Source organism: Dryobates pubescens, chromosome Z (genome assembly GCF_014839835.1).
Source record: "Dryobates pubescens isolate bDryPub1 chromosome Z, bDryPub1.pri, whole genome shotgun sequence".
NCBI lineage: Eukaryota > Metazoa > Chordata > Aves > Piciformes > Picidae > Dryobates > Dryobates pubescens.
Genome location: NC_071657.1, coordinates 138,747,975 through 138,889,438, shown reverse-complemented (window position 1 = coordinate 138,889,438; position 141,464 = coordinate 138,747,975). Strand labels below are relative to the sequence as shown.

At 51.8% G+C, this 141,464-nt stretch overlaps 2 protein-coding genes across 2 annotated transcripts; both read right to left on the bottom strand.

The window, feature by feature from the left end:
• Positions 1–26,459: 26,459 nt before the first annotated feature.
• TPH2 (tryptophan hydroxylase 2) lies at positions 26,460–92,096 on the bottom strand. The gene is made up of 11 exons (XM_054178268.1): positions 91,968–92,096; positions 89,317–89,469; positions 86,681–86,864; positions 86,061–86,161; positions 83,713–83,780; positions 75,102–75,298; positions 72,602–72,737; positions 62,289–62,415; positions 34,831–34,926; positions 27,195–27,328; positions 26,460–26,653 (listed from the first exon to the last, which is right to left on the bottom strand). The coding sequence occupies exons 1-11, from the start codon at positions 92,070–92,072 to the stop codon at positions 26,479–26,481; spliced, it is 1,476 nt and encodes a 491-aa protein (XP_054034243.1). The 5' UTR covers positions 92,073–92,096; the 3' UTR covers positions 26,460–26,478.
• Positions 92,097–101,532: 9,436 nt separating this feature from the next.
• On the bottom strand, positions 101,533–128,221 carry TBC1D15 (TBC1 domain family member 15). The gene is made up of 14 exons (XM_054178595.1): positions 128,083–128,221; positions 125,059–125,269; positions 120,266–120,368; positions 119,067–119,264; positions 116,462–116,590; positions 115,134–115,237; positions 114,703–114,797; positions 113,498–113,614; positions 108,673–108,773; positions 107,873–107,972; positions 107,419–107,516; positions 103,428–103,544; positions 102,426–102,512; positions 101,533–101,765 (listed from the first exon to the last, which is right to left on the bottom strand). The coding sequence occupies exons 1-14, from the start codon at positions 128,126–128,128 to the stop codon at positions 101,559–101,561; spliced, it is 1,713 nt and encodes a 570-aa protein (XP_054034570.1). The 5' UTR covers positions 128,129–128,221; the 3' UTR covers positions 101,533–101,558.
• Between the last annotated feature and the right edge of the window lie 13,243 nt (positions 128,222–141,464).

Sequence of the window (141,464 nt, the reverse complement as noted above, 5' to 3'; positions counted from 1 at the left end):
TTCTTTATGAAAGTCTTCTACTACCACTTTGTATGAAATCCATGGGAGCTGCCTCAGTGTTGGCCAGACTGTTAAGAGCTGACTGCTCTTCCTCCATGACTGCAGAGTGGACCTGGTTCTGAGAGCTTTCCTGCTTCCATGCAGGCTGGATGCTGAATGAAACTGGGGAGCCGACCTGAAGTGTCAGCAAAGAGGCAATGGGAGCACTTAGATTGTGGGAAATCCTGAGAGGGGCTTCAGGATTGGCTGAACATAGAATCACAGAATTGTCAGGCTTGGAAGGGACCTCAAGGCTCAGCCAGTTCCAACCCCCCTGCCATGGCCAGGGACACCTCACACCACAGCAGGTTGCTCACAGCCACCTCCAGCCTGGCTGCAAACACCTCCAGGCAGGAGGCTTTCACCACCTCCCTGGGCAGCCTGTGCCAGGCTCTCACCACCCTCATGGGGAACAACTTCTTCCTCACATCCAATCTGAATCGAATCACTTCCAGTTTTGCTCCATTCCCACCAGTCCTATCACTCCCTGACACCCTCCCAAGTCCCTCCCCAGCTTTCTTGGAGCCCCCTTTAGATACTGCAAGCCCACAATGAGGTCTCCTGGGAGCCTTCTCCTCTCCAGCCTGCACAACCCCAACTCCCTCAGCCTGTCCTCAGAACAGAGCAGCTCCAGCCCTCTGCTCATCCTCGTGGCCCTTCTCTGGACACCTTCCAGCACCTCCAGATCCTTCCTGGCACAGAGGCTCCAGAACTGGCCCCAGAGCTCCAGCTGTGGTCTCAGCAGTGTGGAGCAGAGGGGGAGAATCCCCTCCCTCACCTGCTGGCTCTGCTATGTCTCCCTCTGCAACCCAACCTGTGCCAGTCAGCACATCTCAAGCCTTTGCCTAATCCAAGACAGCCCTCTGAGATCAGTCACACTGACTGCTGGAACTCCTGCCCCAGGCTGGAGATGCTGGAATCTGTGTGGCCTCTGTGCTGGAGCCAGGCTGCTGGTGGAGCCTCCCAGAGTCCCAGTGGGTGGCAGGCGCCAGCAGCCGCTTGAGGAAGTTGGCAAGGCTGGCTGCCTGTGCTGGAGGTGGCAGCAAAAGCGACAGGAACATCAGTCTCACTCAGCTGAAATGCCCTGTCCTGGGAGCCTGTCATTTGGCAACGAATTTCCAGATCAGAAAAAATGCTTCAGCACCAAGTAACATTGAGATCAAAGCTGGAGAGGGAGGGGGGAGAAGGTTAGTTCCCATTAGGGCAGCTTCTCTCTCAGGCCAGCTCTTCTCCAGGCTGACACCTAACTCCCTAGTACCTGTGCTTTGACAGTGTGCCCTTAGCCAGGCCCACAGCTGGCCACACTGCCTTTCAGTTCCACCCACACCTGGCTACACTGCCTTTCAGTTCCACCTCACTGCTCTCCTCCAAGCACCCTAGAGTTTTCCAACATGCCATCAAATCAGCCCTGGCTCTTCCAAATCAGTTTGGACACAGTGCACTCCCATTGAACAAGGTCACAGAACCACAGAAGCATTCAGGTTGGAAAAGAGCCTCAGGATCACCAAGTCCAACCCAGAGCCCTGCTCTGCAAGGCTCACCCCTGAACCACAGCCCCAAGCACCACAGCCAAACCCCCTGCAAACACAGCCAGGGTTAAAGGTGCCCAGTGATGCATTTCAATCCTCACTGCTCACTGAACACTGCACTGTGTAAAACTGTCTGGGAGGAGTGGCAGAGCTCTACCTGGGGACTGTATCCTGCAGAGGAAGTAAATGGAAGGTGGTTAAGCACTTTTGCACTGCATAATCAGTTTGTACTCTTAGCATCCCGAGACAGTGGCATGTGTGCAAAGGGTGCTCCAGGTGGGATCATTGCTCCTTACCAGCTGGGATCATTACTCCTCACCAGCAGCTGCTGCTGCAGCATCTTTCTGACATCAGTTTCCAGCAAGAGGCCCAGAGGAAAGAACAGCAGTGGACTGCAAAAGTGCTGTGAGCACAAAGCTCCTCCCTTCTCCCCACAGTCTGACCTCCCCCGGCAGGAGCTCCCTCCCCAGGCCCTGAAGGTGCAGCTGATAAACCTCAAGCCTCTGTCCTGCCAGTGAAAGTGCTCTCCTGGGAATGGGCACCAGGGGCTTGGGCTTCCTGTAACTCTAAGGAACATCCCCAAATTTTACAGGAAAATATCACTGGGAGAAACACAGCAAAAGAAGGATGGGCAGGAGGGTGAGGTGCTGCTGGGATCCCCAGAGCTCCGCTCTTCCCCACACATCCTGCCCTGCAGACTCACAGGGCTCCCTCTTACTCCCCTTCTGCTCCCTCCCTGGTTCAGTACCAGCTTTCAGCCTCCTCCTTCTGGGCCTCTTTCCTGTGCCCTCCCTGGGAAGATCTCTTTTGCTATGGGACTCCCTTGTGCTGGGCTCCTCTGAGAGCAGGAGGAGGCTCTCACCATGAGCAATGGGTGGAAAGGAGCAGTGGTGGAAGTTGAGGCAGAGGAAATTTCACATAAATATGAGGGAAAAAAATTTCCCTGTGAGGGTGGCAGAGCCCTGGAGCAGGCTGCCCAGGGGGGCTGTGGAGTCTCCCTCTCTGGAGCTATTCCAGCCCTGCCTGGATGTGTTGCTGTGTGATCTGCTCCAGGTGCTCCTGCTCTGGCAGGGGTTGGACTGGATGAGCTTTGGAGGTCCCTTCCAGCCCCTAGCACTCTGTGATCGTGTGATGTGCATCCTGAGCCTGCAGGAAAAACCCCCAGATGCTGTAGCACAGCCTGAGACTTCCAAGCAGAAGCCCTTTCTGCCTCAGAGCTGAAGGAAAGCTTTGGAGGCTTTTTATGGTGGCTTCTCTGACTGGAAAGCTCAGGATGGGTAGGAGCTTGGTGCAAGTCTTTGACCAACATGCAGCAAGCAAAACCTCTGAAAAAAACCCCAACCCAACCAAGCAAATCCAGGTCCATGTTGTCATCTACTTACATGTGAACACTACTCCCACTTCCTGGCATTTGAAGCACATCAGTCTTTGTAACAGAGACTTCCCATCTTCCACATCACTACCTTTAATTCTTCAGGGCCCTAAGTGCTAGTGAGGACAGGGTTTCAAGCTGTTATGAAACAGGAAAACAGATGCCTGTTACATAAACTTCTATGAATGCAGTGGAACTAAAAGCTGTGCCATGATGTTCATACTACTGAAAATACACATCTATATGTGTGCATATACATGGGATGGGGGTGGGGAGGGGGGCTACAGAGATACAGCAAGTGTGTGTGTGTGAAAAGCCAGCCCACTGCTATCAGCTGCAAAACTCTGCATCCCAAATGGTACAGAACCGCATCTCAGATGCACTGCCAGCAGATCCAGAGAGGTGATTCTGCCACTTTGCCCTGCTGAGAACTCACCTGGAGTGCAGAGTGCAGGTCTGGAGCCCTCACTGTAGGAAAGACATGGAGCTGATGGAGCAGGTCCAGAGGGGGGCCACGAAAATGAGCAGCTCTGCTACAAGGACAGGCTGAGGGAGCTGGGGGTGTTCAGCCTGGAGAACAGGAGGTTCCAAGCAGACCTAACAGCAGCCTGCCAGTACCTGAAGGGGCTACAGGAAGGCTGGAGAGAGACTGTTTGCAAAGGCCTGCAGGGACAGCACCAGGGGCAATGGCTTCAAACTAGAGCAGAGCAGATTGAGATTGGATGTGAGGAACAAGCTCTTCACTCTGAAGGTGCTGGAACACTGGAACAGGTTGCCCAGGGAGGTGGTTGAGGCTCCATCCCTGCAGATATTCAAGGTAAGGCTAAACAAGGCCCTGGGCAGCCTGATCTAGTTGGGGATGTCCCTGCTGACTGCAGGGAGGTTGGACTGGATGAGCTTGGGAGGTCCCTTCCAGCCTGGACCCTTCTGTGATTGTATATGAGGAAAAGATGTGCAGGTGCTCTAGCTGACATACTGAAGACACACATCCCATCACACAATCACAGAGACACTCAGGGTGGAGAAGAGCCTCAGGATCACCAAGGCCAACCCAGAGCCCTGCTCTGCATGGCTCACCCCTAAACCACAGCCCCAAGCACCACAGCCAAACCCCCTGCAAACACAGCCAGGCTTGGGGACTCCACCACCTCCCTGCCCAGCACATTCCAAGCCCTCACCACTCTTGCCTGAAAAAAAGCTTTCCTGATGTCCAGTCTGAACCTCCCCAGGGGCAGCTTGAGGCCATTCCCTCTTCTTCTGTCACTACTGACCTGGGAGCAGAGCCCAGCACCAACCTCTCCACAGCCTCCTTGCAGGGAGCTGTAGAGAGCCAGGAGGTCTCCCCTCAGCCTCCTGTTTCCATCCTGACAACTCAGTCCTTACCTTGCAACCTGTTTGCTCCCTAAACAAATAAACACAAAAAATAATGAAAAAGCTTTTTTCCCCCCCAGACTTGCCCTGGAGCAATCCCCAAAGTGCACTCTTGGCTTAGCCCTGACGAAATCTTGACATAAAGCAAGCAAAACCCTCAGATGAACTCCCCAGGCCCCAGCAGATTTCGTTTCCTTTGCCTCAGTCCTTCGTGGAGCTGCGGCTCCAGGGGAAAGCAGCAGGTCCTGATCCCGGGCTCTAGCAGATGGCCCCAGCAGTATGACAGTAATAGCATCTGACATGTGTTGTTCCAATGATCTCCCTGACTCAGAGGAGTGTGCAAGCCTTGCATGCTGTGTGTGTGCTGCCTCAGATTGTTATTTTTGGCATGCCTCTGCTGGCATATGCTGCCCTGAACCCTTCACAGCGGCTTCCCTTCCCATCACAGAGTGAAGAGGGGAAGAGAGGAGGGCCAGAAGCCTACCCACCGGTTATCTCCCTCCCAAGGTAACATCTCCTTTGCACCTGGGTCGGCTCCACAGAGAGCAGGCCCCCGGAGTGCGCCTTGAGGGATCAGCTTGGGCTGCGGGAAGAGGAGCCCCGGGGATGGCAGAGGGGCAGCCTGGTGGAGATGGTTATGGGCTGGCCCTCGGAGCTGCTCACAGTGACGGGGACCAGAGGTCTCTGCAGCGTGCATTGAAGAGCGCCAGGCTGCAGTCTGAGTGGCACCTGGGGACTGGGGAGCGGAGAGCAGGGGGATGGGAAGGGACCGAGTGCCCCGTCGGGGTGCAGCTCCCCTGCTAGCTGCAGGGGTAACGACCACGACCCCTTTGAGATCGAAAGGAGTCAGAAGGGACCCATCGAAGTGGAGCTGCCCTGCTAATTGCAGGGGTGATGAACTCGGCCCCTTTGAGACAGAAAGGAGTCGGAAGGGACCGAGTGCCCCACGGAGGTGGAGCTGCCCTGCTAATTGCAGGGGTGATGAACTCGTCCCCTCTGAGGCCGGGAGGGCTGTTTCCAGGCACGTGTGGTTGGTCTCAGTGCCAGCTTTAACCAAGCAGGGCTTCAGGCAGCGCAATGCTTTACGCTGCAGGCAGCGAGCCCCGGCTAAAGCAGCAGCAGCGTCGACGACTTTCGCCGTGTGCGAGTCCCTGCAATGTCTCAGCAACGCAAACTGCTCCTGACTGCTTTTCTCACAAACGAGCTGCTGCCAAGTAAGAGGACAGAGGGTGACAGGGAAACCCATCTCAGCTGCTTTCCTCCTCAGTTTGCAGTTAACACCCTCTGCCATTTTCCCCCCTAAAAGCTTATCTGGCTCCCCATAATATTATTTATTGCTGTTGCTGTGTGGGTTGTTTATTCAGTCAGGGACAGACAGGCTCTGACAGCCCTCCCTCCCCTATTCCTCCGGGCCCTTACCTCTCCTTGACTTCAGCTGGTGGTGCCTTTTCCTCTGGCTTGGCTCAGCCTTGCTCAGCTCCTGCAGTCCCATCTCCCCCTCCGCTGTCCCTTGCCTTTTTAACCACCTCTCCTCCGAAGAGGCAGGGGCTCCTTTTAGTCCATTTCAAGTGGCTCTTCAATGGAGAGGTGTGAAAAAAGCTACCACAGAGGGAGAGAGAGAGAGGTGGTAAAAATCATGGGGCTTGGTTGTTAGGCTGAAAAGAAGAAAGCCAAACATTTTTCAGCATAGCCCTGAATCCCCTTCCGTGTGAAGAGGAACAGGCACCCTGCACCAGAACAAGAGGACACAGTCTCAAGCTGTGCCAGGGGAAGTTTAGGCTGGAGGTGAGGAGAAAGTTCTTCCCAGCAAGAGAGATTGGCCACTGGGATGTGCTGCCCAGGGAGGTGGTGGAGTCCCCATCCCTAGAGGTGTTCCAAAAAGGCTTGGATGTGGCCCTTGGAGCCAGGGTTTAGTTGTCAGGAGGTGTTGGGTGTTAGGTCATAGGTTGGACTTGATGATCTCTGAGGTCTTTTCCAACCTGGTTGCTTCTATGCTGCAAAGGTACCAAAGCTCAAGCATTGACACCAGAAGCATCAGAGCTAATTCAGCAGTTGTAAGCCCCAATGCTGGCCATTGCTCTCTGATTCTGGCTACAAACCATGGGAGCAGCTCAGAAAGGGAAAACAAAAAGGAAACCAAAAATGGAGAGGCCTCTCCAAGTGGAGAAGTGCAATTACCTGCAGTGTAATGGAAATCCACTGGGAAAAGCAGTGAAGAGAAGTGCTTCCACAAAGGCACCTGAGCAGGGAAGGAAGCACTGTGCTGGAGACCAGGCCAACCCCAGACCGATGCCCTCTGGATACAGGCAGACAGAAAAGGACTCAGGCCTCCGTGGAGCTGCTGGGATGGCAGTGCCAACATCCCCAGTGACCAGCACTTGGGCTAATGACACAAACTCACTTGCACCAGTTGAGGCATAGGAAGTTCCATGGCAAGAGGAGGAAGCTGGAACTGGATGATCCTTGAGTTCCCTTCCAGCCCTGACAATTCAATCATTCCATGAGATTAGCCCTCCTGGTTCCAGTCCACCTGTTCATGACTTTGAGGAAGCTTGCTCAGACAATTGCTTGAGAAAGATGACAATCAGACTTAGGCAGGCACCTAGTCCTGGCAGTGGCACTCCTGGCTGTTTCCAGAGGATTAGGCACCAGGAAATGCCAGAGCCAAGCCTTGTGGCACTGAAGGAATTCAAATACCCCTAGAGGTGAGCAGGAAAGGAGCTGGCTTTGGCCTGGCTTTTCGAGTCAGGTGTCTGCACTTTGCCTAAGCTCCACTTCCATTCCCTTTAATTTGGCACTGATGCCTGCATGAAGCTTGCTGAAGACACAGGTACTCTCCTGCCAGCTGGTTAATTAACACCTCCATGGGCAGGAAATTGGCAGCCTGGTGTCACATTTGGTGTCAGTGCTGGTGACATCAAGGCTGAGAGTCGGTGCCTATGCATTCCACAATGAGGCTGATAATGTAGCCAGTTCCTGGTGAAAGGTAGAGAGCAGGCAGGATTAGGCTGGTGGAAGCTGGCAATGTTCCTGTGAGAAGCAGCCAAGGCACACTAGGAACAACCTGCTGACCAAAGGAGCAACGCTTCGGTTTGCAGCCCACAGCCCGGGTTAGCCGCCCAGCCAGCACCTGGCAATCATGGGGCTGCATTAGCTGGCATGGGGTCTCTCAGCTCCAGCTGGTCAGGAGCTGTCCATTACATTTATTATCTCCTGATTATTCTATTTACAACTCACTTTCCCCAGGGAGCCCTCTAAGCACCCCCCCCGGATGAGCTGCTGCAGAGTCCCCGCGCGCAGCAGTCGTGCCGTGGAAGCTCCTGCTGTAAGCACACGCCTTGGGCACTCCAGAGTCTGCACTGGCAAGCTGTTAGTTTTCACCTACAATTACCCAAATGGCTTGGGATCTGCTTGTCTGCCAGACACTCTTCTCCCCAGGTGATCAGGCTGTCACAGGGGCGCGCAGCAGATGCGCTCAAGCTGTCACCTGGCCAATTTAAGAGGGAACAGGACCTGCTTGCAAGGATTTTTGCTGAAGAGGGCTTCAAGCTTCCAGAGGTTTTTTTCCCTTAGCCTGAACAGAAAGGTAAAACTCCTGCATTCTCTTGACTTTTACAGGGGCTCATAAACCCTAATGAAGCTTTGGCAGGGATGATAGACAGCAGTGGTAAGGCTAGGGAGGTGCAAGCAGGATTTGTGAGCTGGGCAGATTGTTGCTCCTCTACATCTCACTGCTTAAAGCTTGGCCTGTAAAGAAAAAGGACACCACTGGATTAGGCACCCAAGGCAGCAAAAAGGACAGAGAGTCTCCTTTGGGATAACCTGATCTAGTGTGAGGAGTCTCTGCCCATGGCAGGGGGGTTAGAACTGGATGAGCCTTGAGGTCCCTTCCAAGCCTGACAGCTCTGTGATTCCATGATCCTTGAGGCCCTTTCCAAGCCTGACAACTCTGTGATTCCATGATCCTTGAGGTCCCTTCCAAGCCTGACAGCTCTGTGATTCCATGAGCCTTGAGGTCCCTTCCAAGCCTGACAACTCTGTGATTCCATGATCCTTGAGGCGCTTTCCAAGCCTGACAGCTCTGTGATTCCATGATCCTTGAGGTCCCTTCCAAGCCTGACAACTCTGTGATTCCATGAGCCTTGAGGCCCTTTCCAAGCCTGACAGCTCTGTGATTCCATGATCCTTGAGGTCCCTTCCAAGCCTGACAGCTCTGTGATTCCATGAGCCTTGAGGTCCCTTCCAAGCCTGACAACTCTGTGATTCCATGATCCTTGAGGCCCTTTCCAAGCCTGACAGCTCTGTGATTCCATGATCCTTGAGGTCCCTTCCAAGCCTGACAGCTCTGTGATTCCATGATCCTTGAGGTCCCCTCCCAGCCTGACAGCTCTGTGATTCCATGAGCCTTGAGGTCCCTTCCAAGCCTGACAGCTCTGTGATTCCATGAGCCTTGAGGTCCCTTCCAAGCCTGACAACTCTGTGATTCCATGATCCTTGAGGCCCCTTCCAAGCCTGACAGCTCTGTGATTCCATGATCCTTGAGGTCCCTTCCAAGCCTGACAACTCTGTGATTCCATGAGCCTTGAGGTCTCTTCCAAGCCTGACAGCTCTGTGATTCCATGATCCTTGAGGTCCCTTCCAAGCCTGACAACTCTGTGATTCCATGATCCTTGAGGTCCCTTCCAAGCCTGACAGCTCTGTGATTCTTTGAGTAGAGTTTAACAGTTTGCACAGGTGCCACCCTTGTCCCCTCTCAGAGGACCAAGGGCCCCAAGAACACTGTACAAGCACACCTGCTCCCTTTCAGCCCTCCCTCTGCCTTTAAAGAAGCACAGGCAGAGAAGTCCTGGGTCAGAGGGAGGCTAGCACAGCCCAAAGCAGAGCAGCAGAGAGCAAGCTGGCAGAGGACAAACCCTGCTGCAAGATGTAAGGGTCTCAGTACACCAATGGAATTGCATTAACCTGTCTGTTGTTAGCATTCAGCATCCAATCCCTTGCATTATTTATCTCACACTCAAAAGTCTCTGGAATGTTCCTAATTACAACTAGTGTCTTAGCTGGGGACTAGCTTAAAGCACCACAGGAGGAGAGGAGGGCAAGGCAGGTCACTGACAGACAAATCAGATTAATGGTAAAATTTGCACTGCAGAGAGTTTTGCATTTCAGAGTGGGGCATGAGAGCCCTCCACGCTTCCATCAACAAAAGGACTCATGGACCACTATTTCCCAACAACCCACCCACAGTGCTGGGTTCAAACACCCAAATACTCAGCCTGTGGGAACAAAAAAATGCAGCTTGAGCTTCATTTGGTTCTTCCCCCCCTTTGTAAAGCACCACACAGTTTAGCTTGATGCTCATCTCTCTGCAGCTCTACTGATTTACATTCCCCTGCCAGCACACCTGCTGTAAAATGTGCTCACACCATTTCCTTGTAGAGCCCAAGAGCTAAGCAGGGGAAGTTAATGTGGGTAGCTTAATGCCTTGAGAGGGAGCATTACAATCTGCTCTCCTGGCATAAAATTAACCCCAGCTTGTTTGACTATAAAGTCTATATAGCAAGGAGTGAGTCCATTGATCTGTATCAGATGGGTGAAATGTGCCCACACCAGAACAAGAGGACACAGGCTCAAGCTGTGCAGGGGGAAGTTTAGGCTTGATCTTAGAGAGAAGCCCTTCCCAGACAGAGAGATTGCCCTTTGGGATGTGCTGCCCAGGGAGGTGCTGGGGTCAGCATCCCTGAGGTGTTTAGGAAGAGCCTGGATGAGGCACTCGGTGCCATGGTCTGGCTGATTGGCTAGGGCTGGGTGATTGATTGGACTTGGTGCTCTTGGAGGTCTCTTCCAGCCTGGCTGATTCTGTGATTCTGGGCAGAGCTTGAGGGTTAGCATGGATTTACCTAAAGCTGTGTGAGCAGCACAGAGCCATGGGGAAGAGTGAGATGATGGAGTGTGAGGTGTCCCTGCCCATGGCAGGGGTTTGGAACCAGATAATGCTGGAGGTGCCTTCCAACCCTGACAGTTCTGTGATTCTATGTACAAGCAGCATGGGAGGGGCTCTGGAGATTGTCTAGGCCAAGCCCAGCCCAAAGCTGAATCAGCCAGGGCAAGCTGCTCAAGGCAGCAGGAGTTGAGCAGTGAAAATGTTTTGCTTCTGCTCATGCTCCCTTTCTTTTACTGCTGCACTTGCACTGTCTCCCACTTTGCTCCACTGTGTGAGCAGCACAGAACCACAGAACTGTCAGGGCTGGAAGGGACCTCAAGGCTCAGCCAGTCCCAACCCCCCTGCCATGGGCAGGGACACCTCACACTACAGCAGGTTGCTCACAGCCACATCCAGCCTGGCTGCAAACACCTCCAGGGATGAGGCTTCCACCACCTCCCTGGGCAACCTGTGCCAGGCTCTCACCACCCTCATGGGGAACAACTTCTTCCTAGCTTCCTCCACCCAGCCCTCAGGGCCCTCCTGTGACCCTCCCTGCTGCCCAGGCTGGGCTTTCCACCTCCTTGCCCCGCTCCCTCCTGCCACCAGAGCAGGGCTGTCACCTGCAAATGGTCACCGAGTGCCAGGAGACACCCAGTGCTGGAGCATGAGCTTGTCCACATGAACAGCAGGGGGGAAGGAGGTCGTCCTGGTGCCACTCCACACTATGGCACCTCCTGTGGGTGTAAACCCAGCCTCTCCCCCTGCTGCCTGACCAGGACAGACAGGGAGCAGGAGCTCAGAGGCCACCCACCCTTTGTGCAGGTCTGGCTGCATCTGTTAGTCTCACCACATCAAACCGCAGCCTGGGGCTGTGCCTCCTCACATTGCTGCACAAGCATCAGCCCTGGGATGTCACTCACACAGAAGTTTTCCTGGGGCTAGCCTCAAGCCAGTCACTGACCCCCAGGGACTCACAGGAAACAACTGGTTGGAAGAGACCTCCAAGATCATCCAGTCCAACCTCCCACCCAGCACTGAAGGGTCCTTGAACGACGTCTGGGACAAAGCCTGCAGCCCTGCAGCCTGCCTAGAGCTAGCAGATAATCACAGAACCACAGAACTGCAGGGGCTGGAAGGGACCTCCAAAGCTCACCCAGTCCAGCCCCCTGCCAGGCTCCACAGCCCCCCTGGGCAGCCTGCTCCAGGGCTCTGGCACCCTCACAGGGAAAACATTTCCCTCCTGTTTCCATGGCACTTCCTCTGCCTCAGCTTCCACCACTGCCCCTTGTGCTGGCATTGGGCATCCCCCAGCAGAGCCTGGCTCCAGCCTCTGGGCACTCCCCCTGCACATCTTCAGCAGCAGCAATGAGGTCACCTCTCAGGCTCCTCTTCCCTAAGCTGAAGAGCCCCAGAATCAGGAGGACTAAATCTTTCACTGAATAATGGAGCTGGTGTGGGCAGGAATGCCTTTCCCCCCCAGGAGAGTCCCCTGTGCCCAGCCTGAGGAGGGGAATCTCTGCTCTCCTCAGTGGCTCCTGCAGGTCACTTACCCTGCTTTAACACAGCAGCTGTGATTTGTTCCCAGCTATCTAAACAATGCCTGCCTCCTTATCTAGTGAAGGTGCAGCCCAGCCTCACCTCACCACACCTTCTGGGCTGTAATTACCACGGCATTAAGGGTTGTCCATCCTCTGTGAAGTGAAGCAAACCAGATAATCAATACCTGGGCAAAGGAGCTGCATTTTTCTCTGGGCTAGGACAAGTGATGACATCAGATGTGATCATCTGGTGAGGTGCAGTCACCAGCACCTGCCCTGGCAGAGAAGTGAAGCTTTAAATACCTCTCAGAAGCCTCTGCTCTCAGAGAGGCAGTATTTCTTTAAGTCTGGTTAAGCACTTGTCAGGAAGCATTAGCTCTGGCTGATCAGGTAGCCTCCTTCTGAGGAATGACAAGTTGGAGCCTAGTGGACTGGCTGCTGAGATCCCCTCGCTGGCACTGCTAGCCATCTGCCTGTGCCAGCACAGAGCAGAAGGCAGCACATGCCCAGGGAGGTCACAGGGCAGTGAAGGCAAAACCATCAGGAGGCAGAGTGGATGCAGACCAAAGCAAACAGCAATTCATTACTAGTCTTGAACGCTGTGAGACATCTGGTAGTCAACATGGGTTAGTCACACCGTGTTTGCTCTGCTTGCTGCATGCAACTGCACTAAACCCTGGGCAGCAATTATGACACAGGAGACAGTGGGGGGGGAGCTCAGATCAGGACCTGGCCTCTTGGTCACTGACAGCTTGAAATAGCCCACACTGAAAACTGCTGCCTGGCTGAGGAGCACACACAGAATTCACCTGGGCAAATGGCACCTGGGGGTTGCTCAGCATGGAGAAGAGAAGGCTCTGAGGAGACCTCATTGTGGCCTTCCAGTGTCTGAAGGGGGCTCCAAGAAAGCTGGGGAGGGACTTTTGAGGGTGTCAGGGAGGGATAGGACTGGGGGGGATGAAGCAAAACTAGAAATGGGGAGATTGAGATTGGCTGTGAGGAAGAAGTTGTTCCCCATGAGGGTGGTGAGAGCCTGGCACAGGCTGCCCAGGGAGGTGGTGGAAGCCTCCTGCCTGGAGGTGTTTGCAGCCAGGCTGGAGGTGGCTGTGAGCAACCTGCTGTGGTGTGAGGTGTCCCTGCCTGTGGCAGGGGGGTTGGAGCTGGCTGAGCCTTGAGGTCCCTTCCAGCCCTGCAGTTCAGTAGTTTGCACACAGAGGGAAGCAGGCCAACACAATCCCAGTTTGCCTTTGTGCTGGTTTGAGCTGGGACAGAGTTCATTTTGTGGCCTCATTTTGGATTTGTGCTGAAAATGCTGTGGACAGCACAGGGCTGCTTTTGCCATTGCTGAGTGGTGCTTGCAACACAGCATCCCAGAATGCTAAGGATTGGAAGGGACCTCTGGAGATCTCCCAGTCCAACTCCCCCTGCCAGAGCAGGAGCACAGAATCCAGCACAGGTCACACAGAACACATCCAGACAGGGCTGGAAAGGCTCCAGAGCAGGAGACTCCACAACCTCTCTGGGCAGCCTGCTCCAGGGCTCTGGGACCCTCACAGTGCAGAAGTTCCTCCTTGTGTTGAGCTGGAACCTCCTGTGCTGCAGCTTACATCCACTGCTTGTCCTCTCCCTCCTGACACCCAGCCCTCATGATGTCCAACAGTAAGGGAGGTGTGCAGGCTGCAAGCATCTAGGCAAATGTCTGAAAGCAGATGCACAGTCTGGCTCCTCACCTCAAGGCACTGGCCAGCAGCTGCAAGAAACGAAGCTCCTTGCTGCAGCAGCAAGGATGCAGCCACCTTCTGAAAGGGACCCACCAGTCATCTATCACCATGCTGCTCTGCCCCAGGCAGCTGAAAATGAGGTTGTGAGAGGGAATCACAGCAAACAAGTGCTGTCTGTTTCTGGGGTGGCAGTGCCAGGGAGGCTGGGAGCTGAGCAGTCACTCTCCTGAGCTCAGTGGTGCTGGAAAGGAGGAGTTCAGGATGTGGCACTTGGTGCCATGGTCTAGTCATGAGGTCTGTGGTGACAGGTTGGACTCGATGATCCTCGAGGTCCCTTAGTGGTACTGTGAGTTTCTGTTTGCACCACTCACTCACCAACAGAGGGGAAATACTTTTCTCTTTCCCTTCTCCTATGCCCAGTAGAAAGCAGAAAGTCAGGGCCTTAAAGGAATGCAGGGCAATTTGCTGTACTTCCTTAAGCCACAGCAACACCTTTGAGCAAACCCTGCCCCAGTTTACTTAGAGGCAGCCCTGGGCCCACTGCCATAGTTACCTGCCAAGGACCAGCAGAGCACAACAGCTCTCTGGGGACATGCCTCCTGCTCCTCCAGATACCTGATTTATCCCAGAGCTAAACAGACTGGCAGAGTTCAGCTAAACTCAGACCACTGACCAAGTTTGTCTGGAGCTTGCTGAGGGCAGTAGGACCCAGGGCGAGAGCCACCCAGCTGAGAGGAGATCCCTAGGAAAGCAGCACCAGCAGCACCTCCCCACGGCTGACTGCACAGAGAGGAACACTCACAGGCTCCATTCCATCTCATTTCACTCTGAAGGAAGTATCTCATGCCCCTGTTGCCCGTCTTCAGCCCTGCAGTCCAGAGGCAATGCTGCATTCTGCTGTCTCACAGGGAGAGGATTCATCGTGCCACTGAAAATCCCAGCACGAAGGCAGTGCTGCTGGCTCAGCCACCAAACCCAGGCCCTGTGGACTGCTTCCAGAAGGAGCAGCAGTGGAATCACCCAGAGACTCAGCAGAGCCCTTGAACCAGGCACCTCTATCCCAGTGGCATTGAGGGAGGCAGCCCTGGACCTGAGGAGCCTCCTCCTGTGCACAGAGGGAGCCACAAATCCTGAGATACTGATCCCTTAGGATTTACAAGAAAGTTATGCTGTAAAAGGGCAACTCCTGCCCCAAAGTGTCAGTTCAGCAGAGCTTTGAGAAGCCACTGAGAGACACCAGGTTGGGTGGAAGGCCATGGCTGTAAGGATGGCTGTGCCAGCTACTCATGAAGGTAACAGCCTGCACAGCTAAGGAGTTAGTTTTCAGCCTGAGAGCTTAGGAGTTACTAAAAACCAGAATTTTTTTCCCCTTAATAAGCTAAGATTAGGAAAATCAACTCTCCTGCTACTGGCAGTCTTAAATCTCTCTCCCCTGGTTTTGTTCAACCTTCTGTCCCTTTTCCATTACAGAACCACAGGAACATTCAGGCTGGAAAAGGCCCCCAGAGGCTGAGGGAGCTGGGGTGGCTTAGCCTGGAGAGGAGGAGGCTCAGGGGAGACCTTCTTGCTGTCTACAGCTACCTGAAGGGAGGTTGGAGCCAGCTGGGGGTTGGTCTCTTCTCCCAGGCAACACCCACCAGAATAAGAGGACACAGTCTCAAGCTGTGCCAGGGGAAGTTTAGGCTGGAGGTGAGGAGAAAGTTCTTCCCAGCAAGAGAGATTGGCCATTGGGATGTGCTGCCCAGGGAGGTGGTGGAGTCCCCATCACTGGAGGTGTTCAAGACAGGCTTGGATGTGGCCCTTAGAGCCATGGTTTAGTTGTCAGGAGGTGTTGGGTGTTAGGTCATAGGTTGGACTTCATAATCTCTGAGGTCTTTTCCAAGCTGGTTGATTCTGTGATTCTTGTTTTGGTGATTTAAGAGCATGAATCAGCAGAAATCAAGCAGAGTCACAGAATCACAGAAGCATTCAGCTTGGGAAAGAGCCTCAGGGTCACCAAGTCCAACCCAGAGCCCTGCTCTGCAAGGCTCACCCCTAAACCACAGCCCCAAGCACCACAGCCAAACCCCCTGCAAACACAGCCAGGCTTGGGGACTCCACCACCTCCCTGGGCAGCACATTCCAAGCCCTCACCACTCTTGCCCCCAAAGAAGCTTTCCTAATATCCAGTCTAGCCATTGGGATGTGCTGCCCAGGGAGGTGGTGGAGTCACCATCCCTAGAGAGGGGATTGGATGTGGCACTTGGTGGTTTAGTGGTCATGAGGTCATGGGTGACAACTTGGACTTGATGATCTTTGTGGTCTCTTCCAACCTTATTGATTCTATGAAGCTGTTGTATCTGTAGAGGAAGGAGCTGATAGCCTCTGCTCTACAGGGTTACCCCTGGGGTCTCCAGGAGCAGTGTGCAGAATGGGTGCTGGGAAATTCCTGCTCCTCAGCTGCTTGGAAGCCACTGATGGGCTCCCTTCCCAACAGTGCCAGTCCCCTCCACTGCCCACCCCAGCTCCTCAGAAGTCAGCTTTGCTGCCCACCCTACCCCCTCACAGAAGGTCCCAAATCTCAGTCCCCACATGGACTGCTGCTGCCGCTGCCACCGACCTGAGCAGCTCTCAGATTAAAGCATTCTCAGCATCAGCTTTGTGCTCATTGTTCATGGTGAGCATAAGGGTTGGGGTTAGGCTCTGCCACGATGTGACAGTGTCCTCACAGCCAGCAGAAGGGGCTGCAACAAGGAACTGCTGCTGCTACTTGCATTTGTTTGTATTTTAGTTTGAAATAAGGCTCCCAAATCCTTAGCTGTGCAGGCTGTTGCCCTTAGGAATAGCTTCCACAGCCATCTTTACAGCCACTGCCTCCTTCCACCCAAACTGATGACTCTCCCTGGATTTTCAAAGCTCTGCTGAGCTGACACTTTGGGACAGGAATTGCCCTTTCCAAACAGATTTGTCCCTAACCTCCTTCCAAACAGCCCTGATAAGCACTGACACATCACTCAGAGGCAATGGTGAGCAGGGGGTAGCTACTCTCTTCTGCAAGGCGGTTCCCAGAGTTTTCCCCCATCCTAACACTCTGATCCCCTGAGCAAGAAATGTGCTCACAAACATTTCCACACTGAAAACTCCCTCTGGCCCAAGTGATTTCTTCTCTCAATAAAACTGAGGTTAAGAGCTGAAAAATGTCAGCCTGTCTTGTGAGGCAGCTTAGCACATTAACCAAATGCCTCTGGGACAAGCATCCTGCTTTCACCCCAGCTTTATGTGGCCAATTCAGCTGTAGCTGTCCCTGGCTGCTTTACTATCTACAACTGGACAAGGGGAGTAGAGTATGACTCATGGAACCATAGAATTGTCAGGGACCTCAAGGCTCATCCAGTTCCAACCCCCCTGCCATGGGCAGGGACACCTCACACCACAGCAGGTTGCTCACAGCCACATCCAGCCTGGCCTTATAAATCTCCAGGGATGAGGCTTCCACCACAAAACACAGATTTAACCAGGTTGGAAAAGACCTTTGAGATAGATCATCCAGTCCAACCTATCACCCAACACCACCTCATCAACTAAACCATGGCACTGAGTGCCTCATCCAGGCTCTCTGCCCCCCTCCCTGGGCAACCTGTGCCAGTCTCTCACTACCCTCCTGGGGAACAACTTCTTCCTAACATCCAGTCTGAATCTCCCCACTCCTAGTTTTGCTCCATCCCCCCCACTCCTATCCCTCCCTGACACCCTAAAGAGTCCCTCCCCAGCTTTCTTGTAGCCCCCTGCAGATCCTGGAAGGCAACAACTAGGTCTCCTTGGAGCCTTCTCTTCTCCAGAGTGAACCACCCCAACTCTGAGGCACCTTGTGAGCTCCTTTCACAAAGCTGGGTGGGGGAAACATCAAACAGAAACTGAAAAGTGAGTTCCATTTGGTATTTTTCTTTTGGACCTCATTTAACTGCAGCTTTGGAGGAAAGCTAACACTTGCTTCATTTCCCTTCCCTCCAGCCCTGAACAGCCAGGATCTACACCCTTTGGGTGTGTGGTTTTCCAGTGCTTTTGCCATTCAGCAGCCTGTTTATGCAGTGTAAAGAGGCAGAGAGATAATTGCAGTATTTCACCAGCAAACAGGGAGCTGACTCTGAACTGAGCTCAGGCCTGGAACCCCTGTCAGAGTGTTGGTGAATCGCTGTAGGAAACAAATGGCTCACTCCCTGCTCAGTCCATTAGCTGCAGGCAGGGAGAGAATTGCTCTCACAAGGCATAATGCTGCAATTGCCTCCATTCACTTAGCCCTTCCCCTCCTGCAAAGCACAGGCATTACAGCTGGGGTTTAATTCGCTCCCTCTAACCACGTTTGCATTCCCAAGCTACTGCAGCAGCTTTCACAGAGCATCCCTGAACACAGCCCTCTTCCTCTCCTTGGGAAATGAGGTGATGGCAGGGAAGGGGAGAGAATTAATTGTGCAGAAGCCCCTGTGCCTACCCAGCTGCAAACAGCCCACCCTTGATTCTCCTGAGCTTTTTGAGAGGTGCCATATCACAACTGAACCCTCATGAGCCCCACGTTGCTTGCATGCCATGAGGGAGCTGGGGGTGTGCAGCCTGGAGAAGAGAAGGCTCTGGGGAGACCTAAGAGCAGCCTGGGAGTACCTGAAGGGGCTACAAGAAGGGTGGAGAGAGACTGTTTGCAAAGGCCTGCAGGGACAGGACCAGGGGCAATGGCTTCAAACTAGAGCAGAGCAGATTGAGATTGGATGTGAGGAACAAGTTCTGCACCATGAGGGTGGTGGAACACTGGCACAGGTTGCCCAGGGAGGTGGTTGAGGCTCCTTCCCTGGAGATATTCAAGGTGAGGCTGGACAGGGCTCTGGGCAGCCTGATCTAGCTGGGGATGTCCCTGCTGACTGCAGAGGGGTTGGACTGGCTGAGCTTTGGAGGTCCCTTCTGGCCTGGACCATTCTGTGATTCTCTGATGACAAAGAGTGGACATCTCAGGCCACAGAAGCAGGCAGGAGTGGGAGCTCCTCTCTGAGATTCAGATGGCTTCCTACCTTCTGCCCCTGTTGATGAGCATGGGCCAAGAGCTTCCCCTTGGACATCTGACCTGTGTTGTCCAACACTGGGATCAGATCAGATCTTGTTGCCTCTGCACCTTCTGCACACTGCACTTTTATTCTGGAGGCAACCTTGCAGAAGAGACTTTTATCACATGCCTGCAAATGAAGCAAGCAGCAGGCTCTGCCAGCCTGCCAGACAGCTGCAGCTCCTGCTCTAGCAGGCACACATCTAGCTCACAAAGCAGTGGCTGGGCTGAGACCTGAAGCTAAAATGCAGCCTTTCAGTTCAGCAACTATGAAATCTTGTTTGAGCTACTTCTAATTGAACTCACTGGCACTAAACTGCCTCTTGGAACATGCTGTTGCAGCAGCTGGGATTCTCAACCCACAGCTCCCATTTGATGTGAGACACTTGCTTTGTCGTAGCCTTACCTTCCAGGGGTCTGTCAGGGATGATCACTAAAAGGGAACTCAACCAAACTGATCCTCCAGACAAACTCTGCTAGAGTGGCAAATCCACTGTCTGCATCACCTCAAACTCATTCACCATTAACTGCCCTTATTTACATCTCTGAGGTTCACTGCCAGGAAGGGGGGTGAGGGAGGGTAGTGGTTTAGGTGTCCCCAAGCCCTGGGAAATGACAGCATAGGAAGGTTCATGTGAAGATGAGGAAAGTGTTTTTCCCTGTGAGGGTGCCAGAGCCCTGGAGCAGGCTGCCCAGGGGCTTGTGGAGTCTCCCTCTCTGGAGATATTCAAAACTCACCTGGATGTGTTCCTGTGTGAGCTGCCCTAGGTGCTCCTGCTCTGGCAGGGGTTGGACTGGATGAGCTTTGGAGATCCCTTCCAGCCCCTAACACTCTGTGATGCTGTGATCACATCTTCAGCATTAGTCTGATCTCCTGTAAAGGAGCAAGCCTGGGAAGGGAATTTGGTGGCAACACGGAAAGCTGGAAGCAGGAAGTGCCAAGAGCATCAACCATTCTATCATCACCTTATCTCTGTATACTCCTTACACCTCTGCTATGAGGACAGGCTGAGAGTTGGGGTTGTTCAGTCTGGAGAAGAGAAGGCTCCCAGGAGACCTTCTTGTGGCCTTCCAGTGTCTGCAGGGGGCTCCAAGAAAGCTGGGGAGGGACTTTTGAGGGTGTCAGGGAGGGATAGGACTGGGGGGGATGGAGCAAAACTAGAAATGGGGAGATTGAGATTGGATGTGAGGAAGAAGTTGTTCCCCATGAGGGTGGTGAGAGCCTGGCACAGGTTGCCCAGGGAGGTGGTGGAAGCCTCATGCCTGGAGGTGTTTGCAGCCAGGCTGGATGTGGCTGTGAGCAACCTCCTGCAGTGTGAGGTGTCCCTGCAACCTGCTGCAGTGTGAGGTGTCCCTGCCCATGGCAGGGGGTTGGAGCTGGCTGAGCCTTGAGGCCCCTTCCAGCCCTAACAATTCTGTGATTAAATGAAACAGTGGCACATTTCACAAGGCATCTTGCCAAAGAACTCTAAAATAAAGCTGATTCCACAGGAAAGAGAAGCTCTTCTCCTTGTCTCCAGCCACTGCCTGTGTGGCCTGTAAGGAAGCAGTGCCTGGCTCTGGAGTGCTTCACTGGAGCAGAGCCCTCCTCACCCCCAAGCTCCAGCAGCAGCCAGCGAGGCAGGAGTGTTTGGGTTGTGTTTCAGGTCATGCACCAGTTAAAGCAAGGACTGAAATCCACCTTCTGCTGCTCTGCAAACTCTTTTCCTCCAAAGCTGGAGTGGAGCCAACCAGCAGCTCCTCTTCCATTATTTTTCCTGGTCCTCTGAAACCTCTGAGTACATTATAGAAACAGCCACCTGAATCTCCATCCCCCTCCTGCACTCTCAGTGAGGTGACTCAGGAACCACTTTCACCCTTCCTCCACTCCAGGCCACAGCCCAAGAAGATGCCAGCAGTTATCTTCACACTCACCTTCACTTCTCAGCTGTTGGCAAAGGATTCAGAAACCAATTCTTACTCTAAGGTGTTGGGGGGGGTCCCTTCTCAACTAGGTGGAGTCTCTTTTGAGCACTGCTCACTGGGTGTTTGCTGACCTTTGCTGCAGGACCAGATACAAAAGGAAACAACTCAGGCTTCCTGGAGTATTTCAGCTGAGGAGGACATAATTTAGCCTCTAAGCTCAGTTAAGCTGCAGCAAATTGCCAATAAGGAAGCCAAGGACATCTCTACAGCCTTAACTATGAGCTGTGTGTCTCAGCTGAAGCCCAGGCGAGGAGTCTGGCTCTGCTGACCTCTTTCACCTCAGAGATGGAGTGATTGAAGCCACAGGGTACACCCCTCAGGTACCAAAACCAGAATCACCACTCCCTTGGCACATGGTCTGGGAGTATGAGAAGGGGAGGTTTAGGCTGGAGGTGAGGAGAAAGTTCTTCCCAGACAGAGAGATTGGCCATGGGAATGTGCTGCCCAGGGAGGTGGTGGAGTCACCATCCCTGGAGGTGTTCAAAAAAGGCTTGGAGGTGGCCCTTGGAGCCATGGTTTAGTTGTCAGGAGGTGTTAGGCATCAGGTAATAGGTTGGACTTGATGATCTCTGAGGTGTCTTCCAAGCTGGCTGCTTCTGTGCTGCAGTCTCAGTGTTGTTTTTCATTTCAGACTTGGCATGGCAGTAAACACTGCAATCCTTTACATTCATTAAGCTTGGGCCCATTTCCTCTGTGCAGGCAAAGCAAGTGCAGATATCTCATAAAGCATCAGCTCAGGATTACACAGGAAATAAATGAGCCTAAGCATGAAGCCCAATTTCCAGAGTCCAGCTCACTACAGCTAAACAAGCACCTTGGATAAATATGGCCTGTTGGAGAGGAGGCCTTGGGGTAATTTGATAACTGTCAATGATTCCCTCATTACACCTAGAGCAGCCTGGCAGCCAAGGAGGCTGCTGCAGGCCTGATCTTAATTTGCTGATAAAAAAAAGGCAAGAGGATTTCAGCTAAGCTGGAACTATTTCACAGAATCACAGAAGCAGCCAGCTTGGAAAAGACCTCAGAGATCAGCAACTCCAACCTATGACCTGATGCTTAACACCTCCTGACAACTAAACCATGGCTCCAAGGGCCACAGCCAATCCCCTCTTGAACACCTCCAGGGATGGGGACTCCACCACCTCCCTGGGCAGCACATCCCAAGGGCCAATCTCTCCTCCTCACCTCCAGCCTAAACCTCCCCTGGCACAGCTTGAGACTGTGTCCTCTTGTTCTGGTGCTGCTTGCCTGGCAGAAGAGACCAACCCCCACCTGGCTACAACCTCCCTGCAGGGAGCTGGAGAGAGCAAGAAGGTCTCCCCTGAGCCTCCTCTTCTGCAGGCTAAGCAACCCCAGCTCCCTCAGCCTCTCCTCCCAGGGCTGTGCTCCAGACCCCTCCCCAGCTTCGTTGCCCTTCTCTGGACACCTTCAAGTCTCTCAATGTCCTTCTTAAACTGAGGAGCCCAGAACTAGACTCAGTACTCACAGTGTGGCCTAACCAGTGCTGAGCAGAGGGCAGCCCAAAAGTGCAAGATCCATGGAAGTGTTAGAGTGCACTTTGTGAAGCCTCCTGTCCCAGTCCTGGCTCCTGAGGGGCTGAAGCTCCAAGGCAGTTGGCCCTGCAGCCTCTGAGAAGCAGCTTTGCCACGGCAGAGCAGTGAGCAATTGTCTCTCTAAATCACTCTTATTCCTCAGCCCATTATATTTAATTTATTTTTAATCATGTTGTATAATAGGAATAAAATCATTGGATTAAGCATCCATCTAGCAGCAGGGGCCCATTATCCTTTGACAATGTTCTGTTCCACTGACATTATGTCTTCATTGTAGGCAGTTCCCCTGCCATCCTTAGTCCTAAAATGACTATTGGATTTCAAGGGTTTCTCCCTAATCCATAATGAGATTTACTTGCCAGCAGCACAAACCCAAACATGCTTCCCTTGGTTTACTGCTGTGGAATTACTCATTTAATCTCTGCAGAAGAGGCAAGAATAAATCCAGACCTTGTCAGCACTCAGAGTGTTCAGAGTGGCTGAAGTGAAAGCCTCAGTGACTTTGTCAGCCTTGGATTGCTGTTGCCCATCATGGGCTTTGTTTTGCTCAAGCAAGCCACCATGCTTTGGCAGCTCTAGAGAGGAGGAAGAGCTGCTGGGCCTTGCTCAAGGATTGTTTTCAGGCCACTAAACCAAATCCCAGTACAGTCCATTTGCACAGACCCACAGAATTATTGAGGCTGGGACAGAGCTCTGAGCTCACCAAGCCCAGCCTGTGACCTAACACCACCACACCGACCAGACCCTGGCACTGAGTGCCACATCCAATCTGGCCTTAAACACCTCCAGGGACAGCAACTCCACCACCTCCCTGGGCAGCCCATCCCAGTCTCTCATTCCCCTTCCCATCAGGAATTGCTTCCTGACATCCAACCTAACCCTCCCCTGGCACAGCTTCAGGCCATGCCCTCTTGAGCTGTCACAAGTTGCCTGGGAGCAGAGCCTGACCCCCACCTGACTGCAGCTTCCCTTCAGGGACTTGTAGAGAGTGATAAGGTCCCCCCTGAGCCTCCTCTTCTCCAGGCTGAACACCCCCAGCTCCCTCAGCCTCTCCTCATCACTTTCCCTCCAGTCCCTTCCCCAGGCTGGTTGCTCTGCTCTGGACCTGCTGCAGCACCTCAAGATCTCTCTTGCAGGGAGGGCCCAGAGCTGCACACAGTGCTCCAGCTGAGGCCTCCCCGGTGCCCAGCACAGGGCAGAATTCCATCCCTGCTCCTGCTGGCCACACTCTTCCTGATCCAAGCCAAGAGGCCATTGGCCATCCCTGCCCCCTGGGCACACTGCTGGCTCCTGTTCAGCTGTTGTGCCCCAGCACTGCCAGGTCCCTCTCTGCCAGGCTGCTCTCCAGCCACTCATCCCCCAGTCTGTAGCCTGCAAGGGGTCACTGTGCCCAGGGTGTAGGAGCCTGCCTTGGCCTTGTTGAGTCTCATCCCATTGGCCTCAGCCCGTGGCCAGAAACAGCCATAAGAGATTCATCAGATTCCATGGGAAGAAAGAGAGAGAAACTTGCATGACAAAGCTGCCACTGCTTCTCCTTTGACAACTGCTAGCCAGCAATCAGCACCAACATCAGGGAGTTATAAAACTCCTCTGGCATGCTGAGCCCCTTGGGATAATGCAGCAGCTCTCCATTTGTATCAACAGCAGTCACAGCTCAGCCTCCAACTGGGTAACTCCATCCCCTGTGAACAGCAGCAGGAGAGTGCAACAGGGACCACCCAGAGCAGAGAGGCTTTTCTGTTGTCCCATAGCTCTCTTTGAGGAGGTGGCAGACTTCCCTGAGAACTGCCCTTCCAGATGGCCTCTTACTTGGGGATGCACAGCTGCCATCAGCTCTGCTTTTCTCACCCTGAAATTGCCAGCAACACTTAGGAGTATCTACACAAGGCTTCCAGTTGGAAGAGCACCTAGATGATCCTTCAGATCCCTTCCAACCCTGGCAATTCTATCACTTCATGATTCAGGAGATACCTATTTTCCACACACATAAACAGGTGATGACACTTTCACCCCCATGGCCATGACCTGCCTGAGGCATCTGCTTGCCATACAATGCAGTCAGCTCTCCACGACCTCTAACAAGGGAGAGCCAGGAGGATGCTCAGGGCACTTGAGCATCTCCCCTGGGAAGAGAGACTGAGAGCCCTGGGGCTGTTGAGTCTGGAGAAGAGAAGGATGAGAGGGATCTGATCAATGTCTATCAATAGCTGAGGGCTGGGGGTCAAGGGGAGGGGGCCAAGCTCCTGTGGGTGGTGCACAGCAATAAGCCAAGGAGCAATGGAGACAAACTTGACCAGAGAAGGTTTCAGCTCAGCATGAGGAGAAACTTCTTTGGTGTGAGGGTGTTGGAGCCCTGGAGCAGGCTGCCCAGAGAGGTTGTGGAGTCTCCTTCTCTGGAGCCTTTCCAACCCCACCTGGATGCCTTCCTGTGTGGACTGCCCTGGGTGATGCTGCTCTGGCAGGGGGTTGGACTGGGTGAGCTCTGGGGGTCCCTTCCCACCTCTACTACACTAATGCAATAGACTGGGGTGTTTTAGCTAATAGGAAAAGAGAATAACCCAGATAAAAGGAAGATGTGTGTAATTACTGCTTCCAGATAAGAGCTGGCTCAACTCTTCCTGCACTGTGCTGCTCAGACTGAGCTTGCTCCTTCTGTCAGAGTTTGCTTAGAGATGATTAGCTCAGGCATCACCTGCATCCACCTGGTACAAGCTAGGCAGCTTGTGTACCTCATTGGGAACCTCACAAGTTATCTACTAACTGCTCATCATCTTGGCTATAATTAAACAAATTCCATATTGCCCCTTTCATCCATGCTGATGCTGAACCAGTCATGGGTGAGGTGTAACAAAGAAAGAGAAATCCTGCATGAAATGTAAGAGAAGCATGTCCAAGGGACTAGAAAATGCAGAATCACAGAAACACTCAGGCTGGAAAAGAGCCTCAGGGTCACCAAGGCCAACCCAGAGCCCTGCTCTGCAAGGCTCACCCCTAAACCACAGCCCCAAGCACCACAGCCAAACCCCCTGCAAACACAGCCAGGCTTGGGGACTCCACCACCTCCCTGCCCAGCACATTCCAAGCCCTCACCACTCTTGCCTGAAAAAAACCTTTCCTCATGTCCAGTCTGAACCTCCCCAGGGGCAGCTTGAGGCCATTCCCTCTTCTTCTGTCACTAATGACCTGGGAGCAGAGCCCAGCACCAACCTCTCCACAACCTCCTTGCAGGGAGCTGTAGAGAGCCAGGAGGTCTCCCCTCAGCCTCCTCTCTTTCCCACTAACCATCCCCAGCTCCTTCAGTTGCTCCTCATCAGATTTCTTCTCCAGGCCCTTCCCAGCTTCCTTGCCCTCCTCTGCCCTGGCTCCAGCACCTCCACATCTCTCTTGTCCTGAGGTGCCCCAAACTGGACCCAGCACTGGAGGTGTGGCCTGCCCAGAGCTGAGTGCCAGGGGACAATCCCCTCCCTGCTGCTGCTGGACACAGCATTGCTGACCCCAGCCAGGAGGCCTTTGGCTTTCTTGGCCCCCTGGGCACACTGCTGGCTGCTATTCAGCTGCCCAGAAGGCACATGATGCTGTGTAGAAGGGCTTTGTACTCACATCTACCAGCCTGGAACACTCACCAGCACTGCCTCCCTTATTGCCAGACAGCCCCTGCAGGGGCCCTGTGCTCAGGACTGTCACAGGTAAGAGGTGCATGAATTAGAACTACCTCTCTACATGAGTTGCAGAGGGTTGTGGGGTTTATTGTATTCCAATTACTCAGCCATGTTGAGTCTTTGTCAGCTGTGAGTCCTCAATCTCTTATCTCCACAGCCCTTTCAGCAGTGATTCACAGCCCTCCTGAGCCCGGCACTGGGGCAGAACTTGTGCTGCCCAGCCACCAGAGACACTCAGCTCTGTTACAGAGAGATGGGCACAGCATTGCCTTCACCACCATGGAAAGGAGTGCAGATTCTCTGACAAAGAAACTGAAAATGCTGCAAAGGTTATTTTTTGTCCCCTCCTCTGGATCCTTATGGGAGAGAAGGGATCACAGAGAAACAAACTCAGAGCCGATGAGACCAGCAACACCACTTCTTAAGACTCCAAAGTGAATCATCTGATGGAAACAAAACCCTTGGCAGGCAAGTTTTTAATGGTGTGCTTGCACAGGAGTGTGTGCTGAGGGGCTGAGGAGTGTGTTCTGCCACGTTGCACCTTGAGCTTACCGACTAGCACTGCCTTGGTTTGCCTGCACACATCACAATCAGACAAGAGCTACACAACGATGCAAGCCACGGCCCAAGCTGGACAGGGGAGAACTGGTGGGTGTGAGAAGTTAGCCACATCAGGTGATGTTGCTAGGCTGGCTACAGGAAAAGAAAGCAGCAGAGAGCAGAGGCCAGTGGCAGGCCCCTCAGATCCCCAGGTATCTGTTCATTTTGCTCAAGGCGTCGCAGACGGTGTTCAGGTCGCTGCGCAGGTCCTGGACCACGTTTTCTATGCTCCTGGTGTCCTTCAGGATCTCGATGCTCTGCGTGTAGGGGTTGAAATACACAGAGAAGGGACGATTGATTGACTTGGCAAAGTCCCTGAAAGGAAAGGACAAAAGAACATGGACAGCTCTTCTTTGCCAATTCACAGGATCCCAGGGTGTCAGGGCTCGGAAGGGACCCAAAGAGATCTCATGGTCCAACCCCCCCTGCCAGAGCAGGACCATACAAGCTAGCTCAGGTAACACAGCAACACATCCAGATGGGGCTGGAAAGGCTCCAGAGAAGGAGACTCCACAACCTCTCTGGGCAGCCTGCTCCAGGGCTCTGTGAGGCTAGCAGTAAAGAAGTTCCCCTTTGTGTTGAGGTGGAACCTCCTGTGCTGCAGCTCACATCCATTGCCCCTTGTCCTATCCCAGGGAGCAAGTGAGCAGAGACTGTCCCCTCCCTCCTGACCCCCAGCCCTCAGACACTTATAAGCATCTATTAAATCCCCTCTCAGTCTTTTCTTTCCCAGACTAAAGAGCCCCAGGTCCCTCAGCCTCTCCTCCCCAGGCAGTGCTGCAGTCCCCTAAGCATCCTTGTGCTAAAGAAGAGAGACTGAGCTTTATTTTCCTTTGACTCAAGGGAAACAGTTTACCTCATTTTTTCTTTGGCTTCTTCAAAACTTTCTGAGACAAAGTAAGCTTCCTGGAAGGTAGTGATAAGGCATTCCTGCAAACAGGTTGTCTTTGGGTCAAATGTTTTCACGTTGGCCTTGTCAGAGAGAGCATGCTGCAAAAACACACCACAGGGTCTGTTAAAAGCTGTTTTGATACTGCTGTGCAGCTACACAGCTCCTCTTATATCTCTGTGCTGTGTGCTTCCCATTGCTTGGTAGCCTCTCTGGCTCTGCAGAGAGTAGATTTTCAGTTTGAGCAGAATAAATCATTTGTTACATTAAAAAGCTCTCTTTATGAGAGCATTTTCCTCCCAACATACTTATCAATATAACTACAGATATGTACTACCCAGAAGATGTACAACCCCTGCCCTGCTCAGACCACTCCTGCAATCCTGGGTCCAGTTCTGGGCTCCCCAGCTCCAGAGAGACAGAGACCTGCTGGGGAGAGGCCAAGGGAGAGCCAGGAGGATGCTGAGGGGACTTGAGCATCTCCCCTGGGAAGAGAGACTGAGAGCCCTGGGGCTGTTGAGTCTGGAGAAGAGAAGGCTGAGAGGGATCTGATCAATGCCTATCAATAGCTGAGGGCTGGGGGTCAAGGGGAGGGGGCCAAGCTCTTGTGGGTGGTGCACAGCAATAAGCCAAGGAGCAATGGAGACAAACTTGACCAGAGAAGGTTTCAGCTCAGCATGAGGAGAAACTTCTTTGGTGTGAGGGTGTTGGAGCCCTGGAGCAGGCTGCCCAGAGAGGTTGTGGAGTCTCCTTCTCTGGAGCCTTTCCAACCCCAGCTGGATGCATTCCTGTGTGGACTGCCCTGGGTGCTGCTGCTCTGGCAGGGGTTGGCCTGGATGAGCTCTGGAGGTCCCTTCCAACCTCTGACATTCTGTGATTCTGGCAGAACTGATCACTGTCTTGGTGGGTGACTGAGCCTGACCAAACCTCTCACACAATCTGGCTTTCCATTTGCAGGCCAAGATCATGCCCTGCTTTCCTGAGAGGGAGCTTGAGACGGGAACTACTATCAGCAAACCCACTCAGTGATGCTCATCTCTGGTGTGCTGATGGAATGCATTGCCTTTCTGTCACCCACACCTCAGCAGGAGCACTCCCTACAGGAACTCCAGAGCTAAGCAGGCATCAAGCAGGCACTGGACAGCTGAGGCTACCCAGAGGGGAAATTTCCAATAGCCTTTCTCCTGGCATGACTGGCACAAGCCACTAGAAGGGACCTGGAGGTCTCAAATCTAAGGTGAGGCATCTAGCTATTTTCCAGCAGGATCCTTCTCTAGCTCCCCCTTCCACATGAATACTTGCCCTAGCTTTTGGCTCTAGCCTTCCCAGGACACACAATGTGTTCATTCTCAGTGCCCTCTACAACAGTACAAGGTAAGGAAAGAGAGGATATTTAGGTCAGTGTTCAACCTTCTTTAGTCCATCTTCCTAACATCTATCCCTAGTGCAGACCTGCATGAAAAGCATAAAGAAATGGCACAGAGGGAGCAGATCCCTGAGGTCCCAAGGTGCTTCTTATTTCTTCACTTACTTTCTACCTGGACATCCTTTACAGCAGAGTAAGGCATTAGCCTTAAGGTATTCATCACACCTTAGAGCCAAGCTCTTGCTTATTCTAATTCCCAAATGCCTGGGAAGGGTTCTGAAAATACCACACTAGCTCTCAACCTGCAGTCTCCAAATAGAAGGACATAAAACTGGAAGGAGAACCTCTTCCTCCCACCTCCTCTCTCCCCAAAAATAAGTCCATGAAAAATGAATGCATGGGATCTCCAATAGCAGGGAATCAGCTTTCTTTGGTGCATGCCTCTTTTCCTCCCCATGAGGTGGTCTGTTTCTAGCCAGCCATCAGTTAAGTAAGTTTGAAAACAAAGCCCAGAAATAGTCTGTCTGAGAAGAGAGCAACTGCAGAGTCCAACCACAGCTACCTCTAGAACCCAGGCTGTCTGATGCATCCCTGTAGAGGGATGGAAGAGACCCTGCAACACAGGACTTAAAGATCCCAGGATGTTAGGGGTTGGAAGGGACCTCTGGAGAGCTTCCAGTCCAACCCCCTGCCAGAGCAGGAGCATAGAATCCAGCACAGGTCACACAGGAACACATCCAGACAGGGCTGGAAAGGCTCCAGAGGAGCTCCACAACCTCTCTGGGCAGCCTGCTCCAGGCTCTGCCACCCTCACAGTGCAGAAGTTCCTCCTCATGTTCAGGTGGAACCTTCTGTGCTGCAGTTGACATCCATTGTCCTTTGTCCTGTGGAATCATAGAGTGGTCCAGGCTGAAAGGGACCTCTAAAGCTCATCCAGTCTGACCTGCCTGCAGTCAGCAGGGACATCCCCAACTAGATCAGGCTGCCCAGGGCCTCTTTGAGTCTCACCTTGAATACCTCCAGGGATGGAGCCTCAACCACCTCCCTGGGCAACCTGTGCCAGTGTTCCACCACCCTCAGAGTAATGAACTTGTTCCTCACATCCAATCTCAATCTGCTCTGCTCTAGTTTGAAGCCACTGCCCCTGCTCCTGTCCCTGCAGGCCTTTGCAAACAGTCTCTCTCCATCCTTCTTGTAGCCCCCTTCAGGTACTGGCAGGCTGCTCTTAGGTCTCCCTGGAGCCTCCTCCTCTCCAGGCCCCAGCTCCCTCAGCCTGTCTTCATGGCAGAGGTGCTCCAGCCAGCTGAAGATGATGTGAGGCTCCTTTAATGAAAGTTCAAGAGAGCATCATAGGAATTAAATGGATTAAAGCCTTTCAGAAAGAGTTTTAATAATTGAAATGTACATTATTTCTGCCTTATCTCAAAGCCCCAAATATATCCTGTGTAATAGAGTTAGCTAGAGTTAACCTGCCTGTATTAGGCAGAACAATTTATAACTACTTACTGTATTATTCCTTTCCCCCCAGGCTTCATTTTTAATCTTCTATTTCTCCTTATTTTGTTGTGCTTTTGAATTGGTGTTTTCTTTTCCCCTTGATGCTTCCATCTCCCTCTCTGGAGCTATTCCAGCCCTGCCTGGCTGTGTTCCTGTGTGACCTGCTCTAGGTGCTCCTGCTCTGGCAGGGGGTTGGACTGGATGAGCTTTGGAGGTCCCTCCCAGCCCCTAGCACTCTGTGCTTCTGTGACAGCATGCACATCAGCACCTGGATTTTTCAGTATCCAAAATCTTAACTCTAAATGCTGAGTGGGGGATAAAAAAACCCAAACTTGAAGGAAATTCTGGGGAGGAACATTTTAGGGTGTCAGGGAGTGATGGGACTGGGGGGAATGGAGCAAAACTGGAAGTGGGGAGATTGAGATTGGATGTCATAGAATCACAGAACTGTCAGGGTTGGAAGGGACCTCAAGGCTCAGCCAGTCCCAACCCCCTGCCATGGGCAGGGACACCTCACACTACAGCAGGTTGCTCACAGCCACATCCAGCCTGGCTGCAAACACCTCCAGGCAGGAGGCTTCCACCACCTCCCTGGGCAACCTGTGCCAGGCTCTCACCACCCTCATGGGGAATGACTTCTTCCTCACATCCAATCTCAATCTACCCACTTCTAGTTCTGCTCCATTCCCCCCAGTCCTATCCCTCCCTGACACCCTCAAAAGTCCCTCCCCAGCCTTCTTGGAGCCCCCTTCAGATCCTGGAAGGCCACAATGAAGTCTCCTCAGAGCCTTCTCTTCTCCAGGAGTGTCTAACTTAACTCCCAGTGCTTGGTAGATGGCAGATCTGGTAAAATTTAATAGCTTATGATACACAAGAAGTCAAACCAGATGCTCTAGCAGTCCCTTTTGGTGTCACATCTGTGAAATAAACAGGTGGTGTAATAGAGAAATGGATTCTGTTATTGATTTGCAGCAAGATTATGATATACAGAATCACAGACTCAACCAGGTTGGCAAAGACCTCAGAGATCATCAAGTCCAACCTATGACCTAATCCCTAACACCTCCTGACAACCAAACCATGGCTCCAAGAGCCACATCCAAGCCTTTCTTGATCACCTCCAGGGATGGGGACTCCACCACCTCCCTGGGCAGCACATTCCAATGGCCAAGCTCTCTTGCTGGGAAGAACTTTCTCCTCACCTCCAGCCTAAACCTCCCCTGGCACAGCTTGAGACTGTGTCCTCTTGTTCTGAGGCTGCTTGCCTGGGAGAAGAGACCAACCCCCACCTGGCTACAACCTCCCTTCAGGGAGTTGTAGAAAGCAAGAAGGTCTCCCCTGAGCCTCCTCTTCTGCAGGCTAAGCAACCCCAGCTCCCTCAGCCTCTCCTCACAGGGCTGTGCTCCAGACCCCTCCCCAGCCTCCTTGCCCTTCTCTGGACACCTTCCAGCAGCTCAACATCTTTCCTAACCTGATGAGCCCAGAACTGGACACAGGACTCATGGTGTGGCCTAAGCAGTGCTGAGCACAGGGCAGAATGACTTCCTTGCTCATGTTCAGCCTACCATCAACCAGTACCCCCAGGTCCCTCTCTGCCTGGCTGCTCTCAGCCACTCTGACCCCAGCCTGCAGCACTGCCTGGGGTTGCTGTGGCCAAAGAGCAGCACCTGGCACTTGGACTTGTTCAGTGCCATCCTGTTGGACTCTGCCCATCTATCCAGCCTGGCAAGGTCCCTCTGCAGAGCTCTCCTACCCTCTCACAGATCAACTCCTGCCCCCAGCTTGCTGTCATCTGCACATTTACTGATGCTGGACTCAATCCCCTCCTCCAGATCATCAGTGAAGATATTGAACAGGCTGGGGCCCAGCACTGCTCCCTGGGGCACACCACTGGTGCCTGGCTGCCAGCTGGCTGTGGCACCATTCACCACCACTCTCTGGGCACAGCCCTCCAGCCAGTTCCTAACCCAGCTGAGAGTGCTGCTGTCCCAGCCAGGGGCTGGCAGCCTGTGTGTGGGCACACCTTTGAGTGCAGAGTACACCCATGTGCACATTGCTGAGTTGTTTTTCACTGCTGCTTTTCCAAAGGATTGTTCTTTGCATTTACACCCTGAGATTGTTACAGGGTGAAGAACCTCTCTGGCACCCCAAATGTGTGCTGACAAAAGATGCACCCTTGACAGGAATGATGTGTTTATGGCATTGGTGGCAGAGGATTGATTCTCTTCCTGACCAGCCATTGCCTTGCTTTTATGTCCTCAGATTTTGCAGATGATGTGACAGGCATTTCCAGGGTCACTGGCTGAGGACAACAGCCTCAGTTTAAAACAAAAGGCCTGGTTCTCCACAGAGCCCTGCACAGAGTGTGGGTCTCAGCACTGCTGGCCAGGGGAAAAGAGGAGAGACATGTTCCTCTCCTTGCCTTTAACCAGCTTTGCATCATGGGTGCATCCCTTCGGGGCCCATGGAGCTGTGGGTGCCCAGCTTGCCTAGGTGTCCTCTGACCCAGTCCTCCTTGACTGAGGGAGCCTATTCCTCCCTCCAGACCTCCTCTCTTACCTCCAGGGACTGAGGGCTGCCCTTAGCAGTAAAGACTGAGGCAAAGAAGGCATTCAGTGTCTCAGCCACCTCTGTCACCAGGTCACCCACCCCCCCAGCAGAAGGTGCCTGGCATTCCTTTTCCTGCTCATGGACTGAAGAAGCCTTCCTGGTCATTTTTTTAACACCCTTTGCCAGACTGGATACCAAGAGGGCCTCAGCTTTACTCTGCTTTCCTTGTAGCATCACTGCATGCTCTGGCAACAGTCCCTGTACACCTCAAGTGGCCAGTTCCTTTTCCCACAGGGCCACAAAGGTGAGCATGGGGCTGGAACACCTCTGCCAGGAGGACAGGCTGAGGGAGCTGGGGGTGTTCAGCCTGGAGAAGAGGAGGCTCTGGGGAGACCTAATAGCAACCTGCCAGGACCTGAAGGGGCTACAAGAAGGATGGAGAGAGACTGTTTGCAAAGGCCTGCAGGGACAGGAGCAGGGACAGTGGCTTCAAACTAGAGCAGAGCAGATTTGGCTATCAGGAAGAAGTTCTTTACCATGAGGGTGGTGGAACACTGGAACAGGCTGCCCAGGGAGGTGGCTGGGGTCCCATCCCTGGAGATATCCAAGGCCAGGCTCAACAAGTCTCTCAGCAACCTGATCTAGTAGAGGAAGTCCCTGCTTGCTGCAGGGAATTTGGACAAGATGGCTTTGGAGGTCCCTTCCAGCCCAAACCATGCTATGATTCTATGCCTTGAGCTTTCCCAGAAGCTCCTTGGTCATCCATGCAGGCCTCTTGACTCCCTTGCTTGGTTTCTCACTCATAGGTGTGCCCTGGTCTCAAGCTTGGGGGGTGACTAATGAGCTTCACCACCAGCACTCTCAGGTACAGGTGAAACAAGCAGCAAAAAGGGACAGAGATCCTCCTACTAAACTGCCAGCTCTGCTGCAAGCCAGCCCAGAAGGGTGGGAGCATGCTGGTAAAGACAATGTGGGTCCCAGAACACAGTACTCTTCCCTCTCCTTCCACTTCCCTCCCATCTTGCCTTATGTCCCAACATGAGACCCTGGGGACAGAACACCTTTTGCCTGCTGCCTACGTTTTCCAGGCATAAAGAGAAGCAGTAAGTGATCCACTGCACCCACTGACAGCATGCAAGGCTGAACACCTTCCCCTTTGTCAGAACAGGGCTCCAGCTCCTGTCACACATGCCTGTGCCTCAAGTTCAGCACGAGCTTGGTGCATTCCTTACTTTCCACTATGATTAATCCAACAACAAATCGATTCAAATGCATTGGGCAGCTTACCACAGAATTCTCACCAACTGCAAAGCAGTTTTTTGTCTATGAAAAACACAACACTTTGCTTCTAAACAAAGATTTCAGAGCCCAAAGCATCCTTATGTGTTACAGTCTATGAGCCTCCTTCCACAAGAAAGGCTTCCACCACCTCCCTGGGCAACCTGTGCCAGGCTCTCATCATCCTTATGCTGACATCCAATCTGAATCTATTCACTTCTAGTTTTGCTCCAGCCCCCCCAGTCCTATCCCTCCCTGACACCCTCCCAAGTCCCTCCCCAGCTTTCTTGGAGCCCCCTGCAGATCCTGGAAGGCCACAATGAGATCTCCTTGGAGCCTTCTCTTCTCCAGACTGCACAACCCCAACTCCCTCAGGCTGTGCTCACAGCAGAGCAGCTCCAGCCCTCTGCTCCTCCTCATGGCCCTTCTCTGGGCACCTTCCAGCACCTCCAGTTCCTTCCTGGCACAGAGGCTCCAGAACTGGACCCAGAGCTCCAGCTGTGGTCTCAGCAGAGTGGAGCAGAGGGGCAGAATCCCCTCCCTGCCCTGCTGGCCACACTTCTCTTGCTGCAGCCCAGGCTCTGCTTGGCTCTCTGGGCTGCAAGTGCTCCCTGCTGGCTCCTGTTGAGCTTCTCCTCCCCCAGCACCCCCAAATCTTTTTCTTCAGGGCTGCTCTCCAGCCAGTCCCTGCCCAGCCTGTATCAGTGCCTGGGATTGCCCTGCCCCAGCTGCAGGACCTTGCCCTTGGTCTTGTTGAACCTCATGAGGCTGTCATGGGCTCAGCTCTGCAGCCTGCCCAGGTCGCTCTGGATGGTTCCCTTCCCTCCAGCATGTCACCCACACCACACAGCTTGGTTAAGATGATTTGTGTTCAGGTGAAAAGAGAGTTGATTCTGCTTGAAAGGCACCTACCTTTAGTTCCCCAATGGATGAGAGGAGTCCTGCCCCATAAGCACGGAGCTGTCCCTCTTGCTTGCAAAGGCCAAACTCAATGGTGAAGAAATAGCACTGTAAAACACACAGACACAGAGCAGTGTGGCTGCAAACAGGCCCCTCAGCAGTGACAGCTGGCATCAGATCCCCCTGACTGCCCCACTTGCAACTCTTCAGCATATAGACAGGTAGGACAGGTTGCCATTATTGCTAAGCACTTCAAATGCCATGCTCTGCAGCGAGGCAGCTTGGCACACAAGTGTGAGGCTCTGCTCTTTTTGCCCAGGCACCCAGGCACCTCTCAGGACTGGCCAGTTACCTGCATGCACTTCCTCCTCTGATGCTATCAAGGGGCCAAGAGTCATCTGCACAGATGTCTTTCATCTGTCTGATGCTCAGCACTGGGGAGGCCACACCTCAAGGACTGTGTTCAGTTGTGGGACCCTCACTACAGGAAGGACATTGAGGGTCTGGAGCCTGGCCAGAGAAGGGCAAGGAGGCTGGAGAAGGGCCTAGAGCACCTGGGCTATGAGGAGGGGCTGGGGGAGCTGGGGGTGTTCAGGCTGGAGAAGAGGAGGCTGAGGGAGACCTCATTGCTCTCTGCAGCTCCCTGAAGGGAGGTTGGAGTGAGGAGGGGGCAGCCTCTGCTCCTTGGTGGCAAGGGACAGGAGCAGAGGAAATGGTTCCAAGCTGCAGCAGGGGAGGTTCAGGCTGGATGCTAGGAAATATTTCTTCCCAGAGAGAGCTCTCCAACATTGGAATGGTCTGCCCAGGGCAGTGCTGGAGTCACCATCCCTGGGGGGGTTCAAGTAGCATTTGGACCTGGTGCTAGGGACATGGTTTAGTGTTGACCCTGCAGTGCTGGGTCAAGGGTTGGACTGGATGAGCTTGGAGGTCTCTTCCAGCTGGATGGATTCTGTGATATAAGCAAGGTGACTTAACATGGAATCATACAAGGTGGTTGTTCTGCCTGTCTAGGAACCTCTAAAGGTCTCTGAGATCTAGTTCAGAGCACACAGCTGTAAGCTCCAGCTGCTGCCACTTTGAAGCCCAGCACCTATTTAAGTGCTGTCTGGACTTAGAGCTTATTCATATGCATGTGTTGAACTGAGGCCTTAGTCTTCACTAGGTCTTCCTCTGGCATGAATGAAGAACCAATATGCCACTGGGCTCCTTAAGCTACAGAGAGAAGATGACAGTGGAATGGATTCACTTGACCAATCCCTCCAGTTCCTTAGGCAACTGCTCTGCCCTGTCAAAGCAGCCTGCTAAATCAGCACAGCAGTACTGAGAGCAGCACCACAGCTGGCCTTGCTGTATCCACCCAAGGAAGAGCAATGTTGGCAATCATACAATGGCCTAGGCTGGAAGAGACCTTAGAGATCATCCAATGCAACCTCCCTGCCGTGGGCAGGAAGCCTCTCACCTAAGCCCAGGTTACTCAAGGCCCTGTCCAACCTGGCCTGGAACATCTCAAGTGTCAAGGGGAGGGGGCCAAGCTCTTGTGGGTGGTGCACAGCAATAAGCCAAGGAGCAATGGAGACAAACTTGACCAGAGAAGGTTTCAGCTCAGCATGAGGAGAAACTTCTTTGGTGTGAGGGTGTTGGAGCCCTGGAGCAGGCTGCCCAGAGAGGTTGTGGAGTCTCCTTCTGTGGAGCCTTTCCAACCCCAGCTGGATGCATTCCTGTGTGGACTGCCCTGGGTGAGGCTGCTCTGGCAGGGCTTGGACTGGATGAGCTCTGGAGGTCCCTTCTGACCTCCAATGTTCTGTGACACTGTGGTCTCCAGGGAGGGGGCATCCACAACCTCTCTGGACAATCCAGTCCAGAGTCTTGCCACCCTTCACCCAGTGAAGAAACTCTTCCTAAGACCCAACCTAAACCCATTCTCCTTCAATGCAAATCCATTTCCCCTTGTCCTACCAGTGGACACTCTTGTGAAAGGTCTCTCTCCTGCCTTCCTGTCAGGTCCCTTCAAGTACTGGAAGGCAGCTATGAGGTCCCCTCAGAGCCTCCTCTCCTCCATGCTGCACAATCCCAGTTCCCTTAGCCTATCCTCACAGCAGAGGTGTTCCAGCCCCTGGATCATCTCTGTGGCCCTCTGTTCCAACAGATCTATGTCCCTCTTACTGTGGGGACACCAGAACTGGAGGCAGTATTCTTCTGAGGCTGTCAGGGAGGGATAGGACTGGGGGGGATGGAGCAAAACTAGAAATGGGGAGATTGAGATTGGATGTGAGGAAGAAGTTGTTCCCCATGAGGGTGGTGAGAGCCTGGCACAGGCTGCCCAGGGAGGTGGTGGAAGCCTCCTGCCTGGAGGTGTTTGCAGCCAGGCTGGAGGTGGCTGTGAGCAACCTGCTGTAGTGTGAGGTGTCCCTGGCCATGGCAGGGGGGTTGGGACTGGCTGAGCCCTGAGGTCCCTTCCAACCCTGACAGTTCTGTGATTCTATTTGAGGTGGGGTCTCAGCAGAGCAGAGCAAAGGGGGAGAACCACCTCTCTTGATCTGCTGGCCACACTGCTCCTGATGCATCCCAGGATGTAGTTGGCAGGAAGTGCAGAGAGCCAGCCCACTGTCCATTGGATGAAAGAGAAGACAGCCAGCCCTGCTCCTGGGGTACTGAGCTTTAGTCTGGTTTTGTTGTTGCACATCAAGATTGCTTTTTGATGTGAGATCAAACAGGCCAGACTAAGCTGGTAACTATTTCTACACAGGAAGGCTTTGAGGAGTTGATTTCCAGCTCACCCAACCCCACGTTGGTGCACATTGCTGTGCATGGGTGTGCACTTGGTACCTTCAGGCTTTGTCCAAAGGGCCCCAGTCCCACTGAGCCTACAACATGAACATGTCTTTGCAGGAAATATGCATTTAAGCTGAGAAGCAGCCTGGTATTTGGTCCTAAATCCAATGCTCTTCTGAATAACTTGAGAATGGATCTCAGTGTGGTAGCCTTTTTTAGGTCTATTTCCTCTTCAAGCCCTCCCCCTCTTCCAGGCTGAATATCATGCTAAATGCAAAAGAGCAGGAATTAACAGCTCTTTTCTGTGCCACAAATGTTTGGAAATGGAGAAATGATTCATCTCCATGCCTCTCAGAAGTTCCTGTAGGGCCAGTGATTCATGCAGCACTGCACAATGGAGGAAGAGGCAATAAAAAAGAATAAAAACATGAGCCCCAGTGCCTGCTCCAAACCTGTTAAGTCAGCTGGGAGGAAGAAAAGGTTGCAGAGACTTCAAAAGTCTTGAGTCAGATTCCATCACAGCAGTCAGAGGCACTGAGATCCACGAGAGGAGGTGAAGGCACAACAAAAAGAGTCACAGTACCATCTCTGGCTTTGCAATTGAATCAGCTCAGCCAAGCTGGCACAAAGGTTCTCATGAGATGCAGGGGCTGATGTCACCACTTGAGAGGGAGGCCAAGACAACTGGCTTCCAAAACAAAGACATCTCAGGGTCACACAGCCAGGCAGAGAAAATGACCAAAGCATCACTAGAGGAGTGAAGAGTGAAGCTGAGAGTCCTAGTGCCAAGGAGAGCACCAAGTGTAGCTTCCCTGCCTAACCAGCTTGCCAGACCCTCCTGCAGGAGGCTGCAGTCCTGGTGCTGTCCATGCTGCCCCTGCCAGCACTGAGCCACTCACTTCACCCTCACTAAGAGCTTTTCAATTTCTCCCTCCCCCTCAACTCCCTTCAAAGAGCCTATCAAGCAGGGGTTCCTACACCCTGAACGTGAACACCCTGACAGCTACACAGCAGGTCTGGTCTCCTGGTACAACACAGCCACCAGAGGCATTATAGCAGATAGAAAGGGGAGGTCCAGTGTGTGTTTGTTACAGACCTGTCAAAGCAGTCATGACTTTGTCCTTTCATGTGGGACACCCTTACCAGCAGACTTTCTTCAGGCTGAGGAGGACCAAAGCAATGTCATGCTGCCAGGAGAATGCCCACTAAAGCAATCTATAGGGGCAGCAGAGGGAGGGAAGAGGAATGCTCTCCACTCCTCTTGAGGAGGTGCATGCCTGGGGAAGGAAGGGGCAGCTGGTGGAGAGCTAACAGTCACAGAGTCACAGGAACATTCAGGTTGGAAGAGAGCCTCAGGGTCACCAAGGCCAAGCCAGAGCCCTGCTCTGCAAGGCTCACCCCTAAACCACAGCCCCAAGCACCACAGCCAAACCCCCTGCAAACACAGCCAGGCTTGGGGACTCCACCACCTCCCTGCCCAGCACATTCCAAGCCCTCACCACTCTTGCCTGAAAAAAAGCTTTCCTCATGTCCAGTCTGAACCTCCCCAGGGGCAGCTTGAGGCCATTCCCTCTTGTTCTGTCACTAATGACCTGGGAGCAGAGCCCAGCACCAACCTCTCCACAACCTCCTTGCAGGGAGCTGTAGAGAGCCAGGAGGTCTCCCCTCAGCCTCCTCTCTTTCCCACTAACCATCCCCAGCTCCTTCAGTTGCTCCTCATCAGATTTCTTCTCCAGGCCCTTCCCAGCTTCCTTGCCCTGCTCTGCCCTGGCTCCAGCACCTCCACATCTCTCAAAGGCACAGGGGAGAGCCATGCAGGCTGCCCAGGGGTAGGGTGTTCATGAGGCAGAGGGAGACCTTGATTTCACTTCCTCTGTGATGGAAAAGCAGCACACGAAGAGGAAGCTTTTTTTACCTCCCTTCAAACCTGTTATAATTGTTACTGCTCTGAAAGGGAGGTATGAGTCAACACTTGCTGGTGGGAGCCTGCCTTCAGCACGGGTAAGACTTGCACTCCCAGTATAGCTCACCCAAATAAAGTGCATACAAAGTGACCAGAAGAGAAAAGTACTTCTGCCTACTACTAACTCGTGGCATTAGGCTGCAGCATCCAGCCAAGCACTTCAAAGGAAAAGCTGATTTGGGGATCAATTTGCCACATGCAGCAAGGACCACTCCTGTATTTAAGCTATGGAAAGGAGATAGCTCACCCAATGCTGCCATCTTCAGATCCTTAGCCAGCAGCACACCGTTCCTGCCACCCTCCCACTCACCGACACAGAGGAGGCTTGGTGCATCAGGAGACTCTGCAGGCTTGGGCAAGGTGTGCTCCCAGCTCTACTGACATTGAGGTATACTGATAAGGAAGCTAAATATTAACTATGGAGAGACACTTTCATACAGTCACAGAATTGTCAGGGCTGGAAGGGACCTCAAGGCTCAGCCAGCTCCAACCCCCCTGCCATGGACAGGGATACCTCACACTGCAGCAGGTTGCTCACAGCCACATCCAGACATGGGGAAGAATATAGAATTAACAGGTTGGAAAAGACCTTTGAGAGCATCCAGTCCAAGCTATCACCCTTCTTGTGGCCTTCCAGTATCTGAAGGGGGCTCCAAGAAAGCTGGGGAGGGACTTTGGAGGGTGTCAGGGAGTGATAGGACTGGGGGGGATGGAGCAAAACTAGAAGTGGGTAGACTCAGATTGGATGTTAGGAAGAATGAGGGTGGTGAAAGCCTGGCACAGGCTGCCCAGGGAGGTGGTGGAAGCCTCATCCCTGGAGGTGTTTGCAGCCAGGCTGGATGTGGCTGTGAGCAACCTGCTGTAGTGTGAGGTGTCCCTGGCCATGGCAGGGGGCTTGGAACTGGCTGAGCCTTGAGGTCCCTTCCAGCCCTGACAGTTCTGTGATTCTATGACTTTCAAAAATTCCATAGTCAGAAATTAATCCTAAGAATCAATGCAGCAAAGTTGTTTTCCTTCCCCGCCTGCGAGCTGCCCAGGTGGCACTGTGGGTGCTGATGCAGAGCTTCCAGTGACTCCTGTGGGTGCTTGCTTTCTTCATGCGGGGTTGGAGCACCTAAGTTTGTGAACAGCTGCTCATTTTTCAATCCCAAAGACATCAATGGGCTCAAAAAAGGAGTTTGCATTCCACATTTGACTGAAACGACTGGCAATTCACAGTCTGTTGGGTGCTACCAGGACTGCTCCAAGAAGCAGAGAGATGCAGCCCGGGTAACCCAGGCAACTCTGCAGCCCTGGGCTGCAGCCCAGCTGTAAGTCACAAGGGCTACCTGACAGCTATTCACGGGGCAACACCAGGCGGGAGAAATGCAGGGAGATCTTCCTTTTTTAACCACAAATGAACCTCCTGAGGAGCTTGTGAATAGATCAGAAAGAGGCAAAGAAGTAAGATTCAATAGCTAAGTCTTTCATTACAGATGATTCTTCTACCGGCACCAAAGGCAGTGACCCCAGGCACAGCTCAATAAGAAAACAGACTTCGGTTCTTCACTTACCTTCTCAAAGTAGTTTGTTTAGGCTGCCACTTTGAGATGCATTTAGGCTCACTGAAATGAGGTTTCTTTGGGGGATTTTGAGTTGTGTATATATTTAGTGGTATTCTCCTTCACCCCCCCTCCTCTGACTGCTTTGCATTCAGAGCTTTCACCGAGGGTGAATGCTTGGAACAATCTCTTTACAAACAGAAGTTTGAATGGATGTGGTGCTGCTCATTAGAGGGAGTGCTTCAGGAGAGCTCTTTGCATTGCTGTTGCTGGCCACAGCACACAGTATCCCTGCACACAAATGCCTTTGAGGCCTGACAGGCTCAGAGCAAGCAGGTGCTATGGATAGTGAGCACAGGGGGGGCTCACCCCCTCGTGAACACCATGAACTCCCTCTCTTTTCTTCAGCAGTTTCTAAAGAAAGGCTCATAATGGTAACCACAAGGAAAACATCATCCTGGGTTTGTAAGGCAGCAGAAAGCCATGTCTCCAGCACCACTCTGCTGCCAGCAGGGAGGCAGCTCTGCACCTCCAGCGGCGGGGAGGCCAGCCAAGGCAAGACCCTGGGCATGGCAGCTCCCTGCCTTGCTGCACTGCTGGGAGCATCCTCTCTGGAACATGTCAATCCCCTGGTGAGGTGCTGATTACACTGAGAACTGAGGAGTGGCTCAGCAAAGACAAGAGCATCCTGAACGACCTGCCTGATGTGTCAGCTCTGCCCACCGGGACAGCAGCTGCCCAGGGGAGTGGTGGAGAGTGCAGGGTAAAGAGGGTGGAGGCCACTCGGTGCCAACCCCTGCAGACACATGGAAGTGCCCTCTGGAAATCCACTTAGGCATTGCTGATGTGAGCCAGGAGGAGCTATGATGAACGAACCAGGAACATAAAAGCCCTGAGCTACACAAGCTTACTGGGGGGGACAGAATCCTAGAATGGGCTGGGCTGGAAGGGACCTCCAAAGCTCATCCAGTCTGACCTGCCTGCAGTCAGCAGGGACATCCCCAACTGCATCAGCCTGCCCAGGGCCTCTTTGAGTCTTACCTTGAATATCTCCAGGGAAGGGACCTCAACCACCTCCCTGGGCAACCTGTGCCAGTGTTCCACCACCCTCAGAGTAATGAACTTGTTCCTCACATCCAATCCCAATCTGCTCTGCTCTAGTTTGAAGCCATTGCCCCTGCTCCTGTCCCTGCAGGCCTTTGCAAACAGTCTCTCTCCATCCTTCTTGTAGGCCCCTTCAGGTCCTGGCAGGCTGCTCTTAGGTCTCCCTGGAGCCTTCTCTTCTCCAGGCTGAACACCCCCAGCTCCCTCAGCCTGCCCTCATAGCAGAGCTGCTCCAACCCCCTGAGCATTTTCATGGCCCCCTCTGGACCCTCTCCATCAGGTCCATGTCCTGAGGGCACTGAGGGCTCCAGACCTGTACACAGGACTCCAGGTGAGGTGTCACCAGAGCAGAGTAAAATGGTAGAATCACCAGGGACATCTCAGGCTGGAGGCAGCAGTCCAGGATGTCTTTTCTCCCCACCACCCCCAGCAAAGAAAAACCATGGGGTGGTTACTATCTCTCCTGATCCCTCTTTTTCTACTCTCTTTCTCCCTCTCCCTCCCTTTTCTTTCTTTCTCTGTTTTGCTTGCTCCACTCTTTCTCTCTCTAATGAATAGTCTCATCTTGATACATGACCCCAGTTTGTATCTTAATTTCCCTCATGGAACGCTCAAGAACCACAACTCCTTCCCAGCCTTTGGATCGAGACAACTACATCCTCTTGAATAAGATCTGGAGGACATCTCTGTGACACCTTTGTGTCCAGCCAGAGAATGTGACTCCCTGTTGCTCATCCTCAGTGGGAAGCAGGCCCTAGTGCTCCTTCAAAGAGCAAGCAGAGAGAATGGAGCATGACCCCACCTGGAGTACTGCATCCAGTTCTGGAGCCCCTATTACAAGAGGGTTCAGGCTGGAGGGGAGGAGGAAGTTCTTCCCCATGAGAGTGGTGAAGCCCTGGAATGGGTTGTCCAGGGAGGTGGCTGAGGCCCCATCCCTGGAGGTGTTTAAGCCCAGGCTGGACGAGGCTCTGGCCAGCCTGATCTAGTGTGGGGTGTCCCTGCCCATGGCAGGGGGGTTGGAACTGGATGATCCTTGTGGTCCCTTCCAACCCTAACTATGATTCTATGAATCACTTCTGGAATCTTTCTGCTGCTTCCAAAAGAAGTCCCCACAGTGTTGGAGACACTGGGTACCATGCTCCATGTCTGCCTTACTCCTAGGTTTGCTCTGCACAAAGATGATGTCTGTCCACCCATCCATCCATCCATCCATCCATCCACCCATCCATCCCTCCCTCCCTCCCTCCCTCCCTCCCTCCCTCTCATTTTATCTTATTGAAACCCTTGGAGACCTTTAGAGCAGCACCACCAGGAACCTCAACACTTCAGGGGCATTTCTGTGCTGTTGTTTCCTGGCAAGACAGCCATTCCCCACCAGCATGGTCACAGATGTGAGAACAATCCAAGCCACACTCACCTCGACTTGCTCAACACTGTCAGAGAAAGAATCTCCTCATTTTTCTCACCATAATTAACTAACAAGTAACTAATAACTCACTTAAGATGCAGCTAGGGAGAGGAGACGTCGAAGCCACGCACCGCTGCTAAGATCATTTGTGAGACACCAGACACTGATGCCCCAATGCTTTGCCCTTCTGATTTCCCCTTCCTTACCATTTGACTCTGGTCTGGAACAGCTTCTAGAAGTGGGGGTTTTAAGGTTTCTTAATTTCCCATGGTGTTATGAAGCACAAGTGATGTGCAATAATGAGCCATTCCTTCTCCACTTCATGTTACAAGGTGCAGCATGACTTCAGGCTCAGGGCCCCCTGGGGTAGCTGAAGGGAGCCTTTGCTAATTTCCTTTGCAAGCTACTGCTTCACATTTCAGCCATCAGTGAGGTCACACAGCTAACACAAGAGGCACAGTCAGGACTCCAAGGACACAGCTGGGACTCCAAGGGAATGGAGACCTCTGAAAGTCAAACTAAAAAGACAAACAAACCTCAGCACTGTCCAGTCACTCTTCAGTCTTTGCTGCCTCATAGAGTCATGGAATTGTCAGGGCTGGAAGGGACCTCAAGGATCAGCCAGCTCCAGCCCCCTGCCATGGGCAGGGACACCTCACACTGCAGCAGGTTGCTGACAGCCACATCCAGCCTGGCTGCAAACACCTCCAGGCAGGAGGCTTCCACCACCTCCCTGGGCAACCTGTGCCAGGCTCTCACCACCCTCATGGGGAACAACTTCTTCCTAACATCCAGTCTGGATCTCCCCACTTCTAGTTTTGCTCCATCCCCCCAATCCTATCCCTCCCTGACACCCTCAAAAGTCCCTCCCCAGCTTTCTTGGAGCCCCCTTCAGATCCTGGAAGGCCACAATTAGGTCTCCTCAGAGCCTTCTCTTCTCCAGACTGAAACACACCACCCACCAGGAACCTTCACACCTCACAGGCTGCAAGCAGGGACTGTCTTTAGGGCTCTGCCATTCTGCTTTCCACATCTTCATCCTGCTGGTTTTTCAAACTAGGACCTAACAAAGCTAACAAAAGCCAGCCCAGATTTGATATGCTACATAGGCAAGGGCTGTGACCCCAGGAGCGCTCCCTCCGAGCTGTGGTTTGCACTACAGCTTGGAGACTATGGCCCTTCTAGCCAAGAGCCAGGGATCTGACCACTGACAGGTTGGCAGGACCCAAGGAAGAGCAGAATTTGGAACAAATGCACATATGAGAGGCCATTTAGCTGACCTTCACCTGAGAGCATTCCCCATTTAAGGGGAGTTACCTCCACTAGGAGGCTTGCTCCAGTTGTGCATTGCTTTGAAGAAACCCAGAGGACAGACAGGAACAGCCTCAGACACTTCCTCCTCTGGCAGCCAGAGCCAGCAGCTCCACAAGAGCCTAGCCCAGCCCTCAGGACCTGCTCTGCACAGTTACCTGTAGACCTCAGCAGTGGTCCAAGACAGTTACCCCTTCTCTAGAAGGGCCAAATTCCACTCCTCAGCAAGCATGCTAAAAGCAAGGCTCAGGAAGGCACAAAGTTGGCACACTCCTCCAAACACCAAGAACACCTCTGCAGGCTGCAAAGGCAGAGTCTGTCCTTGCAAACAGGCTGCACTGCTCTAAGGAAGCTGCCTAAGGGGAATCCTGGCCCTGGATTCTCTTCCTCTTATCCTGGGAGAAGCTTTTGACAGGAGGTGAATCCACAGATTACCAAGAGGCAGAGGTGCAGCAGCACATCAGGGTACAGGAGATCTCCATTCTGCAAGCAGAGTGTTTACTGAATCAATGCCCCATGCCAGTCCACTGCCAGAAATAATTACTGCAGCCTGCAAGGCCTCTGTGATAACTATCCTTGGCCAGCCCAGCAACAGAGCCCTAAAGCCCTTTCTGACAGGCACTGCCCTGCAGAAGGCACCAGGCACATCGGTGCTTCTCACCTTCTCATGTCGTTCCCTGCAGCAGGCTGTGTGCCCCACCAGCTGCCAAGCCAGTTACTGCAATGGCCCTGCAGGGAGTGATGCAGAGGGGCCACTGAGCTTCCCATGACAGTTTAGCCAGGGAGGGGCATGAGGATCTTGCATGATCAGCAGCAGAATCACAGAAACAGCCTGGAAAAGAGCCTCAGGATCTCCAAGGCCAACCCAGAGCCCTGCTCTGCAAGGCTCAGCCCTAAACCATAGCCCCAAGCACCACAGCCAAACCCCCTGCAAACACAGCCAGGCTTGGGGACTCCACCACCTCCCTGCCCAGCACATTCCAAGCCCTCACCACTCTTGCCTGAAAAAAAGCTTTCCTCATGTCCAGTCTGAACCTCCCCAGGGGCAGCTTGAGGCCATTCCCTCTTCTTCTGTCACTACTGACCTGGGAGCAGAGCCCAGCACCAACCTCTCCACCACCTCCTTGCAGGGAGCTGTAGAGAGCCAGGAGGTCTCCCCTCAGCCTCCTCTCTTTCCCACTAACCATCCCCAGCTCCTTCCGTTGCTCTCCATCAGATTTCTTCTCCAGGCCCTTCCCAGCTTCCTTGCCCTCCTCTGCCCTGGCTCCAGCAGTCCTAATGTATCTGCTAACAGGGGGAAGTTGTGTCTTCAGGAGAGCAGCTTCCTGGGCTGGGAGGATCTCAGAACCAGCCAATGAGGTTTTAAAATTCTTATCCCAAGGGGGAAAAATGAATAATAACAACAGTGCCTCACCTCTTCACTGACATAGCTGTTTCAAATTGATCCTTGAGGAGCAAGAAAAGGTAGGGCTTCATTTCAGGAAAGCCCAAACCAGCATCCACACTCATTTTCTAAGCATTAAATAGAATCATAGGACCATAGAATCAACCAGGTTGGAAAAGACTTCAGAGAGCATCAAGTCCAATCTATTACCTAATGCATAACACCTCCTGACAACTAAACCATGGCTCCAAGGGCTACATCCAATCCCCTCTTGAACACCTCCAGGGATGATGACTCCACCACCTCCCTGGGCAGCACATCCCAATGGCCAATCTCTCTTGCTGGGAAGAGCTTTCTCCTCACCTCCAGCCTAAAGCTCCCCTGGCACAGCTTGAGACTGTGTCCTCTTGTTCTGGTGCTGCTTGCCTGGGAGAAGAGACCAACCCCCAGCTGGCTACAACCTCCCTTCAGGGAGTTGTAGAGAGCAAGAAGGTCTCCCCTGAGCCTCCTCTTCTGCAGGCTAAGCAACCCCAGCTCCCTCAGCCTCTCCTCACAGGGCTGTGCTCCAGACCCCTCCCCAGCTTTGTTGCCCTTCTCTGGACACCTTCAAGAGTCTCAATGTCCTTCTTAAACTGAGGAGCCCAGACCTGGACTCAGTACCCATGGTGTGGCCTAAGCAGTGCTGAGCACAGGGGCAGACTTCTGGCATCTGTTTACTGATCATTCATTTAATGGCTCAGACTTGTTTTCCAACATCACAGTTTCCAGCAGCAACACTGCATTTAAATTCAATGTTCTTTTAATCACACAAATGCAAAGGGACTCCCAAAAGCTTTTGTGGCTCTTAATGCATCTGCTTAACCTGCCTTGCCAAAAAAAGAGAGAAAAGAGAGTAGGCATCAGCACAAAAAGTTCTATTCATGTCAAGCTGACAGACAGATCAAAGAAAAGTAGCTCAGGGAATTTCAAATATCTATTAATTTTGCTCCTAAAAATACAACCAAATTGAAGATGTTTTTCACAGCCCCAAACAAAATCTGTTTCAAGGGTAGTTGAGCCTCTCCTCCTGGCTCCCCAGTGCTAAGCAGTGGGGGCATGCAAAATCAAGCTATCACAACCACAGGGCAGGCAACTGAGGCACCACTGAGGTGCCTGCCAGGAGCCTGCATGCACAAAGCAAACCCCATGAGCCTGTGCTCAGCAAGGTGGGAAAGGGCACACTGAGCAAGTACCTGTGAGCAGAGGGAGCACACATCCTCACTGTCCCACATGCAAGCGTCCAGGAAGGGCCACGGGGAGGAGCAGAGGGCTGGAGCTGCTCTGCTGTGAGGAGAGGCTGAGGGAGCTGGGGGCTGGAGAAGAGAAGGCTCTGAGGAGACCTAATTGTGGGTTGTGTGGCAGATCCCAGCCAGATACCTGGGCAGCATCATTCAGTGAGCTTCTAGCAAGAGAACCTCACCTGCAGCCTCTGAAAGCTCTTTTGCAGAGCACTCCTCAGCTGCTCTGGCTCCATGGGAAGCATGGATGAAGCCAAGGCCCCCACCTGTGCATCCACACCACTGACATTCCTCAGTCCTAAGTGAGACCAATACCACAGCTGAAAGGAGTGGCTACATGCTGAGCTCCTTCACTTGCCCACACACCTGTGTGCTGCTTTTGGCAGAGCTTCACCTCCTGTGCAAAAGACTCAAATCATGACCCCTTAGGTGACAGACTCAAGTATGTCAACCAGCACCACAGAAAAAGCAAGGAGCCTGTACAGGCAGCAGGTCTGGGCCAGGCATGGATACCTTCACAAGGGATTTTCACAGGGGCATGCTATGACCAAAGGAAAATAAGTGTAGCAGTGTCAGTATGAAGGAGATCTTCACAGAGCCTAGGATTAGCTCTTTCCTTTAACATCCCTGTGAAAGCACAGGGGCAGTCAGGGACAGCAGCAGCAATGTATTCCTGTGCTGCCTTCAGCTCTGGGCTCCCCAGCTCAGGAGGGACAGGGATCTGATGGAGAGAGGCCAAGGGAGGCTACAAGGATGCTGAAGGGACTGCAGCACTGCCTGGGGAGGAGAGGCTGAGAGCCCTGGGGCTGTTCAGTCTGCAGAGGAGGAGGCTGAGAGGGATCTGATCAATGTCTATCAATAGCTGAGGGCTGGGGGCCAGGAAGGAAGGGACAGGGACAGCCTCTGCTCACTGTGCCCTGGGATAGAACAAGAGGCAATGGATATAAGCTCCAGCACAGGGAGCTGCACCTCAACATGAGGAGGAACTTCTTGACTGTGAGGGTGCCAGAGCCCTGGGGCAGGCTGCCCAGAGAGGTTGTGGAGTCTCCTGCTCTGGAGCCTTTCCAGCCCTGTCTGGATGTGTTCCTGTGTGACCTGTGCTGGATGCCATGCTCCTGCTCTGGCAGGTTGGACCTGGTGTTCACTTTGGGTCCCTTCCAACCCCTGACATCCTGGGATCCTGTGATCCCAACCATTTCCCTTGCTGCTTTGCACACACACACATTACCTTGTTTACACTTTTATCACTGTAACATCTGTGCTTGCTTTGTAGTTGCTACCCATAATGATTGTGCAATGAGCAGCTGCTCTCTAGAAGCTTATCACAGAATGGGCTGGGTTGGAAGGGACCTCCAAAGGCCATCCAGTCCAATCCCCTTGCAGTCAGCAGGGACATCCCCAGCTAGATCAGGTTGCCCAGGGCCTCACTGAGTCTTACCTTGAATGTCTCCAGGGCTGGGGCCCCAACCACCTCCCTGGGCAACCTGCTCCAGTGTTCCACCACCCTCATGGAGCAGAACTTGTTCCTGACATCCAATCTCAACCTGCTCTGCTCTTCTGTTGGGTTCTTCCTTTTGGTTCAGCTACCCCTGTTCTCTTTACACTTCACAGTATCACCAAGGTTGGAAGAGACCTCAAGGATCATCGAGTCCAACCTGTCACCACAGACCTCACAACTAGACCATGGCACCAAGTGCCACATCCAGTCCCCTCTTGAACCCTTGCAGGGACAGCGACTCCACCACCTCCCTGGGCACTTGGTGCTTTTCTGCTGACACCTTTCCTACTCTGGGTCAAAAGAGAAAACAAACGTGGGGGAGAGGGGGGAAACAAACCTCCACAAAAAGCATCATCAACTCCTTTGCCTCCATTCCTGAGCCTCTCCCCAGCAGATCCAACACTGACCTGGCAGAGGCCTGCCCTCCTCAGTCCCACAGATGCCTCCCAAGCTCTTTCTCTGGTCGTGAGCCTCAACGTCCCTCCTGCTGCAGCAGAGCACATGCTCAGAGTGTGAGTACTGAGCCACCAGCAAAGATGACTGCTGCAGAATCTGCAACTTCTTAATGAAAATGAAGCTGCTACTGAAAATAAACAAGCATCATTAGAAAGGCAGTGCTGTGTGAAATCTGCACCCTGCTCCTGTTAACCTACATGTCAAAATGCATTACTTGGGTGCCTATAAATTTGCATTTGCAGCTCAATAAGCTCACAGATTATCATCTAACCACTTTGGGAGACATCATGCTACAAGAAATAAAAACAAGCCCAGAGTCTGCCTGCAATTTGTTATTTTATTAGAGGCTTTTTTCTTTCAGTGTTTCCCACTGCTTGAGGCTTGATCTTCATAAATTGCATCCTGCCTAAAAGGAGCTAAATTATTTCTATGGCAGAAGTTCTGATTTCTTCCCTGCTCCCAATTAAATCAGCTCAGCTCTCTCCTGCATCTATCTTCCTCACCACAGGGCTGGGCCCAAGCACAAGCCTGCTGGAGAGTAACTCCAGCTCCAGTTATTCATCAGTGCCAAATGCTGTCTGTTAGGGCAGCCTGAGGTCCTCTCAAGGAGCAGGGCAGTGACCACTGCAGATTGAAGGGGGAACTTCCATAGAATCAGATGATCACAGGATCAACCAGCTTGGAAAAGTCCTCAGAGAGCATCAAGTCCAACCTATTGCCTACTACCCAACACCTCCTGACAACTAAACCATGGCTCCAAGTGCCTCATCCAAGCCTTCTTTGAACACCTCCAGGGATGGGGACTCCACCACCTCAGTATCACAGTATCACAGTATCACAGTAACTAAGGTTGGAAGAGACCCCAAGGATCATCAAGTCCAACCTGTTCCAACAGACCTCACAACTAGATCATGGCACCAAGTGCCACGTCCAATCTCCCCTTGAACACCTCCAGGGACGGTGACTCCACCACCTCCCTGGGCAGCACATCCCAATGACGAACGACTCGCTCAGTGAAGAACTTTCTCCTCACCTCGAGTCTAAACCTCCCCTGGCACAGCTTGAGACTGTGTCCCCTTGTTCTGGTGCTGGTTGCCTGGGAGAAGAGACCAACCTCCCTGGGCAGCACATTCCAGTGGCCAGTTCCTCTTGCTGGGAAGAACTTTCTCCTCACCTCCAGCCTAAACCTCCCCTGGCACAGCTTGAGACTGTGTCCTCTTGTTCTGGTGCTGCGTGCCTGGGAGAAGAGACCAACCCCCACCTGGCTACAACCTCCCTTCAGGGAGTTGCAGAGAGCAAGAAGGTCTCCCCTGAGCCTCCTCTTCCCCAGGCTAAGCAACCCCAGCTCCCTCAGCCTCTCCTCACAGGGCTGTGCTCCAGACCCACTACAGTGACCTAACCAACCAGGCACCTTCCTAACATCAGCTGAAGCCTCTTTCACATTCTTAACTTCGACTGACACAGTACAGAGCAGGAATGATCAGTTTCCAGATGTAACACATCCTGTGCTGACCAGCTCAGCCCAGAAACCACCTAAGGCAGGAGGTCTGCATTTGAAAACGTTTTGTAGAGCAGCTTTTCACCCCAGCCCTCTGCCAAGGCAAAACCACCACAAACCCAGCCCCAGCACTCCAGCTCCATTCACTGCAGTGGCTGACAAACATTTCTCCACCACCTAAATTACTCCTCCCATCCTCTCACGAAATGAGCAGCACAGAATAACCCTTCCTGCCTTCTGCTGGTCACAGAAACACAGAAATGTTCAGGTTGGAAGAGAGCCTCAGGATCACCAAGGCCAACCCAAGGCTCACCCCTAAACCACAGCCCCAAGCACCACAGCCAAACCCCCTGCAAACACAGCCAGGCTTGGGGACTCCACCACCTCCCTGCCCAGCACATTCCAAGCCCTCACCACTCTTGCCTGAAAAAAACCTTTCCTCATGTCCAGTCTGAACCTCCCCAGGGGCAGCTTGAGGCCATTCCCTCTTCTTCTGTCACTACTGACCTGGGAGCAGAGCCCAGCACCAACCTCTCCACAGCCTCCTTGCAGGGAGCTGTAGAGAGCCAGGAGGTCTCCCCTCAGCCTCCTCTCTTTCCCACTAACCATCCCCAGCTCCTTCAGTTGCTCCTCATCAGATTTCTTCTCCAGGCCCTTCCCAGCTTCCTTGCCCTCCTCTGCCCTGGCTCCAGCACCTCCACATCTCTCTTGTCCTGAGGTGCCCAACACTGGGCACAGCACTGGAGGTGTGGCCTGCCCAGAGCTGAGTACAAGATAAGAAACTGTGCAAGGCACTTGGAGCCTTCAATAAGATGCTGGTTGCTAAAGAAGGATTCTCTAAATCCTATTTCCCTCCTGCATGCAGCCCATTTCTCCCTTCCCCAAGCAGCAAACTATGTCATCTCTACAATATTAGATCCACTCTTCCTGGCATATAAAAAGCTCCCACAGCTAAGCACATCCCAAGCTAGCTTAACTCCACAGTGCTGCTCTCAAGCAAAACTTGCATGAGGGTTTGACCTGCTTGCTTGCTTGCTTTTCCACTTCTAGCTGGAAAGGTGCAAAGGATTCAGGGAGGGAATGATATACTCAGAGTTACAGAGCATCCTCCACATGATGTAGAACTAAACAAAGTATTGCTGCTTGACCCAGAAAATGAAAGAACTCTGTAAAGTCATGATGGCATAAAGTGGAGAGGGGTGGTATGAGCCTTCTCTCTGCAAGTACCAAGGAGCTGGTGGGAAGCAGCAACAGAAGGGCATAGGTAGCCAGACAGTGAAGAGTGGAATCATGGAATCAGCCAGGTTGGAAGAGACCTCAGAGGTTATCCAGTCCAACCTAGCACCCAGCCATAGCCAATCAACCAGACTGTGCCACTAAGTGCCTCATCCAAGCCTTTCTTGAACACCTCCAGGGATGGGGACTCCACCACCTCCCTGGGCAGCACATTCCAATGGCCAATCTCTCTTGCTGGGAAGAACTTTCTCCTCACCTCCAGCTTAAACTTCCCCTGGCACAGCTTGAGACTGTGTCCTCTTGTTCTGGTGCTGCTTGCCTGGCAGAAGAGACCAACCCCCACCTGGCTACAACCTCCCTTCAGGGAGTTGCAGAGAGCAAGAAGGTCTCCCCTGAGCCTCCTCTTCTGCAGGCTAAGCAACCCCAGCTCCCTCAGCCTCTCCTCACAGGGCTGTGCTCCAGACCCCTCCCCAGCTTTGTTGCCCTTCTCTGGACAGGTTCAGGTCTCTCAATGTCCTTCTTAAACTGAGGAGCCCAGAACTGGACAAAGGACTCAAGGTGTGGCCTAACCAGTGCTGAGTACAGGGGAAGAATGACCTCCCTTGTCCTGCTGGCCACACTGTCCCTGATGCAGGCCAGGATGCCATTGGCTCTCCTGGCCACCTGTACACACTGCTGGCTCATGTTCAGCCAACAGTGATGGAGCTCTTTGGCACAGTCACTGCAGCTACTGAAAAGTGCATGTCCTCAAAGATCAGCAGCTGTCTCTGCACAAGCATAAAGTAATCACATTTGGCTGAAGGGGGTTGGAAGTTCCTGAGAGGTCAGACACGTGGAAAACACTTGAGAGGAATCAGAAATGCTCACCCTGCTCTTTGCTACATCCCTCTTAAGCAGCTGTTTGCAGCTGCACCTGGGCACCAAGCACCAGCCCTGTGGCCTTACCAGCACAGCAGCTCTTGCAGACCCAAACCTGGACTCAGACTGCCTCCAAGCCTAGAGCAAAGGCATCAACAAACTGTCACCATTCCTGCAGAAAGCTCCTGGTTCAGAAACTCAGCTCCTCACATTTGCCCTGCAGTAACTTCTCTGGACTGATAGCTGATTGTTATGTACTACAGAGCCATCCAGGTCTGAGCTAAAAGCCCCCAGTCAGAGAGGGCTGCTGAGATTTTGGCTCTTGTGCCATCAGTCTCTGCTGTGATGGCCATGGAAACACACTGCAGGGAAACACTGCAGCCTTCTATAGTATCAAATATTGATCCCTGGAATCTACAACTTGTTTTGCCCCTCTTTCAGCCCTCTTCTGTGATGTATCTATTTGCTTACATCTGCTGTGGAAAGGACTTGACAGCAGTGCTGCAGATGCTCTAGCAAAAACTATCACCAAAGGAAACCCTTGGACAAAAGAAGAGAGACCATTGCCTGTTGTCAATTCCTTTAGAACACTTCTTGAAGCTCATCAGTTAGGGCCTGCTTTTAGGGAAGGAGTCAGTGAGCCCAGCAACACCTTACCAATCCATCACTAAGTCAGCCTTCTCTCCTCATTCATAAAGACCTCTGTGGTTTTGGGGTCACAGGATGTTAGGGGTTGGAAAGGACCTCTGGAGAGCTTCCAGTCCAACCCCCTCCCAGAGCAGGACCATAGAGTCCAGCACAGGTCACACAGGAACACATCCAGACAGGGCTGGAAAGGCTCCAGAGCAGGAGACTCCACAACCTCTGTGGGCAGCCTGCTCCAGGGCTCTGGGACCCTCACAGTCAAGAAGTTCCTCCTCATGTTGAGGTGGAACCTCCTGTGCTGCAGTTTCCATCCATTGCCCCTTGTCCTATCCCAGGGCACAGTGAGCAGAGCCTGTCCCTGTCCCTTCCTTCCTGACCCCCAGCCCTCAGCTATTGATAAACATTGATCAGATCCCTCTCAGTCTTCTCTTCACACTAAACAGCCCCAGGGCTCTCAGCCTCTCCTCCCCAGGCAGTGCTCCAGGCCCTTACTAAGACATTCCCAGGGTTCCATCAGCTTTCTCCTTTGCTTCTTGTACCAGTTTCAGGTTCTGCACTTGGGCAATGCTCAAACACATCCCCTCAGGTGGTTGTTTGCCTGGTCCCTGTCAGGAATGCAGCCCAGCCCATCCACTAGTGAGCAGTACCAGCCACAGTGTTTTCAGTTCCATGACATGTGGCAGGACAACACCTGGCTACAGTGACCCATCACACCTGATTTCAGCGCTGCAGTTCTGGCATTTCCCCTGGGGATTGGTTCCTCTTCCCCAAGTGGCACACACCCAGATCAGAGCCATTTCACATCTCTCCCATAAACAAGTCTGCCAGAATTGACTCAAGCAGTGATTAAATCATATTCACTCCCAGCTCTGCATGCTGCAGCTCCTTCATTCAGTGACTGCAGCTGGAAGCAGCTTCTTTGCAAGACCCTTCACATCACAGAGGCACAGAGAAAGACATTTTGGCCATTGGGATGTGCTGCCCAGGGAGGTGGTGGAGTTCCCATCCCTGGAGGTGTTCATGAAGAGCCTGGATGGGGCACTCAGTGCCATGGTTTAGTTGATGAGATGGGGTTGGGTGATAGGTTGGACTCAGTGATCCCAAAGGTCTTTTCCAACCTGGTTAATTCTATTCTATTCTAACATTCAGGCTGGAAAAGAGCCTCAGGGTCACCAAGGCCAACCCAGAACTACAAGGCTCACCCCTAAACCACAGCCCCAAGCACCACAGACAAGCTACTTTCAAACACAGCCAGGCTTGGGGTCTCCACCACCTCCCTGGGCAGCACATTCCAAGCCCTCACCACTCTTGCCCTGTAAAAAGCTACCAGCTAGGCCCAAATGACTGAATTCTTGTGTGGAGCAGGCTGCCCAGGGGGGTTGTGGAGCCTCTGAAGATATTCAAGACCAACCTGGCTGTGTTGCTGTGTGATCTGCCCTAGGTGCTCCTGCTCTGGCAGGGGGTTGGACTGGATGAGCTTCCCAGGTCCCTTCCAGCCCCTAGCACTCTGTGACAGACTTGGTGATAAACTGCAGACAAAGGCTCTCTGCTGACCTCTTTTCTGAGCCCCCACCAGACAAGGAGCCCCACTTCATTTCACAGGCACAAGCACATCCTGCATGCACTGCATCACCAAGAGAGCAATCTGAGCTGTGCTGAGGCAAGCCAACAGGCTCTGGGAGTCGTTTCTGCCATCCACAAGAGTGACAGACCCCTGCTTATCAATTGGCAGCTTCACAACTGCAGAGACTCTCTGGCTCCCAAGTCCCCAAATTACAAGGGGATGCTGAAATGTCAGCCAAGGGGTGTCTTTTGGGCACAATTTTCCTGACAAAAATCTTACCTCCTGTGCTGTGAAAGGTGCTGCAAATGATATATAAATTAGTTGAAACACCTCATGCCAAGCCCTCCCTCCAGGAGGCAAGCAGCAAAGACAGCCTTGGTTTCTCTCTGTACTGTGTGGAAGTAGAAAGACCAAGCATGCTTGGGGGAAAACCCACCAGAATCACCTCAAGTGTTCTGAGCAGGTCACAGGGAGCAGCACAAGCCATCAGTGCTGATGAGGACAACAATAATTAGCACCTAGCCATGCACTGCCAATATTGGATTTCCTCAACTAGCAACTGCATTGCACCACCCTCTGAGCAGAGAAGTGACTCTGAGGACATTTGGGGTTGTTTCAATAACAGATCTCTCAGTCTGGCTTTGCTTTTGTTCTGTGTCTGTCACAGTATCACAGAATGTTAGAGGTTAAAAGATCTCCAGAGCTCACCCAGTCCAACCCCTGCCAGGGCAGCAGCACCCAGGGCAGTCCACACAGGAATGCATCCAGCTGGGGCTGGAAAGGCTCCAGAGAAGGAGACTCCACAACCTCTCTGGGCAGCCTGCTCCAGGGCTCCAACACCCTCACACCAAAGAAGTTTCTCCTCATGCTGAGCTGAAACCTTCTCTGGTCAAGTTTGTCTCCATTGCTCCTTGGCTTATTGCTGTGCACCACCCACAAGAGCTTGGCCCCCTCCCCTTGACCCCCAGCCCTCAGCTCTTGAGAGACATTGATCAGATCCCCTCTCAGCCTTCTCTTCTCCAGACTCAACAGCCCCAGGGCTCTCAGTCTCTCTTCACAGGGGAGAGGCTCAAGTCCCCTGAGCATCCTCCTGGCTCTCCCTTGGCCTCTCTCCAGCAGGTCTCTGTCTCTCTGGAACTGGAGAGCCCAGAACTGGACTTTGAATAGAATAGAATAGAATTAACCAGGTTGGAAGGGACCTTTGAGATCATCATGGCCAACCTATCATCCAACACCATCTCATCAACTAAACCATGGCAGCAAGCACCCCACCAAGTCTCCTGGACACAGGATTGCAGGAGTGGTCTGAGCAGGGCAGAGTAGAGGGGGAGCAGAACCTCCCCAGCCCTGCTGGCCACACTTCTCTTGCTGCACCCCAGGCTCCCCTTGGCTCCCTTGGCCCCAAGGGCACATTGCTGTCCCATGCAGAGCTTGCTGCCCACCAGCACTCCAAGGCCTTTCTCCATGGAGCTGCTCTCCAGCAGGGCAGTCCCTAACCTGCCCTGGTGCCTGCTGTTATTCCTCCCCAGATACAGGACCCTGCACTTGTCCTTATTGACCTTCCTGAGGTTTGCCTGCAGCCAGCTCTCAGCCTGTCCAGCTCTGGCTGGATCAGCACAGCCTGAGGGGTATCGGCCACCCCCCAGGTTGGTATCATCAGGAACTTGCTGAGGGTGCTCTCAATGCCCTCAGCCAGGTGGTTGATAAAGATGTTGAACAAAACTGGACCCAGCACTGATCCCTGGGGAGCAGCACTGGCCACAGGCCTCCAGGCTGCCTGTGTGCCACTGATGACAACCCTCTGAGCTCTGTTGTCAAGCCTCTGTCTTGCCTCTTCCTGACTCTCCTGTACCATTGTAAGTGAAATGGAAAAACAAAACCCAACCAAAGCCCCAAACACTGCCAAGGCATTCTTCTGGCTCCCTCAGGATTCCAGCCTGCTGGTAAGAATGACTAAGTTTTCAAAGGAGCAGAAACCATTCCCCTCTCCTGATCCCCACCTGACTGCCAGAGTGGGAGAGGAGGCTGGCAGGAGCTCAGATCCTTCTTTTCACCCCTCTCGCCCTGCAGCTGCGCTCCCTCCAGCAGGCCAGCCCCAGGGGCCCTGCCCTGCTCGCCTCCCCGACCCCTGCTCTCGGCGGGGCTGCCCCGGTGTGACTAAGGGCAGTTCAGCGAACACCTCAGGGCTGCCCAGGGGCCGGGCCGGGGCTCGCTGCGCGTCAGCTGCGCCGGCTCTGCAGGGACCGGAGCATCGCTTCCCTGCGCGGCTCGGGGCTGCCGGCACGCAGCCTGCGGATCCGCCGGGGCCGGCCCCCGGCGGCTTTCGAGAGCAGAAGATTAGGAAACCGCTGGCAGCGAATCTCCCCTTCGTGCTGTGAATTCCTAGGAGGTGTTTGCCATTGTCCTGCCTGCCAGGGCTCAGCTGTTACCGTGGCTGTCTTTTGCGCCGGGTCGGGCCGGCGGCAGGCTGGGGCTGGGCTCGCAGCTCATCAGCATGCGATGCGCTCTCCCTCTCAGTTGTTTCTCTGTTCGCTTTGAAGCTGCCTCGCTGGAAGCCGCCCCGCTCTGCTCAGGCTCTTGGCTGGCATTTCCCAGCTCGCTGTGCCTCTGCTTTTCATCTAGGATGGAAATGGGCCCCGGTGCTGCAAGAGTCGCTTAATGGCACCTCGGGTGACATTTGGTGCCCAGCTGAATTAATTCCTTGGCCTCCTTACCCTCCTTTCTGAGAGATGATCTTCCCACTTGCTCTCCAGCCGACTGTTTACCTGGCAATTTCTAGGGCAAGTAAGGTCTCTAATTGCCAAGCACCTTCCCCGGGGGATCCAGCCCCTCACGGTGCCTCAACAAAACAAAGTACCACCACCTGGATCGCCCTCAGCTCCCTCTCTGAATGCCTCTTCCACCTGAAAGAGCTATTTCCAGCACGGGAGGAGAAATCAGCTTTGACTCAGATCCCAAACTCTCGGTGTGGTAAGGCAAAGTGATTCAGCTGTCTCCCTTTATTTTTGGCTGTGTGATTCAGGAGCAGCTCATTGTGCAGATGACAGAGTCAGTCATAACTGGGAACTTCTGGGAGGAGGAGGGGAGGAGGGAAAGCATTTATGTAACACCCAGAGGTCACTTGATATTAATGCCTGGCCCCAGAGACACCAGTCCCAACAGGGTCCTCTGCAGCAGGGCCATGCCATGCAAGGTTATTCTGGAGTGAAAGTCCAGGCCACACCACCTTCCTCAAAGCGCCTACAGGGACAGGCAGTGTCTTTGGAGCCTGCAAGACCTGGCCTCTGCTTTCCCCTAAGTCCAGCCCTGGCAGATGTGCCAAGGCACTCACTGCCTGCAGGACCCCTCCATGCAAGCAGCATTGTTTCCTCGGCAGACATCCATCAGAAAACACCAAGGGACAGACCCTGGAGCATGCAAGAGGAAGTGGCCCTGAGGAGAACACCCAGCCTGCTGCTTTGGTTGAATACATTGAGTGGCCTCTTCTGGAGGACTACAGGATTGAAATTGCTGACTGGAGGCAGGGGGGAGGGAGGTTCTTGGGGGGGTTCTTGGGGCGGGCTGCCTGGGGAAGTGGTTGGGTTCCCATCCCTGGAGATGCTTGGAGGAGGCAGAGATGTGGTGCTGGGGGCCTGGTTTGGCCCCAGCCTTGGCAGAGCTGGAGAACAGTTGGAGTGGATGCTCTGGGGAGGCTTTTCCACCCAAAACAATTCTAGGATTCTACAACATTGCCTGTGAAGAGGCTGTGTGAGACCTCAGATCCAGCCCCTCCTGTCACTGAGAAGTTCCTTACAGCAGCCTGCTGGAGAGGACAGACATGAGCCACCAGTGACACCTGAGAAAGAAACCATGCAGAGGTGGAGGAAAGAGCAGATCCATCACTGCAGCAGCAAGAGGAAGGTCAGGGTAGGATCAGCTCTGGAATAAAATCACCTGGACTTCAATTTGAATGGTGAGAGAGCTGAAGAGCAGAACAAAGAGAGGAGGAGACTGAGAGGTGACCCCATTAATGGTTATAAAGATGTGCAGGGTTGAGTGCCCAGAGGCTGGAGCCAGGCTCTGCTGGGGGATGCCCAATGCCAGCACAAGGGGCAGTGGTGGAAGCTGAGGCAGAGGAAGTGCCATGGGAACAGGAGGGAAATGTTTTGCCTGTGAGGGTGGCAGAGCCCTGGAGCAGGCTGCCCAGGGGGGCTGTGGAGTCTCCCTCTCTGGAGCTATTCCAGCCCTGCCTGGATGTGTTCCTGTATGACCTGCTCCAGGTGCTGCTGCTCTGGCAGGGGTTGGACTGGAGGAGCTTTGGGGGTCCCTCCCAGCCCCTAGCACTCTGTGGTTCTATGAAATCACATGGGTACAGCCACCTTTGTCAGCAGATGGGACTCCAAGCCACTGCTGAACCAGTGCATCAAAACTGTCAGTTTGGATCCACCTTCAACTCTCTGTCCCAGTTATTTCCAGCCCTTTCAATCCCCACTGCACTTCTTGCCTAGAAAAGCAGCAGCATGCTGGATAAACTTGGAAGCAATCAATTCTTCTGCTGGCTCTCACAGGGTTTGCCATGAGGTGCAGTGTGTAAAGATGGGAGTTGTTTTCTCATACAGTATCAGTTGCTGAGTTATTCCCAGCATCAGTTTTAACAGGGGAATCATACACTGAGCTAAATCAACCAAACACAGAATCACAGAATCAGCCAGGCTGGAAGAGACCTCCAAGGTCATCCAAGTCCAACCTAGCACCCAGCCCTATCCAACCAACCAGGCCATGGCACTCAGTGCCTCATCCAGGCTTCTCTTGAAGATCTCCAGGGATGGGGACTCCACCACCTCCCTGGGCAGCACATTCCAATGGCCAATCTCTCTTGCTGGGAAGAACTTTCTCCTCACCTCCAGCCTAAACCTCCCCTGGCACAGCTTGAGACTGTGTCCTCTTGTTCTGGTGCCGCTTGCCTGGGAGAAGAGACCAACCCCCACCTGGCTACTACCTCCCTTCAGGGAGCTGTAGAGAGCAAGAAGGTCTCCCCTGAGCCTCCTCTCCTCCAGGCTAAAGACCCCCAGCTCCCTCACCTCTGCTATCCACACAGTGAGCTGTAGAGATGAGGTCCCTAACTCACATCCTGATGCAAAGGGCTGCTGCATAAAAGTGATTTGGAAATAGCAATGCAGGAAGGCTGCCAGGGCAGATGGAGCTGAGAGCCCTGGCAACGTGACAAGGGCCTTCTGGTGCAACCTGAGGGTCCCTCAGGCAAGGGCCAAGAAGGCTCCAGTAGGGTGGGCAGTAGCATCTGACATCTTTAGCACACAAACCCTTGCAGATGTCGTGAACACACTGGTCTGGCATGTGCCTGAGTTTAGGTGAGACAGAGCCCACCTCACACCTACTGCCTGAGGCACCTGACCTGGCTCTAGACCTGCAGCTGCACAACTTTGGTTTAGCCATCACACATCTCCAACAGGAGCTGCAGCAGGGATGCTACAAAACCCCCACCTCAAAATCCCTCACACTGCAGTGCAGGGAGCAGCTGCAGAACAGAGCAGTGAGGACAGAAACAGCCATGCAGAGAGCCAAAGTGGCCACCTGTGGAGCAGTGAGCAGTGCAGAGCTGAGGACACACACACAAGAGGGGGGTTGGGGGGGTTTAAACAAAATTACATTGCTTGCTTGTTTTCACAACTTCAAGGACACAAAATCCATCCCTGGGAGGCTCCCAGAGCCCTGGAGCAGGCTGCCCACAGAGGTTGTGGAGTCTCCTGCTCTGGAGCCTTTCCAGCCCTGTCTGGATGTGTTCCTGTGTGACCTGTGCTGGATTCTCTGCTCCTGCTCTGGCAGGGGGCTTGGACTGGAAGCTCTCCAGAGGTCCCTTCCAACCCCTAACCTCCTGGGATCATCCTGTCATGATCTGTTGTTAATTATTCTACTCCAAGCACAACACAGAGGGCCTTGGCTGTAGGTCACTACATATCATTTGCACCTATTATGTGGGGTTGGACTCAAAGATCTTCCAAGCCCTAGCACCCTGTGCCCCTGTGCCAGGACTGCTCTGTACGGCTGGTCAATACTTAATGAAAACAGATTGAGGTGTTTTAAGGTTGCTTTGAATGCCTTTTGCCTAGGAAAGATGATAAGGTATCAGAAGTGGTGCTCCCAAACCACAGAGCATCTGACTTTCACATCTGGTACCAAAGAGGGGAGAAGTTTCCAGAGCAGAGGATGGCTCCTGTGAAAGCACATCTGTGATCCCAGCTAGCCCTCACAACTGGTGGTGACTGCATCTAGGGCAAAACCTGACTACCTGAAGACCAGGGTGTTCAGCTCTGCTCCTTGTGCTAGTTTGAGGCTGTGCCTAGGAAACTGTCCACAGATCTTGAACAGGAAGTGAGAGAGTGTAGATAAATTACCCTTGGAGGTGAAAGGGAAGATAATGATAGGGTCTAACCAAAGCCCTTGGCCTGAAATCTAGCACAAAGTTAGTTGTCTGCACTAACTCTTTGTTGGCTTCTCTGCTCTAGCTGGGGCTAAGTACTAACAGCTACTCTCTGCTCCTCTCTCTTGTCCAGGGGGGAAGGCAGCAGGGAGGGGGAAGCTGTTGGTACCCCCTGGTTTTGTCCAGGAGGGGCTCTGCACACATGTGTAGATATTGCATGGTTTGTACACATCCATTGCATTCCACAGGTCTAGGTTGTAGTCTTGCATGTAAATGCAGCTTCATCTGCTTCCAGCTGGGCTGGGCTGGCTAATGTTGTGTTGTGGGGGGGAAGGAGGGTGTTGTAATTTCAACTCCCCCCACTCTTATTAACAACAACTGGAAAATACCCAGACCTCTGTGGCTGTCACACTGCAGTCATTTGCCAGCTGAAAACACAGTCAGCTCCAAGGAGACAAAGCACATCAACTCCATCAAGCAAAGAGGAGGACAGATGAGAGAGCATGCCACACACACACACAGAGGGGGGTGACTCACAGTGGCTAATTTCTGAACATCTTCATCAGATGCTCCCAGGGAAGCAAGTCCTATCTCCTGGGAGAACTGTGCAAACTTGGGATCAGCAAGCAGGGGCACGTGTCCCAGCAGCTCATGGCATGTATCCCTGAGGGAAGGAAAGGAAAAGGAAGAAAAGGAACACGAGTGATGAGAGGAACCAAGGCCATCATCACCCCACAGTTCACTGAGCTCATTTCACATGGGCCTCACCTCTGCTCTTAAAAGCATCACCAGGAAACATGGTTTCTACTGTGCAGTTGGCCTTCCCTGTGCATGGTTCTGCAGGAACTGACAGGTTGGCTTCTGTTCAATGGCTTAACCCCTCCTGCTCTGTCATTCCCACATCCTGCACTGGCAGCCCAGAGAGCCAAGCAGAGCCTGGGCTGCAGCAAGAGAAGCAGAGCCAGCAGGGCCAGGGAGGGGATTCTGCCCCTCTGCTCCACTCTGCTGAGACCACAGCTGGAGCTCTGGGGCCAGTTCTGGAGCCTCTGTGCCAGGAAGGATCTGGAGGTGCTGGAAGGTGTCCAGAGAAGGGCCAGGAGGATGAGCAGAGGGCTGGAGCTGCTCTGCTGTGAGGACAGACTGAGGGAGTTGGGGTTGTGCAGGCTGGAGAGGAGAAGGCTCTGAGGAAACCTCATTGTGGCCTTCCAGTCTCTGAAGAGGGCTCCAAGAAAGCTGGGGAGGGACTTGGGAGGGTGTCAGGGAGTGATAGGACTGGGGGGGATGGAGCAAAACTAGAAATGGGGAGATTGAGATTGGATGTGAGGAAGAAGTTGTTCCCCATGAGGGTGGTGAGAGCCTGGCACAGGTTGCCCAGGGAGGTGGTGGAAGCCTCATCCCTGGAGGTATTTAAGGCCAGGCTGGATGTGGCTGTGAGCAACCTGCTGCAGTGTGAGGTGTCCCTGCCCATGGCAGGGGGTTGGAGCTGGCTGAGCCTTGAGGTCCCTTCCAGCCCTGCCAGTTCTGTCCCACCCTGTGTGCCAAGTTTCTCCTTTAGTGCTGAGCCCCTAGCACAATTGCTGGGCACTCTCTGCCTCTGCCCACTTCTCCCCAAGCAGATTGCAGCAGAAGCAGAGGAAGTCAAACCTGTTTCCAAGAAGAGCTGCTGTCCACCCCTGTAAGTGCATGATTAGTCCTGACAGAGTGCAGAGCTAAGTGTTCAGAGAGCTGCTAAGCAGCCCGGGAGAAGTGCACCTGCAGCAGCCACAAAAGCTCTCAAACAATTCTGGAAGTTTTGCTGCATTTGCTCAGGGAAAATAATGGACTTGGTAGTAAAGTTCCCTTTAAAAATCACATCTGACATTTCCTGTGCTTTTGTCTCTTTAAAGACATTTCTCTCTCGCTTTTTTCTCCCCCCTTTTTCACCCCCTTCTTCCCCCTCCCCCCCCCTTTTTCTTTTCCCAAGCTGTAAACAAAGGTTTTAAAGGCAAGGAGAAAACATTCCAGTTTTCTGCCTTCTACCCAAAATCATCCAATTTTGCCTTGTACACTATTTTTGTTTGAGAAGGCACTGAAGCTGGCACTTCAGGTAAATCATGAGGAGAAAAACAACACTCTGTGTAATTTCAAGTCTTCTCACCCAGCACTCTGCCCCCAGAAGCCTGCCCCAGCTGTGTGTAGGCAGAGCAGAGCAGCCTGCAGGTTCTGAAGGCAGGCACATGAGGGTCAGCATTTGGGGCATTCCTCATTTGCCTCACCAAGAGCTCAACAAATGCAGCTCCAGGACTGGAGGGTTACATCCCAGCCTCTTTTCTCAGCCCCAGCAGCCTCAGTGACAGATGCTCAGCAGCATCAACACTTCTTGGTGAGACAAAGAATCACAGAACTGGCAGGGCTGGAAGGGAGCTCAAGGCTCAGCCAGTCCCAACCCCCCTGCCATGGCCAGGGACACCTCACACTACAGCAGGTTGCTCACAGCCACATCCAGCCTGGCTGCAAACACCTCCAGGCAGGAGGCTTCCACCACCTCCCTGGGCAACCTGTGCCAGGCTCTCACCACCCTCATGGGCAACAACTTCTTCCTCACATCCAATCTCAATCTCCCCATTTCTAGTTTTGCTCCATCCCCCCAGTCCTATCCCTCCCTGAAACCCTCGAAAGTCCCTCCCCAGCTTTCTTGGAGCCCCCTGCAGATCCTGGAAGGCCACAATGAGGTCTCCTCAGAGCCTTCTCTTCTCCAGCCTGCACAACCCCAACTCCCTCAGTCTGTCCTCACAGCAGAGCAGCTCCAGCCCTCTGCTCATCCTCTTGGCCCTTCTCTGGACACCTTCCAGCACCTCCAGATCCTTCCTGGCACAGAGGCTCCAGAGCTGGCCCCAGAGCTCCAGCTGTGGTCTCAGCAGAGTGGAGCAGAGGGGCAGAATCCCCTCCCTGCCCTGCTGGCCACACTTCTCTTGCTGCAGCCCAGGCTCTGCTTGGCTCTCTGGGCTGCAAGTGCTCCCTGCTGGCTCCTGTTGAGCTTCTCAAACCCCAGCACCCTCAAGGTCTTTTCTGAAATGGTGCAGGACAAGTTGGAGCCAATTTCATATCAAAGAAATTCATTCAGCAGTACAAAGTCATTAACAAATCTCATTTCCTTCCTTCCTAGCCATGGGTGTTTCCCACTGATGCAGGGGAGGTAAAGCAATCCTCTTAGAGCCTGGCAGTGTACTGAATGCCTTCTCTGCTTCAGGCTTTACAGCTAAGGCTGGCCCTCAGTCCCTGAGAAGAGAGGAAGTCTGGAGGAAGGAAGTCTCTCCCTCAGTCAAGGACTGGCTCAGAGATCACTTAGCCAAGCTGGACACCCACAGATCCATGGGCCCTGCTGGCTGCACCCACGAGTGCTGAAGGAACTGGCTAAGGTTGTTGCTGAGCCACTCTCCATCCTTTCTGAAAGGTCATGGAGAGTGGGGGAGGTGCCTGAGGAAAGCCAAAGTCCATCCAGTCCTCAAAGAGGGCAAGAACCCAGGAAGCTACAGGCCAGTCAGGCTCACCCCATCCCTGCCAAGGCAATGGAACAGCTCAACCCAGAGGTCATCTCTAAGCACATGGAGGAAAAGACTACCAGGAGCAGTCAGCACAGATTCACCAAGTGGAAATCATGCTTGAGCAACCTGGGTGCCTTCTGCCATGGTGTGCCAGCAGGGCAGAGGGAGCAGTGGGTGCTGTGCACCTCGACTTCAGCTAGGCTTGTGGCTCTGGCTCCACTAACATCCTCACAGCTGAGCTCAGCAAGGGTGGCTCAGGGGAGTGGACAGTGAGGTGGGTTGAGAAGTGCCTGAATGGCAGAGCACAGAGGGTTGGGAGCAGCTGTGCAGGGTCCAGTTGGAGGCCTGTGGCTAGTGGTGATCCCCAGGGATCACTGCTGGGTTCAGTCTCCTCCAACAGATCCATCCAGGACCTGGATGAAGGAACAGAGGGTGCCCTGAGCAGGTTTGCTGAGGTGGGGACACACCAGAGGCTGTGCTGCCCTCCAGTGAGAGCTGGGCAGAGCTGAACCTCAGCAAGGTCAACAAGGGCACCTGAGGAGGAGTAACCTCAGGAACCAGCCCAGGTTAGGGCTTTGCCTGCTGGGAAGCAGCTCTGTGGAGAAGGACCTGGGAGCACTGGTGGAGAAGTTCACCACAGCCAGCACTGTGCCCTCAGGGCCAAGAAGGTCAATGGCACTCTGGGGTGCCAGCAGGTCTGCCCTGGTCACACCACACCTGGAGCACTGTGGCCAGCTGTGGGCTCCCCAGTTCAAGAGGGACAGGGAACTACAGGAGAGAGTGGAACAGAGGGTCACAAGGATGCTGAGGGGACTGGATGATCTCTCTTAGAAGGAGAGGCTGAGAGACCTGGGGCTCTTTAGGCTGGAAAAGAGAAGACTGAGAGGAGGTCTTATAAATGCATAGAAATACCTAAATGGTGAAGGTCATGAGGATGGGGCTGGGCTCTTCTCAGTGGTTCCCTGCAATAGCACAAAGGGTAACAGGTCCCAGCTGAAACACAGGAGGTTTCACTTGACCTTAAGGAGAACATTCTTTACTTTGAAGGTGGCAGAGCACTAGAGCAAGATGCCCAGAGAGGCTGTGAAACCTCCTTCTCTGGAGACTTGGAGAGCTTTCAAAACCTGCCAGGCCATGTTGCTGTGCAGCCTGATCCAGGCATTCCTAGTCCAAATCACAAAACAAAGCAACAAGGTCCAGCAGGATTGGCTTCCAGCTCCTGGCTTCAGGTAAGCATGCTTGTCTCCAGGCAGGCTGCTGCAGCAGCATTGCTGATGGTGCCTCTGTGGGTGCCTGGGGCTCTGCTCTCTTGTGCTGAAGCCACAAGTCCCAGAAACAAACAAGTAAAGCCACACTGTTTTCTGTCTGGAGAAGAGAAGACTCCAAGGAGATCTCATTGTGGCCTTCCAGGATCTGCAGGGGGCTCCAAGAAAGCTGGGGAGGGACTTTTGAGGGTGTCAGGGAGGGATAGGACTGGGGGGGATGGAGCAAAACTAGAAATGGGGAGATTGAGATTGGATGTGAGGAAGAAGTTGTTCCCCATGAGGGTGGTGAGAGCCTGGCACAGGTTGCCCAGGGAGGTGGTGGAAGCCTCATCCCTGGAGGTGTTTGCAGCCAGGCTGGAGGTGGCTGTGAGCAACCTGCTGTGGTGTGAGGTGTCCCTGCCCATGGCAGGGGGTTGGGACTGGCTGAGCCTTGAGGTCCCTTCCAGCCCTGCCAGTTCTGTGATCCTATGATTATTTCCAGCTCTGCTCTGCCACCCAGGCTGTGCCACTGCCACCCTTGCAGACAAAATGAGGGCAGACAGAGCCTAGCTCCATTAACTTGCCCTTCCTAGCAAGGAGAGGAAGATGTGGAGGCAGAAGTTATTCCTCTTCCTGCCTTTTACATGAGGGGAAGCTGGAAGCAGGAAGCAGAAAGCACATGAACAACAGAAAAAAATCCCCCCAAAACAGGCAAACTCACAATAAAATAAACCAAACCCCCTGCAGGCAGAACCATGGAGCAGCATTTGGGATTGTCAGTGGAGCCTCTGGCTCTGCCTGCCAGGCTGGCCCTTGCTAGATAGTCTAAACAATAGAATTCTTCACTTAACTACCGAGGCTGGGCTCCTTTGTGTTGTTTTATTCAGCAAATAATTAAGTTCCTTTAATTTATTCACACACATTGCTGGGAGAAAATAAGATTTCTGCAAGGCACTTTTCACAGCAAAAGATTTTTCCTGGAGTAAATTAGTTAGCAGAACAGAGGAAATCTATACAGCCCTGAGAAGGCAGCAGCAGCAGGATGGAAGGCAGGAAGAGATGCTTTAAAATGCATCTAGTGGTGATACAGATCAACCCAAATGAACTCTCTAATTTGTACCTGGCTCTCCAGCCTGGCTGTTAAGCCTGATGGAAAGCCCACTGCAGTCAAAGGGACTCTTTTCACCAGGTTTATATCATTCAAATGCAATATTCACCAACCCAGGGACCTGCAGCAAACCTCATTATGGCCTCATATATCAAGCAGCAGATCTCAGGGCATTGCAGCTACTGCAGAAGATGAAGAGCTGTCCCCACTCCACTCCACTTAGTTTTGCCATTGATTTCTTTATTTAAAAAGAAAAGGTGCCAGGATTTCACAGAAATCACAGAAACAGAAATGTTCAGGAGGGGAAAGAGCCTCAGGGTCACCAAGGCCAGCCCAGAGCCCTGCTCTGCAAGGCTCACCCCCAAACCACAGCCCCAAGCACCACAGCCAAACCCCCTGCAAACACAGCCAGGCTTGGGGACTCCACCACCTCCCTGCCCAGCACATTCCAAGCCCTCACCACTCTTGCCTGAAAAAAAGCTTTCCTGATGTCCAGTCTGAACCTCCCCAGGGGCAGCTTGAGGCCATTCCCTCTTCTTCTGTCACTACTGACCTGGGAGCAGAGCCCAGCACCAACCTCTCCACAACCTCCTTGCAGGGAGCTGTAGAGAGCCAGGAGGTCTCCCCTCAGCCTCCTCTCTTTCCCACTAACCATCCCCAGCTCCTTCAGTTGCTCCTCATCAGGTTTCTTCTCCAGGCCCTTCCCAGCTTCCTTGCCCTCCTCTGCCCTGGCTCCAGCACCTCCACATCTCTCTTGTCCTGAGGTGCCCAACACTGGGCACAGCACTGGAGGTGTGGCCTGCCCAGAGCTGAGTGCCAGGGGACAATCCCCTCCCTGCTGCTGCTGGACACAGCATTGCTGACCCCAGCCAGGAGGCCTTTGGCTTTCTTGGCCCCCCAGGCACAAAGTTTTTTCTTTCATAGAAGGCACTCCTTGTCAGGAAGCAATCACAGAATCACAGCACATTACAGGCTGGAAGGGACCTCCAGAGCTCATCCAGTCCAACCCCCTGCCAGAGCAGCATCACCCAGGGCAGTCCACACAGGAATGCATCCAGCTGGGGTTGGAAAGGCTCCAGAGAAGGAGACTCCACAACCTCTCTGGGCAGCCTGCTCCAGGGCTCCAACACCCTCACACCAAAGAAGTTTCTCCTCATGCTGAGCTGAAACCTTCTCTGGTCAAGTTTGTCTCCATTGCTCCTTGGCTTATTGCTGTGCACCACCCACAGGAGCTTGGCCCCCTCCCCTTGACCCCCAGCCCTCAGATCTTTACACAACTGTGTGCTGGAGGATGGCCACTCCCTTGGTCCTGTTGGAGTTATCACAGAACCACCAAGGTTGGAAGAGACCTCAAAGATCATCGAGTCCAAGCTGTCACCACAGACCCCATGACTAGAGCATGGCACCAAGTGCCACATCCAGTCCCCACCTCTGTACCTAAAGCCTCTACCAGCAGATGAGGCTGCCCTTCTAGTCAGCATGGAGTTAGCAGAGGCCATCATTCTTTTGCTGAACACTGGCAGGCAGAATCAGTTTGGTTGGGAAAGACCTTTAAGATCACTGAGTCCAACCTCCAAGCCTTGTGCTAATCCCTGCCCCTCAACACCACATCTCTGTGTCTTGTCAACATCTCCAGGGATGGAGCTTCCACCACCTCCCTGGAGGGCCCTGTCCCACTGTTTAGTAACTCCTTCACTGAGGAAGTTTTTCTGATGCCCAAGCTCAAGCTCCCTTGCTGCACCTTGAGGACATTTCCTTTCATCCTATCACTTGTTGCTGGGGAGAAGAGACCACCACCCACCTTACTACAGCCTTCCTCAGGTAGCTGTAGACACTGACAGGGTCTCCCCTGAGCCTCCTTTTCTTCAGACTAAACAACCTCAGTCCCCCCAGCCACTGCTACCTGAGACAGTGGCTTCCATCAGGAGGGGAAATAATTGGTGCAAAACCTGTTACTTCCTAAGCATATTTACAGATCCTTTCAGACAGACCAGGATAGGTCCAGCATCATATAGCTAAGCTTTGTTGAGATGATTTAACACTACAAGAGGGACATTTTGGCTCTGGAACAGGTCCAGAGAAGGGCAGCAGCCTGGAGCCCCTGGGCTATGAGGAGGGACTGGGGGAGCTGGGGGTGTCCAGGCTGGAGAAGAGGAGGCTGAGGGAGACCTCATTGCTCTCTGCAGCTCCCTGGAGGGAGGTTGCAGTGAGGAGGGGGCAGCCTCTGCTCCTTGGTGGCAAGGGACAGGAGCAGAGGAAATGGTTCCCAGCTGCACCAGGGGAGGTTCAGGCTGGATGCTGGGAAATATTTCTTCCCAGAGAGGGTTCTCAGACATTGGAATGGTCTGCCCAGGGCAGTGCTGGAGTCCCCATCCCTGGAGGTGTATAAGCAGCTGTGGACCCGGTACTTAGGGACAAGGTTTAGTGTTGACCCTGCAGTGCTGGGTCTAAGGGACTGGATGAGCTTGGAGGTCTCTTCCAATGGGATGCTTCCTGTGACTCTGTGATTGCAGTAATTTGTCCACACGACCAAGAGATTCTGATTACAGAAGCCATAGAAACAAGTGAATTCCTTCAGGGGTTATCCCCTCTCCCCCAAAAGAAAACAACACACACACCAGGCTAGCCTCCTGGCAGCTCAGCAAAGCCTTTTCCCAGCTCACATGCTGAGGAAAAGAGCTGAGCAGATGAGTGTATAACAGCACCATCTGCTGCCTTCTGCCAGAGGGATGGCACAGCATTTTAGACACAGCTTCATACCTGCTGCCATTCATCCTTCTGCATCAAAAACCACTGCTCCATGGCAGCCTCAGAGCCACAGAATTGCCAGGGCTGGAAGGGACCTCAAGGCTCAGCCAGTCCCAACCCCCCTGCCATGGGCAGGGACACCTCACACCACAGCAGGTTGCTCACAGCCACCTCCAGCCTGGCTGCAAACACCTCCAGGCAGGAGGCTTCCACCACCTCCCTGGGCAACCTGTGCCAGGCTCTCACCACCCTCCTGGGAAACAACTTCTTCCTAATGTCTAATCTAAATCTCCCCTCCTCTAGCTTGGATCCATCCCCCCCAGTCCTATCCCTCCCTGACACCCTCAAAAGCCTCTCCCCAGCTTTCTTGTGGCCCCCTTCAGATACTGGAAGGCCACAATGAGGTGTCCTTGGAGCCTCCTCTTCTCCAGATTGAACAGCCCAAGTCTCCCAGCCTGTCCTCACAGGAGAGGAGCTCCAGCCTCGTGGCCCTTCCCATTCATGAAATCAGAGCCCGGCATGGGTGCAAACAGTCACAGGGCTGGAGCTGAATAGATATCTATGAACCCTTTGTGGACATTTTTGGCAGCAATAAAAGGCACTCTAACAGCCCAAGCTGAGGACACAAGAGCTACAATTCCACACTAAGCACCTGATGATTGATTCACTGTGAAAATGTCACTCCTGTGCTTACAAGACCAGCAGCTGCCTTTGGTAAAACTGCTTCCATATTATCCAGCTGACACTGTGCTGTTATTACTGCCCAGAGCACTCCACACATAATAGCACAAGCCAAGAACTACAATCACTTCCATCTTTTTATTTCCCCCCACTTCTCATCAAGAGACCAAATGCCAACATATTTCATCCAAACTGGCACTGCTCTGCGTTGGAAAAGCTGCAGCCCTGTCCCATCAAAGCCATCCTGGCAGTGTCCTGCTCCTGCCGCGGCCCCTAGAGGAGCTCCATGTCCCAGAGCCTCTAAGGCTGAGACAGCACTGCCTCATGGCTTGTTTGCTTTGGGTTGTAGGACAGAAATGAAGGTAATGGAGCACAACTAGAAGTGGATAGATTCAGACTGGATGTGAGGAAGAAGTTGTTCCCCATGAGGGTGGTGAGAGCCTGGCACAGGTTGCCCAGGGAGGTGGTGGAAGCCTCCTGCCTGGAGGTGTTTGCAGCCAGGCTGGAGGTGGCTGTGAGCAACCTGCTGTAGTGTGAGGTGTCCCTGCCCATGGCAGGGGGGTTGGGACTGGCTGAGCCTTGAGCTCCCTTCCAGCCCTGACAGCTCTGTGATTGTGTGACTCAGCTGTGGGGTCTGGCCCAAAGGACAGCTGGGGACACAAGAGCAAAGTAGAATTACAAAAGCATCCTTTCTTCCCAGCCTTTTTCTCTCAACTTCTTTCCTTAGATGTCCAACAGAAAATAAAACTGGAGACTCTTGCACAAGGTTTAGTTGAGAACTCCATGGGCAGGGACACCCCACACTAGATCAGGCTGCCCAGAGCCTCATCCAGCCTGGGCTTAAACACCTCCAGGGACGGGGCCCCAACCACCTCCCTGGACAACCCATTCCAGGGCTTCACCACTCTCATGGGGAAGAACTTCCTCCTCACCTCCAGCCTGAATCTCCCCACCTCCAGCTTCAGTCCATTCCCCCTAGTCCTAGCACTACCTGAGAGCCTAAGCAGTCCCTCCCCAGCCTTCTTGGAGCCCCCTTCAGATCCTGGAAGGCCACAATGAGGTCACCTCAGAGCCTTCTCTTCTCCAGCCTGCACAACCCCAGCTCCCTCAGTCTGTCACAGCAGAGCAGCTCCAGCCCTCTGCTCATCCTCGTGGCCCTTCTCTGGACACCTTCCAGCACCTCCAGATCCCTCTTGTAATAGGGGCTCCAGAACTGGAGGCAGTGCTCCAGGTGGGGCCTCACCAGAGCTGCTCTGCTCTAGTTTGAAGCCATTGTCCCTGGTCCTGTCCCTGCAGGCCTTTGCAAACAGTCTCTCTCCATCCTTCTTGTAGCCCCTTCAGGGACTGCCAGGCTGCTCTGAGGTCTCCCTGGAGCCTCTTCTCCAGGCTGCACACCCCCAGCTCCCTCAGCCTGCCCCTGTGGCAGAGCTGCTCCAACCCCCTGAGCATTTTCATGGCCCTGCTCTGGACCTGCCCCATCAGGTCCATGTCCTCCCTGTGTTGGAGGAAGGCTTTTTCAGCCCTGCAGCCAAGGTGGGAACTCACGGTTCGGGTGTGTAGAGTGGGTCGGAGCCGTGCCGGATGTACTGCGTGCAGTGGAACACTCTGTAGGCCAAGCCAGCCAGGAAATCCCGGGGGGACAGGTACCCAGCTACTGGTCTCACTGTGAAGCCAGACCTCTCTGAGGAGGAGAGAGCAGAAGATCCTGTCACACACCTCACTGTAGCAGTGTCTGAGCACAGGTGCATCCAGAGGAGTGTGGCCAGCAGAGCCAGGGAGGTTCTCCTGCCCCTCTGCTCTGCCCTGCTGAGACCACAGCTGCAATATTGCCTCCAGCTCTGGGCTGCCCAGCTCAGGAGGGACAGGGATCTGGTGGAGAGAGTCCAAGGGAGGGCTGCAAGGCTGCTGAAGGGACTGCAGCACTGCCTGGGGAGGAGAGGCTGAGAGCCCTGGGGCTGCTGAGTCTAGAGAGGAGAAGACTGAGAGGGATCTGATCAATGTCTATCAATAGCTGAGGGCTGGGGGGCAGGAAGGAAGGGACAGGGACAGGCTCTGCTCACTGTGCCCTGGGATAGGACAAGGGGCAATGGATATAAGCTCCAGCACAGGAGGTTCCACCTCAACATGAGGAGGAACTTCTTGACTGTGAGGCTCCCAGAGCCCTGGAGCAGGCTGCCCAGAGAGGTTGTGGAGTCTCCTTCTGTGGAGCCTTTCCAGCCCTGTCTGGATGTGTTCCTGTGTGACCTGTGCTGGATTCTATGCTCCTGCTCTGGCAGGGGGCTTGGACTGGAAGCTCTCCAGAGGTCCCTTCCAACCCCTAACCTCCTGGGATCATCCTGTCATGATCTGTTGTTAATTATTCTACTCCAAGCACAGCACAGAGGGCCTTGGCTGTAGGTCACTGCATCATCACTACTAGATCATTTGCACCTATTATGTGGGGTTGGACCCAAAGATCTTCCAAGCCCTAGCATCCTGTGTCCCCATGCAAGGACTGCTCTGTATGGCTGGTCAATACTTAATGAAAACAGATTGAGGTGTTTTAAGGTTGCTTTGAATGCCTTTTGCCTAGGAAAGATGATAAGGTATCAGAAGTGGTGCTCCCAAACCACAGAGCATCTGACTTTCACATCTGGTACCAAAGAGGGGAGAAGTTTCCAGAGCAGAGGATGGCTTCTGTAAAAATGCATTAAAAACTAACAGGAGAGAATAGGATGAATAGGATTCAATCCAATCTGTCTTTATTTTGACAGACAAAGCACTGTGAAAGCAAAATACTGACTTGCACAGATGAGCTGCTCATTTAAATATTTAACAAAATGTTCCTTTGTTAGAGGAGTCCCAGAGGGGACTCATCTCACACTCAGTGACTTTGAGAAGCACATTGCTCTTCCAGAGTCAGCCTTGACTCTCATCAAGTGTTTGCAGGAGAATGTTCCAAGTGTTTCCCTCAACAGACTCCACTACTGCTGAAAGACTTGGCAGGTTTGGAGTCTCTGGTTAGGGAGAATGGCCCTGTGCTAAACTTGGGCATCATTCCTCAGAGGCTCTCCACAGCTACCTGCAAGGAGGTTGTGGAGAGGCTGGTGCAGGTCCAGTTTTGGGCACCTCAGGACAAGAGAGATGTGGAGGTGCTGGAGCCAGGGCAGAGGAGGGCAAGGAAGCTGGGAAGGGCCTGGAGAAGAAATCTGATGAGGAGCAACTGAAGGAGCTGGGGATGGTTAGTGGGAAAGAGAGGAGGCTGAGGGGAGACCTCCTGGCTCTCGACAGCTCCCTGCAAGGAGGTGGTGGAGAGGTTGGTGCTGGGCTCTGCTCCCAGGTCATTAGTGACAGAAGAAGAGGGAATGGCCTCAGGCTGCCCCTGGGGAGGTTCAGACTGGACATGAGGAAAGGTTTTTTTCAGGCAAGAGTGGTGAGGGCTTGGAATGTGCTGGGCAGGGAGGTGGTGGAGTCCCCAAGCCTGGCTCTGCTTGCAGGGGGTTTGGCTGTGGTGCTTGGGGCTGTGGTTTAGGGGTGAGCCTTGCAGAGCAGGGCTCTGGGTTGGCCTTGGTGACCCTGAGGGACTCTTCCAACCTGAGTGATTCTGTGATAATACAGAAGGACAGCACCAAAATCACAGAGTGAAGAATCACTTATTAGCAAATACAGGTGAGTTTGGGGTAAAGCAGGGACTGAGAGGTGACCTCATTGCTGGTGCTAAAGCTGTGCAGGGTGAGTGCCCAGAGGCTGGAGCCAGGCTCTGCTGGGGGATGCCCAATGCCAGCACAAGGGGCAGTGGTGGAAGCTGAGGCAGAGGAAGTGCCATGGGAACAGGAGGGAAATGTTTTGCCTGTGAGGGTGGCAGAGCCCTGGAGCAGGCTGCCCAGGGGGGTTGTGGAGTCTCCCTCTCTGGAGCTATTCCATGCCTGCCTGGATGTGTTCCTGTGTGACCTGCTCTGGGTGCTCCTGCTCTGGCAGGGGTTGGACTGGCTGAGCTTTGGAGGTCCCTCCCAGCCCCTGCAGTTCTATGAAGCCTTATCACTGACAAACCAAACATGAATCTTACCTTTAAGGAAAACAGAGACATCTTCCAGCTGAGGCACGTTGTCCTCCCTGTACCCACAGTACTTGGTCAGCAGGGGGAAGTTCTTCAAGTACTCCCTGCAGGCATGGGTGGGGTAGAGCTTGCTGAGTTCCCTAAACACCACCCCCCAGGTTTTGATTTCTTCAGCTGTGTACTCCACTCTGGGAATGGGCTGACCACTGGGAAAAGAAAGGAAGGAAGACAAAGCCCCTTTGAATAAAGGAAGACAAAACACATTTGGATAAAATAATAGCAAACACACTTGCATGCACTGAGATTGCAAACAGCAAATTTGCCCTGAGAAGTGTTCTTTAAACAGGCAAAGGCAGGCAGAGAGCATTCAAAGCATTTTAAAATGACAGCTAGATGCTTTGTCTTAGAATTACTTTAGCATGAGAGAGGTGAAGCCCTGGAACAGGCTGCCCAGGGAGGTGGTTGAGGCCCCATCCCTGGAGATATTCAAGGTGATGCTCAACAGGGCTCTGGGCAGCCTGATCCAGCTGAATAGGAGCCAGCAGTGTGCCCAGGGGGCCAAGAAAGCCAAAGGCCTCCTGGCTGGGCTCAGCAATGCTGTGTCCAGCAGCAGCAGGGAGGGGATTGTCCCCTGGCACTCAGCTCTGGGCAGGCCACACCTCCAGTGCTGGGTCCAGTGTTGGGCACCTCAGGACAAGAGAGATGATTGCAGGGGGCTCAGACTTGATGACCTTTGGAGTTCCTTTCCATCCTGGACCATTCCATGACTCTATGAAGAGTCTCACCTTAAAGCAAACCACCTAACCTAATGAAACCAAGCCTCTCAATGCATCCATCCTTTCCTCTGCAGTGTTCCTCTGCCTCCTTCCCCTTACACAAGCAGGAGCCTTGCAGACCATCTACAATCTGTCTCTGACACCCAGCATTTGCCTTGAGTGGTTACAGCTAATTCAAAACTAGCAGTGTGAGGAGTGTGAAGAGTTCCTTCCCATTTGCACTGCCTTGCATTTAGCTGTAAGGAATCCCCCCTGCCATGGTCACAGGCCACCATCTCCTGACATTCATTTCCCCCAGAACTGCAGAGCCTTTCCCTGGGTTTAATGTGCACAGTCCTTCCTGAGCAATCTCTGCAAACTGCCTTCTGCTCAGGCATCCTCTGTCCCCACACAGCCACAAAGTACAGACTGGAAAAGGGATGCATAGGGGCCTCCTCTACCCCATCAGACCCCATGTACCATGCCCATGCCACAGGGCTGGCAACACTGGCACTCCCAGCCCAGCACTGCAGCTTCTCCCAGAGCTGAATCACAGAGTGCCAGGGGCTGGAAGGGACCTCAGAAGCTCAACCAGTCCAACCCCCCTGCCAGAGCAGGGTCTCCTGGAGCAGATCACACAGGGACACATGCAGGTGGGTTTGGAATACCTCCATAGAAGGAGATTCCCAGCCCCTCTGGGCAGCCTGTTGCAGTGCAGGGGTGTATGGAGCTTGGGCAATCCCAGTGCAGCAGGAGAAGTGCAGTGCTGGGCCTGTGCTGGGGGCTGGGTCTCCATCTCAGCTGTTGCCTGGTTCACAATCCTGCCTCCACTGTATGAGGTAACAAGGAATGAGCTCTCATGTCACATCCAATTGCTGTTGTGCAGGTGATGCAGCTCCTGCATGCTCAGGAGAGGATCACTTCATCTCCTGCCCTACATTCACTGCGGCTCTGCCCTCATCTTTATTAAAACTTCCCCTCTAATCCCCTTGCCTTTCACGATATTAAAGGATTTTGATCCATGGCACTTATCTGTCAGTCAAAGGCTCCTTTGTATGAGGTACTCACACTTGTCAAGCACTCACTGAACACCCACTACATCTGCTGGCTCCCCTGCAGCCACCCTGCTGCAGACACGACAAGAATTGCAAGGCACTGAGCGCAGCGCTGCTCAGCGACAGGAGCAGCACTGCCCCTGGGGTCTGCTGCAGGGGCACTCAGTCCTTCAGGCCTGCTCTGTGCCTTCACCTTTACACTTTGCAGAACCACAGAATTCTCAGGGCTGGAAGGGACCTCAAGGCTCAGCCAGTCCCAACCCCCTGCCATGGGCAGGGACACCTCACACTACAGCAGGTTGCTCACAGCCACCTCCAGCCTGGCAGCAAACACCTCCAGGCAGGAGCCTTCCACCACCTCCCTGGGCAGCCTGTGCCAGGCTCTCACCACCCTCATGGGGAACAACTTCTTCCTAACATCCAATCTCAATCTCCCCATTTCTAGTTTTGCTCCATCCCCCCCAGTCCTATCCCTCCCTGACACCCTCAAAAGTCCCTCCTCAGCTTCCTTGTAGCCCCCTTCAGATCCTGGAAGGCCACAATGAGGTCTCCTGGGAGCTTTCTCTTCTTCAGACTGAACAGCCCCAAATCCCTCAGTCTGTCCTCATACTCTGCTCCAGCCCTCTGCTGATCCTCATGGCCCTGCTCTGGGCACCCTGCAGCCTTAAGCTGCCTGCCAGCTCATGGAAAGCACAGCACAGCTACTCTAAATTGTACTGCAAATGCCAGACACAAGCAGGCTGCTGCTCAATCCACCTGGGGCTGCCTGAATACCCTGCAGGAGCCTCATCCCTCTTCCCTAGGCCTGACCTCTACAAGAGAGGCTGTCATTTTAGGTCAGCACTGACCCAGCAGAGAGGAAGAGAAGTGTGCACCAGTGGGGAAAGCTGAGGCTTCTATTCAGGCTGTCACTAGAGAGGTACAAACACAACAACCTGAAGCTTGGTCACCACTCACTGAAAGGTTTATCACTTAGTTATTACTTCACTTAACTCTTCACTACTGAAGTAAGGTTCACTGAGCTTTCCATTCCTTAGTAGGATTTATGCCTAGGAGAGGTAATCTTATTTCTAGCTGATCATGATACTGCTTGCTTTATCTGGAGGATCAAGGCAGGCTGACTGGAGGGAGGACCTGTGCCCTTCTCACTCAGCTCTGCAGACCTCATTTTTCTCACCCTCCTATTCCAAGAAGCAAGACTACCTCCTGCTCAAAACATCTGCATGAAGCACAGCAATGGCCAGGCCTGCAGAGACAGCTTTCTTGTGAGTAAGTAAGGTGACTCTACAAGCCAACCTTGGGAACAACAGGTCAAAGCTTGAACAGAGAAGGTTTCAGCTCAGCATGAGGAGAAACTTCTTTGGTGTGAGGGTGTTGGAGCCCTGGAGCAGGCTGCCCAGAGAGGTTGTGGAGTCTCCTTCTCTGGAGCCTTTCCAGCCCCAGCTGGATGCATTCCTGTGTGGCCTGCCCTGGGTGCTGCTGCTCTGGCAGGGGCTTGGACTGGATGAGCTCTGGAGGTCCCTTCCAGCCTCTAAGAGTCATTCTGTGATTCTGAATTTCTAGTTCCCCTTATTGAAATAAGGAACTGCCTCTGTGCCATGGCCATGAGCTATCAGCTCCTGGCATGAATGCCCTCTCAAACATCATATTTTCCCTCCATATTTCATTTCCTCAACTCCTTTTCAATCCCTAATCAGCCTCAAAGGACTAATTAGCAAGATTAAGACATTTTCACTGCCTTCAGGATGGAAGCTAAGTGAAAGAGGAAGGATTAATTACTTTTATGTATCCATTTACTTCACACAGCTGATCTTCACTGCTCTGCTCACACATTTTTCCCTCTAACAACCAGCACCAGCCAATATTTGCTCTTCCAAGACAACTTCTTAGTGCTTTTCCATCTCTCACCCCTACAGAGACCTCTTTATGTCCAAGCAAAGTAGAACATAGAATCACAGGACTGTCAGGGTGGGAAGGGCCCCCAAGGCTCATCCAGTTCCAGCCCCCCTGCCATGGGCAGGGACACCTCACACTACAGAACAGCAGCAGTTCATCAAGCAAATGATGCTCTGGGATTTTGCTGCTCAACAATGTTTTTTGTGGCACCAACTCCTTGCAGCCAGGTCTCTCTGTCATTTTTTTAAGGAAACAAGTGTGGAGTTTGGCTTTGGTTTTATTTCTTTACACTGGAAAATTAAAAGCAGAAATGCATCCAGCCTCAGTGAGTGACAGCACCCTGGAGGGCACTGGGAGGTTCAAGACAATGCTCTGGGGTTATTCCTAAGGGAAGCAGCCCTTAAAACAGAGCTGTTCCTTTTGTACCAGCAAGTAAATAGTCACTAGACCACAGAGGAGAGTGTGAGGAGCTTGCAGTGCGGTGTCCAGACACTTCTGCAGCTCTGGACTCCCCAGCACAGGCAGCAGAAACAGCTTAGCTGCAGCAGCACAGAATCCTCCCTGAGCTGATTTGCCTTTCCTCAGGCTGAGCAGCAGGATGCTGAGGGAAAAGGTCTCCCTGGGCTGTCCTTAAAGTCATAGAATCACAGAACTGTCAGGGTTGGAAGGGACCTCAAGGCTCAGCCAGTTCCAACCCCCCTGCCATGGGCAGGGACACCTCACACTGCAGCAGGCTGCTCACAGCCACATCCAGCCTGGCCTCTCTGTTGGCTCAAATTAAACCTACCAAAGCTGCTCCTTCAACTGTTTCCTTCCAAATCCTGGATCAGACTTTACCATTGGTTTTCACAGTAAAGAAGTCTCTCTGATCACCACTGACCATTTCAGAGGGAGCTTTATGTTTGGTCACTCCTAGACCATAGCAACTGTAAATTACAGAATCAAAGGATGGCCTTCAACACCTCCAGGGAGAAGAGGTTGGAAGAGACCTTTGAAGATCATCAAGTCCAACCCTCTGCCAGAGCAGGACCACAGAATCCAGCACAGGTCACACAGAACACATCCAGACAGGGATGGAAAGGCTCCAGAGAAGGAGACTCCACAACCTCTCTGGGCAGCCTGCTCCAGGGCTCTAGGACCCTCACAGTGAAGAAGTTCCTCCTCATGTTGAGGTGGAACCTCCTGTGCTGGAGTTTCTCTGGGGGTAGGCAGGATTGCTCTAGATGATTCTTGGGAAAAGCCATTTCTCTCTGCTTTCAGGGCAAAAAACCAACCTCCCTCATGTCAGGAAACCAATCACTGCTTACTGAGCCTGCTGCAGGATCTATCCAGCACTTAAGCAGCTGAGGAGAAAGGAGGAAGCCCTTTCCAGCAACTTAGCAGCTGTGGAATGCACAGCACTACTGCTACCATTCATGGGTAGATGGAGAGCTAACCAAGAGCTCCAGGAGCACACAGTCTGTCCTCACCCACAGGCAGCTGCTTGACATTTCATGCCACAATAAATGCTAGCCATGAAGCTCTGACTCTACCCTGAGCAGCAGACTGAACCAAAAAGGCAGTAAATCAATCAGCTGTAAACAACCAACCAGGAAAGAAAACTGTCTCAAGCTCCATTTGAAAGCTGGCTGCATCCAACATTGACCTGGTCAGCCTGGGAAGCTTCTTTAACTAGCAGCACCATGCCCCCCAGCAGGCAGCAGCCCAGTGTGCTGGATGAAGGTTAACCAGCACCCAGCTAAATAAATGCCCACAGTGGGCAGAAAAATAAAGAGGGAACCACCACCTGCACATTCAATACATTACCAACAGAAATGGGACCCAAAGAAAAGGAGAAAGAGGATCAGGATTACGCTGGTTGCAAAGCAGAACCCAGCAGAATCAATCAGGCTGGAAGAGACCTCCAAGATCATCAAGTCCAACCAACCACCCAATCCTAACTAACCAGCTCAACCATGGCACTAACTGCTCCCCCTCCCTTGGCTTCTAGAGGCTGTATTAAAACACCCCAAAACAAAAACCCACCACAAAGGAAACAGAACTGAAAGATCTTCCCCAGCTCAAGAGAGACAGAGAGCTGCTGGAGAGAGGCCAAGGCAGAGCCAGGAGGATGCTTAGGGGACTTGAGCATCTCCCCTGGGAAGAGAGACTGAGAGCCCTGGGGCTGCTGAGTCTGGAGAGGAGAAGGCTGAGAGGGATCTGATCAATGTCTCTCAAGAGCTGAGGGCTGGGGGTCAAGTGGAGGGGGCCAAGCTCCTGTGGGTGGTGCACAGCAATAAGCCAAGGAGCAATGGAGACAAACTTGACCAGAGAAGGTTTCAGCTCAGCATGAGGAGGAACTTCTTTGGTGTGAGGGTGTTGGAGCCCTGGAGCAGGCTGCCCAGAGAGGTTGTGGAGTCTCCTTCTGTGGAGCCTTTCCAACCCCAGCTGGATGCATTCCTGTGTGGACTGCCCTGGGTGCTGCTGCTCTGGCAGGGGGTTGGACTGGGTGAGCTCTGAGGTCCCTTCCCACCTCTAATGTGCTGTGATTCTGTGATTGCTTCCTGACAAGGAGTGCCTTCTATGAGAGGAGAAAACTGTTGTGTCTTTAAACAATGTCGGTAGAAATCTCAAAGGAGACCAAAAAACCAAATGAAAACCCTGCAGAAGTGCAGCACAATGGCAAGAACACGAAATGAGTGTGTTCCTTCCCTCAGGAACGAGGGCTTAGGGCTGCTGCAAATGAAACCTGGAGCACGCTTGGAATTAGCTGAATGCTGCCATGACAAGAAAATTGCAGCACAGGAGGGGTTTGTAGGCAGCACAGAAAGTTTCCTAACTTCCAGGGAGGGAAGTGAAGAGAAAATACTGCCTGGAGACTGGAAAATGAGAAAACACAGGCAGTGCATTTGTGCACAGGCAGCAGCTCCAGAGAAACCACAGAATGGCTTGGGCTGGAAGGGACCTCCAAAGCTCATCCAGTTCAGCCCCTCTGCAGGCAGCAGGACATGGTTTAGTTGATTAGATAATGTTGGATGATAGGTTGGACACAATGATCTCAAAGGTCTCTTCCAACCCGGTCTAGTCTAGTCTAGTCTAGTCTATCCCCAACTAGATCAGGCTGCCCAGAGCCCTGTCCAGCCTCACCTTGAATGTCTCCAGGGATGGGGCCACAACCACCTCCCTGGGCAACCTGTGCCAGTGTTCCACCACCCTCATGATGCAGAACTTGTTCCTCACATCCGATCTCAATCTGCTCTGCTCTAGTTTGAAGCCATTGTCCCTGGTCCTGTCCCTGCAGGCCTTTGCAATCAGTCTCTCTCCATCCTTCTTGTAGCCCCCTTCAGGTCCTTGCAGGCTGCTATTAGGTCTCCCCAGAGCCTCCTCCTCTCCAGGCTGAACACCCCCAGCTCCCTCAGCCTGTCTGCCTGAATTCTGAGAAGTCCAGAGCCCAGCTGGCAAAACTGCTCACTAGCATTTGGCAGCAGCCAGGACAGGAAACAGGTGAAAATAAAGCAGTGGGGGGGTTTAGTGAGCTCCTTCAGCTGCACAGCACTGGCAGCTCTGTGTGATTCTGCAGGGTGTCACCAAGGCAGGCAAGCACCTGTGGGACAGCTTTAGGCTGATACCTGGAGCTCTGTGTCCAGTTCTGGAGCCTCTGTGCCAGGAAGGATCTGGAGGTGCTGGAAGGTGTCCAGAGAAGGGCCAGGAGGAGGAGCAGAGGGCTGGAGCTGCTCTGCTCTGAGGACAGACTGAGGGAGTTGGGGTTGTGCAGTCTGGAGAGGAGAAGCCTCTGAGGAGACCTCATTGTGGCCTTCCAAGATCTGAAGGGGGCTCCAAGAGAGCTGGGGAGGGACTGTTTAGGGTGTCAGGTGGTGATAGGACTGGGGGGAATGGATCCAAGCTAGAGGAGAGGAGATTGAGATTGGATGTGAGGAAGAAGTTGTTCCCCATGAGGGTGGTGAGAGCCTGGCACAGGCTGCCCAGGGAGGTGGTGGAAGCCTCCTGCCTGGAGGTGTTTGCAGCCAGGCTGGAGGTGGCTGTGAGCAACCTGCTGCAGTGTGAGGTGTCCCTGGCCAGGGCAGGGGGCTGGGACTGGCTGAGCCTTGAGGTCCCTTCCAGCCCTGAGAATTCTGTGCTGCCTGGGAACTTCTCCACAGATCCTGAGTGAAAGTGGTAGAATGTAAACAAATTACCATTGGATGGTGAAGGGAAAATCATGACAAGATCCAACTAATCCCATTGGTCTGATAACCAACATAGAGTGAGTTGTATAAAGTAGCTCTCTCTCTTTCTCAGCTCTTCACTCTAGCAGGTACCAGCTGGTTGCTTCTGCTGCTTGCTGACCTTGGCTGCATTTCTTTCCTGTGGCTAAGTACTAGCAAGACACACTAACTCCTTTCTCCTTTCCTCCTCTTCACTAACAAGCTACTCTCTGCTGGTTTCCTCTTTCTGTTTCCTTGTACAGGGTGGGGAAAGAGATGGGGAAGCTGTTGGGAAGCCCCTGGCTTTGTCCAGGGGTGGTGTTGTGTGGTTCACAGACTGTGAAGCCCTGCAGCTGCTGTCTGTTTGGTACATATCCATCGCAGTCCCTATTTCTAGACTGCAGTTTGGCTTGTACATGCAGCTGCAGTTGCTTCCAGCTGAGCTGGCCTGGCAAGTTTGATTCTGGGGGTAATTTCAGCTTGTGAAAGAGTTTCTTGAGTTTAAGCAGCTCTGGCTAAAATGCTGAAGAGAGAGCACTCAGCTCTCAAATGCTTTGCTTGCCTGAGCCTGCACCTAAAGCGCAACAGGATCTCAAACATCAGGTTTGTTACTTATAGGCTGGATTAAAGTAGTCACAGTTTCAAGAATGACTTCTTCATCCTACAGCATTAAGTAGAGCATGAATTCTAACTAGTCAGCAGCATGGGGAAGAATCATGCCAGTACTTACTATTTATAGCTCATGGCAACATCCACAAAGTACTTCCTTCTCTGTCGATAGACATTGTCTTTAAATCCCTTAAGCAAGGAAGAAGAGAGTCATTTACCATGAGGACACAAAACTGGCTGTAAGGCTTCTCAAATAAATCATTAGAGTGTTTATCCAGTACCTAATTGTATTGCATTTTGATTAACACCATCTCCTGGGCTGCTGGAGGAGATACACCGTGTCTTCAACTCTTTTTTCCCCACCACAGCCCCCCAGGAGTTCTTCAGGAGAGGTTTGTGGGTAGGCACAGTCCTTAACCCCAGCTGTGGAGAAAGGCAAAGTCTTTTCCTGTCCTTCTGTCTCACTCAGGTCTCCTCTAATCCCAAAGGAGATGTGCACAGAGCAGAATGCTTTCCCTATCCTCGCACAGCTTTCTTCACTGGGTGAATCAAGCACTCACAACTCATCTTGAAGCTGCTACTTCAGCAGCTGCCACCCTAACAAACACCTCAGGGGCTGAGCCATCAGCCTCCAGCTGTAAATAGGGGCACAGAGCTACAGAGGGAGGGCTCCTGGACTACAGTAGGCTCATGCCTTTCCCTTGCCAAGCCAGCCACAGCCCTTTGAGCTACTCAGCACAAACCCAAGATGTCCTCTGTGCCTAGGAAAGATGTTGGACACTTCAGGCCTTGGGCTTGCCACAGTTTTAGGCTGATGCCTAGGAAAAATTCCAGAGAAAACTGTAACATGTAAATAAAATTACCCCTGGATGTAAAAAGGCTACCAACAGCTTCCCCCTCCCTGCTCCTTTCCCTTCCCCCTGTGCATGGGACAAGAGAAAGAGCAGAGAGTGCTGTATTAGTACTTAGCCACAACAAAGCAGCACAGCCAAGGTCAGCAACAGCTAAGCAAAAGCTTCCAGGTGGGGTCTGCCAGAGCAAAGGAAGCCAAAAAGAGAGGGAGTTAGTGGACACAACTAACTTGCTGTAAGACCCCAGGCCAGTGGGATGATTTAGACCTCACCATTATTTTCCCTTTCACATCCAACAGTGATCTATTTACATTCTATCACTTTCTGTTTGAGATCTGCAGAACGTTTTCTAGGCACAGCCTGAAACTACCACAGATACTGTGAAGCTGCACATTTCCTTGTGTGCACAGGTGGGAGGGTCTGCTCCTGAGCTCCCACCGTGGCTCTAGGAGCTGTGGAGGGGACAGGACAAAAGGCAGAGGTCTGAGAGCCATTGCTGCTCTGACACAGAGCCCCAAAGCCAGGGCCCCCAGGGCTGCCTGCCTCTCCTCAGCCAAGGCAGCCAACACAGGCCCTGCAGCAGCAGAGATGCAGCACTGTGAAGCTCCCTGCACCAACCTGATCTTCCTGCAGCCACAAACTCTTGGGGGCTGTTTTTCACCACCTTGCTCCATCCCAGCCAAGATGTGCATGACAAACCCCCAAGGTGACTGCCACCTCCAGGCAGAGCTTCATCTGACTCTGTTCCAGGACAGTCTCATGCTTAGGTATTTGAGATCATTACCTCTCCCCTTTCAGGGGCAGGTTTCCTACACCACCAGTTTAATCCACCCTGGCTCAGGGCTGAACACAACGAGCTGCCACCAGCCTCTGCCAGCCAAGTGGCCCAGAGCAGAGCTCTGGGTTCCTAACAAGTGGAAACATTGCAACACCAATTCCTGCCATGGTGTGCCACCTAAAGGCTCACAGGCTAAGCATGAATGGGCACTGGCCAAAGGAGCAAAACAAGGCCAGAGATCTCCTTTGTCTGCCTTTCACACTGAGCATTTGGCACCAGTGAAGATGGAGCTTGTCTGAAACAGAGGCTTGGCCAGCACACAGGTGAGAGACCTTCCCACTCAGGTAAAAGCAGGAGCATCTCTCCCTGGTTTACTCTGTAACTAACTCCTGAGGGCCCAAGGAAGTCTTCCTTCATAATTCTTCCTAGGTTAGTATCAGTTCTTCCCTCAGAGCTGCTTGGGGTTATGTTGATCTAAGCTCTTCAGAGCTTGAAATCTATCAGCTGGTTAATGAAAAGAATTAAGGAATGAAAGCAAGTACAAAAGGTGGCCCAGGTGGTAAACACCGAGGATGCTTTGGGGAAGACCTCATTTTTGGGTGTCCTGCTAGAGAAAAGGAAAAGCAGCTCACTGAAACTGCTGAAGAGAAGTAAATCCACACCTTCTGAACCCCAGCCCTAACCCTTCTGAACCCTAACACTCATCCAACCCTTCTGCACACCAGCTGCTCCCAAAAGCACTCAGAAGCAGCAGCCAGCAGCCTTCTGGTCTGGCTATATAACATGAACAAATAACAACCTGGACACATTCTCTACAAGGCAATATTGGGTCACACTTACAGGGTGGTCTGCATCCAGCTCAGATCCATACATCAAAACTCTCTGTGAGCATTTGTCTAGCTCAGAGATCTTCCTGGGGAACCAAGGGACGCAGTCGAGATCTGCAGGAGACAGAAAGCAAGTTGGGTGTGCTGGAGTGCAAGCTCTGGAGCACAGCCCTGCGAGGAGAGGCTGAGGGAGCTGGGGCTGCTTAGCCTGCAGAAGAGGAGGCTCAGGGGAGACCTTCTGGCTCTCTACAACTCCCTGAAGGGAGGTTGTAGCCAGGTGGGGGTTGGGCTCTTCTGCCAGGCAAGCAGCACCAGAACAAGAGGACACAGTCTCAAGCTGTGCCAGGGGAGGTTTAGGCTGGAGGTGAGGAAGAAATTCTTCCCAGCAAGAGAGATTGGCCATTGGGATGTGCTGCCCAGGGAGGTGGTGGAGTCACCATCCCTGGAGGTGTTCAAGAGGGGACTGGATGTGGCACTTGGTGCCATGGGTTGGTTGATGAGATGGTGTTGGGTGATAGGTTGGACTGGATGATCTCAAAGGTCTCTTCCAACCTGGTTAATTCTATTCTATGGAGATCCCTACGCAAGACACATGTCAAGAGTCTGAACAAAGTGACACAACAGCAGCCTTGCCTTCCTCATCAGTCCAGATGTTTTCTGGGGGGTTGAGGGAAACGATGTGAGTCTGGAACTTGAGCAGCTGGATCAGTTCATTGAACTCTTTCTTGCTGCAGTCGCAGTCCACAAAGATTTCCACCTCCGAGCTCCTCCGCTTGGACCTCCGTGATTCAATATGAACCATGCTGACGTGCTTCTCCTGTGGGAGGGTGGAACAACAGAGAGGCAGACACAGCAGCTAGGAAGGCCATAGCTAGGGCTCCCCAGAGACAGGATGAATCTTACAGGGGATCTGTTTCTTAGCACCCACAGCCACAGGCCAGCTCTGTTGTGCTGCAGCTAGAACAGAGGAACAAAGGTTTCTCAGTCCATGGATGTGTGTCCTCCCTCCTGGCACTCATGTGGGGAAGTCCAGCTGCAAAATACAAGCTGCAAAAGCACATCCAGGGAGGTTCTCCTCCCCCTCTACCCTGCCCTAGTCAGGCCCCACCTGGAATATGGCATTCAGTTCTGGGCTGCCCAGTTCAGGAGGGACAGGGATCTGATGGAGAGAGTCCAAGGGAGGGCTGCAAGGATGCTGAAGGGACTGCAGCACTGCCTGGGGAGGAGAGGCTGAGAGCCCTGGGGCTGCTGAGTCTGGGGAGGAGAAGACTGAGAGGGATCTGATCAATGTCTATCAATAGCTGAGGGCTGGGGGTCAGGAAGGAAGGGACAGGGACAGCCTCTGCTCACTGTGCCCTGGGATAGGACAAGGGGCAGTGGATGGAAACTCCAGCACAGGAGGTTCCACCTCAACATGAGGAGGAACTTCTTGACTGTGAGGGTCCCAGAGCCCTGGAGCAGGCTGCCCAGAGAGGTTGTGGAGTCTCCTTCTCTGGAGCCTTTCCAGCTCTGTCTGGATGTGTTCTGTGTGCCCTGTGCTGGATTCTATGCTCCTGCTCTGGCAGGGGGTTGGACTGGAAGATCTGCAGAGGTCCCTTCCAACCTCCACTGTGCTGTGACACTGCCATATTCCTCAGGAAAGCTTTGTGGGGGTTTTTTCCCCACTTATTAAAAGGTGTTTTCATCCCTTTGTGTTTACACAATTAGCTACTGGTGCTTAATAAAATCCTGGAGACCAAAAGTGATCTGGCTGCTGAAAGTGACAATAAAAATTGTATCTCCCCAGTATAACATTGTAATTGTTAAAAAGAGTAACAAAAAATACATCACCCAATGCAATTTTATCTTTGCCTTGGCTAAAAACATTCAATTCTAAGGCAATTTTATGAGGCAGTGTCAACCAGACTTGAATGTGCTTCTCCAAATCAGTGCTGTTAGACACAAACTCCTTCAGCAGCTCTTAGGAACTTGTGAGGAGGAAAACATTTCTGCAAGGATAACTGTGCATCAGGTACTCAGCTGTCCTCCCTGCAGTAATCATCAGTACCTTCAAGTGTTCACAGGAGGCTAAGGGGTTGGAAGGGACCTCTGGAGAGCTTCCAGTCCAACCCCCTGCCAGAGCAGGAGCAGAGAATGCAGCACAGGTCACACAGGAACACATCCAGACAGGGATGGGAAGGCTCCAGAGAAGGAGACTCCACAACCTCTCTGGGCAGCCTGCTCCAGGGCTCTGGGACCCTCACAGTCAAGAAGTTCCTCCACATGTGGAGGTGGAACCTCCTGTGCTGGAGTTTCCATCCATTGCCCCTTGTCCTGTCCCAGGGCACAACTGAGCAGAGCCTGTCCCCTCCCTCTTGACTCCCAGCCCTCAGCTACTGATAGACATTGATCAGATCCCCTCAGTCTTTTCCCCTCCAGACTAACCAGCCCCAGGGCCATTTTTCATAGCAAAGATGCTCAAGTCCCTTAACCATCCTCATATCTCTCTGTTGGACTCCCTCCAGCAGGTCCCTGCCTCTCCTGAACTGGGGAGCCCAAAACTGGACACAGCACTGCAGGTGCTGGGCAATGCCAATCCCAGCCAGGGCTGGTATCACCCAGTGCTCCTGCATGTACACCCCTCTGATGGTTTGGCCTTAGGGGCAGGCTCCAAGCCACCACCTAACTCTGTCTTCACTGCACTGCAGAGGCTGAACCACCTCAGGCTTTTATAGCACTGCTTTAACTGCCTTCAGGCACACCTAAAAGCCCTCTTGTAGCTGCAGGACCAGCAGCCTGACTGCCAAGCACTGATTTCATGGGGATCTCTATGGGAACCAGTGCTTCACAGCTTACACTCTAGACACATAAACCACTGACCCTGTGAGCACTTCAAGGTCCATCTAACTTCATAACCAAATACTGTCCTGCAGCAAGGCTGCCACCATCACCTGAGGATGTGTAATTTACACTCTGATCTGCTCTCTCCTCCCATTGTGGCCTGCACAGGCAACTCCAACCTAATTGATGATGCTGAGAATCACACCAGACATCTGCAGCGAGTGCTGTGAACGTCAGCAGCACTGCTGAACCTTAGTCCAGAAAAGGCTTCCTCAGCCCAAAATGCTTTGTTGGATGGTCCCTAAAACCCTGAGTTACTTCCATTCAGCTCTGCAGAGTACAACTGCATCCTGTTCCATCTGCCATGGCCCATTAGAATTACACCAACAAAGAAACTGCCCTCAGTGGCCTTCCTCAGTGCAGCCAGCGTGGGGCTTTGGAGTCTTTACCTGGAAGAGTCGCAGAGCTTTCACCAAGCCACCGACTTCGTTCTTCAAGGAGAACACCACAGCTGTCTTGCCACTTTCAGAGGCAGATTCACCTTTTCCATTTCCCTTATTGCCCTTTTTGTCCTCATTCTTCCCAGAGCTTGACCTGTTCACCTAGAAATGGATAGAGAACAGCACAACCTCAGATGTAAAGAGGCTCTCCTGGTGTTAAGTCCTGTTACACACAGAGAAGGTTTTGCTAGAAAGTAGCTGCATGGAACTCCTCCAGGCTTGACTTAGAATCATAGGATGGTCAGGGTTGGAAGGGACCTCAAGGCTCAGCCAGTTCCAACCCCCCTGCCATGGCCAGGGACACCTCACACTGCAGCAGGTTGCTCACAGCCACAGCCAGCCTGGCTGCAAACACCTCCAGGGATGAGGCTTCCACCACCTCCCTGGGCAACCTGTGCCAGGCTCTCACCACCCTCATGGGGCACAACTTCTTCCTAACATCCAGTCTGAATCTCCCCTCTAGCTTGGATCCATTCCCCCCCAGTCCTATCACCACCTGACACCCTCAAAAGGGAAGAAGCTCTTTTACTTGAAAGCAGACTCACAGCCAAAGGCAGCTCTCAGGGCTGACTGTCCAAGAGGCCAGACCATTAAAAGACATAACCAAAGCTTAAAGACAATCCTGTGGCTGTTTGGGACACAGACATGCCAGCATTACTAGGGCAGAGCTATCAGTAGGAATAAATAGGAAGCACATGGAGAAGGACTAAATTACTGCAGAGCCTGCAGGGATGCTGCTTGTGAAGAGCAACTGAAGGAGCTGGGGATGGTTAGTTTGAAGAAGAGGAGGCTGAGGGCAGACCTCCTGGCTCTCTGCAGCTGCCTGCAAGGAGGTCATTTGCTTCCACTGAGCTAGTCTGGCAGTTTTATTTTGGGGGTAATTTCAACCCAGCACACCAGGTTAAGCTCCACACAAAGTGATAAAGGTGTTACCTTCATAGCACCCTGGATTTTCACTGTGTGCTGCTTCCTGGAAGCTATGTGCTGAGGATCCTGTAGTGCACTGAGTGTCTGTCAGTACCAGAGATCCCTCTGAGAGATCAGAGCACTTGTTGCTTCCCAAGACTGTCACTGCTTCCCTAGTACTCTTAAGCATGAAAGCCCCTCTCAGGCATGTGAAAAGTAGAACATTTGTATGCTCTGAGTCCAGCAGAAGAGACTGTGGCAGTGCAAGAGCTCAGAATCCCATCAGGCCCACTCATTAGTACACTTCATCATGAAACAGTGACGAGCAGATCGTCTTCCCTAATGGAAACTAATTACCTGGACCGAGTGCAAGGGGGCAAAGCCACCTGTAGCAGACCTCAGTGAAGAGAGTAACTCCCAAATGAAGGCAGCAAACCCAACTTACCCTGCCTAATTCAGTGTTTCCCACAGAAGCAAGCACAAAGGCAATAAGCCAGCTCCTGGCTGCTGCAAACTGCTGCAGTCTGTTGGTGCAGCTCAAAGGGTCAGAACGTGTCCCAACAATTTGTAGGAGGCAAAGTCTCCACACTCCTAAATAGCTCAGGTATTCAGAGCAGATTAGCTCATTAGCACCTGTTGATACTCTGTACTCATATTAAACTGCACCTATCCAGCTACATTTACCTGTAAGCATAGAGAAGCTTACCCTGTGCTTGGAATTGCCCAAGCACCTGCTGCACCCACATCCTGCTCTCACACAGGGGTGGCTTCTGCCTCCAGACAGGGCTTTCAACAGGGGAAACTGAAACCCCTTTGCAGCCCTGCCAGCAGGCAGAAGCTGGGAACCTCAAAGCAGCTGCTCAGTAACGCAGGTGCCGTGGGCACCAACGCAGTGAGAGTGCCTGCAACTCGCACACCGCCACCAATGTCTCATGCATTGTGCTGGCAGCTCTGTGAGCTCCTCAGAAAGGCAGATCCTGGTGACACAGACGGTCCACAGGGCTAACCAAAGCCTTTCAAGCGCTGCTGTATTATTCCAATAGCAACCTGGTTCACTTCTGTGCTAAGGTTTGTATTTGCAAGCAAACTTTTACTCTTCCCCAAAGACACCTTTATGGCTGGAGGGAGGACCCGTTAGACTGCAAAGTTAGTTTGGTTACAGAATCACAGAATCATTCAGGCTGGAAAAGAGCCTCAGGGTCACCAAGGCCAACCCAGAGCCCTGCTCTGCAAGGCTCACCCCTAAACCACAGCCCCAAGCACCACAGCCAAACCCCCTGCAAACACAGCCAGGCTTGGGGACTCCACCACCTCCCTGCCCAGCACATTCCAAGCCCTCACCACTCTTGCCTGAAAAAAAGCTTTCCTCATGTCCAGTCTGAACCTCCCCAGGGGCAGCTTGAGGCCATTCCCTCTTCTTCTGTCACTAATGACCTGGGAGCAGAGCCCAGCACCAACCTCTGCACAACCTCCTTGCAGGGAGCTGTAGAGAGCCATTAGACTGCAAAGTTAGTTCCATCGGCCCCGGCAGCTGCTGGAAAACTATCCACTTAAGCTTGAAAGTTAAAAGGAAGGGGGCCAGGCCCTGGCACCGGGACCCCCGGGCTGCACCCCACCCACCTCGCAGCTGCCCGCACCCAGAAGCTTCCCCTCCTGCTCTTGCCGGGGGAGCCGCTCCTCGCCCGGCCACTTACGGTGATGCTGCCGGCGGCGGGGCGCTCCTCCGGCAGGGCCGAGTCCAGCGAGAAGCCCCTCCGTGCCCAGTACTTACTGGCGAACATCATCATGGCGGGCTGCATGGGGCCGGCCGGGCGGGGGGCAGCGCCGCTCTCTGCCCGCCTCGCCCCGCCGCCGCCGCTTTTATACGCCCCCGCCGAGACTGATGGAAACCCGATTAGGGGAGCCCTGTCTCCGGGTGACGAGAGCCGCCGGCTGGCAGACGCCCACGGTCCCCGCTCACCTCAGCCTCCGCCGGCGCTACCGGGGCGGGACGGGACGGGGAACGGAGTGGCCGCCAAGCGCAGCCCGGCTCCGCCGCCCCCGGCCCGGCAGGACCCCCTCCCCTCCCCGGGGCAGGAGGGCAGCGGCCGGCCCGAGGGAGCTGTGCCGAGCTCAGGCTCGGAGGCCCCCGCTGCGGGGCGGCTCCGTCCGCCCGCCCCTGGGGCTACCTTTGGGCGACGCCTTCGCCGCCCGCGAACGCTGCTGCCCACCTCGGCCCCGCTGCCCTGGCACCTGGCTTGCCCGCACAGCTGTAAGCCTAACCCAGGAAGCCAAACCAGGCTGCCCTCTGCCTCCGCCGCAGTCAGGGCAGGGCATGGGCTGCCACCGACACCCCGGGAGCTCTGGGAAGGAATAATGCTCAGGGCTGCCGGGACAGGGGCATGAGGACAGTGTGGCAAAAGGAGGGGCTGAGCTTCCACATGGAAAAGCTGCAGAGATGTTTTTGTGTGAGAAATTCTTTCACGTAGAAAGTCACCTTTCTCCTGTTCACAGAGTGACTGAGACATTCAGGTTGGGAAAGAGCCTCAGGGTCACCAAGGCCAACCCAGAGCCCTGCTCTGCAAGGCTCACCCCTAAACCACAGCCCCAAGCACCACAGCCAAACCCCCTGCAAACACAGCCAGCCTTGGGGACTCCACCACCTCCCTGCCCAGCACATTCCAAGCCCTCACCACTCTTGCCTGAAAAAAAGCTTTCCTCATGTCCAGTCTGAACCTCCCCAGGGGCAGCTTGAGGCCATTCCCTCTTCTTCTGTCACTACTGACCTGGGAGCAGAGCCCAGCACCAACCTCTGCACCACCTCCTTGCAGGGAGCTGTCGAGAGCCAGGAGGTCTCCCCTCAGCCTCCTCTCTTTCCCACTAACCATCCCCAGCTCCTTCAGTTGCTCCTCACCAGATTTCTTCTCCAGGCCCTTCCCAGCTCCCTTGCCCTGCTCTGCACTGTACTGCTTTGAAAAGCTTAGGCTGGTTCAGAGAAGATTCACTGAGGGACAGGAATTGTACCTTGCAATGAAGGCCTTACCATACTTTATCTATCGAAGGGTAACTGGTGACACCCCAAAACTTCAACTGAAAAGGAATGCTGAAGTGGAAGAAGCTTTTTAACCAAGAGAGCAGTGGCTGTGGTTTGTGCCTGAGCTTGATGAGGGCCTGACAGCCACGATCAGACTCTCCTCTAACCACCACAGCAGTAATTAACCACCCATGAGGGCAAAACAATTCCATGGAGACCCTGGAGGTCTTTCACATTTCTCTCTACGTGACAGCTTTGCTTGTCTCCAGGGCACTCCTGGCTCTGTGGTAAAGATTCGTTTTGCCCTAAGGGTTTGGTTAGTAAACTTCAGACTCCTGTAAGCTCAGAAACTAAGCAAGCAGAAGGCAGCTGCTGAGACAGTAGCTCGAATGCAGTGTTAAGGCACTGTCTTGGGCTCTCAAACCTTCCTGTCAGGTTGGTTTAGGACTTTAATTTCTCTTAGGCTAACATTCTGAGGCCAATCACTCATTATGCTACCTTCAATTGCCACTTGCTCTACCTCTAACTTGCCTTTCCCCCTTCTCCCATTGTCCAAGGCTTTCCCACGACTCACTTTGAACAAGCAGCTTACCTTACAGAGTGCAGGACTGAGCAGCACATCTGCCTTGGGAGCACTGCTTCACTAAGGTTCCTCCAAACACGTACACAATTTGCTCTGCTCCAATGACCAGGTGCAGGAAATGGCCTTTGCTTCCCCTCAAAGAGTAGAATCATAGAATCAACCAGCTTGGAAAAGACCTCAGAGATCATCAAGTCCAACCTATTACCTAACACCTCCTGACAACTAAACCATGGCTCCAAGAGCCACATCCAAGCCTTTCTAGAACACCTCCAGGGATGGGGACTCCACCACCTCCCTGGGCAGCACATCCCAAGGGCCAATCTCTCTTGCTGGGAAGAACTTTCTCCTCACCTCCAGCCTAAACCTCCCCTGGCACAGCTTGAGACTGTGTCCTCTTGTTCTGGTGCTGGGTGCCTGGGAGAAGTACCATTAGCAACTTGCCCTGTAGCCCCCCCTAAACAGAATCACAGAATGATAGAGGGTGGAAGAGACCTCTGGACATCATCCAGTCCAAACCCCCTGTCAGAGCAGGTTCACCTAGAGCAGGTTACACAGCACAGGACTGGGGCAAATGGATCCAAGCTGGAGGAGGGGAGATTTAGATTAGATTTAAAGAAGAAGTTGTTCCCCATGAGGGTGGTGAGAGCCTGGCACAGGCTGCCCAGGGAGGTGGTGGAAGCCTTATCCCTGGAGGTGTTTGCAGCCAGGCTGGAGGTGGCTGTGAGCAACCTGCTGTGGTGTGAGGTGTCCCTGCCCATGGCAGGGGGTTGGCACTGGCTGAGCCTTGAGGTCCCTTCCAGCCCTGGCAATTCTGTGACAGCATCCAGGCAGGTTTTAAGTGACTCCAGAGATGGAGACTCTACCATCTCTATGGGCAGCCTGTTCCAGTGCTCTGCCACCCTCAAAGAAATTCCTCCTCATGTTTAGACAGAAATTCCTATGTTCAAGTTTGTGCCATTACCTCAGGCCCTGTGATGGTCACCACTGAAAGAAGACTGGTCCCATCCTCCTGAAACCCATCCTGTTCAACTATTTGTAAGCACTGATAAGTTCCCCCCTCAGTCTTCTCCTCTCCAGACTGACCAGCCCCAGGCAGTGCTGCAGTCCCTTCAGCATCCTTGCAGCCCTCCCTTGGACTCTCTCCAGCAGATCCCTGTCCCTCCTGAACTGGGCAGCCCCGAGCTGGATGCAATATTGCAGGTGGGGCCTGACTAGGTCAGAGTAGAGAGGGAGAACCTCCCTGGATGTGCTTTTGCAGCTTGTATTTTGCAGCTGGACTTCCCCACATCAGTGCCAGGAGGGGAGGACACACATCCATGGACTGAGAAACCTTTGTTCCTCTGTTCTAGCTGCAGCACAACAGAGCTGGCCTGTGGCTGTGGGTGTTAAGGAAGAGAACAGAACTAACCAGGTTGGAAAACCAACTTTGAGATCAGCAGATCCCTGGTATTTGTAAGCTAGCTCCTCTGGCCTATAATCCTCATTCTGGAGCTGCAAGCCCCTCCTCAGGGTGTGTACAGGTATTTTCACAGAACCACTAAGGCTGGGAAAGATCTCTAACAATCCAAGTCCAGCCAGCAACCCACCACCAAACCATGTCCTGAAGCACCATGCCTGCATGTTTTGTGAACACCCCCTCAAGGATGGTGACTCTCCCATCTCCCTGGGCAGCCTGTTCAGCACCTGACCACTCCTTCAGTAATTTTCCCTAATATCCAAACCAAACCTTCCCTGGCACAGCTTGAGGGCATTTCCTTTTGTCCTATCATTGTGAGAAGAGACCAAAGAAGAGACCAACCCCCACCTCTCTACAACCTCCTTTCAGGTAGTTGCAGAGAGCAGTGAGATCTGCCCTCAGCCTCCTCTTCTCCAGGCTAAACAACCCCAATTCCCTCAGCCACTTCTCATAAGACTCCCAAAGGGAGGAAACCTGAAGCACCTCTGCTGTGGAGACAGCCTGAGAGAGTTGGGGTGTTCAGTTTGAAGAGAAGGATCCAAGGAGACCTCATTGTGGCCTTCCAGGATCTGAAGGGGGCTACAAGAGAGCTGGGGAGGGACTTTTGAGGGTGTCAGGGAGGGATAGGACTGGGGGGATGGAGCAAAACTAGAAATGGGGAGATTCAGATTGGATGTTAGGAAGAAGTTGTTCCCCATGAGGGTGGTGAGAGCCTGGCACAGGTTGCCCAGGGAGGTGGTGGAAGCCTCATCCCTGGAGGTGTTTGCAGCCAGGCTGGAGGTGGCTGTGAGCAACCTGCTGCAGTGTGAGGTGCAGACCACTACTGAACACAAGGGAAGGGCAAAACAGAAAACAACTGAAAATGATCCAAGTAATCCAAGCATTTAATGCCTTCTTTATCCTCTCTTTTTGTTCCCCCTTCCCTCCCCCATCACTGTTTGATGAAAGAAGCAGCTGTGATCCAGGGCTCTACCAAAACTGATGGAAAGGACAGAGGTAAGCTCCTCACTTTAAACAAGATCAAACAGTGTTGGGAGGAGGCTGACCATAGCAAATGACTTGGCACAGAAACCACACTCAGGGAGCAGGCTCATGGAATCTGCCACCATAACGATTTTACTGACTCAGGGGATGGACAGGTGGCAAAAGACTGGGAGGAGGCCAAACTGATGTAGGTTTTCAAGAAGATGCTGAGGAGGAGAGAGGGATGAGGAACTCTGGAGCAATCTCATTTCATTTGTTTGAGAAAGCTGGAGTCTTGCAATTATTTGCAAAGCCCTGGAAGATAACAGATGATTAAACAGTCAGGATGGATTTGCTGAGAACAAATTGAGTCTAGCAAATCTCATTTCCTCTTAAGCCAGCCCTGTAGGCCAAGGCAGAACACTGCATGTCATTCATCTTGACAGCGCTGAAGCACTCGGCAGGGTGTCTCATAGCCTTCTCCCAAGACAGATAAAGAAGCCAGGTCCAGAGGAAGCAAGCAGATTGGACAAAGGAGTGGCCTCCCTGTTACATGAAACCACAGAATGTCAGGGTTGGAAGGGACCTGTGGAGATCCAGTCCAACCCCCTGCCAGAGCAGGGTCACCCAGGGCAGGTCACACAGGAACGCATTCAGACCGAGCCTCGAAGTGTCCAGAGGAGACTGCACAGCCTCTGTGGGCAGCCTGTTGCAGCTCACCATCACCCTCACTGGAAAGATCTTCCTCATGCTGAGGTGAAACTTGCTGTGTTCCAGTCGCCCCGGGGGACCACTGGGAAGAGCCTGGCCCCTTCTTGACAGCCACCCTGCAGACACTACTGAAAACTAGGAGGATCCCCTCTCAGACTCCTCCAGGCTAAACAGCCCCAGGTCTGTCAGACAGATGTCCCAGGCCCTTCCAAGCCAGCCCATTCTGTGATTCTCTATGCAGCCTTTCTGGTGCTTATTGACAACAATGAATACAGAACCTCCACCCCTGCCAAAGGCCTTAAGGCCATTCCCTACGATGCTCAGTGGGTGCACCTGCAGTCACTAGCGATGAACAAGGCACGCTGGGCTAAAGCTGCTCAGCATAGCTCAGGCAGTAAGGGATTACCATGGGCAGCTAAGTACAGCCTTGTCCTTCCATAGGCTGGGGATTTTTAGTCTCAAAAGCATTCTATAAACATTCACAGAATCACAGAAAACATCCAGTTGGGAGAGACTTCAAAGCTCATCCAGTCCAACCTTTGATCCAGTTGAGGGTCACTCCTAAACTGCATCCCTAAGTGCCAGCTCCACACACTGCTTCAATACCTCCAGGGATGGTGACTCCAGCACTGCCCTGTGCAGACCATTCCAATATTTGAGAGCCCTCTCTGGGAAGAAATATTTCCCAGCATCCAGCCTGAACCTCCCCTGGTGCAGCCTGAAACCATTTCTTCTGCTCCTGTCTCTTGCCACCAAAGAGCAGAGGCTGCTCCCTCCTCACTGCAACCTCCCTTCAGGGAGCTGCAGAGAGCAATGAGGTCTCCCTCAGCCTCCTCTTCCCCAGCTCCCTCAGACTGCTAAGCAGCTTTGGCCAGCTCTTGTAAGCCATCCTCCTGCCCTCAAACAGAAGCAAAAACTCAAGAATGTACTTTCCAACCAAATCAGATTGCCAGAAGAGGCAATGTGAGTATGAACAAAGCTGCTCTCAAGGACAGACCACCCCAAATGAAAGGTTTACATTCAGAGAGAGAACACTGGCACGGGGCTAGGGTTGAGCAGTATGAAGGTGTTAAGCACTCATCCCCAAAAGAATTGTGTGAAAGCAGTGGAAAAAAGGGTTTGCAGGAGCACGAATTGCCTCACCTCGCCTGGGAGCTGTAACCAAACCAGATCGGTTAATTCTGAGCAATCCATATCACTCATCCGCAGAAGCAGCACCTCATGACACATCCAGAAACCACAACCCGGCCATTGTGATCCTCCTTAAGGCCCTTCCCAGCGTTTGTAGTCTCAACTTAGCCTAAATCACTCCCTAACAACCCAGAATGGTTTAGGGGATGAGGAGGTTCCCCCGACCGCCACTCTTTGCAAGGCTGCCTGGCAGCAGGGGGAGGGAAGCCACAGATACAGAATGCTGCGAAGGGCACCTCACGGAAGCGTCAGGGTTGGAAGGGACCTCGAAGCCAGTCCAGTTCCAACCCCCCTGCCACGGGCATCTGACCGTGCTGCGGGGAAGCAGAGCAAGCCTGCCTGCTCCAAGCCTTCCACAGCAGCTGCTCACTGTTCAGTCAGGAGCAACCTTCTCGTCCTTGGCATCCCAGTGCTTAATACAGAAGGAAAACATCACCAATTACACCCAAAAGGGAAAGGCAAACCTCAAGGGCTGGTAGTGCTCCTTAGCAGCCACAGCTGTAATGCTGAGAAATCACCAATTCCCCTGAAATTTGCTTCTCCCGCCCTGGGGAGGGCCATGTTCAGTCAGTCTCTTCCAAGCTCTTGGGATGCTGCTTTCAGTTTTTCTGTGGCTGCAGATCCTGAACAACTCAGAACCAGGCAGAATCAACTGACAAACTGCAATCCTCAGGCTTCTCCCCTTCTGTAGTTTCATTTCAACAGCACTTTTGACACACAAAAACCCATTTTGCAAGTACACTTCAAAGGTGCTCAAGAAGTACTGCAAGCAGCTTGCTTAGGCTATCTGAACCCAAGTGTTGATTATGTAAGCCCTGATGCCTGGCTGGATTTCCATGCTACATTAAATCAGCTGTCAGAAAGCACAATGCTCACCAGTGAACAAAGGCAGTGATGCTTCACAGTCATTTCCTGGACAGGAAATGAAAGGCTCTCGATATGCTGAGCTGTGAATCCTTGACTTCCCCCACACAAAACTCTTCTTATTAACTGATGAGAGATAACACCTGGATGATATTAAACCCCAAGCCCATACTGATTCAGCCCTCCAGTGTTTGTCCATAACTGGTGAGAGAAGTTTCACCCAGCCTCCAATTATTGTTAACAACTTGATTTATCTAGGAAAGCCTTCTTGTAGGACTTGTGCTTCTGTAGGTGGTACAAGGAACATTTGTACCAGCAGGGCTGCTCCGGAAGGGAAGAAAGCTCTGCCACATTCCTCACAGCAGCAGCCTAGGGAGGAAAGGTAGGTTCCACTCTCCAGGAATTACCCCCAGTGCTCCACATTACCCACAGCACTATTTAACACTGATGCACTGGCACAGAACACAGAATTCACCAGCTTGGAAGAGACCTTTGAGACCATCCAGACCAACCCAGCACCACCTGATCACCTAAACCATGGCACCAAGTGCCTCAGCCAGCCTCTTCCTAAACACCTCCAGGGATGGTGACTCCACCACCTCCCTGGGCAGCACATCCCAATGGCCAGTCTCTCTTGCTGGGAAAAATTTCTTCCTCACCTCCAGCCTAAACTTTTCCTGGCACAGCTTGAGACTGTGTCCTCTTGTTCTGGGGCTGCTTGCGTGGGAGAAGAGACCAACCCCCACCTGGCTACAACCTCCCTTCAGGTAGCTGTAGAGAGCAAGAAGGTCTCCCCTGAGCCTCCTCTTCTGCAGGCTAAGCAACCCCAGCTCCCTCAGCCTCTCCTCACAGGGCTGTGCTCCAGACCCCTCCCCAGCTTTGTTGCCCTTCTCTGGACACCTTCAAGTCTCTCAAGGTGTGGCCTAACCAGTGCAGTGTACAGGGGCACAATGACTTCCCTGCTCCTGCTGGCCACAGTGTTCCTGATGCAGGCCAGGATGCCATTGGCCTCCTTGGCCACCTGGGCACACTGCTGGCTCATGTTCAGCTGCTGTCAACCAGTACCCCCAGGTCCCTCTCCACCTGGCTGCTCTCAGCCACTCTGCCCCCAGCCTGTAGCACTGCCTGGGGCTGTTGTGACCAAAGTGCAGAACCTGGCACTTAGATGTGTCAAATCTCATGCCCTTGGCCTCTGCCCATCTGTGGAGCCTGGCAAGGTCCCTCTGCAGAGCTCTCCTACCCTCTGACAGACCAGCTCCTGTTCTTAGCCCAACAACCAGACAGCTAAGATTTGTTTGGGTGTGGTGCTTCTTTTTTCCTCTACAGATGATGTAATTAAAACCACTAAACCAGCTTTGATTTTTATTTCAGCTCTGTACAATGGGTTCCAAATAATGAATACACTGCTTCAGTTCTGTTAAAATTTCACATCACTTCCAAGGACATCAGCATGGCATGGCAGAAACTCACACTGCCTCCTGCAGACACAGCGAGAAGAAAGATGCACTTCCTGTTAACGGTGATGGCTGCTTGGGACCGTGGGTGGGTGGTGTTCAGAACCTGCTTCATCACTCTGCAAATAATCTTGCCACAAAACCAGTGTGAGCAGTTAACTGATCAATGTATTAGCAAAGGTAAAACATTAGTAAAGTTTCTGCAAGGAATCAGTTGCACAATTGCCCTCAGGTGTAGGGCTGAGATGAAAGTTACCTCCTGTCAGGCAAGTTCTGCAGAAGAGCCCAGGCTGGAGCCGTTCATCAGTTTGGTCAAGGTGAGTCCCCTGACCAAAGAGCCAAGTTCATCCAGCTACTGCAAACAGGGCTGCTAGGCCTTCTTCAGCACTCACAAACATTGGTGGCTGCAGTGGGGGGGGGTCAGTACAGATGAATATAGAAAGTGAAGATATGTTAATGTAAAAATACACTGTCCATCCACCCCCAGCACCCAGGCTGCGGACATGACACTCTGCGGGACACAGGTCCTCTTCAAAGCTACATTCAACCAGCAACAAATACTTACAAAGTATTTTTGTAAACATCTGAGATAGGGAAAACCCTGTCAGTTACAAAACAATCCTCCTGGGACACAACAGCTTCTCCTCACAGCTGTTGGGTTTGGTGGAGCAGCTCCAGCTGCCCTCCGGTGAAGCTGCTCCAGGAGCTCACGCTGCCCGAGAGCAGGAGGCGCGAGAGCTCGGCAGGCGCACGGCTGCCGCCCCCGTCCGTAACCACCGCTCTGCTTCCGCTTCTTCTGCGAGAAAAGAAAATGCACTTGGCTACAAAAATATTAAGGAATGTTATTGAAAACAAAAAGGCTATTTTGGTAGAAGAAACTACAAAAATAGTTAAGTTGAGTCATGTTGTAAAGCTTTAATGCAAGAGCATTACAGTACAGATTTTCCTTTCCAACCTTAAAGCTTAATCAACACCGAATTTAAATATCCCTCTCTCAAGTGCTTGAAAACCAACGTGCTCAAAGCCTCTCTCCAGCTCAGCCCACTGTCACTATGCAGGTGTCAAGCTCTGTGTCTCAGATGTCTGTTGAGTGGGGTCTCGTGTTCCGTTGGCAGCGGTTACAGGCGTGGAGATGCTCGGGTATAGCGACGGAGGACAGCTCAGCACAGCGCCGCTTCCGTCCTCCCCAGGATCCGAATCCGGTGTTACAGAACTGCTTTCTATCCCCAGGATCTCCCCAACTGCTTGAGGCAATTCCTAGAAAGGAGGAGGAGGAAAGAAATTGTAAACATTAGAAACCACTGCAATTCCGTGAGGAACATTAACAATAAGGATGCAACCAATAAGGGCTGGACTGGATATCTCTTGAGTTCCCTTCCAACCTCTCATGTACTGAGCTCCTCCTCCCCCAAGCCATTCTTATCCCTGGTTAGCTGCACTGAAAGCATCTCTTTCAGCAGTACTTCCAATTAACTTACCCTTTTCTCTATCTGCTTTCTGAAAGGCCAGAAGAGGACAGGCTCAGAAATTACCTCCTGGTTAACAATGTGATCTTCATTACAAACCCAGAAGACTAAACCACTGGAATAATGACACACATCAAAGTCAGTGCTGGCTGAACCCTTGGGTGAACTCTGCCTGTGAAGTCTGCTATGCTTTCAGAGCAATGCACCTTTCACCTCACCTTTAATCACATCATTCATCCTGAGGTTATCTGGTAAGAGCCAAGAGCTCAGGAGCTAAAGCCCAGTGCACAGTGTGACTCCGTAGCATTAATCACTTGCTGCGCTTGTGGAGCCACAGCACGTTCCTTAGCAAGCCCAGGCACTTAGGTACCTTGTAAGCCACCCATGTGGCCAACCACATAGTTTTACTGCCCAGAAATGCTCACAGCAGCTATGGTCAGAGTATCTTTACCTTGCAGTTCATCATCTGCATAGAAATTGCTTCTGCTTTGCAGAGTATATATTCCACGTCGATTTTCATAGACAGTTCATTGATATGCTGGAAAAAGGGAGAGTCAGAGAGTCACAGATGGTAAACACCATTGTACAGCACACTGCTGGCAGCCATCACCCTGCAAGCTGCCCCCTCTAGTGAAGGAGTGATGAACACACTTTGCTTGGACAAACAGGCAATGAAAAGTTGTACTATGCCACAGCTGCCTTCCACCAGTAGCCAGGAGCTGCAGGAGGAAACTCTGCTACTTCTAAGTGTGACAAACTCCCCAGGCTTCCAGCTGCTCCAAGGAGACAGCAAGAGCAATGCTTGCTTTTCCTCCTGTGAGCACATGAAGCACTGGTCAAAGGAGGAGAACAGTTTTCCATCTGCCAGTGATCTGGTCACTGAACACAGACATCAAAGAAGCATTTTGCAAGCATGTAGGACAGGAGAATAAATCTGATGAGGAGCAGCTGAAGGAGCTGGGGATGGTTAGTGGGAAAGAGAGGAGGCTGAGGGGAGACCTCCTGGCTCTCTACAGCTCCCTGCAAGGAGGTTGTGGAGAGGTTGGTGCTGGGCTCTGCTCCCAGGTCATTAGTGACAGAAGAAGAGGGAATGGCCTCAAGCTGCCCCTGGGGAGGTTCAGACTGGACATGAGGAAAGCTTTTTTTCAGGCAAGAGTGGTGAGGGCTTGGAATGTGCTGGGCAGGGAGGTGGTGGAGTCCCCAAGCCTGGCTGTGTTTGCAGGGGGTTTGGCTGTGGTGCTTGGGGCTGTGGTTTAGGGGTGAGCCTTGCAGAGCAGGGCTCTGGGTTGGCCTTGGTGCTCCTGAGGCTCTTTCCCAACCTACATGTTTCTGTGATCCTGTGACAGACATTCAGCTCACAGTGGATGCTGTACAAGCTGGCACACCCTCCTCCCCACATGAAACACTCCCCAGAGTTCATCCACATTTAAATGATGCATTAAAAATCGAGTACCTTTAATATTTCATTAAAGCCATAGTGCTTGTCCATTATTTGCTGCTTTTCAGATTCCAGGATGGCACAACAAAGGAGGAGATGGAAATTCTGGCAAGGCAATTCTGTCCACATGACCTGGTGAAAGATGAGAACTGCTTGGGAAATGCTCCTGCCTTTTGTCTGAAAAGAAAGGCACTTCTTGGAAACCAAGGAAGCCCTCCAGCCAAGTGGCTTTAATGAACTACTTTTGAAGGCAACTAAGTATTTCTCCAGTTCTCTGGAACTTCTCTTTTAGCCAGAGATTACATTAAAAAAAGAAAAAGAAGCCTAAGAAGTCCTGGAAGTAAGGAGTAGAATCTCAGGTGGTAGCTCTCCATCCCCCCTCTGCAAATGAATGCATCACAGGGTAACAGCACAGTCTGCCCATTCAGCAGGACCTGGACAGACTGAGAGCTGGGCACAGAGGAACCTGATGAGGCTCAGCAAGGATGAGAGCAGAGCCCTGCAGCTGGGCAGGAAGAATAACCTGCAGCAGGACAGGCTGGGAGGGGAGCTGCTGGAGAGCAGCCCCAGGGAGAAGGACCTGGGAGTGCTGGGGGGCAACAAGTTCTGCATGGGACAGCAATGTGCCCTGGGGGCCAAGAAGGCCAAGGGGGTCCTGGGGTGCATTCAGAGGAGTGTGTCCAGCAGAGCCAGGGAGGTTCTCCTCCCCCTCTGCTCTGCCCTGCTGAGACCTCACCTGGAATATTGCATCCAGCTCTGGGCTCCCCAGCTCAGGAGGGACAGGGATCTGCTGGAGAGAGTCCAAGGGACGGCTGCAAGGATGCTGAAGGGACTGCAGCACTGCCTGGGGAGGAGAGGCTGAGAGCCCTGGGGCTGTTTAGTCTGGAGAAGACTGAGAGGGATCTGATCAATGTCTATCAGTATCTGAGGGCTGGGGGTCAGGAAGGAAGGGACAGGCTCTGCTCAGTTGCACCCTGTGACAGGACCCAGGGCAATGGATGTAAGCTGCAGCACAGGAGGTTCCACCTCAACATGAGGAGGAACTTCTTCACTGGGAGGGTCCCAGAGCCCTGGAGCAGGCTGCCCAGAGAGGTTGTGGAGTCTCCTTGTCTGGAGCCTTCCCAGCCCTGTCTGGATGTGTTCCTGTGTGACCTGTGCTGGATTCTATGCTCCTGCTCAGGCAGGGGGCTGGGACTTGAAGATCTCCAGGGGTCCCTTCCAACCCCTAACATCCTGGGATCCTGTAACATCCCTTTCAAATGGGTTCCCTCAATTCATGTGCAACAAAAAGCCAGCACAAGTTCTGCTCAGACTGGAAACACCCTCAAAGCAGTTCCTGTCTCTCTCCTGAACATAAAGGGGAAATTGCTCTCCTGTGCCTGCAGCTTGCCTTTGTCAATGCCACGTACACACCCTGCTCAGGCCAAGGAAGCTGCACAGCTCCAGAGAGGAAAAAACAAACACCAAAAAAACCCAAACCAAAACTCAAACCAACTGAAAAACCCCTCAGTGTTTACAGTGGGACTTCAGCTGTGACACAAGTGCCCCTGGCTTTCCCTACAGCCAGCAACACCTTGCCTTAGCTTGTTTTTAAAACAAGCCAGCCCCTTGCTATCCCACATCCCCCAGCAGAAGGAAAGGAGCCTCTGCAGTGAAGATGTATTATGATGTGCTGGAAGGAACCTGCAAGCCTGTCATATCAATAGGTTTCCATCACCTTCCTCAGGCAGACAAAAATACACTCAGGGGTTAGAAATACAGTGTGCTGCTTTTCCCTATGCACATATGAAAGCAGATGCAATAAACTCCTGCTAACCTGGGACTAAAAGCTGTGAGAAACCCTAATGTGCTCATCAATTTAAAGAGAAAAACCAGCCTTTAGGAGCACTGTGATAACACCCAGGGGAGGAAGCAGGCTGGGGGATTTCCTCCTCCCCCCTCAAAAATCACAGGGTCAGAGGATGTTAGGGGCTGGAAGGGACCTCTGGAGAGCTTCCAGTCCAAGCCCATCATTGTAATTTATCCTTGGAACTGATAATTCACTTGGTTCCCTCATTTATGAATGTGATGAATAAACCTCAGTCCTCCTCCAGTTAAAACATCACTTCAACACTCTGGGATAATAAATGCCACCAACTGCTGACAAAGAGCTAAAGAAGATTTACTTCAGACAGCTTTAAACACTGCTCCTCCTCTTTATGTGACTCCTTTCTCATTAGAGGAAAAAAGGCAATAAAAGCATCAGCTTTTATTTGTTATTGTATCAGAAACCTTCTGTTTCATCACAACACAGAGTTTATGCACCTCAGCCCTGCTCTTATCACCACCCTTCTGTTTCCCAGCAGGACTCTGTGATGTTATGTGCTAGAAAATCCACCTTCCAGTTATGTGAAGGCTTCCTCTCCTGTGTGGGAGCCTGCTCTGGACCTGAGACAATAAGCCTGTGCTGCTGGGGTGCTTCTCCATTTCCTTGGAACAAAGAACTGGAGAGAGTTCAACAAAAACATGAGTTCACCTGAACTGCCCCATCTGACCTCAAGGTCATCCAAAAAGATCCTCAAAGAGAGATTTGATTAACCTGAAGCTCTCAGACCTTCCTCCTCCTGCTGTTTCACATGATGGCATTTGGCATCACAGGGCCTTAGCAAGCTCCTCTTCTGGCACCATCCTCTTTATGGTTTTAGCTAACACAAAACCTACCTTACAAGTGTTGCATTCCACCAGCATCAAGGAACTCACCACACACACACAAATGCTACTGCTTCTAGCATAAGCTCTTTCCTATTAGAAGTAGGCAGATACTCTCCACTTGCTACTCTCACTTAAGAGCCTCCTCTGAAGGATGAGTGTGGAGTCCCCCAAGGATCAGTGCTGGGACCAGGCTTGTTCAACATCTGTGTTGGTGCCATGGAGAGTGGCATTGAGTGCACCCTCAGCAACTTTGCTGATGACACCAAGCTGTGTGGTGCAGCTGACAGATGGAGGGAAGGGATCCATCCAGAGGGACCTGGGCAGGCTGCAGAGCTGAGCCCAGGACAACCTCATGAGGTTCAACAAGACCAAGGGCAAGGTCCTGCAGCTGGGGCAGGGCAATCCCAGGCACTGATACAGGCTGGGCAGGGACTGGCTGGAGAGCAGCCCTGAAGAAAAGGACTTGGGGCTGCTGGGGGAGGAGAAGCTCAACAGGAGCCAGCAGGGAGCACTTGCAGCCCAGAGAGCCAAGCAGAGCCTGGGCTGCAGCAAGAGAAGTGTGGCCAGCAGGGCCAGGGAGGGGATTCTGCCCCTCTGCTCCACTCTGCTGAGATCACAGCTGGAGCTCTGGGGCCAGTTCTGGAGCCTCTGTTCCAGGAAGGATCTGGAGGTGCTGGAAGGTGTCCAGAGAAGGGCCATGAGGATGAGCAGAGGGCTGGAGCTGCTCTGCTGTGAGGACAGACTGAGGGAGTTGGGGTTGTGCAGGCTGGAGAGGAGAAGGCTCCCAGAAGACCTCATTGTGGCCTTCCAGGATCTGCAGGTGGCTCCAAGAAAGCTGGGGAGGGACTTTTGAGGGAGTCAGGGAGTGATAGGACTGGGGGGGATGGAGCACACCTAGAAATGGATAGATTCAGATTGGATGTGAGGAAGAAGTTGTTCCCCAGGCTGGATGTGGCTGTAGTGCAAGGTGTCCCTGCCCATGGCAGGGGGGTTGGAATTGGATGATCCTTGAGGTCCCTTCCAACCCTGTACAGTTCTATGGTTCCAAGGATCCTGACCAAACCATTTTCAACAGCCAGTTTATCCCCCCCAGCTCTCCAGGATTGTTTTCATTAGCTTCCTCTGCTCTGGCTGAGGAGATGTGACAGGCAGGAAGTCACAGCGTGGCTCAGGTATGCTAAGATGTCCTTCACCTCACTGCATTGACCCAGCCTAACACATAAAAGTCAGTCTAGTGGAGTGTTCAGCACTCTGCCACAGGTCCCCTGCCTTCTGTTCCAGAGAGCTGGGATTAGATTTTGAGGTCCCCTCTTACCTCCCAGAGGCGAAGAATGTCCTGAAAGCTGAACTCCCTTTTGAATCTGATAAGAAGCCATCGGAAGCAAAAATAAAGGTAGCCTGAGTCTTGAGATTCTAGGAATAAGATTGTTACATTTCATAAACACCACATTTAGTCAGGACAAGAGAGGAGGGAAAACCCAACAGACCTTCCAGGTACACAACCATACCCCTGGTGTTTAAGATGGCAGCCCCTCTCCAGGACCAAAAGCTCCTGAGGGTACCATGTCATTAGAACCAGCAGCAGGACCGTCCTGCTTTGCAACAGGCACGGCATCCTAACCGGAACCTGGAGGTGTCACTGAGTCACAAGTCCTGCATTCACAGGAGATTACTACAGGCATCATGTTTAAAGGCTGGCAGGGGTATCAAGGCACAGAGAATGCAGGAAGCTGCTGGAGCTGCTGTGAGTGAGGGCACGATGCACCTACCTAAATAGCTGCAAAAGCCACTGTCGAGCAGCCGGAGCAAAGTGCTCAGCTGGATGAGCTGTGTCTTCATGCCCTGCATCTGCTCTTCAAAATTCTGGTGCTGGAGGGGAGGGGGGGAGGAAAAAAAAAGGTAACAAGTAATGGCATTGTCATTTTTATTAACTCCATGATAAGAAAACTCAATAGCTAAATGAATAACCAAACCCCAGCTGTAAATCTCAAGCTGAACTTGTATTACTGCAGGAGCGGCTCTCATCCTTTACTTATCAACCTGTGGATATCTGACTGCACTACTGCTGAGATGGCTGCCTCCTACTGGAAGGTGTAGCTAAAGCAGTGACCTGTGTGTCTTCAGCAACACTTTGTATGTAACAAAGGTCATCTTCCATCAGCCTATGCTCTGTGCCTCCATGCAGCACCACTGCACTCAGGCCAGCCAGGCAGCTTTGCTTTCACTCCTGTGCAAGCTCAGCTTGTGTCAGGTCTAAATGGCATTGAACAACTCACAGCAAACCATGATCCTGAACACATTTCTGCTAGGGGCTCCTGATTAATACAAACTCATCTGTGAAGGCTCTGAGTTACTTTGGAATCTGCAAGGAGCCAGATCTGCCTGCACTGCACAGCTGCAGCACTGCAAACCCACCACAGCCTGGGTGGGTCAGGAAAAGCCTACTGACTCCCAGCAGAGGATGGCTGCTGCAGAAGACTCTTCAACACCCAATGAAACCTGGAAGAATTAAGCCCCAAATGCTATCCACAGCTGATCTGTTTGTATGGACTGCAAAGCCTTATGTTACCATTTGATCCATGTATGACACAAAGCACCAAAAGGCATCTACTTCATTCTCCATGACATACAGGACAGGTGAAAGCAAGTCGCTCATCCCCTGGACGTAACCTTGAGGGAGGAAAGGATGGGGGAAAGAACATTTGCATTCCAGGCTTCTACAGAGCATCTTCCAACTCAAGCACCAAGACAAACATTTTTGTGTTAACAATAACCAACATCCAGTAGAGCTAACAGGATCTAGCAACTGTTCCTGCCAGTCTTAACAGAACAGAGAAGAAACATAAAATACCAAGAAACTGAGCTGGCACAACAGACACAAAGGGAAAGAACAACCCCACGGAGCAGGAGAGGCTGGGGACTGAGCTGCTGGAGAGCACTGAAGGGGAAAAGGATCTGAGGGTCCTGGTGGGTGGGAGGTTGAGCATGAGCCAGCAATGTGCTCTGGTGGCCAAGAAGGCCAAGGGCATCCTGGGGTGGGTTAGAAGGGCTGTGGGCAGTAGGTCAAGAGAGGTTCTCCTGCCCCTCTGCTCTCCCTGCTGAGGCCACATCTGGAATATTGTGTCCAGTTCTGGGCCCCTCAGGTCAAGAAGGACCTCAGGGAACTGCTTGAGAGAGTCCAGCACACAGCCACAAAGATGAGGAAGGCAGTGGAAGATCTTCCTTATGAGGAGAGCCTGAGGGAGCTGAGGGCTCTGTGGCTTGGAGAGGAGCAGCCTGAGAGGTGACCTCATTGCTGGTGCTAAAGCTGTGCAGGGTGAGTGCCCAGAGGCTGGAGCCAGGCTCTGATGGGGGATGCCCAATGCCAGCACAAGGGGCAGTGGTGGAAGCTGAGGCAGAGGAAGCTCCATGTGAACAAGATGAAGAATTATTTCCCTGTGAGGGTGACAGCCCTGAAGCAGGCTGCCCAGGGGGGCTGTGGAGTCTCCCTCTCTGGAGCTATTCCAGCCCTGCCTGGATGTGTTCCTGTGTGACCTGCTCTGGGTGCTCCTGCTCTGGCAGGGGTTGGACTGGCTGAGCTCTGGAGGTCCCTTCCAGCCCCTAACATTCATTCTGTGACTGTGATTTGTAGTCAACAGTCCCCATTCAGTGCTCAGAAGCATATACTGATACTGGCAAGAAGATTGAACACATCCCTTGCATCATCACAACTACAGGCTCCTATTTCTTCTCTTCTCCACGTGGACCTCATTGCTTTCTTCCATCTATTTAAAATCTTTCCATGCCTTCCCACTTCCCCTCCCAGCTGAGGATTTTCTTTCCAAGCAGATTTCAAGAGGAGATGTTGAGTTTCAATCCCAGGAGAACAGATGGCACAACAGCTTTCATGAAGAAAACTTCACACTTCACAGTTCTTTCTGAGAGGCACTGAACATGCTTTAAGGATCTCTGTATTTAAGGCACTAGAGACTTTTCCTGCTTGCATGGACTTTAAATCCACTAAAGCCTGAGACCATCTACCCAACCAAACAGCCAAGACTGAGGACTAGTCCCCATCAAACTGCAGAAGGGTATTAACAACAAAGTATTGCCTGAGAATACAGAATTAAGCAGGTTGGAAGAGACCTCTGAGATCATCCAGTCCAACCTGTCACCCAACACCACCTCAGCAACTAAACCATGGCACCAAGTGCCTCATCCAGGCTCTTTTTAAACACTTCCAGTGATGGGGACTCCACCACCTCCCTGGGCAGCACATTCCAGTGGAGAAGCTCAAAGCAAACATACCCAGACCTGATTCAATGAAATGCCTTTAGGTTTCTGTGCCCAGAAACAGGGAACCAAATAGCTGTGTCCTAAGAAGCACTCACATCCCTTGTAAGAACAAGCTGCTCTTCAGCACCAGAACAAAGCAGCTGGCTTTAGAGAAGGACATCTAGAACAGCTGGCCCATTTTAGCTGTATATAAAACATTTTCACAGTTCACCATTTTAATGCTTCTTCCAGCCTCCTTATTTTGCAATTAACAACCCAAACAAGAACAGAGGACAAGGATTTGTAGTGCTCACTTTCCCCCCTCTTCCTGACTCTCCCAATCCAGCTTTTCACTGATGCTCAAGTCAGCTTATCTGCTGCCCTGCTGCTGCTGACCTCCCTAAGCAAGGGAGAGTATGATTTATGTGCATGTCTGCTACCAGGGGTTGGTTCAACACAACAGGAGATTGCTCACTTAGACCCAAGCTTGGCTGATTCCCTTTCTTAATGAGGTAATTGCAACTGAGTAACTGCAGAGAGGATTGGCATCAATGACTGTCAAAACACAGAGAAGGAAAAACCAGAGGAGGACAAAATTCAGGTAAAATAATGACAAGCTCAAGGGAAAAGACAGTGTTCTATTCCTCACCATACAGCAAATGAGAAGTGAATGGAGAGCAATTTCTGTCCAAGACAGATCAGAAGTCTCTCAGATAGTAAAGCAGACTTGAGAAATTAATTCATAGAAAGGTTGTTCTGGCAGCTGCTCTGCCTCCTCCCCTGGCTGGTACTTTGTGGCACCAGGCAGACCTCTCTACAGCTGCTGCTGGGAGGATTAAGAGCTTGAGCAGCTGAGGAGCCTTGGTCAGATGTGCCAAGCTTCCATTTCCCTTGCTTGTTTCCCAAAGAGAAAGCTTACCCACTGCAATACATTTAAGGCACCTGGAATGGGCAGTGATTGTGCTTTCATTTCCCTTCATTACTGCCAGACAATGGGGGGGGGGGAGCAGGGGGAGGGGAGGAGTGGAACACAGCTACATGGTTATACAGTCTCTCTCTCTTACACAGTTGGCTCTCTGGGCTGCAAGTGCTCACTGCTGGCTCCTGCTGAGCTTCTCAGCCCCCAGGCACTTTTCTTCAGGGCTGCTCTCACCAGTCCCTGCCCAGCCTGTATTGGTGCCTGGGACTGCCCCAGCCCAGAACACAGCAGCCAGAGGTCATGCCAAGGGTGGAGGGGGGAAGCAGCTAGAAATACCTTTTCACTCCCTCCTCTCCAAGGCAATCAGCAGAAGCAGACAGCTGTTGCTTACACACTGATCAGAGGGAGATGTGGCATGCTCTTCCTTCTGCAACAGCTGCATTCTCTGAAGCAACTTCTGACCAAGTGTTATGGAGACTTTCAAAGCTGGCTCTTACACTTCAGAACTCCCCTGTTTACTAACAGCTGCTGCAGCATGCTGTGCTTTAATTACAGCAGGGGCAGCTGGTTTGTCATTTTTATTGACAGATTCATCTTAACAGCAGCTGTAAAACTCAAGCTCCAAGGACTCAGATCCATTTAAAACTCCAAGCAGCAAGCAGAACCAAACAGAAACACCACCATTAGGGCTATGGTGAAGACAAACTGGCTCTTAATTTTCCAATCCCAACTCAGCTGATGAATTCAGATGCCTGTGATAAGCATCAGATAGAAGAGAACAAGAAACAGGAGGAGAAACTGAACAGAGTTATCTGCACTATTGGAGTATGAATCTTGACACTTACAAACCACATTGTAATCAATACAAGATGAGGAGCAAGGCAGAAAACTGGGGGGGGGAAACACCATGAAAGTAGAAAACAGGGTAAGACTAAAACTGCCTGAGTGACAATGTTATTGCTATTATGACCTGTGAGTCTGTGTCCTTTGAAGTGAATCAGTAGCAAATGAAGAGGGACAGATTATTTCTTGTACCCCCAGTTTCCAGTGGAGGCTTTCAGAGGTTTCAGCAATGGGAGATTTTGCATTATTAACACTGATAGCTGCCCATTAGAGAGAGATTATCTTGTATTGGGCAGTGCCTCTCCCCAGGTTAAAGCCTTTCAGATGCAGGCATTTTCATTTTATGCCAGAGTGAAACAGAAGAGGGGGCAAAATAAATCCCTGTAATTGTTCAGGCTAGATGAGGCTTTGATCAGCCTGGTCTAATGGAAAGGATCTCTGTCTATGGCTGGGAGTTGGAACTGGTTGATCTTTAGGTCCCTTGCAGTGGGACCTTGACAGCCTGGACAGATGTGTGGAATCCAACAGGATGGCATTTAACAAGTCCAGGTGCTGGGTGCTGCACTTCAGCCACAACCACCCCATGCAGTGCTACAGGCTGGGGTCAGAGTGGCTGAGAGCAGCCAGGCAGAAAGAGACCTGGGGGTACTGGTTGATAGTAGGCTGAACATAAGCCAGCAGTGTGCCCAGGGGGCCAAGAAGGCCAAGGGCATGCTGGCCTGCATCAGGAGCAGTGTGGCCAGCAGGAGCAGGGAAGTCAGTCTGCCCTGTGCTCAGCACTGGTTAAGCCACACCTTGAGTCCTGTGTCCAGTTCTCACTTTAGGAAAGATGTTGAGCTGCTGGAAGGTGTCCAGAGAAGGGCAACAAAGCTGGGGAGGGGTCTGGAGCACAGCCCTGTGAGGAGAGGCTGAGGGAGCTGGGGTTGCTTAGCCTGCAGAAGAGGAGGCTCAGGGAACACCTCCTTGCTCTCTCCAACTCCCTGAAGGGAGGCTGTAGCCAGGTGGGGGTTGGGCTCTTTTCCCAGGCAGCCAGCAGCAGAACAAGAGGACACAGCCTCAAGCTGCACCAGGGGAGGTTTAGGCTGGAGGTGAGGAGAAAGCTCTTCATAGAAAGAGAGACTGGCCATTGGGATGTGCTGCCCAGGGAGGTGGTGGAGTCACTGTCATGGAGGTGTTGGATGTGGCCCTTGGAGCCATGGTTCAGTTGTCAGGAGGTGTTGGGTGACAGCTTGGACTCGATGATCTCTGAGGTCTTTTCCAACCTTATTCATTCTACGATGCTACAACCAAGGTCTCTTCCAACCCAAAGCTTCCCATGAGCATTAAGCAAAAGTGCCTATCAGAAACTAGAGACTTTCACATTCAGAACTCAACTTACCTAAGTCAAAGTCATACATGCAGTAGGTCATCAAAATATCATGCAGCAAAATCAAGCCTGGGTTATCTTCGCCTTCGTAGAACTTGTTTGTCCGGTCTGTCCGGTTCACATCCTTCTCTAAGGGAACACAACACACAACACTCTCAGAGTAAGCTCTGCAAAGCCAGCAGCACATTAATGCAGAGTGGGTTTTAGGCTGCTGCTCTCTTCCTCAAACACTGCTGCAAAACTTGGAAGCACAGGAGATTCCACCTCAACAATAGAACAACTTCTTGACTGTGAGGGTGCCAGAGCCCTGGAGCAGGCTGCCCAGAGAGGTTGTGGAGTCTCCTGCTCTGGAGCCTTTGCAGCCCTGTCTGGATGTGTTCCTGTGTGACCTGTGCTGGATTCTCTGCTCCTGCTCTGGCAGGGAGAGTTGGACTGGGAGATCTCCAGAGGTGCCTTCCAAGCCCTACCATCCTGGAGCCCTGTGATGTGCTTTCACTTTCTTGTTGTCTGTCATTACTTTAATTAAAAAACAAATCACACCATGAAGTAAAGTAAAGAGGCCTTTTACTGCTAACTGATTGTGAGCTGGAGGGCTGGAGCACCTCTGCTATGAGGACAGACAGAGAGGTGGGGTTGTTCAGTCTGGAGAAGAGAAGGCTCCCAGGAGACCTCATTGTGGCCTTCCAGTATCTGAAGGGGGCTACAAGAAAGCTGGGGAGGGACTTTTGAGGGTGTCAGGGAGGGATAGGACTGGGGGGGATGGAGCAAAACTAGAAGTGGAGAGATTCAGATTGGATGTGAGGAAGAAGTTGTTCCCCATGAGGGTGGTGAGAGCCTGGCACAGGTTGCCCAGGGAGGTGGTGGAAGCCTCCTGCCTGGAGGTGTTTGCAGCCAGGCTGGATGTGGCTGTGAGCAACCTGCTGTAGTGTGAGGTGTCCCTGGCCATGGGAGGGGGGTTGGACCTGGCTGATCCTTGAGGTCCCTTCCAGCCCTGACAGTTCTGTGACTCTAAATGAAGCTAAAACCCCCAGCCATCATCTAACACCAGCATGTAAAGCTCTCTAGTACTCCAAGATAGTTTTAGTACTACAAATATACCAAAGTTGAGCCACCTCTGCCAAGGCCAGCACAGTAGCTTGTAGTGCCTGTTCATGCAGTTCCCAGTGAGCTGCCAAGGTGTGATCTGGGCACTCAGGTGCTTCCAAACCTGCCCTTACCTATAAGGCTCCGATAGTCTCTTAACCTTGAATTCCGCTTCTCCTGTTCCTCACTGACAGACTTCCACTGCAGCTTCATCCTGAAGTACTCATCCCTGAAGAGGAAAGGTAACTTTGAAACCAAACCATGCTCAATTATCACATTCCTTTCTGTTTAAGGCCTTCCTTCATGCCATTTTTCCTGTACCATAAATGGGACAAAGTCCTGTTCATGTATCACTGGAACTGTAGTTTGCAAATCAGGCATGAGGAACCCCCACACAATTCTCTGCAGTCAGTCATCTTTAGCACCTGTCTTTCCTGTTTCCAAAAAGCCTCCCACATCACTGTATGCCTTCAGAAAGCAAGCAGGGTAAACCTGTTGTTCCTCTTTAACCCCTCCAACCACCTGTTGTTGCTCCTCTCTAACCCCCAAGCCCCAGCACGCTCACGTTTTCCTCTTCTGCAGGTTTGCTCTCTCTTCTTTAGTGCTGTTCCAAGGAAAATAGCCCAAAAGAAACTTCCATGCCTCTTTTCTCAAAGTATGACAGAGACCCTAAGGGAAAAACAGAGAAGAAGCATTAACAAAAGACTGGTTCCATTTGGTGGGGAAAATTCCCTGTAGTGATAAAAGACTGCTACAAGTAACAAGTTCCAAGAGAATCTTTACCAGTAAGCTTCTGTTTACATCCCACCCAATTCTTACCTGCCAAGTAAGTATCACACTAGAAGGAAACTGGAGGAAAAGAGTCTGAGTAGAAAACTTCTGAATCACAGAGTGAACTGAGTTGGAAGGGACATAGAATTGTCAGGGTTGGAAGGGACCTCAAGGCTCAGCCAGTTCCAACCCCCCTGCCATGGGCAGGGACACCTCACACTACAGCAGGTTGCTCACAGCCACATCCAGATCCTTTCCCTGACTAAATCAGGGCCAGGAACCCCCCAGCACTGTGCTACACAAAACATCCTCCCAGCACCCCCAGGTCCCTTACTGCCTGGCTGCTCTCCAGCCACTCTGTTCCCAGCCTATAGTGCTGCTTGGGGTTGTTATGGCCAAAGTGTAGAACCCTGCACTTAGCCTTATTAAATCTCATCCCCTTGGCCTCTGCCCAATGGAATGGTCACCATTCTCTACTTCTCCTCAAAGTCCAAGTGTGCAGGGCTGCATGCTTGCAAAGATACATCAACAGGTGCAGAAAGAATGAATTAAGGCAGCCAGAGTCTCGCCAAAAAGAATAATACCAAAGTAACACTAGGCAGGATACCTACAGAACATAACTGAGCCTCCTTTCACATTCACATAGCAAAACCCTTCAGTTCAATGAAGAAATGCCAGATGAGGTGTTTGGGACTGCTCTGATGAGGGACAAACCCAGGCAGATTGCTGGGCAAAGAAGAGAAGCTTTTGCTAAAGAAAGACAGGGAAAAGCCCTTAAAAAGAAAAGAATAAAGCAAATATTCCAACACTGCAGCAGTGGTGTATTCCTGAAAGCCACTCCAATTCATCTCCTTTATTACTTAAGCCTTTGTGTTCTCAACTCTTCCACTTGAGCTACCACAAGATCACTCTCCTTGTAGAGCACTTTGTATGGTTGCAAGACTGCTGAGGTTATTTGATGAGCGTGAAGCTGTGCTTTATGAGGTCTCTCCAGCCACACTGACTGGCTCAAAGCCCTGCACAAGGCTTTACAAGTACCATGAAAACAGCAGAGGCAGGTGTGGGCAGGGAAGGGAAAAGCACTGAGCCACAGGTCTCGCCAGCTGTAGGAAAACAAATTACCCCTTTGAATATCAAGTGCTTTATGTAGTCAACATCCAGAATCCTTCCTTCAGAGTCCATATTCTTAGCCCATTCTTCAGCTGACACAGGCTCTCTCCTGCTCACTTCAGGCTGGCTGCCCAGATCAATCTGAAACAGAAGCAGATGTGCTGTATGAGTCTCACTGAAACGCCTCAGGAGTGTGCAGCAGCTGCATGAGCAGTGCTGTGCCTGCCAGTCTGACATGCACTGGCACTGCATTATCACACAGAATCACAGGATTGGCAGGCTTGGAAGGGAGCTCAAGGCTCATCTAGCTCCAACCCCCCTGCCATGGGCAGGGACACCTCACACCACAGCAGGTTGCTCACAGCCACATCCAGTCTGGCTGCAAACACCTCCAGGCAGGAGGCTTCCACCACCTCCCTGGGCAACCTGTGCCAGGCTCTCACCACCCTCATGGGGAACAACTTCTTCCTAACATCCAATCTGAATCTACCCATTTCTAGTTTTGCTCCATCCCCTCCAGTCCTATCCCTCCCTGACACCCTAAGAAGTCCCTCCCCAGCTTACCTCAGTACATGTGCATACCTCAGTTAGCAGCTCTAAAGACTTAAGGCTATGTGCACACCAGCAATACAACCAGAACTTTAGAGCAAGCCACTCTGTGCTGAGGACCTGGGCATACAGGAGTACTTCAGCTTTTGGAGGAGGTATGTGCCCGTGTTTAAAAACCTTCTGCTCCCACAAGTGCCTCTGAACTAGCTGCACACAGACTGAAACCCCCTGCAACTGGAAATACATGAGGTATGTGCAACACAGCAAACAGCAGGTTGCTGCACTTCAACAGCACACTCCTGATGCACAACGGCAAATTAAGGGAGAACTGAAAACCAGCTTGGAAAGAGAAGCTGCTATGCTGACAGAGACTGCACAGTGTGACTGAAAGGTTAGCTGAAGCACACCATTCCTTAAAGAAAACCCAGGACTTGGTGTGCTTTCAGAACTCCTATCATCCACCACACTTTCACAGTTTGTGGTTAGTCTCTCTCAGTTTCCACACTGAATGTTTAAGCAGAGCAGAATCCAGCAGACTAATTCCTCACTTTCTAGAACTATTTTGGTGATGGCAAGCACCAAGGCAATTTGTGTTTCAATTCTTTAGAAGTTATTTGCCAGATTAAGACATTTAGGTCAGTGTTAGTTGCAGTGTGTAGCAGCTGTTATGCCTTTTCTCATTGACAAACAAAGTGCTTAAGTGCTAGGCAGCAAGTTCTTAGAATCACTTAGTTGATACAGCAATTAACACTGTTTTGAACTCAAGGGAATAAGTAGCAGTCACAGCAGTGTAACACTCTCAAAACACATAAGCTGCTTAAATAGCAATCATAAGCAGTTAAAAATAAACCCCTTCCACCTATGTGTAAAAGCCACCAACAGAAGTCCAAAGCAGGTATAATGATCCATTTACAAGTTCATTCTAGATGTGGTTCAAGTCACACACAAGTCTACATTTACACACCCTAGGCATGAAATGGCCAATTAAACACTTTGTTTTAATCTTCTCAGTCCCCTCAAACCAAACTGCAAGGTGCAAGTGATTAGCCAAGAAAGCTGGTTACTAACCTTCACACCTCAGTGTCACTTCACATAGCTCTCTGACTGCAGATGAAGCACTAAACATGAAATGGGGCACTTTGGGGGAGTGGCTCTTAGACAATGACAATCCTCACTTCAGGAATGACAAACATTCAAAGCAGAGCTCACATTTGCAGGCATAAAACATGGGATACCCTAGAAGCAGCTGATGATACTCTCCCGGTCCTGTGAATCAATGGCAGAGCAGCACCAGCCACCAAGCACAAACACCACAACTCACCAGGCTTCCAGTCCTGCCATTCCTTCAAAGGTGTGCATCAAAGGCATAAATGCATCTGTCTCATATTCATTGTCCCAGTTTAGGCTGAGTGCCTTTGAGAACCACCACGAAAGAGACCTCCAGAAGGTACAGAGTGTGCAGGAGGTGTACCAGAAGATGTAATCTTTGCATTTCCTTCCCTAAATCCCGTGGCTCTATAAATCTGACTGCAAAGTTGTTGTCTCTCTCTTTCTTCCCTTTCTCCTCCCCAGATGCAGTGAGCTCCCTTACCTGGTGTGGGGAAAAGATGGTTCCAGTCTTATCTGTGGCCCTCAAGGCCTGACTAATTTTTACTGCATAACCTTAGCCTGTTTAGGTCTAATGCCAGGGACAAAGGGGAGGCAGTTCCAGGCCTGGCCTGAATCCAGCCTAGCAATGGGGAGGAAGAAAGAGCCCTGGGGCAGATGTTAAACCCCAGGTGGGGAGAAAATGAGTGCAGGGCTTTTGGTTTGATGTGGTGGAGGTTTTGTGTGGAAGTCTTTTTGGGCCTAATGAGCTTCTCTGTCAAACCCAGCTCATGCTTCCCTTGGTACTTTATATGCCTGGCTATGCTCACCACTACACACTCTAACATTGTAGTAGGGTAGCTTGTGAGCAGCTTCTCCTTTTAAACTTTCCAATCCTGGGTGAGAAGTGCTTTGCTTTTGCCCCAGGGGCACTGGGGCACTCTGTCCTGCTCTAAACCATGACATCCCTTTGCACACTCACCCGTGTGATGACTTCAAACCCTGGCTCTTCCTGCTGATTGATCTTGAGGCCCGGGATGGCATCGTTGAGGAAGTCTGCCATCTCCGACGGCGGGCGCCGCTGCTGGGAGAGCTCGCTGGAGCGGAAGCTGTCAAAAATGTAGTTGGTGACTTTGGAAAACTTCCCCATTGTTACTGTGTAGGGATCCTTCTTCAGCTTCTGTGTTGGAACAAGGAGAATTTGGATTATTTGGAATTCCTCTACTCTTCCTGCTGTCTTGCCAGCCTCAGAGTTACCGAGGTTTCGTGTATCAGCAGTCTCACATCCGTGACGGAAGGGAAATGGTATCTGAAGTACTGAGGTAAGACTGCACTGATTTGCAGGACTGGGATAGCACTGTGCCCAGAAAGCTTCTATGGATAGAAGTGGATCAGATCCACCACTTGCTTCCCAGTGATGAATGCCACAGAATGTTTTCCTTATGCCTAGCTTCTCTACCTTCATAGGAAAAAACCACTCCTGAATCATCATGTACTCTGCCAGGAATCTCACACAAAACTTGACTTGATAAAGAATGTAATGGACTCATCAAGGGTTTTCTTTAATTAAACAAATCACTGAGTCAAAACACTGGCCTCACTCAAGGCACTGGAAGTTTTGCTGCCCATAAACTCAAAGCAAGCAAAAAGCAAAAAGCAAAAAGCAAAAAGCAAAAAGCAAAAAGCAAAAAGCAAAAAGCAAAAAGCAAAAAGCAAAAAGCAAAAAGCAAAAAGCAAAAAGCAAAAAGCAAAAAGCAAAAAGCAAAAAGCAAAAAGCTCCTTGAGGCAATGTTGTGCTCTTTGCTGCTTCAAAACTGCCAGAAAATACCAAGAACAGAAGATTCACTCAAGGAATGTTTAGAAAATCCTAATTAACATTCTGGGGACTCCTAAATGTTTTTCTTCTCCCCCCTTTCTGCAGCTAGCTGAACCCAAATGTACAGGATCAGCAGTCACTTGGATAGGTTTGAAACAGGACCAGAAGGAAGCTCAAACATGATGAGCACAAAGCAGCCAGCTTTCAAGGAAGTGTAATTTCCATTCCTTCTAGAACAAAATGCAGGCTTTTGCAAGGGCAATGGGGCAGGAAATGTTTGTCTGACATGGCAGCTCCATTCTTATTCTCCCTTTGTGATAAATGTCTTCAGAATAAAAGGAATTCAAACCAAAAAGGCTACATACTTGTAGTAAGCCATATGATGGTTCATCAAAGAGGTTTTCAAAGGACTGGGACAGAGACTTGTTCTGAGAGTTCACAAGCAGAATCCGTTTGTCCTGGGAAGATCTGCAACACAGTTTTTAAGAGACCATTTGTTTTTCTTGGCAATGTTCACAGAACCTTCCCTGGCTGTGGGAGTCACACTGCAGGCTTTGCACAAAGCAAGCAGGTTGGATGCAAGCTCACTCTTAGCTCTTGGCACAAGTTCAGAGCTAACACACTACAGAACAGGACTTCCACTGGAGAGCTACAAGGATGCTGAAGGGACTGCAGCACTGCCTGGGGAGGAGAGGCTGAGAGCCCTGGGGCTGTTCAGTCTGGAGAGGAGAAGACTGAGAGGGGATCTGATCAATGTCTATCAATAGCTGAGGGCTGGAGGTCAGGAAGGAACAGGGACAGCCTCTGCTCACTGTGCCCTGGGATAGGACAAGGGGCAGTGGATGGAAACTCCAGCACAGGAGGTTCCACCTCAACAGGAGGAGGAACTTCTTGACTGTGAGGGTCCCAGGGCCCTGGAGCAGGCTGCCCAGAAGAGGTTGTGGAGTCTCCTTCTCTGGAGCCCTTCCAGCCCTGTCTGGATGTGTTCCTGTGTGACCCATGCTGGATTCTATGCTCCTGCTCTGACAGGGGGGTTGGACTCCAAGATCTCCAGAGGTCCCTTCCACCCCTAACATCCTGGGATCACAGAATCACCAAGGTTGGAAGAGACCTCAAAGATCACCAAGCCCAACCTTTCTTTCTTTGAAAACTCATGATGCTTTTGAGCAATTCAGCAAGTTACTCTGGAAGATGACTTCTGTCACCCAGATGTGTGAGCTGCCTTCAATTACAGCTTTCTATATCTGACTACAGACAGAGATGACACAGGGAAGGAAATTTGGTGAGACATGGTCAGCCTCAACACAGCATATGCTGAAACTCCTTTAATAAAGCAGAGGAAGTGAAAAGTGCCCAGGCCACCACATATGGTTAAGGAATTCTTTCTACCAATTAGTAAATCTTACAGTAAGGCTCCTTGTAAAAGATAAAAGGAATGCAATCTACTATTTAATGTATGAAAGCATATCAACAAATAGCTAACCACCAGTATTACAACAGCTAATCTCAAATTCATTCCAAATATTCCTACTGATAGGAGCCACTGTACTGTGAAACAGAACCATCTTCAGTTCCTCCCAGCAAGAGAGATTGGCCACTGGGATGTGCTGCACAGGGAGGTGGTGGAGTCACCATCACTGGAGGTGTTTAAGAGGGGACTGGATGAGGCATTGGTGCCATGGGTTAGTTGATTAGATGGTGCTGGGTGATAGGGTGGACTGGATGATCTCAAAGGTCTTTTCCAACCTGGTTAATTCTATTCTATTCTATCTCAACAGGGCCCTGCAAGCCTATTTCTGTATAAACTTCAACAGCTAAATGAACACAGCTTGGCTTAACTCACTGCATTTATATACTCTTGCTCTGAACATTTGCTTCTCTCACAGGTTTGCATAGGCAGATGAAAAAGTAATAAAGCCAGAACTGTGCTGCTCCTAGAGTTTCACCTGTTCCTTTGCTCTCATCTCTCACTTCAACATTCCATCTTCCCAGCCCCAGCACAGATACCCTATCAATTCATTAACCAGCTTCTGGAGTCACCAATTATCATCACAATGTGTGACAGAAGAAAGAACAGCTAAGCAGCCAGGCTGACATTCAAGCCTCAGAGTTGGTAGCTAGGCAGGGCCACACACTCTGCCATTTGACTAATCCATCACACAGACTTAGATCTGTAAAATACCTCCCCTACTGCCCTCTCCCAAAGTTTAAACCCACTGTTTCTAGCCTTTGAAAGAAAAATTACTTTTACTTTTATTAGTACCTGCATCATCTACCATGTTATTGAAGTGAGAGATAAGAACTTTAATAAGCCTTATCTCTCCTGCCCTCCGCCAGCACAGGACACCACCAGCACTGACGGATATGAAATGCAACAAGAGATCTCATTTTGAGGCAGCCAGACACCAGCCAGAGGCAGCAACAGTGAGGGAACCTCAACTGGCTTGCACTGCAAAGCAGCACAGGGGCAAAGGCTGAGTCATGTGTTATGTCCTCCTCAAACTAAGGGAACAAAACTTTGTGCAGCTCCGTTTGAATTAAACCCCCTCTGTGACAGACAGCTGGCACCAACAGCAGCAATAACCTGCAGCAGCACAGGCTGGGAGGGGAGCTGCTGGAGAGCAGCCCCAAGGAGAAGGACCTGGCAGTGCTGGTGGACAGCAAGGTGAGACAGCAATGTGCCTTTGTGGCCAAGAAGGCCAATGGTATCCTGGGATGCATTTAGTGGAGTGTGTCCAGCAGATCCAGGGAGGTTCTCCTCCCCCTCTGCTCTGCCCTGCTAAGGCCTCACCTGGAATACTGCATCCAGTTCTGGGCTCCCCAGTTCAGGAGGGACAGGCATCTGCTGGAGCTCACTGGTTTTAAATTGCTTCTTTTAAAGCCTCAAAGGGACCAAGTGGCAAGTGGGCATAAGGGACAATCATCTAAAATGGGAAGTCTCTAGTTGATAATTCATCACAGCAACAAAGTTTTGATGATGTCAGTGCAAACCAGTTTGCTGCACTGTCAAATGCAGCCAGCAGGCACACTCAAAACTTGGTCCTGCTCATTAAATACCTCTTATGAGAATTAGTCAGAAAATTTGAAGTGCATTGCTGTAGTACACAGGCAATAAATTTGGTATGAAGCTTCCAGCAACTCACTACAACACAGGTGGCTTTCCAGGGTTTGCTACACAGGTTGCCTCCTCAACCTGCCCCAGCCTACCAGTCACTAGCCAAAAGATGACCACAAACAAGTAAACACAGAGCAGAACAATTTCCTTGGGGCTTGGGGGGAGACAGATGTGGGGGCATGGCTGGACAGCAATGCTTCCCTGTGCCTGCAGAAGTAGTGACATCAGAAAATTAAATGGGAAGAGGTTCAAGAAAGATCTCCAAAGAAGCCTAGGAAAACCCCCTCAGAACTTAAGATGAAGTTGCCATCCAAGATTTGCTAATCCACAGCTGTACAGAAAATATGCTGACCTACACTTTTACCTTGTCCATCTCATAACCTCTCCTTTGCTCTTCTGGAATTTCCCACTTGACAAGCCCACAAGTGATGCTGGTACCATACCAGCCAGTGCCACCTCACCAACTGCTCACACTCACCATGACACAGACTCCACGCAGCTGACAGCTCCTGCTTATCACCAGACACAACTCCAGCTACTGGCACTGTCAGAGCCTTTCACAAAGCACTTCAATGAATACACAGAATCACACAAGTACTGAGGCTGGAAAAGACCTCAGATCATCCAGCCCAATCCTCCTGTCCTACTGACTTGTTCCCTAGCCTAGCAGCACTACTCAGTGACAACCTTCTCTCAAAGGGAACTCTGACCTGGTTGATGGTACTAGTGTGAGAAGAGCCCTCTGTGAGTATTCCCACAGCCCCTTCACTATCCACCTCCAGATCTCTCATCAGAGTATTTATGTTGCAAGTATCAACAAAACACTTGTGCTTTATCCACTCTCATTTACCATGCTGCCTTCTTAAACTATCATGCCTATGTGGCTAGAGCAGAACATTTTCCTTCAGTCTGCATTTATGCCATGCCAATCAAAAAGGCTTTGATCCAAGTGAAAAACCTGTAGGTAATACAGCACTCCTTATAGGGGAGCAGAATCCTGTTGGGGGGGGAAGTTTATATCCAAATCAAAGTAGTTGACAGTACTGCATCAGGAACAGTGTGGCCAGCAGGAGCAGGGAGGTCATTCTGCCCCTGTACACCGCACTGGTTAGGCCACACCTTGAGTTCTGGGCCCCTCAGTTTAGGAAGGAGGTTGAGTTGCTGGAACACATCCAGAGAAGGGCAACAAAGTTGGTGAGGGGTTTGGAACACAGCCCTGTGAGGAGAGGCTGAGGGAGCTGGGGTTGCTTAGCCTGGAGAGGAGGAGACTCAGGGGTGACCTTATTGCTCTCTACAACTGCCTGAAGGGAGGTTGTAGCCAGGTGGGGGTTGGTCTCTTCTCCCAGGCAAGCAGCACCAGAACAAGAGGACACAGTCTCAAGCTGTGCCAGGGGAGGTTTAGGCTGGAGGTGAGGAGGGAGTTCTATACAGAGAGAGTGATTGCCCATTGGAATGGGCTGCCCAGGGAGGTGGTGGAGTCACCATCACTGAAGGTGTTCAGGAGGAGACTTGATGGGGTGCTTGGTGCCATGGGTTAGTTGATTAGGTGGTGTTGGATGATAGGTTGGACACAATGATCTTGAAGGTCTCTTCCAACCTGGTCTATTCCATTCTGCTGTAAGTTGCCTCACCCACCAGTGCCAACACTCACAGAGATTTCACACAAAGCAGAGCTCAAACTTCAACACAAATTAGCACATCTAATAGAAATGGCTCATGAGGAAGAACGGAGCTCTACACTGAACGCTCCTGAGAAGCCTCGGTACCCACTAGAGGGAGCTGGGGAGACACCAGGGAGCCAACAACACTTCAGCAGGTTCTAAGGGGTTTCATCAACTGATCCAACCATTTCAAGACTTCAGGCAACATTCCAAATGCATGAGCAGAATTACAGCTTCGGTCACCTTGCAAAGGGATTCTACTAATGAGAAGGGGAAGAGAAAATCTCTCAGGAAGCATGAATCTGAACTGCACTGCAGAATTTAGGAAGGAACCCAACAGCTGCCCCTGTTAAATCAGAACAAAGAGTGATCTGATACTTACTCATTCAGCACAATATGCTTTTCAAGGCATTTAATCAATAGTTTGCTATCTCCACGATGGAAGTGAAGAGCTGGAAGCTTCACATCATCTTTCAGACAGAACACCAGGTAAGACCATCCCATGCCTTCTTTGTTCTGTTTGATTGACTTCAGATCTGTCAAACTGAACAGGAATGACCACTTGCTTTCTCCATTTGCATGAGTTGCAGTATCTTAAAAATAAAAAAGAGGGGGGAGGGGAAAGAAAAAAAACAAACAAACCACCACACACATGATTCTCAGTCTGACTTCCAGGGTTAACAACAACACATGCATTGTGTCTGTCACCATTCATGGCAAACACAAAAGCAAGCACTGCTTCTGACAACAAAATGTGTCCCCTAAGTATCACAGCTGCCATTTCTGGATTTCTCTGTCTCTCCTCATCTCCTACAGGCTTCCAAAATCATCAGCAAGTCCATTAGACTGCTCCCCTAAAGCTGTGCCTGCAGTTTATGAAGTGATGCAGGACTTTCATTCACAACTCCATCAAATTCCAGGGGCAAGCTGAACCCCACCAGCACCTCCACTAGGCAGCACTGCTTCCTCAGGCCAAAGGCTGTACACATTACAGTACTGTATGCTCTGTACTGCACACAGCATCAGCCAGGCATTGTAAATCTGCTTCCAAAAGTAAAGCAGAGGAAGGACAATATAGGAAGGAGCTGATGGAGCAGGTCCAGAGGAGGGCCACAAAAATGATCAGGGGGGTGGAGCAGCTCTGCCACAAGGAGAGGCTGAGGGAGCTGGGGGTGTTCAGCTTGGAGAAGAGGAGGCTCCAGGAAGACCTAATAGCAGCCTGCCAGTACCTGAAGGGGGCTACAAGAAGGATGGAGAGAGACTGTTTGCAAAGGCCTGCAGGGACAGCACCAGGGGCAATGGCTTCAAACTAGAGCAGAGCAGATTGAGACTGGATGTTAGGAACAGGTTCTGCACCATGAGGGTGGTGGAACACTGGCACAGGTTGCCCAGGGAGGTGGTTGGGGCTCCTTCCCCAGAGATAGTCAAGGTGAGGCTCAAAAGGGCTCTGGGCAGCCTGATGCAGTTGGGAATGTCCCTGCTGCCTGCAGGGAGGTCAGACCAGATGACGTTTGGAGGTCCCTTCCAGCCTGGACCATTCTATGACTCAAATCTCCCCATCCAGCCCTTCTCCCATGCTGTGCAAGCATGTACACACTCTGCACAAGACTGCACACATTCAAAGAGAAGGGATCAAATTTCCTTTTACCAGAGGACATAAAATTGTCAGCAGGCCTGGAGGGAATCTGCAGCCCTCCTGCACCCATCACATTACAGCAATGGGAAATAAGCAAGAACTAAGTGGCAAAGGACAGAATTCAAGTCACTTGTGCTCACTGACACTTTGGTCTGAAGATGAAGAATCAATGTAAACCAGTGACATAAGAAACCATCCTGTGCCTGATCAGATATGCTGGCTCTAGCTTTACATCCTGCTAGCTCTAAAAGCTCCTCTCAAAGTATCCTAGGAACAGAGATTGTGCTTCACCCCAAACCAGTCATAATCTTACACCCAAACCCTGCACTTGCACATGATGTAAGTGACCTGTAAAACCATCACAAGAAAAGGCACTACAGGAGAATCAGAGAGAAAAAGAAGATGACTCAGGTCATTGTCCTTTCTGGCCTACAATATAGTCATACCACAGGTTGAGCTGGAAGGGACCCTAAAGTTCACCCAGTTAAAACCCCCTTGCCATGGGCAGGAATGCCTGCCTTGAACACTTCCCAGTGATGGGGCATCCACCACCTCTTGGCCAATTTAATTACACTTACCCTCTTTCAGTTTAAAAATGTTACCTCTTGTCCTGTCACTACAGTCCCTGAGAAAGAGTCCCTCTCCATCTTGCCTGTAAGTTCCCTTTAAGTACTGACAGCTCTAAGGTCCCTCCAGAACCCTCTCTTTTCCAGGCTGAACAACCCCAGCTCCCTCAGCCTGACCTCACAGAAGAGGCATTTCAGTCCCCTAATCACACTCATGTCTCTCCTTTAGATCCACTCAAGCAGGTCCATATCTTTCTTATGCTGGAGGCCCCAAAGCTGAACACAGTACTCCCTGGGGCCTCACAAGAGCAGAGGGGCAGAATCACCTCCCTCAGCCATGCTTCTTTTCACCTAGCCCAGGAGGCAGTTGGCTTTCTGGGCTGCCAAGCACACATTGCTGCCTCCTACTCAGTTTTTCATCTACCAGTGCCCTCAAGTCCTTCTTGGCTGGGTTGCTCTCAATCCATTCCTCACCCATCCTGTATTTGTGCTTGGGACTGCCCCAACCCAGGTGCATGTCTCTGCTGAGATGATGCAGATGCAAAGCCATTTTGCACAAGGAAAAAAGTGCATACAGAAAAGCCCCTTGCACCATGTAAGTGTACATTCCATCTCCCACTGCTGCTGCAGTATGCAAGGATACTTGAGCAGTAAACCACATTTTCTGTCCTAAGACAACACCTACTTCAAATTCCATTTCTTTGAAGGAATGCAAGAGCTCAACACAAGTAAAACTGCTGTATCATCTAATAGTTGTCACACCAAGAAGTCAGAGTTCACATTTAACGGCAATACAAGCCACTAGCAATTGAAAGAAATGAATGGATTTGTAGGCAGGCAGCAGCTATTCCATTGTCATTCCCTTATGAGGTGATGATAGGACTGGGGGGATGGAAAAAACCTAGAAGTGGGGAGATTCAGATTGGATGCTAGGAAGAAACTCTTCCCCATGAGGGTGGTGAGAGACTGGCACAGGTTGCCCAGGGAGGTGGTGGAAGCCTCATGCCTGGAGGTGTTTGCAGCCAGGCTGGATGTGGCTGTGAGCAACCTGCTGCAGTGTGAGGTGTCCCTGCCCATGGCAGGGGGGTTGGGACTGGCTGAGCCTTGAGCTCCCTTCCAACCCTGACAACTCTGTGACTCTGTGAAAAACACCACCACTAGACAAACCAACAGACACAAAGTCCCACACTTGTGTTTGAAATACCTCCATTTGAATGGGGTTTCCTTTTAAAAGAGACTGTGGTGACCATGTCCCACTCTGCCTCGTAGCTGCTGGGGCGGTCTGCTCCTCGGGAACATTTGTCTTTAGGAGTCTGAGTCCACTCCACAACAGAACTGGAATCCTGAGGGGGAGGCAAAAAAGGAAAGGTTTCTATCACAAAGCACATGGCATGGAAACAGAGCTGGCTTCTCACATTCCACGTGAAGAATAAGCATCTGCCTCCTTACAGACTGGAAGGAGCTGTAGTATTAAACTCCTGAGAGAGATGACACAGCTCAACCCAGCACTTCTGAACTGGTGACTAAGGGAAGAGGTTTCACTTAAATCCAACATGGTACTAAAATACCCTAACCTCTCTTGCAGCCTCTACCAACACAAGCTTTGAAGTTAAAGGTAAAACTTACCTCTCTCCTTTTCTCTTAATACTGCTTAAATACCACATATCACTGCATCTTGGAACCCCCCCTGACTTTGCTCTGTATTAGAGCAGTACCTCTCTGTTTCCAGTCTAAATACAAGGAGTTACTAGCAGACTACAACCTAGTAGCTATGGGGGGGACAAAGGACTAGTGACCATGACAAACCTACATTCATTTGGTCCTTACTATTCATAGACAGTCCCCTTCTGTGTATGAGCCAAGGAAAATGAAATACAGTAACCCACACATGTATCCAGACAGCCTGAACTGGGCTGCACCCCACAAACATGACTCCTGTGTGGAGCTATTGATACTGATAATGACCACAGAAACAGATCCTATTTCCAGGTAGGAGATGACAGAATCACACAATATATCTGGTTGGCAGAGACCTCCAAGACCAGCCCAACCCTCAAGCCAGCACTGAAAGTTCAACACTAAACCATGTCCCTAAGTGCCAGGTCTAAAGCTGTTTAAACACCTCCAGGGATGGAGGTTCCACCACTGCCCTGGGCAGCACATTCCAACGCTGGAAAACCCTTGGAGTGAGGAAGTACTTCCTACAGGTTAACACAAACCAAAACTGCTGGAGAAACAGAATGAGGAGCACTGACAATTGGCAAACATACCTTCCCAGCACAGAGGATATTAGAAGTATCCAAAGTATCATCCAGTGGTCTCCAGTCCACTATTATTTCATTTTCCTACAACATAAGCACAAGAAAATGTAAAAGCCATTCAATACTACAGTAAGCCCATAGCTCCATAGTGATACCCATGGGAACACTGGGGGGCAACTTCCTCATATATATATATACACACACTTTATAGACATACATATATCACAGTATCACAATGCATTAGAGGTTGGAAAGGACCTCCAGAGATCATCCAGGCCAACCCCCTGCCAGAGCAGCATCACCCAGGGGAGTCCACACAGGAATGCATCCAGCTGGGGTTGGAAAGGCTCCACAGAAGGAGACTCCACAACCTCTCTGGGCAGCCTGCTCCAGGGCTCTAACACTCTTGCTGTAAACCTTCTCTGGTCAAGTTTGTCTCCATTGCTCCTTGGCTTATTGCTGTGCACCACCCACAAGAGCTTGGCCCCCTCCACTTGACCCCCAGCCCTCAGCCATTGATTGACATTGATCAGATCCCCTCTCAGCCTTCTCTTCTCCAGACTCAACAGCCCCAGGGCTCTCAGTCTCTCTTCACAGGGCAGAGGCTCAAGTCCCCTAAACATCCTCCTGGCTCTCCCTTGGCCTCTCTCCAGCAGGTCTCTGTCTCTCTGGAATTGGGGAGCCCAGAACTGGACACAGGATTGCAGCTATGGTCTCAGCAGGGCAGAGCAGAACCTTCCCAGCCCTGCTGGCCACACTTTGCTTGATGTAGCCCAGGATCCCATTGGCTCTCTTGGCCACAAGGGCACATTGCTGTTATATCTATCTACATATATAAAAACCCACATTTTCTAGACTATAGATACTATCTATTGTCTATCTCTCTATTACACATGTGTGTGTGTGTATTTCTTTAGATCTGTATCTTTTTATTTACATATGTATGTGATGCAGAGGATATCAAGCATGGTTTATTGATTTACCAAACCCCACCCTTAAAAGGACATTTCAGATTTGCCAACCACAGGAGGTGCTCCAGCAGCAACCACCTGAAGTTTCCACCAGTGGACTCAGCAAGTACCTTGTCTATGACACGTAGGATTCCTGCTATCAGGTTGTCCTGGTCATCGTTTTTCCCGCAGGAGGAGTGAATGAACACACCTTCTTGTTCATATACAACCTGGAACAAAATGGGTAAGGGCATGAAAAATCAGCATTTTTGAACCTTTTCTGTCTCCTGCAGGACTCGACTCACGTACTCTCCTGTGGTATCACAGCATCACCAAGGTTGGAAGACACCTCAAAGATCATCAAGTCCAACCTGGCACCACAGACCTCATGAGTAGACCATGGCACCAAGGGCCACATCCAATCCCCTCTTGAACACCTCCAGGGACGGTGACTCCACCACCTCCCTGGGCAGCACATCCCAATGACGAACGACTCGCTCGGTGAAGAACTTTCTCCTCATCTCCAGCCTAAACTTCCCCTGGCACAGCTTGAGGCTGTGTCCTCTTGTTCTGCTGCTGCTTGCCTGGGAGAAGAGACCAACCCCCACCTGGCTACAGCCTCCCTTCAGGGAGTTGTAGAGAGCAAGAAGGTCTCCCCTGAGCCTCCTCTTCTGCAGGCTAAGCAACCCCAGCTCCCTCAGCCTCTCCTCACAGGGCTGTGCTCCAGACCCCTCCCCAGCCTCGCTGCCCTTCTCTGGACACCTTCAAGTCTCTCAATGTCCTTCTTGAACTGAGGAGCCCAGAACTGGACACAGGACTCAAGGTGTGGCCTAACCAGTGCAGTGTACAGGGGCACAATGACTTCCCTGCTCCTGCTGGCCACACTGTTCCTGATGCAGGCCAGGATGCCATTGGCCTTCCTGGGCCCCCTGGCTCATGTTTAGGCAGCAGTCAATCAGTACTCACGTACATAAGTAGAAGTGAATCCCTCCACCTTGTGAGGGGTTTCACTGCTTTTTCTTCCTCCCCACCCCCAAGATCTGAGTCTTTCACTTAAAAAAAGTAGTAATAGAGAATGGAACCTGTTGACCTTAGTCACAACATATCAACCACTGTGACTTGGTAAATCACAAGAAATGGTTAATACCTAGCATTTTTTACACAGCAGGCAGAGGTTCAGGGGGAAATACACAGCTGTTAAAATGCCCAAAGGCTTTCATTCACAGCCTGCCTTTCCCCCAGCTGCCATTTAAGCATCTTGAAATTATAACTTTAAAGATGGACAGTCTAGTATTCAAAAGAACTGCTCAAGAGGAATAAAGAAAACCCTACAGCTTCAGGTTAAATAATGCCCCAATCCCACATCCAGAGAATGGCAAAGGCTCCACTTCAAAGGCCAGGCAAGAAAGGCTTGCAGGAGTACACACTGCCCACATCGCTTTTGCACTTCAGCAGTTCCACAACTGCTCACAGGATTCTGATTGTACTCAAAGAAAACAGAAGAATCTTTGTCTGCCAGAATTCAGCAGGATCTTCAAAACTGTGTGCTACACAGGCTACCAAACAGTGTAAATGGCTTCTGGTTTTAACAGCTCTCTACAAGAGAAGTGGAAAGTCCCTGATATATCAAACTTGGCTTTTGTGGAAGTGAAATACATCAAGTAGCAACAGTAATTGGTTTATAATCATGTTAATTCTCCAACCAAGGCAAGGGCAAAACCTTTAAAGGCTTCACTACCCAGTGAGTACACTTCCATCACTGGAAGTGTTTGAAGTAAGACTGGATGAGGCACTCAGTGCCATGGTTTAGTTGATCAGATGCTGTTGGGTGATAGGTTGGACTGGATGATCTCAAAGGTCTTTTCCAACCTGGTTGATTCTGTATTCTGAGAAAGACTGTTTTCCTTTGCTACTAAAAGAAATTATTTCATTCCTCAGGTTTTCACAATCATTGAATTTACAGCCAGGGCAGTAAGCTGAAAGTTTAGGTGTGTAAGCTTAATTAGACAGGTGAGAGCACTAAAATTCAGTTATCTCATCCATTCTGTCACAGATTGACTTCTTAAAACTATCTTCACACAAGTCAGAAATGGCTGAAGTGCCCTATTTCATGACCAAAATATCACTGGGAAGAAGCCTCTGGAGGTCACTTTATCTCATCTCCCTCTCAAAGGATTATTACCATCAAGCTACTTTTCAAATATCACAGACCCTCCTTCCCCTTCTTCAGCACAACTTCCTTCTCCTTTCTAGCCAAACACATCCACCCTCTATTTCTACCAAATACCTGGGTTTGAATTCAGTCCCTGTTTGAACAGGGCAGCTTAGGGATTTATTTGAAGGATGGCTTCTGGCTATTTGGACCTGATCTATCAGCACAACTAGTCAGAAGTACGAGCCAAAGTGATCAGTCACAGGGATACTGTATTAGTTATACTGGTAGGAGTGCATTCTGCCAATGATCTTAGTAGGTATCCAGAGTATACCTTCTCAGTCCAGAAAGTATGCAAACTCATACTTGTTTTTATTGTTGTCCATTCATTAACCCCTCAGAGGGACAACCATTTGCTTCCATGGGAAAAGAAAAGGTGTGCCCAACACCACAGCTGTCACACCACAAAGATTCTGCACTGCTCTTCCTAACAGATGCAGCTCCCTGACCTGTGCTTGACCGAAGCAGGGGATAAAAAGCAAAGCAAGAACATGCTTAGAAGTTTAGAAGGTACCTATAAAAGAGAGGACTTTTTACAAGGCACTTTATGTCCCTCCTACAGCTACTCAAGAGGAAAACATCTCTCAGTTTGAAGGGCCAGAAGGCAAATGAGTTGGGATTCAGTCTTGCCCAGGAACGGATGTGAGCTTACGTGTTTAGGTTTTTTTGACAACTGTTATCACATACTTCATGCAATTAAGCTTAGAAAGTGTCATTCTTAATGTCATTGAAGAAAAGCATTGAGTCCCACACAGGTGGGAGTCCAGGAGATGCAATAAGGAACTAACTTGAAGACAGACATCACATAATTTTACACATTCTCTAGGAAGTGCTTTAACAGCTTCTCACTGCAGAGCATGTCAGAAGTTATCTGAGTTGAGTTATCTGAAGCACTGAGCAGCTCTGCTCAGCAGTGCTTTGTAAGGTAATTCCATAAATGAGTTTAAACCATTTCCAAGGACCTTGTGTTCATGGGTCTTTCCTTCCCATCAAGCATGTCCACGTTTGCAAGACACAAGCATGGTTTGCACTGCATCTACTTTTCCAGTTCTATAGAATGAAAGTTAGATTGAGTGCCTATTTGATTCAGAAGTCTACCAAAAGAAATCAAAGAATTGTTCCCAAACACTGCTAAACCACCTTGACCTGCCTTGGGTTTTTTTCCCCAATAGGTGCTCAGGAAGGCAAAGGTAAATTCACCATTTGTTCTAAACAGTAATTCGGAGAGCAGTGGCACACAGAGACCGCAGCTCTTTAATCTTATACACTGACAGAAGGTCTGTAAAAACAGGGAACCACAGCACAAAATGCAGGCAAGCTGAAAGAAGCAATAGTTGTCTACCCATCTCTCATAAAAATAAACCAAAGCCCAACACCAAACCAGAGGGAAGCAGCAGAGTGTAGGCTTAGTTTACATGCCATGGCACATGCTAGCGAATGCTCTGGAAAACTGTTCTCAAGTATTGATATTCCATACCCAGCAGAAAATAACTTTCTGAAGCCTCAGTGTTGTCCCAGTAGCATTTTCTGATGAATAAATAGCATCATTCTTCACACCATAAAGGACAGAGCACAGACCATTCATGTTTCTAGTTCATTGTACTGCTTAAAAGAAGCAGTCGACAGGCAGCGTTGGTAACGTCGTGTTGCCAGGAACAGACAGGAGCAGGCAGCCTCCAGCTCTGCAGGTCAACAAGAACAACACCTGCCAGAGCACAAGCAAAGCTGCCACGGGAGGGCAATGCACGGTCCTGTGCTACCAGCTAGTGAAAGATGACAACACTGCACCCAAAGGCAATGAATGAGGTGTAGGTAACGAAAAAGGAGAGCTCAGATCTGCGGCTACCACAGCACAGGGTGGTCCTGCCCTCCTAACCCATGTATCTCCCACCCTGCCTGTGCTGGGCACCTAGGTACCACCTGATGACAACATGCACTGATCACACTTTATACTTTTGCTCTTACCTCCAGCACACACCTGGCAAATGCAGGAGGTGAGAAAACTGGAGAAGCACTGCAAATCTAACAGCTAGTTAGCTGGTGGCATCCTTCAGACACTTCATACTCTCTCCCTGTGTTCTTATCCAGCTCTCCTTATCTGCCAGAGAGTACAGCCCAGGGCCAGCACTGCTCTGCCAAGATGCCATCCAACTTCTCTTGACAGCTGCAGCTTGCAGCACTTACACAGTAAGACCAGCCACTGCTCTGGAGTCATTAAGTAATTAATGTTTGCACTGTGCAAATCCTTACTCTAGCAGCTTTCCAATAGCAGCTGCTTCATTTTTGCCTTGTATTAGAGAATCAGGTAAAGGAGCTCACTGTGGATTCAACAGCTGAAGCAGCAAGCAGGCACGATGGTAAGCAAGTGAATGAGTGAGCCAGTCTGAATGTTCCACAGACTACAAATTAAGGACAAACAAGTCTGTCTGCAAACATTACCAACAGATACAGCAGCTGTGCAGCACCTCATTTTCAGGTTCTGGCAGAAGGCAAACAGAACAAGAGGTGCAATACAGTAAGGAAACAACTACAGGCCAACAAAACCAATTCAGTTTAGGCAGTGGTTGTCTTGAGGGGCCTTATATCCCCAACAGAAACTAGCTTAGCTTAGAACTGTGCTGTAAGTAAGAACTGTAACTCAACTTAAAAATCTGTGTTATGCTGCTTTAATTCCCATCTCACTCTCTTGAAGAGCTGAGGTTCACCCAGATCTTGTTTGCACATCCATCACCTCAAAGTGCCTACTACACCACTAGTCTGCTTCCAATGAGCAGAGCCCAGCCCATCCCAGCGTTCTGCACATCATCAGACTAGCATTACCTCCCCACCATGAACACCTGCTCCACAGAAGATATGCTACAACTTCTGGCATTTGAATTTCATCAAAAATATGAATTCATCACCTTATATCACTTTTGTTTGCTGAGCCTATGGCTAAACCCTTTTCCTAAGGCCACAGTATTTCATGCCCTGCTGGTCTTACAAATGCCAATGTTCTAAGCAAGGGAAAAACATAAACCTGAATACTATTCATGCTGTGATAAACACAAGCAAGCTCTCCACACCAGGAGCCACACAGAAGTTTCCTTCACAGATCCACCAAATTGCATCAACTGAAGACCTTTAAGATCATCAAGTCCAATCATTAACCTAACACTGACAAGTCCCTGACTAAACCATGTCCCTAAGCAGGACATGACTCAAATACCTCCAGGGATGGGTACTCAATCACTGCCCTGGGCAAGCCATTTCAATAACCCTTTCAGTAAAGGAATCCTACCTAATATCCAATCTAAGCTTTCCCTGGTGCAACTTGAGGCCATTTCCTCTTGTCACTTGATTGACCAGATCAACTATCACCTCTCCACAACCTTCTTTCAGGTAGTGATGTTTCCCCTCAGTCAGCTTTTCTCTAGGCTAAACAACCCCAGTTCTCTCAGACACTCCTCATAAGACCTGTTCACCAGTTTTGCTGCCCATCTCTGGACACTGTCCTCCTTCCAGTGAAAAGCCCAAAACTGAATAGAGTACTTGAGATGTGGCCTCACCAGTGCAAAGCACGAGGGTCAAGTCACATTTCCAGTTCTGCTTGTCACACTATTCCTGATACCAGCCAGGATGCCATTAGCCTTCTTGGCCACCTGGGCACGCTGCTGGCTCATGCTCAGCCAGCTATCAATCAACATCCCCAGGCCCCTCTCTGCTGAGCAGCTTTGCAGCCACTCTTCCCCAAGCCTGTAGCACTGCCGTGGGTTGGTGTGGCCGAAGTGCAGAACATTTGGCCTTACTGAAACCTACACAGCTGGCCTTGGCCCTCGATCTAGACTGCCTAGATCCTTGTGCAGAGCTTCCCTACTCTCAAGCACATCACCACTTCCACTCAACTTGGTATCATCTGCAAACTGACTAAGGGTACACGCAGTCCCTTATCCAGATCACTAATCCAGGTGTTAAACAGGAGTGGCTGCAGTATTGAGCCCTGGGGGACACCTTCTTGACAACAGTAAGTTTTTCAGGTTCTGCCTTAGGTGCACAAAGTATTTCTGCTGCTTATCACAACAGTGAGTGAAAATACAGGTCTATTCAGGGTACCAAGAGCTTGGGGAGGGGGAGGGTTGCACACTTCCTACTCTCAACACTTCTGCTAGAGAAACCCTTAGTGAATAAAAACCAGGAAGAATACACACTGAACTCCTTCACATTCAAGCATAGCTAAACCTTAACTAAATTCAAAGAGGGCAGAAGCTCCTGTTCACAAAGCAAATCCACCAAGTACAACACATTCAGAAAGGATAAGGACTCTGATTATGCACATAGTAAATTGCAAGGGCTGAAGAAGTTAGAATGAAGACTTTAAATCTTCATTTAATAAAATGGGCACAAGAATGCATAAGTGCAGGAGCCTCTGTGCCCACAAACTTAACTAGTAGAAAGGATAGCAAGGCATTGCTTACACACACATCCTAAATAATCTGCTGTGGCTGTGCCAACAAATTACCTGAGAGATGCAAAGCTAATTTAAACACACCATGTCCAGCACCAACCCAAACAGCAAGAGCAAGCACACACAACTCCACACCCCAACACTACAGCATCATTTAGGAGTAGCTACAGTGCTACTGACGTTGCCTAGCTGCCAAGCTGGCCATACATCTGAGCTGCAGGACTAAGCCAGCTAAAGCTCTGAACCTTTAACTTGAAAGCTCTGAAGATTTAACTTCAAGAGCAAGGGCACAAGCAAGAGAGAAATAACTTCTGTGGCAGCCCATGTGTCAGCTGGTAATTTGAGAAAGATCTAAGCAGCCCATGTGCTGAAGATAGTCTGAACTCCAAGAGCACAGAACAAAAATCACCACTGTCTTTAGAGCAGCTGTAATAATAGCCCATACACCAACAGACTAACATGGAAGGTTTTGTTTCTCCCCATACACAACATTTGCCTCGTTTTCTCACAGGGTTTTCTGTTACCAGAGTGAGTCCAGAGTCAGCAGTGGGAAATGAAGAAAACCAACTGCCATTTGCTAAGCCCCACAGAGAAAACGTACCTGCTTTCACACACAAAACCAGAAACTCTGAGAGCAAGGCTGCCAGCAGGGAAGAAAAACAGGCAGCTCCAAGACAGGGCAACAAATAGAGCAGCTTACACTGGTTCTAGTGCAGATGGTCATTCATAAAGAGTGAGTCACAACTCTAGAACTCAGCAGCATGAACTTAACTTTTCCAAAACCAAGTTAACCATGTAGAGGAAAAAAACCACCAAAAAGAACCTTCTGAGATATCAAACCATACAGAGGGAAAAAACCAAACCAACCCAAAAGCTCAGCCCAAAGAGGGCAAAAATGCAAGTAAAGCAGTAGCTGCAGTTGCATGAGCTAATCAAATGTACAGTTTATATCCCATTAGTGTATGGAGCAGAAGTCAGACAGTATAAAGCAGCAGAGCAGTGAGTCTACTGCTGACATTAATGACGCTGGGAAATAATGTGACAGAAGGGGAAGGCAAACAAGGCAAAAATGGAACAGAAATCACAGCCTTGGATGGGTTGCTGGAATGAGACTTCAGGAAAGCTGAGACAATGAAGTCCATGCCAACTGCTTAATACATTGCCATGTGTGTTCCATGGGAATTACTTGGCACAGTATTCTGCAGGAAAGAACAAATACATTGAAATGCATTGCTTTCACCTGGTAAGGTCTGCCAGACGAGACTACAGCACGGCACAAACTAATGCCTGCTACTCTTCCAGAAATCTGCCACTGGAACACCTCATGACAACACTGCAGAGCCAGAAGGAAAACTAGTTGAGGACACCCGGAGCTCAGAAACACACCGATGTGCAAAACGCTGTCTCGGCCCAGAGAGGGAAAGAGACTCAGCTCTTGTGAATATCCTGTGTTAGGAAATTAGAGGCACAAAGGAGGCCAAACTACCAACAGTGAGGCTACTGAGTAACAGAATGAAGTGGATAGATCAGAAGGGGAGAGAGAGAAAAGAGAGAGAGAAGAGGGAGAGAGATAGAGGATTCCTCCAAAGGCTTGAAGAGAGAATGCTGAGTCTGTACCAACACCTGGAGTGTTTATTCCCCCTGGAGGCCTTTTAACTGTTCTGGGAGCCCTTTACCATTCAAAGCAGCAATCTGTGATCCAGTGTGCTCCACAGACCAAACTCAGAGCTTGATGTATTACTTCAGCTTGCTAAATTGAATCACAGAGAGATCAATAGAGTACAGTATCCAAGCAAGCACACGTGCAATGCACAGGTGGGGAAGATCTAGAGGAGGATGGAGCTGCTCCTAATGAGAGCAGTGAAACTTCATAGAATCATCAGGCTTGGAAGGGACCTCAAGGCTCAGCCAGTTCCAACCCCCCTGCCATGGCCAGGGCCACCTCACACTACAGCAGGTTTGTCACAGCCACATCCAGCCTGGCCTTCAAAACCTCCAGGGACAGAGCTTCTCTCTCTAGAGGTCATCTAGTCCAATCCCCCCTGCAGTAAACAGGGACTTCCCCAACTAGATCAGGTTGCACAGAGACCCATCAAGCCAGACCTAACTGAAGAATTAAAAGAGAAATCATAGAATCACAGAATTGTCAGGGTTGGAAGGGACCTCGAGGACCATCCACTTCCAACCCCCCTGCCATGGCCAGGGACACCTCACACTACAGCAGGTTGCTCACAGCCACATCCAGCCTGGCTGCAAACACCTCCAGGGATGAGGCTTCCACCACCTCCCTGGGCAACCTGTGCCAGGCTCTCAAGCAGCCCAACCTCTTCATTAAGTTTGGCAAAACACAACTGCCTTTTTTTTTTCTACTTACCAAAAGGAAGGTGGCAAAGAAAGTTACTGACTCAGAAGTCGTGTTAACAAGTTGCACTAGCAGTGTGGATGTGGAATAACTGAAACAGTTTGCGTTTTGCAACATCTTAGGAGAGCCGGCCTCAGGCGCAAAGACTCTTCCCCACGCCCGCGCCCCCAAAGAGCCACCAAAACATAGCAAGTTTGTAAAGACACACAATAGTTGCAGCCTCTTATATGAAGTACTGTAACACATCTTGCTCTGAGAAGAAGCTTCCTGATAAGAAAGCCACGAAATGAAAATGTTTACCACCACCCAATAAGTCTTAGAACAGACAAACACAGAAGAGTAACTTCTCTCTGTGTACATACAAACCGGGTGTGCAGCGCTACAACCAGCTGGGAGGACAATGAGGCTATCTTTACATTTCACAGAATCACCAAGGCTGGAAGAGACCTCAAAGATCATGGAGTCCAACCTGGCACCACAGACCTCATGACTAGACCACGGCACCAAGTGCCACATCCAATCCCCTCTTGAACCCCTCCAGGGACGGTGACTCCACCACCTCCCTGGGCAGCACATTCCAGTGGCTAACAGCTCTCTCAGTGAAGAGCTTTCTCCTCACCTCCAGCCTAAACTTCCCCTGGCACAGCTTGAGACTGTGTCCTTGGCTAAGTGAACAAACTGCCTGCTGAACAAGTTGTCTGGTTGAAATGGATGTGGTAAACTGCCACAAGCAAGCTCTCTACTGATTCTCCTAGCTGAACACACTCCTCAGGATTCTCTGGGAAGCACAGACATGGCTAATTGCATGTTCTCAGACGCAAAAAACTCAGCTGAAATCATCATTTGCTGCCATACCCTGGCAAAGTGAAGACTATCCCACACTGATCTTGGCTAGGTACAGTCAGGTGCTACTCTATCCTAGATAAAGGGCCACACCCTTGGGAGCCCAGCATTGCAAAGCAGCCCTCTTCAAAGGCACACTCACGGAACACAGCTCTTTCTACAACAAAACCACAGAGAGATGGGGCACTTCAACCCACCGCAAGGCATAACCTGGACCTGTTGGTGGAGGAGGCAGAGAGCCTTGTCAGTCCCTCCCCTCCCGCGATCTTGAGCCAGGGCAGGTACTGAATCCTTGTCAAGCTCTACTCTTTCTGTCTTTCAAGAGCACTCGGCTAGGATCGGGGTCACGTAAAAGTCTTCAGTTTACCAAACCATCCACCTGACGAGGCTTGTCACCCGCCTCGGGTCCGGTACCGCACACCGCGGGCGTGCAGGCCAGTAAAGGCCAGTAACGGCTGTGGAGCACAGGGCCACGTAGACGGGACAAGCCTCGTTCCCTCGCCTCACTCTGCCCTGCGGAGCCCAACCCCCGGCCCCGGGGCTGCCCGCCTCCGGCCGGCCGCGGCCTGCTTCCCACGCTGGGGTCAGCTCCCCGCGCAGCCTGGAGGCAAGCTGAGGCGGCGTGGAACGCGAGCCGGGCCGCGGGCGCCGAGCCGTGTCACAGCACCGGCCCCGGCAAGGGCCCGCGTCCCACCCGCCGGTCGCGACCCCCTCCCGAGCACGGCGCAGCACAGGGCAGAACGGCGCAGCAGGCCCGCGGTCTGCCAGCCCCGCCAGCCCCGCTCGAAGGCGGTACAGCCCGTATCCAGAGGGACAGGCCCGGGCTCCGCGACGAGACCCCCACCCGCGCACGGCGGGGAAACAAGGCCCCGCCAGGCCACGCAGGGGCCCAGACAGCCCTTCCCACGGCTGCCATCAACGGGACGACCCCAGCGCCGGTCAGAGGGGGCCCCGCCAGAAGCGGTCAGGCAGCGGGCGCGGCCCGGGCCCAGCTCCCCGCCGTTACCTTGCCGCTCGGAGGCGCCGCCATGTTGCCTACGAGTGTTTATGATGACGTTGCGCTCCTCACGTGCTCCGCCGCCGCTCCACAACAAGCCCCGGCAGCCCCCTCCGCGGCCGGGGGCGGCGCAGGCGCACTCGGGCCGGGGCGAGGAGAAGGCCACGCGCGGAACGGCCGGCGGCGGCCGGGGGCGGGGCCCGAGTCACGAGGGACGGGGCGCGAGAGCCCCGCCGCCCCCGCGCGCGGGAAAAATGGCGGCGTGGCCTCGTCCTCTTCCGAAGGCTCCCTTCTCCTTGCTGTGTCCTCGGGGTTTTCCGCCTCATTCCGAATGCCCCTCACGCCGCTCCCTGCGAGACCAGCCGCCGTGCAGCCGCGGGGAAGCGGCTTGCCCGTAGGCCGGGCGGCAGGGCCCGGGGCCCGTGGCTGGCGGGCCCGTGGCTGGGCGCCGCGCTGCCCTTTGGGGGTGAGGAGGCCGCGAGGGGCGAGGCGGCAGCGAAACCTTTCCCCGGCGGGG

What these genes read in the sequence shown, in the direction of transcription:
- TPH2 (XM_054178268.1), bottom strand. Translation starts at nt 92,072, where the DNA reads ATGCAGCCCGCCATGATGATGTTCGCCAGTAAGTACTGGGCACGGAGG. An exon ending in AAGCTCTGCGACTCTTCCAG is followed by an intron (nt 86,865 to 89,316) that starts GTAAAGACTCCA and finishes ACCCTCCCACAG; the next exon opens with GAGAAGCACGTCAGCATGGT. An exon ending in CATCTGGACTGATGAGGAAG is followed by an intron (nt 86,162 to 86,680) that starts GCAAGGCTGCTG and finishes TGTCTCCTGCAG; the next exon opens with ATCTCGACTGCGTCCCTTGG.
- TBC1D15 (XM_054178595.1), bottom strand. Translation starts at nt 128,128, where the DNA reads ATGGTCACCACAGTCTCTTTTAAAAGGAAACCCCATTCAAATGGAG. An exon ending in CATCATATGGCTTACTACAA is followed by an intron (nt 119,265 to 120,265) that starts GTATGTAGCCTT and finishes GTTCCAACACAG; the next exon opens with AAGCTGAAGAAGGATCCCTA. An exon ending in AACCTGCAGAAGAGGAAAAC is followed by an intron (nt 114,798 to 115,133) that starts GTGAGCGTGCTG and finishes TTTCCTCTTCAG; the next exon opens with GGATGAGTACTTCAGGATGA.